This window comes from Thermobia domestica, chromosome 2 (assembly GCF_964235325.1).
Source record: "Thermobia domestica chromosome 2, izTheDome1.hap1.1, whole genome shotgun sequence".
Classification (NCBI taxonomy): Eukaryota; Metazoa; Arthropoda; class Insecta; order Zygentoma; family Lepismatidae; genus Thermobia; species Thermobia domestica.
Window position 1 is genome coordinate 98,334,469 of NC_137455.1, and position 136,009 is coordinate 98,470,477.

Genomic DNA, 136,009 nt, shown 5'->3' on the forward strand with positions numbered 1-136,009 from the left:
TAAGCTACGCCATGTAGTTTTTCCAAAAACAAAGAAGGTTGAATACTTTTTCGACAGACCTCGTATTTGAGATCTTGGATACGATTTTTGGTGGTATTACGAATGGTTTGAATTTAACTTAACAATGTATTTGGATTCTCTTTGAATAATAAATAACCTTATATATGAAAAAGTTTATATGTTAAACACAGTCGCTGATGGTGCATCTGCCTATGTTCGATTCCCGATGTAAGCTCTGTATTGAACACAACAATAGAACGTAGTAAAACTAGATAAAAGAACTAACTAACTGGATGCGTAATGTTTCCCACTGGCTAATAGGAAGTAAGAAAGGTTTTCTTGTTAACAGTGAACTGGTCATTTAATTTTATTCACTATATATTATCAAAAATCATTGCGAACTCATTTAAACATAAAAATGATTATAGTATTGGTAAAGTAAGGTTAAATAAGGGTCGGAATGCTTTAGCTGCTATTTCTGAAAATTGGAACACCAAGAAGAAATTATGGGAATAGGTCCGAAGTCAAAGGATTTGTACACGAATGAGCAGTTACAATTTCTGCGGGATAGAGCATTTGTCGGCGTATCAGCGCCCGTGTCCAGTGAGCGGAGTAGACTTCCGCGAGAGGCAGTTTACACAGTACTCAGATAGTAGAGCATGGACAAGCGAATAAGAAATATGTGCGGGGAGGGGGCAATTTGCATATCGTGGATAAGTAAATACGGTAAACTAATCTGTGGTCACAAAACTGAACATAAAAGGTAGGAAAAAGAAAATAATCCAGAATTATTTTTTCCGTAATCTTTTCACTCGTCACATTAGGAATCATGTCGCTGGCCGGATGGAACCTTTCCGGGATCGCGTTTGGCTCGCTAGCTGTAGTTTGCCCCTCCATCTATAGCTCCACCCTGAGCGTGTTTGTATCGACGGTCTGATGATGTCTGTTGAACGGTGGACTTGCGGCACGTGTGACCACGTCGTCTTCTATTGACCCAGAATCGCAAAGCCTGAGGCTACAATAAATGCATGAATAATGACGTTGGTACCGCGCTAATTTGTCCTAAAGAATGGTCGCAGAAGCTTTAAGCACTGTAATTGTGAGTGCAATCCGTCAGCATGCATTATCGAAAGTCCGCGATCAAACAACAGGGTGTAAGAGTAGAAAGCTGTTCGATACATACGTGAATTCAACTGCTATGCATTGAAGTCCTCACCAGTAATCGCTATATCTGAAGTTGTAGAGGCTGAGGTCATAACCTGCCTTCAGACAACTTCGGATGCCTTATTTTAACGGAGAATGTCCAAGTACCTAGGTACATCTATTCGGGAATGTGTAAACTGCCTTCGAGAACCAATAGATACCGAGGCTTTTCTGGGCATCTGACATGTCATGCATCGTACATAAAGAATGATATCTATGGCTAGTCAACACCTTTTATGCCAGGGTCCTTTGATAGGCAATGTGGCACGGGAACACGTCTAACACTTGTTTCTTTCGATGCAACCGTTTAATAAAGGCTCTGATTTCAACATAAAGGCTTCGACCATACTAATTTATTAAGGATAGATGTGTAGTACAGTTCTGAAGTTATGTATAGTGATGTAACGAACCTGTGCTATTATAAATTTCGTTTGACACACATGTTCTTGATATAATTTTTACAAATAACTGCACGTACATTAGATGAAAAAAAAAAAAAAAAAAAGATTACAATTTCCTTTATATTCAAATGTAAGATGAGTTTACTTCAGTAATTATCATATTGCCAGATTAATACTGTACGTTTTAGATAATGTACCCAAACTAATTTTACAAACTATTTTTTTTTAGATGTATAATGTATATAATTATTAAATTAATGTTTGCAGATAGGGTATAACAAAATATAGTTGTCTCTCCTGTAAATCTCAAATAAGGAAATGGAACTTGTACGGAAGAGGTGAATGCTATTTTTTTTTAGCAATCTATTCATTATTCTGCTTTTTTTTTAATAAAAAAATTTTTGAAGCACATTTATTCTATGTTGACATACTCTATATTCGAAATTTCGAAACAACAGCAAAAAGTTTCAGTTTATATGGTTATTGTATCATAAAACAAAAGTTATTGCTCTCACATTAACATATAGCCTAATTGACTATACATGAGCATTATCAATAAATTTATGATAGCATTTTATTTTGGGAATTTATTCTAATACAATCTTCGAAAATCCTATGGTTATTTATTTTACACTAATTGAATTGAATTTAAGATTACTTGAAACATATTCGTATGTTTGTATATGAAGTTTATTAGATCTAAGCTTACAAGTCTATAGACAGAACAACAAACCTGCATTAGTGTACATTAAAAATACTTGAAAAACACCAAACAATTATTTGTTGTGATTACGTGTGACTGCCTAGTATGTTGGCATTACCTAGTCAATAATTCAGTTCGTTCCGGCAAAGCAGGCAGAGTAGCAATAACAAATAATAAGAAAAAATTGTAGATCTAACACAACTTCATGGCTCATACTCTTGTTTTCTGGTACATTTGTTTTACAGATTATTTTTTTTTTCTTTGCTAAAATACAGTGTGTAATTTCAATTTATAAATGTTAGATTTGTTATCATGAGAATGTTATTGGTCACTTTAGTTGTTCAGCGTGTTGTCGAACGGAGACTTTTATATTTGCAAAATTTGATTATCAGATACAGAATTATATGAATTCATACAAGTCTTAGCTACTGATTCAAGATAATAATTTTGTTTTCAAGGATTAAATAAACGTTCACTTTGTAGTCAAGATTTCATTTTTCGTAAGTACATATTTGGGCCGCGGTGGCTCAGTGATAGTTAACTTCTGGTGCACTTTTGGTTCGATCTCAGCTCGTGCTAAGTAAGTTTAGTGGTAGACAAAGATTGCGTGGGTTTTCTCGGGATTCTTCCGTTTCCTCCCACTTTGTTCATTCCACTATTTAACTTATTTCTCATCATCATCGTCTCCTTTAGCCTAGCCGGCATAATTGTGGGACGTAAAACCTAAAAGATTTCATTTCAAGTAAGTACATATTTGTAAAATATATCGTTTTCAGTATAGGTCAAAGCGCTTGATTGATGCTCTTTTTTTCTCCTTCAGAAATAGTGTACATATAAACTTCTGTCACTTTTACATTTTGTCGGTATTCTACTCCATAAATAAAGTTACCATGTTAAAGAAAAAAGTTACACTTCTGTATATTGTGCAGCAATAGCATTCATTCTTGTGACCAGCTTCTGAATTGAAAAAGTAAAATAAATATAATTAAAAGTATGAATTTCTTACTTCTTAAAATTTTCCGGAATAATATCTATTGGTTTTCGCCAAAAAACAAGTTTGCTGATTAATAAAGTCCAGTCTCCAAATACAGTACATTTTTAAGAGAGAGAGAGAGAGAAATCAGGAAATATACAGGGTGGCCCAAAAGTAGGTATACAGAACCGTACTGATCAGTTTATTGCATTTTATATCATTTCTTATTGTTATCCATCAGGCAGACTTAGTTTCTTTATTATTTGTTCTTAATGTGCTTTTACTTCTTAAACTCGGAAGATCCGAAGCAAATAAACCCATAAACTAGAATTTTATACTTGATCAATGCAGGGATGTATACCTATTTTTGGGCCACTCTGTACAATATGAAAGTTATTTAAATATCTGAAATTGCATATTGAAGTTTGACTCTACGAGGATGTGATGATCCGAATTCTTTTCCTTCATGGATTTATTTCTAACTCTAGTTTCTGGAAACATATTTTTCTTCTTTTAATAGCAATACTACTAAAACATTTTATCTAGATATTTCATAAATCAAAACACTGAAGTCTGTAAATACGTTCTTTTTTTTCCTTCAAAATATAGTATTATTGTTAATTCTAAGTAGAATTATATTTAACTAATAAAATACATTTAAAAAATTGAGTTTATTCTTTTGTGTGATATTTTCTCTCATAAGAGTATTAATTACAAAAAAAGTCGGTTCATTTTGAAAATTGATTCTAATAAAATATACTTACGAATTCAGTCAGCAACGCGATTGATGGGTCATTTAAAAAAATATATATATATATCAAAACATATACACCACATAGTAAGTACAAATGTAAAGATTGTAATGTGTACATGTTAATGAAAAGAATATTTTGATTATGTGCTAATTCTTTGTGAATACGTTTGCTTTATGTTCGAGCTATTTAAAAACTCCAAATAACTTTTATTTTGTCTAAATTATTGTAAATTGATTTTTCTGACTTGCACAGTACGTCAGATATTTACTGTGTCAGTATTTATGTGTGGCTATGTTTAAATACATTAACTGTGATGCTTGTGTTGTGACATCTGTATCTGATATGAAGGTTCAATCAATTGTATTTTCTCTCTAAGAAAATGTGAATTCAGAGAGCCGTGTATATTACAAAACATTACGGAATAAAAATATAGTACTTTGCAGTTATTTGTGTATTTATTATTATTATTATTATTATTATTATTATTATTATTATTATTATTATTATTATTATTATTATTATTATTCATTACATTAAGTAAACCCATTTCACTTTGAAATTCTACGTCAAATCCTTTTAACACATTTCACGTTACTGCACACGCCCTTAAACTTAACAAATTCTATGTAAGAAATAATGCTATGGTGACACGACGCGCTATTGTACCAGAAAGAGAAAAGCAACCTTCTCCTGCAGGTTAGTTTGTCACTTAAAGTTATTTTGTGCTAGACTTATATTTAGTTTATTAATAGGTAGTGATTTTAGGTGATCTTTCAATTCATATTTCTATGTCTACTGTTTTTCCAATTTCACGCTGTATACTTGAAAAACAATATGGTGAAACCTTTTAATAACGGAAGACGTGATATTTGTCAGTAAATGAGAAGTGTCCGTAACAGAGGTTACACAAATTTATGATTTTTACAGCTCATGTAATTGTATACAGTTTACAATGAATACATTACTTATAAATGTAAATATATAATAATATCGAACTCTGCACTGAAGTGTTCGAATTATGGGGTACTAACAGTAAAATCAGTCTCTGTAAGGAAACAAAACTATAACTGTGGGATGTATTTGCATGAGCGTGTACTTGAAAGTAATGTTTGTGTGCAAAGTTTCTTCTCAAATAAAATCGTACCTGTATGTCTCTTAATTCACTTACTGATTATATTAAAACTAAAAATGAACAAATAAGAACTAGTAACAGTATTATTAAATACTGAAAATGTAAACTTAATTAAGTAGTCATGACAGTTTATTAATTTCTTGGGAAAAAGTCTGCAATAGTTGTGTCTGCTGTGTAATACCACAGAACAAGTTATTGGTCGAAGTTTGCTTATAGCTGCTGGATCCGTTGAAGGGATCGACTGAAGGTTTATTTTCAAATTACAGAAAGTATTTTTTTTTTTTTTTTGTGCTAAATAATATAAACTGAGAATTTTTTTTTCTCTTATGAAAAAGTTTCTAAAACGTTTTATTTAAAATAACGCTGTCCGTGACCATGAAAGAGAGGATTGTGTTCTCCCATAATAATACATATACTTATTTTGCTGGGACAATAAAACTGTCTGTATTATGGAAGTTTCCACTATTGAGAGGTGTCCGTTAAGGGAGATTTCACTGTAAGTTATTTCTTGATGTGTGTTAAACTTTTTTTTTTGTTAAATTCTTCCTCATTTATGATTATTTAATTATTATTCATTAATTACTTCACACTTTCCCTTCTTTCATCAGTTTAATCGCTGTGTCATAATATCGATTTCGCATTTGAGTACATACAAATTTTTCTTTTTCCTGAATATTTGGCCAAATTCGTCAATGTTATCTAAAAACGGCTGGCTATTCATGCTAAATTGGCGATAACAGTTGATTAGTTTGAAATTCCCTAAGTTAGTTCATAATTCTAAACACACAGTGTAATTCCAAGTTCATAATTCTAAACACGCAGTGTAATTCCAATTGTTTCCAAATTGCGTTGAATTTGAAGTTTTAATGTTTTTATTTTAATATAACATGGTTCTGGTTTTTCACCTGTGTTTAGAAAATATTGGTTTCTTTCTGTGTGATGTCTTCAATTCAATTGTTTGACACTATAGTTTCCCAGGTTCCCATATTAGATTTTCCTTTTTGTATATGGTTCTTGTATTATTATACTGTATCTGCTTCTTTATCCGCCCATTTTTTTACGTCATCCATTACGATTTTGCATTACTCTGAATTTTTGTTATTTTTATTCTTTTAAAAGGTTAATCATATTCATTGCAGTACAAGTATGTCAACATTTAAAATTTGTCCTTGTGTTTCATCAGCTTAAAAGTTAATTCTTGCAATGGTTCGCTTGTACAACATTTTGTAAGTTGCACATTCTTGTTCTGTTTTTTCCGCGTTAAGCGTGGGATGCACGTTTTAGATTTATTTATCTCATAGTTGGCTTTGTCTTGTCCCGTCTTGACTCAGTGGAGACATCCTGTTTTCTTCTTTGCAATGTTTACTCACGTGAGAGTAATGTTGTAAAATAAATATGTACAACAGTGATAAAATTCTTTGTTGTACGTGTCTCGTACAAGAGGTGTACTCTTTCGTTCTGTAATAACCTTCGTCTTATGTTCGAGCTAATCTCCACTACAAGATGACATCTCGTTTGGTTTTTTGATCCTGTTCCAAATCTCAGTTTAATTTTTATTTATTTTTTGTATTTATGCAATTTCTTATTTAAGTTTTGCTTGAACAAACTTTCAATTATTCCTTCATCCTTGCAGAAACACAGTATATGATTAGCACTGATTTCTTTTTTTGTTTCTTTCTCCACTACTACTGCTCCATGGAGTTCCTTATTATTAACTATTTTCTACATGATCTCATCCGTGGCTGTTTCCACTATGCGTATATTCTTCATTGTTTTTAAAGATGTGATCTTTATTTGTCCCTTATTCTGGTTAATTGTAATGCAGCTTCCTGCCTACTTCTAAAATATTTTCACTTTTTATTTAAAAAAAGGTAGGTTTTTGTTTGGTAAATACTTTCTCTACCGTCTGTACCCTCTTACTTGCTTGTTTCTCGAATCCAGTAAACACTGCCGAATATGACGGTCTACAGTCTGAACTTTTTTTTTTTTTTTATTTTCTGCTTTTAATTGTGTTATTTTCATCTCCAGTTTCTCGTTTTCTCCTTTGAGTCTTTCATTTTCTTGTCTCAGATATTCATTAATCGTTTCTACCCTCGATTATTGAATGAACCATTCTTTTAACTTTTTTTCTTTATAGTTCTTTCAATAGTTGTACTTGTTTTACTTTTTTTGACTATTGTCCACAAACTCGAGTGGTGAATTATAGACTGTTGTAAGGTCTTCCAATTCCTGTCTTTTATCCTTTTCTCTTTCTTTACTGTTTCCAGTGTAATGCGCCGCTATATTGTACCTGCACCAGCGCATTACTTGATATTTGGGCAAGTGGCAGCTTGGATTTCGGCCCGCACCGTAAGATATAAATCTAAATTGTGAAAACTTTTTCGAATCGAAGTAAAAGAAAAAAGTATTGTAAATAATAAGGAAAATGGAATGTTAACGATATATAGAAAGAAAATAGTTTTGTGATTGTGATCGGTAAATATGTATGTAAAAATAACCAAATTTGAGACCTAACAACCGTAACGTTGTATTGTTGTACTGTCAGAAAAAAGTGGATCCCATGTACTATTTTATGTCGACGTGTAAAGGTGTGACAGCAACAATATCAGTTCTTCAAAGGTTCATGCAATAACTTTATTTAAATGTCAATAACACTGTGTAGTACTTTGGAAGTACATTACAGTAAAATGGCGACTCAGCCAGGATTGGATTGTGACAACAACGTTGTGGAAAACAGGATCAATGTGGTAGTAACCTGGGAAAATAAATTTGAATATGTTGAAAAAATGGCAGATATGCAAAGGGGAAGAAGATGAAGATCTTCCAAGCTATAATCAGAAGAAAATAGTGGCAATTGTTAGGAATAGTTGTAAATATAAGAATTCTAAAGATGATGATAAAGAAGATAGAAAACGCAAACACCAAGAACAAAAAGAAAGAATCAAATTAAAAGATGTTGAAAGTGGTACAGATGATACGAAAAATGAGAAAACATAAAAGTGAAAATAAGGAAGAGACAAGAAGAAAAGAAGACACGAAAGTCGCAGTGAAAGTCAATCAAAGGAGAAAGAAAATAGAAAACACAAGACACAAACAGAAAGACGAAAAGGAAAGAGTGAATAAGATACAACCAGATAAACATTCGATGGAACAGGATAAGAAGATTAGGAGAAAGGATAGTAAACGTAAATCAAAGGATGATAAAATACAACGAGAAATGAAAGCTAGAGAATCGGAAGTGAAATGTTTCATATACTGTACCTGACAAAGATAGGAAACATAAATACCCACACCGAATAAAGAAAGTGGATTTTGAAAACCCATTTATCAAAGAAATGGATCTTTGTATGATGACTCATCATACTTTGGGACGGGTTTCTCTGATTGTTTCGTTTTCTAAAATGTCCTAATTTTGTTTGGGAGGAGCTTGAAGTTTATGAGTACAGGCATAACTAATACTGTATTTCGTTTCGTTTATATACTTAGAGATAATCTTCCGGATACAACCTTGAAGATCATTTTATACTGAGAATCAGTGGCGAATTTAGAAAAGTATTTTGGGAGGGTTTTTTTCTTACTAATGTTTAGTTTTTCTAAACATTCGTAATTTTTATTTGACGGGAGCTTAAAGTTTATGAGTAAAGGCATAACTAATAGATATTTCGTTTGTTTTAGACATTCCGTAATTTTGGGGAACAGGTTTCAGTCCGAAAGATCGTCCCCCTAACCTTCTCAAAACCGTCACTGCTGGTAATTAGTAATAATAACGATTTAAAAACAATAAGAAATTAAGTCGACCAACTCACAGTACACGCACTATTTCTACTTCATAGATAAAATGAAGAAAAGTTTTGTCAGAATGGTCGAATGCTGAATTGAATCCCGGACTTCCCGATAGAAGCGCAAAAGCTCCACTCAGTCATGTTTGTTGTGCAGTTGTATTTATTTTAACTTAAATACGCGTATATTCCGTAATCCTTTTTTTTTTTTTTTTTTTGGTCATGGTGGGGTGGGAAGAGTTCCATAATGATATGAAGGGTGTGAGCCAAGAACATGGTAACTAACAAATTTTCAATTGCTGTGTTATGCAGCACCAGATAGACAGCAACGCCTACTGCTTCGTTTAGTCCTTCATGTATAGTCTTATGTGAAAAATCAGCTTTTCGACTTTCAAAATGGATTGTGCAGCAGAAAATTTTTAATTTCTTAAAATAGTAAAATTTTGGGTTACCATGTTCTTTACACCCTTCATATGTTGAATCCCTCTTGTTAAAAATACAGAAAACTTGAGGACTGAGTAAACCGTGATGGTGCTTATATAAAACTGTAGAATTTCAAGAATATACAAAACCAAAAGCTCTAGATGTGCAGCCTTTAAGTGTATCATATAAATCTAAGTATTTTTCTTATGTTTTATTTTAATTTTATTTTGTTCCAAAAAGAGGGTATTGAATATTTTGAAGTAAAATACTACATAGAATTTTGCTACTTACTTGAGTATTTTTTAAAAGAAGTATTTATTTTTAGGGTTGGCTGGTTTACACCAGCTGTTTTTTTCTTTTTTTAAATAAACAACTGGTTTAAACAAAAATAAATAAATAAATAAAAAGAACGAAATATGCGAATCGTGTGAACTTCATGGTGACGTTTCCACACATCAAACCATCTGCATTAGTTTTATTTCCTTTTCACCTTTTAATCAAGGTGTCCCATATTCAATTCTCGGTCGAACCACAACCCTTCTTTCATGCGTAAACAAAGTAGCGGTTCGGATGTAACTTTAAGTCTTCTCCTCGATAACCTCGGTATTACGTAAGAATGTTAAGCCTGAACATACGAAACGAAACTAAATTGTATATTTCTGCATGCCTGAATGCCTGTTGTTTTATGAAGAAGTTAAGGTTGCTTAAATATATTGATATAAACTGGCAAAATTTATCGATTGCCTACGTAGCTTCCAACATTAGCTTTGATTGTACTTTCAATGATACGTACGTACTAAATTTGTAATTTAATACCTCAGTTTTAGCGTACTGATTATGATACGTTGACCTTTAAATTTTACATGCAAAGCAATAACAGGATTTTTTCGTTATTGTTGTACATTTAGAGTAATGAAGGGATTTTCCCGATGGCTAGGGCGAGAGTTTCTCAATTTAAGAAATTTACTGACCGGACTTCTTTAAGCTTATGTGACCTCTTCCAGCATAACCTCGTTGTTGCTTAATAACACCAAGGTGAAACAAACTTATTTCTGTCAATATGTAATATAAATACATAAAGCAAAATATCTAAACCCCAAAAACCTGGTTTAAACCGAAAAAAGCTAGTTTAAACTCCCCCCCCAAAACGGGTTTTTGGCATTTTAAAAAACAACCATGGTTCTTGCCAACCCTGCTTACTTTTGTATGTAGGAGGTTAAAAAAAATCTTATTATATACATTGGTTAATCCTTTGGAACTCATAATGTAAATATGTTGAGAAGTAAAATTGTTTGAAATATCTTTTCGAAATTCATGGTTTATTTCCGAGGTTTTATATTATCGGCATCAACCAGTAATTAAATGATTTTTTGTGTCATAGAGAATCAAAACAAAATCTGGTTTATCAATTTAAAGCAGAATTTCCAAAAAGCCCAAAATTTCCCAAGCAAAAAAGCGAAGCAGAAAAAACCGAGTCTTTTTCCAAAAAGCCGTTTTTTTTCGAGCCCTTGCATCTCTAATGATGAGACATTGGAATGATTTTGAAATAAGCCTCAACCTCCGTCTTAATCAAAAGTTATCATCTCTAATTAAGGAACTTGATAAGTTCTTAGAACTTCGGTTTGAGATGAATGAAGGCAGAAAAGAGTATGATAATATGCTTGATGTAGGAAAGGAATTAGTGGACATCCCAAAGATAGAATTGGAGGAAGTTGGAGAGATCGAAGAAGGCAACTTCAAGGAAAAACAAATAAACGATATTGTAAAACTTTGTGTAGTTTTGTCTCATATATAAGGAAGAGGTAGAGCTGTTAATAAAAAGAGCGTCCGGAATCGAACTCCAAGCGTCCGGATTATACAACGGATGTGTGATTTGTTGTTGTTACTGGTGAACAGGAAAGGAAGCGCCAGCGATTGGTCTCGAATGTAAATTGCTGACTGGTGTATTTTGTTCGCACAGCGAGTAAATGGCCTGTTGTAGCTCAACATAATCACGTTTCTACATCAAGTCATTTGCTTTTTCTAAATTATGTAAGTGAGTCTGTAGAGCCTGAACGGTTGTAAAGGATTCTAATGCTATTTTTTGTAAAAAAATTTTCTGCAAACCTAATGATAAATAATTTATTTTCTGTTCCTCGGTGGCCTGAGGTAAAACTTGCCTAATTACTCTTAATTTCCTAAGAAAGTAAGCATCTATAGGTTCATTTTCTCCTTGCTAAACCTGGAAAATTTCAAATTCCGCCTTATACGCTGGAAGTTTCGGCCTGGTCAAATCTATTAATTTGTCTTTTAATCAGGGGTGCCCACAAGGGGGGGGGGCTATGACGCAAACTGTGTCATTGAAATATTTGGGGGGGTTAAAATCTATATAAATATGTTTGATGAGGGGAGGGGGTAAAATTACTCGAAAAGAAGATTTTTTCATGGAAGAACACCTACGGATAGACAATTGGGGGGTGCGTCATAGACATAAGGGGGGGGCACCACTGTTTTAATTGATTATAAGTTAGTGTGTCTAATTGATTCTGAGCTTTTAATTGCAAAACTAAATCCAGAGCGACATCTTGCAAATACATAGGCAACAGCTCTTTCTTCTTCTGCTCGTTCCACGAATGTAATAATGCCAGATGGTCAAAGAGCATAAAGAACCTATCGGGATCCTCCGTCACATGACCCGAGTATTTAGTAAGATGCGGTACATTAAAGGAAAGACGCGAATTCTGCTCCATATTAAAAATGTTTTATGGAAAAGTGTTTTTACCAGTTCTAGTTTGTGGCATAAACAAATTCAGTTCACTAAAAGCACTAACACTTAAAAATTCACATACCTTCCAAAGAAAAAAAGTCCACTTCCAGTTAATAAAAATACTGTCCGGTAGGGAAGTATTCAGAGCTTATTCTGAGTCGGTCAAGCCTCTACAATGTAAAACTTTGTGTAGTTTTGTCTCATATATAAGGAAGAGGTAGAGCTGTTAATAAAAAGAGCGTCCGGAATCGAACTCCCACTATCAGTTTTATTATAAAATCCACTATAAAGTATTTGTACAAAATACTATACAATCTGATCTCTATTTCAAAAGGTAAGTAAAAGGTAGTCTTTGACCGAGTGGTCGCAGAGGATCTCCAACAGAGCCCCGTAGCAGGCTAAGAGGAGTGGAGTTAAGGAACCAAAGCTCCGTAGCAAGCAGAGGCAGGTTAAGTTGCCAACAGAGCTCCGTAGCAGGCTAAGCGGCTGAGGTTGGGATTCCCAGACAGAACCCCGTAGCAGGCTAAGCCAGGAGATAGGATAGGCGTAGTCCCGTAGCAGACTAGAGGCCTGGGGTTAGGTTACTCCAAGAGTCCCGTAGCAGACTAGAGGAGGGTCACCAGAAAACTGGTACTGAGCTGGATTCTTCTGTCCAATTTATAGCGTCCCTTGGGTGGCGGTGGCGCTGCTGCTTCAATTTCGTCTTCTGCTCCGTGGGAGGGCTAAACGTCGTCTGCTGGTGATTGCAGGTCCCCCTGGTGAAAGTTCCTCTTGATAAAGCACGTGATGGTGTTTATAAACACTTGATGCGTGGATTTGTTTGTAAACAACTTCACATGGGATATTACAATATAAAGGTATCTGACAAGGAAGGGTCACGCAGTGGCTCCGCTGAGATCGGAACGAGACCATTGTGTTTGCATTTTATATGTTATAACTAGATGGATCCCAAAGTTATACGTGCCACCGGGCGGAATATCGTGAGTTACAACATATTTTGTAATGTAAGAACTACAAAAAATTACCATGCAGAATAGTTTGAACCGTCATTTGTTCGGAAATGGTTGAGTAACTGAAAAACTCTGCCAACACTTATCCCACCATTTTCAACGAGAAACTTTTTGTGGTAAGAAAAAATGCCCCAGGGACCCCCGCGGGGTCCCAGATGGGGTCAAACTCAAAATTTTCAAATGGCAAGGAGGGTTAAGTGGCACATCATTTGAAATCTGTTGTAAAATGAAAGAAAATGCAGCAAGTCTCGACTCTCTACAACAACCGTGTGCAAAAGGGCGACGGGTCAAAGTGTAAACAAAAACTTAATTGGAAAGTCCATGACTACCCCTATAAATCGGAAACGGTAAGACAAATGTGGAAACAGGAAAGAAAGCGTGGCATTATTTTCAAAGCACAACGTGAAAATGTCTTGTTCCAGAGTCCCCACATGGTCCCAGGTGGAGTCCAACTAAAAAGTTTCAAATGGCAAGAGAGGTAGGACATCGTTTGAAAGCTCTTGTTAAGTGAAAGAAGATGGAGCACGTCTCGACTTTCTACGACAACCCTGTCCAAAATTGCGGCGGATCAAAATATAAGCAAAAGCTTAATTGAAAATCTATGGCCACCTTGAATCCAAGAGACAGCTTAAAACCTATATCGAAAGGATAGCCATACCAAACTGCTGAAGGTAGGAAAACCAAATTTGGCATGAATGTTGATCAGTGGATGACAAAAAGATGCGAAATGTTCAAAAACGAAACGTCTTGAGTTCAAAATGCCGTAGTATGTATCGAACGCATGTCCAGCTCAAACCACTGGTGTTGGAGGTAATCCAATATGGCTGCCAGCGTGAAAAATGAGTTTGTATATAAATATGTTATTTCTTGGAATACTGTAATTAAACCAACAAAGTTTGGCGCAACTCGAAGTACTGAAATGACTTACACATGGTTTGGTACTACTCGCCAATCTTGCAAATGATTTTTTTTTTTTTTGTATATATTGGTATTGCTTGGAGCATTGCGATCAAACCAACGAATGACATACAAATGTAACCGCCACGAACACGCAGTTACGAATTACAATAGAGCCACCCACCTACTGGTGCAGCAAGTCCTTTATGCATGAACTACGTATGACAAAATTAGAGAAAGTCAGAGTTGTGTGTTCATCGCATATTCGTTATATTAAAGTAAATGATGGCGAGGGAACCAAACAAAACATATATGTGTTGTTACCGAATGAAATTATAGTTGAGGTGAATCGAAATTCAATTGTTCTTTAATCTTTCTACTGTTTCTAAATATATAATAGAGAAAAATAGCGATTTAAATTTGTACTGTTATGAACGACATAAGTTTTAACCGGCCATCTTGGATTCGAGGTGGCCATAGTTTATCAAATAAGCTTTTGATTACTTTTTGACCCGCCGCAATTTTGGACAGAGTTGTCGTAGAGAGTAGAGACTTGATCCATCTACTTTCATTTAACAAGATCTTGCAAACGATGAGCTACTTAACCCCACTTGCCATTTGAAACTTTTTAGTTGGACCCCACCTGGGACCATGTGGGGACCCTGGGACAAGACGTTTTACCTTAAATTGTTGTACTTTGAAAATAATGCCACACTTCCTTTCCTATTTTCACATTTCTCACCGTTTCCGATTTATAGGGGTGACCATTGACTTTTCAATTAAGTTTTTGTTTACATTTTGACCCTCCGCCATTTTGCACAGGGTTGTCGTAGAGAGTCGAGACTTGCTGCATCTTCTTTCATTTTGCAACAGCTTTCAAACGATGTGCTACTTAATCCCTCTTGTCATTTGAAAAGTTTGAGTTGGACGCCATGTGGGACCCTGCGAGGATCCTGGGCAAACTTTTTTATCTGAAAAAGTGTGTTCTTGAAAATGGCGGGATACATATTATCCGAGTTTTCCATTTACCCAACCGTTTCCGAACAAATGATTCGGTCAAAATATTCTGCCAGCTTTGTAGTTCTTACATTACAAAATATGGTGTAACTCACGATATTCCGCTCGGTGGCACGTATAACTTTGGGATCCATCTAGTTATAACATATCAAATGAAAACACATTTGTCTCGTTCGGATCTCAGCGGAGCCACTGCGTGAGAACGAAGAACTTATGGTTAAGGAACAACAGGATATACAATCTAAGGTACAGCAGGATGAACTTACAGAAGAAAAAAGATCCGTAGGTGAAGATACTAGCACATCACCGTTAGAAAAAACACTTGTAATGAAAAATGAAATCACGTGGTGTCACCAAGGTTATTCGAGGAGAAAATTCCTTAGGCGAATAAAGAAACGACTGCGCAGTGTGTGGTAAAAAGAGAAATGGCAGACATCAGTGTTTGCGGAAACAAAAGGTGAAAGAAATTTCTAAGAAATTGAAGAAAGATAAAGGAAGTTACAAGAAAATAGTAGCCTATAATAGAATTCATCATGTTGAAATTGAAGAGGACACACGACAGAATGAAAAGTGTGTATCAGAAGAAAGGAACGATCAAATGAAGATAAAAACTACCATCACTAGAAGAACCAGTAAGCCAAGGTTCGGAAGTCAATGCAAGAAATCTGGACGAAAAGAAAAGAATGAATGTAAACTGGATGAGAGATGGAAATATCGGAAGAGGAAAGACAAGAAAGTGGAAAAAGAAAGAAATGAAAGAAGTCGGAGAAGGAAGGAAGGAAGAAAGGAGCAAAAATATAATGAAAGGATAAGTGACAGAAGAAGGTGGAGAAAGAAAAGGATGAAATCAAGAAATGAAAGACAAAGCAAAATGGAAGTCTTGAAAGAATGGAAATATAAAAGACGTAAAATGAAGACAAGATTCCAAGCACGAAAAAGGACCAGAAGAAAATTTAAACACTTGACACATTATGAATCGAGAATTGATAAAGCAAAAATTATGACTCGCAGAAAGAAGAAAGTTCACAACTGGAAGAGAAGGCAATGTCCGTGGAAGGATGAACAGAAAGGGAGTTATCGACGTAAAAGAAAAAAAATAAGAAAACAAATCGTCGTTGTAGTATTTATTAGGAAAAGGTGTTACAAATGATGTTACGATGTTATATATAATGTTATTTAATGTTGTGTTATTTAGTGAGGTGTTTAATTGCAAAGCCATCAATAACGTCTTTAATGTTCTATTTCAAAGTTAATTGATTGTTTCAATTTTGACTTTCTGTTACAAGAAGATGATGACTGTTGAGAAATGTACGAAATTTCATCCATACGAATTGGTCCTTATTTAGTTACAAAACTCGAGAGAAAATGCGAATAGCAAAGTTTGAAAAAAAATTATCCGGTATAAAAATTTTGTTCAGACACCGGGGAGTCTGTAATGCGCCGCTATTCCGAATCTTCACCACAGCATATCACATATTTAGAAAGTGTTGATAAGGATTTCAATCCGCACCATATAATATAGGACTAGCTCAGGAGAGTAATGCTCCCGGAAGTAGGAACGAAAAACACAGTTCTGATTGGTTGGCGTTATCTATATCTTGCCACGTTGCATTCAAATAGCAAAATTCAGACGATTGTTGTTGTCGGTCCTCGTGGCCGAGTTGGCTATCGCTATATGCTAATAACGAAAATCTCTTTTGGCGTGAGTTCAAACCCGGCCCGTGGAGTTTTTTTTTTACATTTTTATAACATTTTTTAAATTAAAATAATACGAAAATAATACTCAAAAATGTGATTTACTTACTTTTGTGCAGATAAGTAGTAGTAGTAGTAGGAACGGGTTAGAAGCCCCGCAGGGCTCGTTTTGTTGCCCTTGTACTCCATGTTATAAGGCTTGTTTTGTTCCCCTTGTACTAAATGATATAGATTTTGTGACCAACTTAAAACAACTGACTAGGATAGCGCGTAAAACAACTGGCTAGAGAGCGCGCGAAAAAACGTACTTCCGGGAGTATTACTCTCCCGAGCGGGTCGTTATAATATAAAATTTATAAAAGTAAATAAATGTTTTCGAATCGAAAATAAAAAAAAATAAAGATAAATTGTAAATGTCGGAAGTTTAAAAAAGATGAGAAGAAAGTGTATATACGAACCTTGATGAGAAAAGACTTAACTATGAATAGCTAGTTTTACGTTTGTTCGAGAGAGATTTCACTTCTCTCTCCCTTTATTATAATGTGCCATTATTAGAGTATGAAATAATTTAAGAGTAAGATATGATTAAAATAGTCAAAATTTTATGTTTTATAGTAAACTCCGATATTTACTACGTTGCCTGTGTTTAGAATATTCAGACATATAATATGAATTCACTATATAATATAAAACTTAAGCACATGGTAGATGGATAGTTGAGATTGCGGTTTCGTAACACAATTTGAGATATCGTTTTGGATATGGAATTCTGACAAACCAAGTTATTTTAACGCTTTAAATACAAAACGGATGATTCTCTGGAAATAACTCGAAGAGCAGTTTTATGCTTGTCGTGGTATGGAAACTGACATCAATGGTTGTAGCGGAGGTTCAACGTATCTGGAAGAATAAATAAAGAATATATTTTACGTTAAGAAGAAAAATTAGATGAAAGAGAAGTTAATTATATATGATATAAAAGAGATATGAATGAAATATAAGAAAATATGTAAATATATATACATTAGTTATTGAGTAGAAAAGCTGAAAAATAAATACTTACCCGCTGTTATATTGTTGTTTCCTAAACGAGCGACATAAATGTACTTGAAACTGAAAAGATGAAAGATAACATTGAATATATATATATATATATATGTATGTATACATGGAAACATCTCCGTATCAAATATTTTATACGAAACCTAAACTAAGTATTCAACTAAGAAGTTAACCTAATAACACCAAGCAAAGAAACTTTTACATATACTACTAGCAATCTATTACGAAAAGATTCAATGTAATAAAAATACTTACCTGTGGTTGATGTAATATTCTATACTGTATGTATTAAAATGTTGAATTCATAATGGTAATGGAAATTTCAGTTGACCGTAGTTATTAAAACTTTAATATAATATGTACATCATATTTATGTTCTGTTGCAATATTGTCTTGCGTTTTCGAATAAGTTCCCAGTATGTTACTCCACATATTGTCTAAAGCCTGTTTATTCTGATTGATTTCCCAAGCCATTATGCGCGAGGGTGGCGACCGTTGCCATGGGCCAAACTTTGGCTCAGTTCATGCTAGGAAACGTTCAACGTGTTCCATTGTAGAACCGAGCCCACAGCTGGAATAATTTAACCAAATTTGAGACCTAACAACCGTAACGTTGTATTGTTGTACTGTCAGAAAAAAAGTGGATCCCATGTACCATCTTATTATGTCGACGTGTAAAGGTGTGACAACAACAATATCAGTTCTTCAAAGGTTCATACAATAACTTTATTTAAATGTCAACAACACTGTGTAGTACTGTGGAAGGAGTTGAGTTGAGTTGATTTTGAGTTTAACGTCCCGTTCAGCAGCGAGGCTATATGAGACGTGGACCTACTGATTAACGTGGAATCCGAACCACATGAGTACTGTGGAAGGAGTACATTACACCAGATCATTTCTAGTATATGCATCATCATTACTACTAGAGCTTGTATTACTCTTTGGAGAAGTTGCTTCTTTCATTCTCTTCCCACATTTGTCTGTCCGCAGGTAAGTCCACCTTTTTTTTCAATGTGTGTTTCTGTCCATTTGTTTCCAGGATGGTTGTATTTATCTTTAAAATAGTTATTTTTGGATTTAGCTTTTGCCCTTGTTCGTGTCCTACTTTTACAGGCATATCAATATATGAACTGCCTGAATATTTCGGTGTCCTTTCCATGTTTATCGTACCGTTTGTTTCTTTAACTTCGTGGGGTACCTCCCCAGAATTCGAGAAGTTTTAGCTGTTGTTGTTTCGTTAGATTTCCTATGCTTTATATAAATTTAAATAACCTTTCCAAATATGCAATCCAGTCAAACTTAGATGTCACGTGTGTTGCATACCATCTTAGACCCTGAAAATGACTTTGAAGACAAGTATTTGGTCTCTGCTTCAAATTGAGGTGAACATTACCAGTTTTTGCCCAATTTTCCTATAAGAAACCAAATTCGACCTCCATTTAAGTGTAGAAATACAAGAAATGGGTTTTTGCGTTTTTAATTTAGCGTAGTTTATGCGCGGAATTGTCATATCAACACTTACCTTGTCAAAAACCGTTTATCGTCATTTACCTTATTTTGAAATTAACCTTTTCGCGTTGTGTATAAATATTGCACACGTGCTTGCCTATTACGTTCACTACTATTTACTATATTTACTACGAACGTCGAGCTCCTTCGTAGCTAAGTAGTTAACGTACGTGCCTTTGGCATGGGAGACCCGGGTTCGACTCCCGGCGGGAGCTCATGTGGTTCGGATTCCACGTTAATCAGTAGGTCCACGTCTCATATAGCCTCGCTGCTGAAAGGGACGCTAAACTAAAATCAACTCAACTCAACTACGAACGTCTGTTCTGATACGCGCAGAAGTTCTCCCTCGTGGATTTTCTCAGGGTTCTTTTCCTCCCGCTTTCTTCATTCCACCATTTCACTCATCTCTTATCATCGCCGTCTCCTTTAACCTAACCGGCATAACCGTGGGACGTAAAACTTAAAGATTTCATTTTTCCCTACGTGTTGGTTATTATTACGTACATCGTCATTTTGTAGCACGTGTTCACGTATTATACTAGGCTCACAACTGTTACTATACTTCACTATTAGAGGACGTACACATATTGTACTCAACGAGAATTCGCGGTAAAGTTCAACCTCCCCTCCAATTCACTGAGTTCACCCACACTGTCACTTCCTCTTAAGCTGCAAACTTGTAATTATCACTTTTCATTATTTCGTTCAGGTACATGGACGAAAGGATATTTCAGTACTTTAAGACTGCACATTAATTCTATAAAATCACTGGAAATATTTGCTTGTGTTTCCGCTAATAATTAAAATGTTTGAAATCTGTTTTCGGACATTTGTTCACTGCATTTCTACACGTCTGCAGGCAAAAGGTTTACTGGAGGGCATGGCGGCTCAGTGGTAGAGCGCTTACCTTCGGTGCGTGGGGTCCCTAGTTTGCATGTACAACATCGTGTTCGTGGATTTTCTTGGGGTACTCCTGTTTCCTCCCACATTCTCATTCGACCGATTATTCCATCATTTGCCTTAATTATCGTCTCCCTCAGCCTATAGGACATAATCGTGGGACGTTAAACTGAAAGATTTCATTTAAAAAGTTTATTTTAATCTGAATCTTGCTTTTTCACTCAATTTTTCTCGACCCTGAGATTTAGGACACTAACATCATCTCATGCGAAAAAGGCTGACTGCGCAGAAAAAGGGTAAAAATAATGTTAATCAGAGATAAGTAAATAATATTACCGAAACTTTTATAATTCCTGCAAAAGATGTCATGAAAAGAGAATGTGGTTATCGTACATTTTTTTCCCAGTTTTATTATTAAATGTCCTTTCATTGGGCCTTTTCAAAAGTAACGGAATATGTTAATAACTAAGAATCAAATATTATCCCGTATTAAGAACACTTTCTAGAAGTATCAACAAATACATGACACCTTACTACAGATGGCTTTTACTTTTAGTACTTATGCTGGAAAATAATAAAAAAAAAAGTAACCCTCTTTCTACAGCCTCATATTGCAGGGTGCAGATATCTGATCTATCTGACACTATAAGCAGCGCTACATTATTGTCATATTACGTCTATTTGTTTGAAGTTACATCCATATTAACATTTCCTCTTTCCCAATTATTGGAGGAGGAAAATTTGCGGAACAAGATACACAAATTCATTCTTCTTATCTGCAAAAGCGAGGAATTGCCGCAATACTACAATGAATCATAAGAAAGGCGACAAAACTGATTGTAATGGAGGCATCTCTCTTCTATCAACATTCCATAAAATCCTTTCAAGTATTCTACTAGCAAGATTGACTCCATACAGATGAAATTATGGAGATTATCAGTGTGGATTTAGGCGAAATCGATCACATATTTACCACTCGATAAATACTCAAAAAGAAATTGGAATACCTCGGTACATCAATTATTTATGGATTTTAGAAAGACCTACGACTCAGTTAGGAGGGAAACATTGTACGACATTCTTACAGAATTTGGAATACCAAAGTCTAGTTAGATTAATTAAGATATGTTTAAATGAATCCCAAAGTAAAGTCCGAGCAAGGAAATCCCTGTTCACGAGCTTTCACGTCGAGAATGGCCTGAAACGAGGAGATGCGTTGCCGCCACTATTATTTAACTTTGTTCTCGAGTACGTTATAAAGAAGCTCAAAGACAGTAACCAAGCCCTAGAGCTGGATGATATTCACTAGGTGATGTAGTATGCTGATTATATAAATCTGATAGGAGATGATAAGAGAAAAATAGAAAGAAATGCAGAGGTTTTATTAAACGTCTGTGGGGACATGGTTTTAAAAGTAAATACAGTGAAAACTAAATACATGGGGAGTTCGCTGTAACCGTAATACTGCAAATTATGGATACGTTAAAATCTCAAAAGTACTTTCGACAAAGCGAACACTTTCAAATATCTAGGATCAAAATTAAAGACCAAAACCATACCCACAAAGAAATTAAATGTCGACTGAAAGCAGGGAATTCGTGTTACTATTTAGCCCAAAATCCTGCCTTCGCGAATCCTGTTGAACTTCAAGCTTAAAATATAGAAAACGATAATTATGCCTGTTGTACTGTACGGTTGCCAAACATAGTCGCTACTTTAAGGGAAGAACGCAGACTGTTTTTTTTTTTTTTTTCTTTTTTTTTTTTTAATCCCAAGGCGAATATTTGGACAGGAATGGTGGAAACTTCATAACGAGGAACTGCAAAATGTATATGGTTTACCTAACATTGTTAGGGTCATTGTCTAGAAGGCTCAGACGGATAGGTCAAGTAGCCAGGATGAAAAGTAGAAACGCTTTCAAAATTTTAATGGGAAACTCAATCCGAAAAAAGACCATTAGATGCTCCTACGCGCAGATGGAAGGACATTAAGATGGATCGCGCAGAAACAGGAATACAAAATAGAAATAGGTGCAATTGGCTAAGGGTAGAAGTTAATGGACAGCTGTTGTGATTGCAGCGTTGAACCTCCGAGTTCCCTAGGCCATACAGTTAAACGATGAAACGCTATTAGTCAAAACTTCTGCGCATTGCATAGATGTGATCCACACAGGCATGTTGTGTTTTGTGAGAGGTTTCTCATTTGGCGCAAAGCTGACAAAGACTTTTGGAAGCGAATTTTCTGGACAGATGATAATTCATTCAAGATTAACGGTCGCATAAACTGACAGAATTGTGTTTATTGGAGTGATGTTAACCCACATGAAATTGTGTCAGACGAGTTAAGCGTCCCTGATGTCTCTGGGTAGTACTTGGAAGTGGTGTGTCTTTTTATTATTATTATTATTATTTATTTTTTTAAAAGGAACTTAACAGTGGAACTTACCTTAAGGAAGTTGTCATTCCAGAACTTGAAAATAACCATCGTCACGAAAACATTCAGTACACGGAGTGCTGCCTCATTTTGATGTTGTGAGATATATATATATATATATATATATATATATATATATATATATATTATCAACATTTCGATGAATGGATTGATTATCGCGGTACGACAGATTGGTCCCCACCCATATGACGTCACACTATTTGCTTCTTCATGTGGAGTATTGTCAAAGACAAGATGCTTTCCGAACAACCGGAGGATTTGGATCACTTGAAACAGCTAGTCGAACAATCAATCGAGAGACTGGATACCAATTCTCAGTTGTCATGATATTTGCAAATCAGTACTAAAGAGATGCACCTGGCGCATTGGACATGGCGAGAAACAGTTTGAACAGTATTTGTGAGTATAATAAAGATTATCGAATCACCTAGGCTCTTTATTTTTCCACATATTGGAGAAAGCGAGTTTGTGCCCACCTTGTATCTTCCGCTGAGCTCTTTTCGATTATACGAGGGCCACTATTTATATTTTGAGCCTTGGCAACACTGATTGTATTTAGGCGCTTTTTTTTTTTTTTTTTTTTTTTTTTTTGCATAGAAACGTTTGACATTGTTGACCATAACGTACTTCAAATGTTTTGTCAATAGCTTTACTTGTGTTGTTTACGTTGACGTGAAGATTGCGTGACAACAGAAAAATGGAATTAACTCCTGAAAATTTTCGTGCGATGATTTATTACGATTTTCGACATGGATTATCAAGACAAGAGTGCATCGATCAACTTAATTCCGCATTTGGCGATGAAGCCCCATCCTTTGCCACTGTGAAACGCTGGTATAACGGTTTTACTTGTGGCCGCCATTCGCTTACTGACGAAATTCGCGGTCGTCCAAAATCAGTTGTTATTCAAGAAAACAATGATGCTGTGCAAAACCTAATACTGCAACATCATGTGACATACTGTGAGATTAAGGCAACCCTAGGCATTAGTTCTACCAGCACATATAAAATATTACATTGTCATTTAGCTGTGAGAAAGGTTTGTTCTCGTTGGATCCCACATAATTTGACAAAAACTCAAAAAGAAGCTCGCGTCGATTGGTGCATACAAATGCTCAGTAAATACAATGGTGGTGGTTCAAAACACGTATATAAGATTGTAACACCTGACGAATCAATGGATATGAGCCAGAACATAAACAGCAGTCGACTGTATGGGTGTTTCAAGATGAACTAAATCAAAGAAAAGTTGTTCGCGCTCGAAGCACATTGAAACAAATGGTTGCCTGTTTTTTCGGGAAAACTGGTCATGTGGCAACTGTGCCTTTAGAGAAACGTAGAACGGTCAACTCTGAATGTTATACAACAATTTGTTTGCCGGAGGTCTTCGGTCAAATACAGTAAAAACAAACAAGCACCGTCGGATCAGTCTTCATCAAGACAATGCGAGCTCTCACACATCTCGTTTAATCTATTTGAACACAAAATCGAATTGATGGGTCATCCGCCGTACAGTCCAGATTTGGCACCCAATGACTTCTTATTCCCGAATGTCAAGAATAAATTGCGTGGATAACTATTTTCGTCGGCGGAAGAACCCGTTGATGCATTCAAAAACTATCTTATAGAGGTGTCTCAAGCAGATTTTAAAAAATGCTTTGACAAATGGTTCGAACGAATACAAAAGTGTATTGATCATAAAAGAGAATATTTCGAAAAACAATAATTCAATTTTCCATGACAACGCTCAAAATATAAATACTGGCCCTCGTATAACTTATTTGTAGTTATTGTTATCGCTTGTTATTTTAATTCCTAACGGAACTCATGCACTTCTTCCACCAGATGATCTAATTTGAGTTTCTTTTCTTGCGCATTCCAACTTCTGTTTTGCAGATGTTGGCCATGTTCAATTTGCTACTCAGTACCTGTTGCATTCCATGTAGACCTCTTGGCAAAGATATATTTGCTAAAAGGAATTCTACTTTTAAAAAATCTTAAGAGTAATATAACTTTGTACGGCAAAGTTTATAAAGTAAATTTTAAAATTCTAGTTAATGTAGCTGCAAAAAAAGTATCTGCTAAGTTTTTTTAAAAGCCTTATTTATGGTTATTTTGATGTAGTACTAGTAATTCTTTGCTTTACATTGCCTTTGCTGCAGTATCATTACATGGTTGCTTGTCATTCCATAAACACTTTTTTTCTTTCTACGTACAATAGTGAGCACGAGTGTGAGAATGGAATAATACTTGAATAATACCTTAAACATAATACACTACCATACATATATTGTCTGTGTAAAATATTTGTTGTTCGTTTTTCCCCTGTTAACATGTAATATTCTTATCCCTTCATCTCTTCATCTGGATACCGTATCTTCTTTGACAACGTGATGGTTTTACTACGTGTGTCCTGTTCCTCATGTAGACTTCTTATATATTTTCCCGTGATTTGAAATTCTACATTTTTACTGGTATTATTAGGATCACGCAGTGAAACTTACGAGATTGTATTTAGTACATCCGTTACTTCCCACGATAACTCTTGGACGAAAGCTAATTCTTTAATTTTTTTTCAATAGACAGCTAGGACAAATATATCGGCCAAATTTGTTAATGGATATAATCCGTTAATATCTTAAACGAGTAACGGCGACTTTAACAGTAGTATCTATACACATATTTCATACCTAGGCGAATTTTTGAACTGTTGTTGCAATAGGTAGCTAAAGCGATTATTTCATCAGTTTATTTAATGCGGTCCATCCCTTAACAACTTAACGGCGACCTTATCGGTGGCTGTCTACATTATATAGTTCATACATGTAAGGGGATTCTTCAATTCTGTTTTTGCAATTATTCTGGCCAAACTCGTTAACAACAGCTATCTATATCTTATATATGTAATAAAGTTTCCCGTGATACACTTTTACTGTCGTTACCAGAATTTATTGTTCCTATAGTTGCAGTGTGTAATTCAAAAATGCATCAGAAACTCAAAACTATACACGTCTACAAAATATGGAGAATTGCTACCATTTGTACGCTGAGAGAATATAATCGACACATTTAAAATACAACAGAATAAAATCAGATAAGTGGTTCAAGTTTAAAATAAACGAAACTTCTATATGCTGGATATTGTACAGTATGCAGCAAAATAAATAGTACTGAAATTCGCGTACGGATTGCGCATAGGTACAATGTCGTATGAGCTGTGAGTACCATATGTGTGCTTAGTTGTGTGTGGACTAGCGTAGTGTGTGGATAACGCGAAGATAATGTTACTCACAACAGAATATTTATTGTCTAGCACTATTTCCGCTCATACGGTGTGAGGCAGCATTTTACTGCAAGAAATGAGCGCGCACGTCTACTGTATTGCTCTGACGTGTTAGCTATGGCATATGAAGATGAAGATTTCATCAGCAATATATGGTTCAGTGTAGCGCAATATATGGCGCTACATCAATCAATTATTGACCCATTCTCGCATAATTTGCGCAGTTTTTGCAGCACCAAAAATCTGTCGTCACAACGATAATGGATGCAGCAAGACGGAGCTACTGCCCACACTGCAAGTGAATCACCTGTCCTTCTACTCACGAGAGTTTGGACGTCGTTTGATTTCCCGTGAAACGGATTTTCCATATCCTTCCCACTACCCTGACCTCACGGCTCTAGATGCGTACATATGGGGTATGCTGAAGGAAGCGATTTTCCGAACAGATAACCCCCTACCACTATACCGGAGTTAAGAGAGAAGATTCGGCCATTTGTTTCGTCGTTTCAGCAACCCGTTTTCAGTAACATGTTCATCGATCTACAGGACTGCTATGAAGAATGTGTGTGCCATACTGGTCAACATTTTGAAGACATGATTTACAGGCGCGATTCCTTTTAAATTTTCAATGTGTGTTAAGTAACATTTAGTTGACATCCAGTTGACATTTTTTGTTTCAAACATATCGGCCGAGTTGTACAACAAAAAAAAATAGATGTCAACAATCTGATTTCAGTACTGTTTGTTTTGCCTCATACTGCACTCTATGAATGGAATTTTTAATGGCTACCAAATATCAAGAGATAATTGTTGAATGTTACTTTTGAGATATAATCTGTGAGGTAACTTTGATGCGTGCAGGCAACTATATATCATAAGAGATTTATATAAATAATCACATTTGCGATGCTGGGCCAATACCATACCTCCTTACAGGAAATATTTATCCATTATACATAGTTCATTAATATATTCACTGATAGGTATATTAGATGAATATATAAAAGTTAGTTTTTGGCTATGATTCATTTCTATTTAATTTAATATGATACAAAATTTAAACAATATTTTAATTTGAACGTGAAACACAGGACAATTTTACAAGGTCTTATTCACAATACAAAATATGATTCCTTTTTTGTAAAATACAATTCTTTACTGATTACATTGCTGGGAATAATTACACAAAGGGATGGAAGGGAAAGATAATTATTATCAGCATTTTTAGGATTACTTGTTAACAGCAATTGTATATATTTACTGCATAGTAATAATCATATTCTTTAATAGGCACAATATATCTTTGTGGTAGATATTTCGACTACATGATCTTGATTTATAATACTTTTATTTCTCAGAACCAGCTGATTTTTATTTAGCCAAGGAAAAAGGAAAAACTACAGAAAAAATATTTTAACAATACAACATCTGACAGGTGTATGTTATACATAAGACGGACATACAACTTTAGAAAACGCAATTTACAGAAACCTGTATTTTAAGAATTTTTTCTAATGACCACAAAAACAAATACACCAATTAGCAACCTCAGATGGCAACAAAATCTCTGAGTTATATTTGATTGAATTACAACTGCAATCTTCTAAAGACTCATGCATGAGAACAAGTGTGGGTAGAGATACGTTTTGAGAGATACGAGGTTGCTATAGAAAGGAAATTTTATCTTCCAAAACATAACACATCACGGATACAGTGCAATTGTTCTCATGTCCAAAATCAGCTCAGTACCCAGTAAGTACTGGGTCGTAAGTACCCAGAAAACTTACTACAATGCTGTGTTGCTTAAAGATGTTTGCTCTTGCTGGATAACTACACAAAAAAGACGAAACGCTTATTGAAGCCCACTTTTTAAACACCCCCTCTCCATAATGCTACCGAGTTTATAAAATATTGACGCTGTACAGTCAAATTATTAAGTTTAGAAATATTGTTTCCTCGTGCAAGGACCTTGCCTATCAATGACAAGTTACTTAGCTTCCGCCAACAACTATTTTTTTTTTCTTATACACAATGTTTCTGCAATACACATTGGGCCTTATGCAGAGTCGTATGATTAGTGTCATACTAAAGAGTTCGACTAACATGTTTCTTGCAGTAGTCAGACCTTTAGTATGACGCTAATCATACAAAACAACTCTGCATAAAGCCCAATACACCTAAAGAGTATTTAACACTTTTATTTCATAGAACTCTGTGTCGAGACATTATACATTCAATATTATTTCTTTTCGTTTCGAGTTTTCCTTAAAAAGGAAAAAGAGAACCTGCAGAGAACATTAAACTTGCAAAAGTATGTGCTTCACACCCACCACCTATCAGAAGATAATAAAAAGATAACCATCTTGCCTTGAACTGATTTAGTACAACTTGAACTGATTTAGTACAACTGAGTATTAGAAGAAATAAATATTCAACTTAAAAAAAAAAAAAAAAAAAAAAACAACTTATGCCGGGTTTTTTTCCTTAGTGACTAATGACTTGTATCAATAACTGATAAATAAAATTCTACACAATGTTTAGAATTAAACTCAAATAGAGGCGACTTGTGAGGGAAGTCATATGGTTACGATTAACATTTTATCGCTTGAAATTAAGAGAATAAAGGTTGTCTACTGTATTAATTGTCGTACACAACAATTAGTACATTAAGGTTTTCTTCTTTTAGTTTTATCTTTTTTTTTTTTTTTTTTTACCAATGTGACTTCTCTTACGAGGTGCCTCTATAATCAATTCTATGCAACATGTATACGGACAGAACTGTCAGAATGAATGAATATCAAAAACCTACTGAAAGAAAATAAAATAAAGTAAATAAAGCTACTTTTGTCTTCAACAGCCTGTTTCTAATTAACCACGAATCCTGTTTCTTGAAAGTAATTGCTAGTAAAAATGGAGGAGAGATTCCAGATCTACTTTTGTTTTTCCTCTCAGGAAACATATCTGTTTTCCGCCCGAAATACCAAATAACATCATGCATATGTGGCACAAAACTTAAAAACAACACTATCATAATTTTAATTTACAACGTATTCGTTTGGTTATAGATATGTGAGGTATATACTTTCGTAGAAAATGGTAATACCCGCACACCTTTACTAGAAGAGTGTAGAATAAATTATAGTTTTTTTTTATGTACTACTACCAGATTATGTTGATTTCTGTACTACTTTTAGTATTAATCAATTTCTATTTTGTTTTTTGAAAACGGGAACAAAAATTAAATCATATTCGTGCTGGATCTTTCTTTAAGAATGCTCCTAAAAGATAACGTTTTCAAAATATCATTTATTTTGTACATGCTAGAACTTACAATTTTCGTGTTATTGTCAAATATTGCTGTACACAATTACAACTGAGCTTAAAGTGCATTTATCGCAATTCTTAATATAAAAGTTTGAAAGCATATTAAACTAAATGAGTTATCCTCCTTTGAGCGGTGATCTTCTCTTTACAACACATGATATAGTATTTAATGATATGTTAATTTTAGATCATTAGAGGAATCAGAAAGAGATATACATTTTCATATGGAATTCAAACTATACGTAATACTGTCGCTATCAAACCCAAATCTACCTGTAGAAAACGCTGTTGAAATTCCATTAATTCATTATTCGATCAATGGATTCTTCCAATATTCGTTATTCCAATAATTACCAGGATAATGAATAATTTTAACAGCATTAGTATAATCCATGGTCTCCTGAACAAAAGACTAAAGTATTATTTAGTTATGAAGACGTGCATACCGAAAAGAGTTATGATTCAAACTGAACAATTAATTAATTGAATCAGAATTGAATTAATCGCGTTCAGAATTTAATATACATTGATATTGCGAGTCTATCTTGTCCGTTTTTCTTTCAACTAGCGGTAAGTAGTACGCATTTACCTATTATTATTTCTTGTAGCTTCCGTACGACATTTCACCGTATAACAGACATTGTTTATACTTTAGCAGAACTCATATCCACAATTCAATCAAAATAACCAACAATGTGAAATAAGTACGCCTCGTTAAAATGTTACGTTTTCAGAATAATCTGGTTAAGTGTTCATCATAGTGTAATTACTAGCAGCAGCACCATTCGGTATCATAATTTGCACTAATAGAATTCAAAATCGTCACCGCTTTGCGTATCCAGTACGACAAAATATTATCTGCTACTGGCAGCCCAGACATGTTTCCGTTTTATATAAGCTTACTTTGTTTTCTTTTTCCTTAAAAAAAAATGTACGTTCAGACTAAAATAATGGTAGCATTCTTGAAGTCACGTTTATACTTGTAATATACTATTTAGCCTTTCATGTTTAAAAAAAGCGCCCATCTGTGATAACACATAATACATTCTTTTGATAAGTTCACATTTTTCAATACGGAAAACTTAATAAATATGTTCCCTTCTAGCTTTCTGAAATCTGTAGCACACATTACCCCACTTGTTAGGATTTGAAAAAGACATACGGAAGGTTAATTTTATAATTGTAATTGTATAAAAAAAAAAAAACTAAGATATATATGTAGAACATACTTCTTCATGAATAATAATAATAATCTTCATTTTAATTTATCCTTCATACGAGGTTGTAAATCATACGCTTTTCCTGCTAACTGAGACGATATATCGGATCATGATAATTAATCATCAAGTTTCCTGTTGTAAGATCACTAGATACACAACATGATGATCATTGCTTCTTATCTTAGTTATACAAAATAAACACACAGGTTCATGAACGCAATAAGAACTTAAGTAACATGCCAAATAGAAGTTCTTTCTGAAGACTACCAATTAAACTTATTTGTGCATGGCAACAAAGGTTACAGCATAGAAATAAGAAAAACTGTAATCTGGTTGACTTCGTATCAACACGAAATAAAATGAAATTCTACGATAATCATGTAGACTAATGGAGGTTGTGCTCTACTAAAAATGCAACCAATGACCAAGTGGACCAAAGGCGGAAGTGCAAACTACGTAATAAGCTACTCAGAGTAACTACGAGTTAAGTGTTAGAGCATTAAATGTCAAACATACAGTCTGTACTACTAAGCATTTGCAAAACAGTAGATTAAAGATCTCGCGTTTGAAAGGATCGCAACTGACTGAAAAATCAACAATTGGCCTTTTACACTCAATTTGTTTACATCTACTTACAAAGAGGCAAGTTATCAGCTACAAATTGTAGGTAAATGAAACATCTAAAAATGCAGATTCATAGTTTTGGCATAGTTTCGATGGTATTAACTCGAAATTAAACTGTTGTAAGACAATTATTTTTAGCATAAAGCAAAAGTAACAAGCTTTAAAATTTTGTTTTCATTAAGTACATAGGCTAATCAATACCGAAATGAGAGCGCTAATAAATCTCTGATCCATCCATTTTTCTACAAAATCCAGCATATATATATATATCTAAAATTTTAAAAAAGTGTTAACGACATTAACTTGGAACCTTGGCTTCTGAAATATTTTGTATTTCCTGCCAAAGTATCTATCAATATTACCCAGAGAACCAACGTCGATGCACCTTTATTGCCGTTTTGTATTTACCGAAAAATATTTCTAAACGTCTATATATACATACACATAGTACACCCTCTTCTTCCTCAAATACAGAACAGCACAATTCACTTCTACGTAATAAGTCACGACACTACATCATAAGTACAATGACAGCAAATATAGACCCATGAATGATTTTGTCCCTTTGAACGCATATAACAATGTGATACAGTCAAAGTTGTGAGCTTTACATGAGGTATTGTCTGCAAAAGCTTTTACTTCTTTTCAAAAATAGCAGAAAACCTTCATACAAAATTCCCAAATGAAATATTTCTGTGTAATAATGTCTCCGGTATTTGCCCCTATGTCGAAGAAAAATATTTGCCCATACTCTCAAAGAAAAGCTTTTATTGGTAGATATTTCAGAGAAAAAAAGTTAAAATAATGTTTTAACTCGATCGTTTCCTAAAATATAAACATATGCTATGGTGCAAAAGTATATTAAATAGATCTAGATTAAAAAAATAAAGACATATGACTATCTGAAACAACTATTAAAAAATGCTTTAATATTTTTGTATATAATGCCCATGATTAGTACTCTTGCTGTAACTTTAATAATTTATACGAAAACTCTCTAGGCAATATGTTCCAAACATCTGGTCATATCATTTTCACACATTCTAACGTACAGTCTTGCAAAAAACATTCCCCCGCCTCACTAGAAAGTTCAGTACTTACATTCGTAGAACTTGAGCCAAAGTTTAAATTTATTTTCTAGATTTGTTTTTCAGCCTTTTTTGCAAGCCTCACTACTAAAATATGACTACTACTGCGAATAGAAAACCTTTAGAAGAGAGATAGGTGGCCAGGCATTATTGACCAAGACGTGTACAGTATGTTAAAAGGAATATGCACGACAGCCAATATGTTCTCCAATGGGCTGGAAAAGTGACAGTATAAAATAATAAAAGAAACCAATACTTTAAGTCACAGCACGGCACTAAATTCCACCTTCTAGCAAACCTGGCAACTCAGAGGAATTAAAGTAGATAAAATACTTGAGTAACGCGCTCTGCTGGCTCTACGTTATATTTCGTTTACGTTTGTTCTAGGTAACTTCCAATACAGAGCATAGACCACTTTTTTGGTACTGTTATCTAAAAATTACACAGAAGCCTTTCAAAATACCAAAATAAAATAAAAAGTGCGTGCCAATCACATCGAGTTTATTTTCTGGAATGATAAATTGCTTACGCTGTTACAACATGCACCACCTATTAATTGTGAGGAAAGAATATACAAAACGAGATAAATGCTTCATAAAAATCATATTTTGTAATCACATTTGAGAGCTGACATAAGAAGTCTGGCAAGTTGTTGTTGTTGTTATATTTTCGGTAATTGGTTTCGGCAAGAATATCCACGTAACAACTAAAGCTTGAACTATATTTTATCTCAATATTCTTGTATATGATTTATTTAAACACTCTGGGTCAGAGACAATATGTGGTTGTGGACGAAAATGTATGTATATCGAACCTTTTTCACGATCAATCACACATGATAAATAATTGCACTCAAATTACCTTTTATAATTTTTCATTTATTCAATGTAACATGTAACCGAGACCAGTCAAGCCAAGTTCTCACACACAACACACGCCCAAACATACAAACAAACAATAAAAACTTAGTTTTTAAACCCCCTCTTTCTCTCTCTCTCTCACACACACACACACAACACATACATACTATAATATTCACACACTACACTGACTGCACGTGTATGTACAAGCCATTTATAAAGTATTTCTATTGCCAATGTATGACGATGGACTATAATATATTTACAATTATAATCAAGTGCGATTTGAACAATGAATCCAAGATGTACATTTACGTTAATAATAAATACAACCAGTCTAATATGTACAGATGATGCTACATCATTTTCATTTCTTCAATAATATCACTTTTAAATCTAATTTGTAACAATTATTCAACGCTCAGTGCATTTCTTCTGACATGAATAAAAACAGGACCAATAATCATGGCGTTACCTTCTTTACATCTTCTTTTAAAAAAAGTCACTATCAAATGGACCCAGTATACAAAAAGTATCTCCCAACAGAAGAAAACTACCAACACACTATCACATCTACTGCCATAAATTAGTTGATAGTGTCTGGCCCGTTGCTTGAGGAAAAACCATACCTCCCATTGGATTCGGCATTGCACCCGTAGGAAGGCCAAGTCCCATGTTTACTGGCTGAGCTACTTGTGCCATCATGCCCTGTGGTGTTCCAAGGTTCAATCTGGCCATTTGTTGAGGTAACTGTAAAATTCAAACAATTTCCGATCAATAAATGAACAATGGAATTGTACTTACTATATTACTGACGTAATTTCTTTCTACGAAGCAAATCCATTTCTTTTGTTAGAAGGAACTTTTAAAAACAATTTTCTCCGTATTAAGATCGCATTCTCGAAATTACATTAAAAACTTAGTATAGGTAATAATTTTTTTCTAGAACTTTCGAATGTCTGTGACTACTACACTCGAGCTTGAATTAACACTGTCTTGTTAATGTTCTGTCATCTATTACGTAGAAGTATGAGCCACTATAGGAACATTGTATATACTACAATAAGAAACTGATAATGTTATTGCTGTATAGAGAACCTTCAATTTCTCAGTGTAGGAACCCATTGGCTCGTACGTTTTCTGGAAATTAAGATGGGTTTAGGCAGGGTTTTTAGTGATTTTTACGAAAAATTGACACAATGCACATTTCACATGAAAATAACTGACAAAGAGTACTATAAAATATGTTTCTGCATATGTCTAAGTTCTGTGAAATATGTTCCATGTGGGGTTATACAGTAATCATCAACAATATGATACTTCAATAATCAAAAATTGTGTGGTATTCTTGTATATCTCGATACCAAACTAGCTATCTTTGAAGGATTGAACTGAACATCCGCATTCGGCCTTTAAATTTCATATGACTTTCATCCACTTATACATCTCGACTCACTTTGCACACTTTTAGAAATGTAGTTTCCAGGTAACTTAGAACATGCTTAATTCTTTAGTTTATTGCCAGGGTCAGAATACGCATCATCTGAAAAATGAAGGAATCTACTAGTGCTGTCGAATTTTTGACATTTGCGGTTTTCGATTTTTGAGAAAAGTGGTTTCCTGAAAACCGAAAACTGCAAATGCGGTTTTCAAAACCGAAACAGCAAATGCGGTTTTTTAAAACCGAAACAGCAGAAGCTCTTTTCGAAAACGAAAACCGTCCGAAACCGTGTTTGGGTTTTATAAGTGAAACCATGTTTGTCTTTTTCAAAGCAGAAAAAATGTTTGCTGTTTTTAATTACACCTTTTAACAATTGTGAAAGCATCTATCAATCGAGACAAATTGTATTGTTTATATGTGTTTTTTTAACTTTTTTTTTTTTTTATTTGCTCCAAGACTATTATGGTAATATGTACAGCACTGTGCGAAAGGGATAGTTCGTTGGTTGTACAAGTCACAGCTAAATAGAAAATAAGGTATATCCCTATTTAAGATCACTATACATGCAACTCATGAAATTCAATTTGAAATCTCATCCACTTAGACTAAGATATTTTATACTTGTATTAGTGCTGTCGAATTTTTCTGACATTTCCGGTTTTAGGTTTTTTTAATGCGGTTTTCAAAACCGACATTTCGGTTTTATGAAATTTCACTCTTTTCAAAAAACGGTTTTCGTTTTTTTCAAAAACCGATTTCGACAGCACCTAGAATCTATTTACCCCTACAAAACGTTCACAAGTCAACATTTTACCGTATATTTTTGTTTCAATAACTTTTCTTATAGTTCAATATGTCCTAAATGAAGACTTCTTTACTTGCCCCATCAGAAAGCACAAAGCAACATAAGCTTTAATTTCGTCTATGATGCAATCTTTCCACCCTGAATCTGCATCCGTTTTCCTTCTGGTTGCATCTTGTAGCATTTTCTTAGCACCGGTCGCCGTCATAAAGTCATCTCCTAAAAATACCGACAGTACTTCCAACACTAAAAGATTGATTCCCGATATTCTTGCAACTAAACCACCACCGAACGAATAACGTTACACTAACATTCTGTGTATTAGGTTTATCCTTTTAATTCCATTGCTGAATGAGTCCTGTATTTCTAGCTTCATCTTCACTAACGTGACAGTCTCTATCGTTATTATTCGATTCACTGTCATCTACACCACTCGCTAAACTGGAAGCATTATTTTCAAGTCGAAATCACTTACATCGCTGATAAGCAGAGCTTCAATTTGACTTTCATTTAGGTGCCTTACGGTAGCCATTTCTCATTACATGTGATGTATGGATGTCAAATAAAATAAAATTTAAAAAAAAATCACATTGCCGCTTCATAGGAACTACGAAAAATCTTGCATAATCATGTCGTCTATTTTTGAACAATCAAAGAACATAGTGATGAAGCATCCAACATAATACTAACGTTTGAGTTAGTGGGGAGGTAACGAAACAGAGCGAGGTGAAACGGAAAATTTGGTCCATTGGTCCATTAACGAACATCGGAATATTTCCGTAAAACTGCCGTCAATGGGTTTAGAGAAAAATCTAAATGACAATTCTATGAAATCTTTGTCTTTTTTCTCAAATAAGCAATATTATTAAGTAGTTTTATTTCTATTCAAGAATATTCAGCACACTAATTTATGTGATACCTGTACTCAAAAACGGCAATGCCAGGAGAGGGAAAAGTTAATTTCAAGCATAATATAGGCGTTTGTGGAAAGTAAATAGCAGATGTCCTTTTCTGCTGTAGTCTTTGTTTTTGAGTTAAGAATGTTTTTTACAGAACTTTTTTTTTTTAAAAAAAAATAGATGAGAGAAACACCTAATGTTAACGAATCCTTTTTCCTCCCTTTCAACTAACGCATCGCAGGCTTGATGTAGACAGAATAATCTAATTTCATATCACATTCTCAACTGACTACTTTTCAGCATCAATTCAATAATGTGCGCCTAACTGAAAAGAGAAGCGAGTAGTGTCTGTTGTCTCTCTGATGAAGGACAGGAAAAAAAAGTAAATGTTGACAAACAATGGAAACAAGCCTATATATATATATATATATATATATATATATATATATATATATATATATATTATTTCCTGTAAGTACAATACTGGGAAAAAGCATTCCATAAAAGCTTTTACATTTCTGTTATAGATTGATTTCAAGTCGCGCAGTTTTGTTGGGATTTCTCAACCAGTTTTATTATTATTATTTTCTACAGGTGTTGGTTAGTCGACCTCAAGTGTGCTTTGCTATTTTTAAAATTGGTAAAAATCTCGAAAAACGAGATTGCATCAAATTTTGTACTGATAACAAATGCTTGTGCTCAATAATCGCTGAAAATGTTCGAGATCTACGGTGAGTCAGTTTTATCGGAAAAAATGAGCATACAAAGCATTCAAAGGCGGCTCAGAAGCGGTGGAAGAGTATCTTCGTGACGGAAAATCGTCATTTACACTAGAGAGATGGCTCACGATCTAGAAATGTTTCACGAATTTGTTGATGTTCTGGGCGTGAGATGCATTGCGCGGCATGTCTTGTTCCGAAGGAAGTCAATTAAATAAATAAATAAATAAAAAGTTTGCTGAAGCCATGCTTGGACAAGTAAATTCCGACCCTACATTCATGAAACTTATCATAACGGGTGACATGATGTGGGTTTCTGGGTTTCAAATGCAAACTAGCCGACAAGCTTTGGGATGGCGCTTCGGTAACGCGCCTACAGACATACACACATAAAGAGTCGAGGTCACTCGAAAACTAAAGTCATGTTGACTCTTGATTATCCTGATGTTGTCCATTCGGCATTTCTTCTGGAGGAAGTCAACAAAAAGTATTATCGTCCGAAAAGGCCAGATTTGTACAGAAACAATTTTTGGATTTTGCACCATGATAACACTTGTGCACGAAGTTTTGACAAAAATAAAACCACACGAATGTAATTTATACCAAGCACTGTTTCGTCAGATATAACCTTTATGTCTTTTTTCTCCTCAAGTTCAAATCGAATTAGTAGAAGACGTCTTGATTCCATTGAGGTCATAAAATGAAATTTACGGGAACTGAAGACCATACTATTTCGACGACTGATTATTCATTGGTATAAGTGTATTGCATCAAATGAGGCTTATTTTAAGTCGACAAAATACATTTGAATGATTATTTATGTTTCATTGAACAATTCTAGGTATTTCTCTGACAAAATGTATATATGTGATAAAGAAGCATATTGTATATATTTTCAACTACGGCGTATAAACTTCCGAACCAAAATAACGCTAACACTATATCAATTTAAAAAAAAAGACTACTTATATGACTAATGTTTACATGTGATTGTCAACAGCTACTAAATAAATTGAACTCAATTCACTACACACCTGTTGGTTGCTAGGTGTTGGAGAAGCACTCGTACTTTGTTTTAAGGCACTGCCAAAATCAAACATCAGATCTTGCTGACCACTTGTACTATTATCTGCAGTAGGTTGGGCATGCTCCTACAGAACAAAAAAAGCCACAACAACGAAAATAAAACAAGCTAGAACAATTAAACATAAATTAATGCAACAAATCTCTAAATAAACAATTAACTTTTGTAGCAATGCAAATGCATATAAGCTGATTTATTTCATGCAAAAGCTAAAAACAAATAGACACTAGTGGCTACTGTTATGTATCAGTGCACAACAGGTATAATTTCTGTTGATAAAATTAATACTTGGTGGAGCATCCTTCGGCAGCAAATAAAGCTCCCATCCTACTTGCAATAGTATTCAGTAAATCAGGGATGACATGTTGTGATGGGTGCTCCACATCCTGTTCTCAGATTGCCTCAAGTAACTAAGGTTTGTGAGCACTTGCAACTGTTTGTGGAATTTGAGTTATAAGAGATTCCAGATATTTCCTTCAGAGTGTGTTCAGGCCACGATAGGATCTAAAGCCCCGGCGAATGTTTAGCTTTGCCCTGTAGTATGGTGTTCTGCTATGCATGAACTGCGAGGCGTACCACGGCAGTTTGCTTGCTTCCAATCCATCTGGCAATACCTTTAAGTATTTCCCATCATTGATACGTCCATTGCTTAAAATGAGGTTACAACAACCACGTTACAAATTCCATTCCACATCACTCCACTTACGCCACCATGTTTCACCTCAGAAATCGTGGTCTATTGATCGCTTTCAACCCAATGTCAATTGTTGTCTGGAAACTGGCAAAATCGGCTTTCATCAGAGAATGCATGGTTTCGAAAGTGTGCTGGCTTGTTCAACACGGCGGTCTCCGTGTTATTTGTTGTTTTGTGACCAGAACTTTTTTTTTTCCTTGCGATGCATTGGTACATACTCGCAGTATGAAAACACCTCATGACTAGGGCTCGGAAGTTGAAGACCTAAAAATTGCCTAAAAAGGACCTAAAAGCTGGAAAAAAAAGGACGTAAAAATAAGACCCAATTTAATTAGAATTACATATTTAATGGATATAATGATCAAGAAATACAAGCTTCTGGTAGGTTAACCGTCCGTCCTTCTTCCACAGACTGAAGTACAAACTAAAATAAGAAAACTTCCCCATCCTCACCTCCCTGTTGGAGGACATTGTTACGTCTCCTTATCTGACTTGTGATTGTTACAGATCTGGTCTTATCAATCCAGTCGTGGGAGAATGTTTTATCTTTTGAATTTTCTTTAGTAAAGATGTTTAAGAGGTGGTGGTGATTCGAGTTAATGATCAGTAAATTTATTGTCGAAAGATGAAGAGCAAAAGAAGATGTTAAGACTTATTAAAAGCTTAAAAAAAGACCAATAAACGAAAAAACGCCGAAAAAGGCAAAAAAAGAAAAAAAGAAAGAAAATCCACCATTTTCTATCCTACAATGACTCAAAATGAACATATATTATTGTTAAGCCTCATCTTCGGGCACTCGTAAAAAAAAAAAAAAAAACACTTCCGGGCCCTACTCATGACAGTTTGCCCTCCGAGGGTCAAGTTGCCAGCACGGACGACTCTGGTATGCGAGGTACTGGTTTCAATTCGTGGTGGGAAAGCCTTGAAATCTGAACGCAGTATGATTTCAATTTAAACTATAGGTCCACGTCTAATATAGCCTGAAATGGGACCATTAACTCCATCCAAACACCAGAGTGGTTCGTGATGATCTGTCAAATTCAGCTGCGATGCCACTGATAGGGGTTGTGGGATCTTTGCACTCCAGACACCCCGATCTTGCATCTACACACGTGTTTATATTTCATTTGAAATGCACTATAATCGTGTTAAATTTTGCTAATGTACATGCAACACAAAACAGATGGTGCGCTCATTTGTGCCACATTTCCAATATCTAGTTATGCGACCTCGGGTAAACTCTGTCACCTCGCTGTAACGTCCGCTCGTCATAGTGTCCTTGTATTGTTGTTCTACGGGGTTTTCTTTTCTATGTCAAGGTAGTATATATAATAACGAGTTATAGTACATATATACGTAGTTATAGTAAGACTACATGCATACACAACAAGCAATTTGCAGAAAAAAGAACTTGTGAACTAGAATACTTATTATTAAAAAACAAAAAAATCAGCAAGATGGATCGTTAAAAATAAATAGAGAGAATAAAATAAAATAAAGAACACAGACGTTTTCAAACATTTAAGTACCTAAATATTTGCATTTTAGAAGCCGCAGCCTTAAAGACAGAAATTCTTCTCACGGATATTCTAACAGCTAAAGGAAATGGGTGACAATGCAAGTCAGTATGATATATTTGATGCACTTATGATGACGTGCGCAGCGACAGTGCTTCAAAATAGGGAAGTCTAGTCTTCAATTCGGTGGCCATCGTCCTGACTGAGAATTTCCTAGGAGGATTACTCAGTTCCACCAAGCTAATAACGCTTCTTTTATAAAACCTAGTTCCCTTTATTTTCTTTTCATTGTGGTTGGTTATTAATGTAAATGGATATACCTGCATAACCTAACGTGCGTGGCCTGCGGTTCGATTTCCCGTGAAGGTGCTTGCCTCAAATAAAAAACAAATAATAACTTTGTTTCCACTTGAAGCAGTAGGCCTTCGTAGCACATGAGAGAAGGAAATATTTAATATGTTCTCTTAGCAAATATCATAAACGTTTAATTTACCTTGTCTAACTTCTTTTGCACTCTCCAGGAAATAATATCCAATATTTTAAATCCTTTATCGCACATCCATTATTAAGGACTGTAGAGGTTCAAAATATATTGAGCGCCAGGACCTTCATATGCTTAAAGCTTCGAGTTTAGTGAAAATCTTCAATTTTTCAATTTACAAGCTTGTGTACGTATCAACATGTTTCTATACCTCATTGTATTTTTTAAGGGGGGGGGGAGGCTTTACTCTGTCTACGTGTTCTTCCTTGTTTAGGATTTAAATTTAGCACAAGTGTACTTAACACCAACAGATTTTTACCTATTACAATTTGTTATTTATTTATTTTTATCTTCTGCAGGTCTAAAAATAACAAATTGTAATGCACTACCACGCTCTCTCACTTCCAAGAGAGAGTCCCGTTTCGTAGCCAAGTGAGGGAACTTAAGTTTGTCCCGAAAAAGGGGGAACGAATACATAAGGAAGCCCGGAGAAAGGCATGAAATACTAGGTTAATATACTTTTTTTTTTTTTTTTTTTTTGCCTTTTTAATGAAAATTTTCACTAAAGTTGAAGATTTAAGCTTGTGAAGATCATGGTGCTCCATGAGTTTGCTTCTATGGTCCTTATCAAGTATCCGAAATATTGGATATTATTTCCTTGGGAATTCAAAAATGATTAGTACTTATTTTGTTATGAACTACTTGCTCAGATCAAAGAAGTGATTATGACCCTACATGCTTTTAACGTCCCTTTTCATTACCGACGCTCTGAGAGGGGACCTAATGTTTAAATAATCTGAATAGACCTGATAGAATTTGAACTCCAAGGCAAGTACCCTCACTGGGTACCACCCACAAAGAAAGCACGCGTTATAGCCCCTACGCGAAGAGAGAGGCAACACGATCATAGCCCAGCATCCATAGATACCCATAATCCTACGTTGGGATTAATGCTATGCCCGATGTCCCTTTTCTTTCCCAGATGCCATTGCTTTCGACCAGACCTATTACATTCAATCGACTACTTATTACTATTTTTAAATTTTTACAACGCTTCCATCTTTCTTCACTGTAATACATCAGATCGGACAAATAACTAAAGGAATAAAGCAACGTCATGCACTATGCTTTCAGAACTAATTTTTCCTTGATAATATGTTTCATGCGATAGCATAGCCTTAATTAGAAGTTCTCTACATGCATACCTACGATAATAAAGATACATACACACACACATTGAGAGTTATAAATGATAATCATTGTGAGAATATAGCACATGGTAAAATGCAGACCTGTCCTGGAGCAACTCCTGGCATGGTGGCCGATGGCATTGTGGAACCCATATTAAAAAAGGGATTGGAAGCCAAATTAACTGCTGCTTGTGGAGGTACCATACCGCTGTATACTCCATTTTGCTACAATCAAAAAATGTATATGGCTTATTTTTAAACAGTTTAATATAAAACATTATTTAAAAAACTGGTTAGATAGTTTTAAATGCTGAAGACTTACAGAAGATATTACTGAGTAGAACAAAAGAACGCATATCAAATACTAATAATAAAAAATTAAACACTTAGCTAAGCATCCCAATTCTAAACAATCACTGTAAACGTTTCCGCGATAAATTCTCGTAATCGGTGCATTTTTTTATTAAAATCTACTTCCTCGAAGAACTACATTTTGATGAATCTACTTCTTTGTAGAAATACTGGTAAAAAATTATCTTGGGTCTCTTTGCATTATAGCCTATGATGTCTTCTCAGAACTAGTAATAACACCTGAAGTACAGAAACTTCGACAAATTATCCATTTGCTCACTCTCTCTCACACACACACACCACACAACGCACCACTTTATTTCTATGTGGCGTGTATGTAATTGTTTTCACTGCTTGTGAAAAATAAACTTTGAAAATTAATTGGTATCAAAAATTAACCATTGAGAAGAAAATCATTACGAAGTTTTATTTTTTTTTTAATTTTTTACATATTTATTTGAAGTCCCCAATTTTTATTCTATACAGAAACGTTGAGAACTTGGATGTTTAGGTAAGTGTTTTTAATTTTCATTAGTATACAATATTGATAAGATTGATATTGATATTTTCACATGTAAATATGTAATGCCAAACTTTCGTCAATCTGCTGTTGAAAGTATCAAGACGATGAAAAATGATGATGCAAACGATCATGTATGAGTGTTAAAGGAATCATGTGGTAAGTACACACAAAATACATCTAACTCTTATACATCCAGACGTGTTATTTGTATGAGTTCTTCGTTTTCTTTCAAAAGTGTTGGTGAAGGTTTTTATAACTGAAACTAGCAACTGAGACGGAAACTGATTTTCGCAATAATTTTCTTTGATCTATAAAAATGGAATTAATGTTCAAGTTCTAGGCTGAGCTCGGTTGAGCGTTAAGTTCCGAATTAATGACTTTGGACATCTCTTCCTTTGACAAGGGTTGGTTTCGCATCACTATTCCTAAAAAGAAAAAGACAACCTGCACAAATAATACGTCTGCTCAACTGGTCAACTACAATGCAGTCTCAATAGAAGTTAAATGGAAGTATCTTATGTATAACAGGAATTCCATTTATTTGGTAAGCGCGAATTTCCCGACGTTTCCAGGTCACGATTTAGAAATTTCTACGTAATGTAAAGAAGCAACCATATTTTTCCCATCCAGGGGATTCCTCATCTACTATGCATATACCCATATATAGTATGTGTGGGGGCAAAAAGGTCTGCAAACTCTCTCTCTAACTAACTAACTCTATGGCCTATAAAACCCGAAGGTTTAATGCCGCGTTCACAAAAGCTCTCCACTGACTTCTATCCTTAGCTAACTGCATCCAGTTTCTACTTTGTATTCCAATCTCTGCGAGATCCATCTTAATATTGTCCTCCCATCTGCGCCTAGGTCTTCCTAATGGTCGTTTTCCGATTGGTCTTCCAGTCAAGACTTTGAAAGCGTTTCTACTAGCTACATGACCTGCCCACCTAAGCCTCCTAGACTTGACGACCCTAAAAATGTTGAGTAAACCATATAAATTATGTAGTTCCTCGTTATGAAGTTTCCGCCATTCCCCATTCCCGTTCCTCTTGGGTCCGAATATTCGTCTCAGGATCCTGTTCTCAAATACTTTCAGTCTATGTTCTTCCCTCAGAGTAAGTGACCATGTTTCGCAGCCATACAAAACAACAGGCATGATTATCGTTTTGTATATTTTAAGCTTCAAATTCCTCGACAGAATTCGCGACGACAAGAGATTTTGAACCGAATAATAACACGAATTCCCTGTTTTTAGTCGACATTTAATTTCTTCGTGAATATGATTTTCCTCTGTTAATATTGATCCTAGATATTTAAAACTATCCACTTTATCAAAAGTATTATTTAATATTTTAACACATCCATAATTTGCTGTATTCCGGTCCCGACGCACTTCCATGTATTTAGTTTTCTCTGCATTTACTTCTAAACCCATGTCCCTGCAAGCGTTTAATAAGGTCTCTGCATTTCTTTCTATTGTTCTCCTATCATCACCTATTAAATTTACATTATCAGCATATGCCATAACCTGGTGAATACCGTTCAACTGTAGGCCCTGGTCGCTATCTTTGATTTTCCTTATAGCGTATTCCAGAACAAAGTTAAATAATAATGGCGACAACGCATCTCCTTGTTTCAGGCCATTTTCGACGTGAAAGCTCGTGGACAAAAATTTTCCTACCCGGACTTTACTTTGGGATTCATTTAAACATATCTTAATTAATCTAATTAGCTTTCTCGGTATTCCAAGTTCTGTAAGAACGTTGTATAATGTTTCTCTCTTAACCGAGTCGTACGCCTTTCTAAAATCAATAAATAGTTGATGTACCCGGGTATTGTATTCCCACTTTTTTTCGAGTATTTGGCGAATGGTAAATATTTGGTCGATAGTTGATCGATTTAATCTAAATCCGCACTGATAATCTCCAATAATTTCATCTGCGTATGGGGTCAGTCTTGCTAATAGAATATTTGAAAGGATTTTATAGGATGTTGACAGAAGAGAAATGCCTCGATAATTATTCCAGTCAGTTTTGTCGCCTTTCTTGTGAATTGAAACAATGATTGATTCTTGCCATTCTTGTGGCAATTCTTCCTTGTTCCAAATAAGGAGAATGAGTTTGTGTATCTTGTTCCACAATTTTTCGCCACCAGCTAAAATTAACTCAGCCGGAATTTCATCTACACCCGGAGATTTGTGTTTCTTTAATTTCTTTATAGCGGTTTCTACTTCTATTCGGTTGGGTTCTGGAATATACGGTTCTGCGGTGTGTATCTCCTTTTCTCCACGCATACTAGTTTTTGGTTGCGTGTTAAGCAAATCGTCAAAGAAATCTTTCCATCTATTTAAGATGCTATCCGTGTCAGTGAGAACTGTACCGCCAGATTTCTTTAATATATAAGCAGGAGGTTGATAGCCTTTCTTAAATTCGTTGATTCCCTTATACATGTCCCGGATGTTTTTATTTTTACTATTATCTTCGAGTTCCTTAATTTTAGCTTTCAGAAAATCGCGTTTCTTTGTTCTAAAATTTTTGGATGTTTTCCGCCTGATATCTGCGAAATTTTGTGTAGTTATTTCATTCGGATTTTGTAGCCAGCGTAATTTTGCCTGTTTTCTCTTCTCTGCTAGTTTTATGCATTCCTGGTCGAACCATGGTTTGTTCCTACGTATTTCCGCGTGTCTCAATTTTTGTTTTGCTGAAATTTTAATGCTATCTCTAATTTCAATCCAGGTATCCTCAACACTAGTGCACTCCGAATCTTCTAAACCCGAGAATCTATTTGAAACTTCAATCTGGTATTTCTCTCTTACCTGGTTCTCTTCTAATTTCTTTAAATTGAATCTCTCCATTTTCGGACAATGAATATTACCTTTATTCAACGATAACCTCTCTCGTATTATCGCTGCTACCAGGTAGTGGTCAGTGTCACAATCAGCCCCTCTAAACGACCGGACATCAATTATGCTAGATTGCCTTCTTCTATCTACTAAAACGTGATCAATTTGATTATGTGTTTTCCCGTCTGGTGATGTCCAAGGGTATTTATGAATGTCGCGATATGGGAATTTTGTACTCTTCACGATTAGGTTTTTGGATGTTGCAAAGTCACACCGTTGTCATTACTTTCCTTATGCAGATTTTCGTTCCCTATAATCGGTTTGAAAATATCCTCTCGTCCTACCTTCGCATTGAAATCCCCTAATAGAATTTTCATATGGTATCGCGGGAGTCAAACTAATTTATTTTACAGAATATCCCATACCAAACAGCCAAGTAAAGCAAAATGAGAAATGGGCTCTGGAAAGTAAAAATCCGTACTTAAAATCCTCTGATTTTTTCAGATTTTTCAGGTCAACGGAAATCCTAATATAATGTGCATTTCAATTAGTTCTTCTAATCGCAAGAACTGTCCGTTCCACACTATCTGTTATTTATCAGTTTTTGTCATCTTGATATGCACAACTGTACCTACGAAAACTTTACCTCATGCTAAACTCCTCCAAAAAATGAGACCGGTAAGTAGTCATCGTAAATGATAATAGAACAAAGGAAAAAACTACTATTGAAATATTTTTATAGTTATTTTATACACAGAAGCAATTCCATAAAATGTGACCTATATATATAATGGCACCACTAAAACAAGCCCTTTAAGTCTGAAATTACTTGCACTATACTTTCAAGTACTTCCTGTACGTAAGTAAAACAAACAAAATTAATTAATTAATTAATTAATAAGGTATTGCTGCATCATTAAACTCACCAATATATCGTATGTGATGACTGACAGCTTCAAAATTATGAAAAGGATACAAGAAGTTAATTAGACGCCGAGCCAACTGACATGCCAATTTACGAATTCGACCTGCTTTTCACGCTGGTAATTCAAGCATTTTCGGCACTGACACAGTACTGTATCAAGTGAGTTGTGAAGATATTGATCGATCAATACACTAGCTATACATTAGCTACTTAAACGTTTGACATACGTCAGCAGCCACATTATCACACAACTTATTTATTATATCAAATTCCTATACCAAATTTTCTTGTCACATGCTGTCATATTTGCTCGTTTGAGGTTTGTGGAAACAAAACCACATAACATTCCATTATAAATCATATTCGAGTCTTTCATACCATATACGAAATATTGATCTACAAGGAAACTCGTACTGTCATATCGGTACTGATTAAACTGACATTCCTGGGCTTTCAGCATCTACGGTCATGTTAGCCCATCACGTATGAGGAATGATGTCCCTCGACGATCACACTGCCCGGGGAATTGGGGAGGAGGAAAGGAGGCAGCCTGGGACCATTATGTAAGGTACCATCCCAGTATTTACTTGATATGAATGAGGAAAACCTCATTCAGGGTAGAAAAGATGGCTGGTCTGAAAAGGCTTTTTTACACGTTTTCGAGAGAGTGTCCCCACCGGGAATAGAATACGGGACCGCTCGTACCAAAAACAAGAGCGTTAGCGACTACACTATAGAAGGCCACTGGTTAAATTTTTATTTAGATTCATTTCTGCATGGAGATCTACTCTCTTCAGAAAGAAATAAACAGATAGGAAACGAAGAACATACAACCTTTCACTATACAGTCATGGTTAATGTTCCTTACATAAACACGTCACTGTTTTTCAGTTTTGTACAATCTCCTTTCTTTATTTTCCCTTCAATAACTTGCAGACTCTCTACAGAACTATACAAGAGAAACGAACAACATATAAGAGATAAATAACCTGCTTTATAAGCTAAATTTTAAAAGATTGCAAAGTATAAATCTTCCAAATGAGTAAGTTTAGTTTTCATTTTCAAACAGGCACACTGTCTTGAATGCTAATTTTAACATAAAATAATAATATTAAGTGCATACACACGCATGTTTCACTTTCCTGCTTCGATTTCTCTAATCAATATCTAGCACGCGAATAAGACTTAGCTTGGAATTCATAATTAATTTCTATGCACCATCTACTGTTTGATAGTAATTTTGACTTTGTAAAAGTTTAAGAGAAAACTACGAAAATTTAATATTAACGTTTCAAAACTCACCTGCATAATACCACCTACCGGAGCCGGTATTGGTTGAGCTCCCATCATTCCATTAGTTACAGCACCGAAATTCATTTGAGGAACTGCAGCAGGCTGGAAACCCTGTGGATACACACCACCTAGAAAATAAAATCACTCTTAGTAATGTGATCCAATTGACCTACAAATGATCTACAAGTGAAAACTTTCTCCAATTATATATTAGAGTAGTCCTTCATTCTCGGCTTTTAATTCATTTTCTTTTAGACGTGTGCTCTAAAGTGGTTCCATATCGGACCGAAGTAAACCACGAGAAAAATTCGCCCTATTGAACAATATTAAATAGTGTCTCAAGCGATCTAAAGTTTTGAACGCATTTGATTTTGTTCAATAATCTGCGCTCAGCAACTGTGCGAAGAAGGTATTGATTTTTACACCTAAGGTTTGTGAGTTGTTGTCTAGATAGTTTTAGAAATACAAGAAAATCAGTACTTCCACAGCCACTTTACAACCCAGATCTTGCCCCATACGATTTCCGATTCTTCCTGACGTTCAAGAAAGAATTACACGTCAGCAATTTACAATGGATGTTCAAATCCAGGTTGCGGTGCAATCTTTCTCAACAGCCGAGGAGGGATTTATTTTTATTTATTTATACATATTTCTGGGATTCATGATCTTAAGCCTCGAGGGATGACGTCCCTCGGTGAGCACATTATCCGGGGAAGAGAAAGGAAGCGGCCTGGGACATATGTGTTACGTACCATTTCGGCATTTGTCTGGTATGAATGAGGAAGACTCAGGAAAACCTCACTTGGAATGGCTGGCCTGGAAAAGCTGCTACACCTTTTCGACTGAGTGTCCCCACCGGGAATCGAGTCCAGCGAGAGCATTAGTGACTACATTACCGGCGCCACAAGAAGGATTTAAGAAGGTCGTGCTTACAGAATGGCAAGAAAGGATGCGTTTGTCTCTCAACAGTGTAGGCTATTACTTCTGCAGAATGTCATATTTTTCTTTAAGCAATTTGTTGTTCATGCATGGTTCAAGATTTCTTTGATTTTTCTTAATAACCTACCAAAATTTATTTTCTGGATAAATAAGCGCTAATAGACTATTACGAAAAATATAAATAAAACTTATAAATCATTTTATTGCTATTTGTTGTACACTCCTCACACTACTTTTTCTTCACTGCTGAGGTAATTACCATAGCACACAAGTTTTGTATCCATTCACCGAAGGAAGACGCCGCACATTAACGGCTTGTTTGATCTTACTGTGGAACTGATAACAAATGCGGTACGACTATGCCCGTTCCATTCAATAAAATGCATGTTCTTCTGTACTTCATTAACCTGTCGCACTCATCTCAATATCACCCAATTGTCACTAACTGCACAGTCTCCATGAATTTCACAAGTCTTGTAGTTGAACGTTGCTTGCATTCAAGAAATGGATAACAGACTTACATTATACATGCAATGGAGTTTAAGTTTTTAAAACACGGATAGTACGCATCGTCTTAAACTGGAGTCAGTGTCTTGCTAACGAATTAAGCACCTCTCTCACATAATACGTAATTCGTTATAAAGCCGACATGACATTGCAACTTCGTAAAGTGTAAGATCAGAGCCTAGAAACATGTCCACTTTGATCGATTGTCTATATTTAACAATTTACATACACCCATTTACGTAGTAATGAAAATATACATTTGCATTAAATAGACGCGATAATTGCAGTCCCCTCTTAGAGAGCTGCTATTAATATTTGTAATTATTATCTTGTTTAATATTCGTGTATATTTTATGTATTCTTAGTTAATATAAATTTAGAGGAAATCCCGGCCGGGTAAATTATTATTGCAGTTCATATAATCTATATTTTTATTCTTGTCTTTGTATAATTTTGTTTTCTGTAGCTTGTTAACAGCAGTTTCCTTCTTTCCGAAACAGGATTTTTTTAACAGCTCACTTAGGGGAGAGCCAAAAACGAACGCTAATCTTGCCCGTTTATATTTTTTTCGTTGATTTTTAAATATTTAAACCAAGAGTCCGGCTGGTGACCGTTGGCTCTATCTACTATATAAGAGCAGGAGAATCATAGGTGGGGGAGGATTCCAGCTCGACCGTCTAAAGAGGTCTCGAAGAAGCGGCTAAAGATTAACATGGTACAGCAAGAGGGCTGTATCGCCGTGATGCAAAAAATATAGTTTGACATATTTTCAGACCACAACTCTCTTAAGAGGAAGAGAGTCTGGGGGGGGGGGGGGGTACGGAGATTGTTGGTCTTAAACTGTACCACACAACAAGAGGGTTGTATGAAGGGGATGCGAATCAAGTCGCTGTTTTTTAACTGGCTTTGGGGCCACGCCACTTCTTTAGAGGGAGGAGAAGCTAGGGGTTCAAGTCCCGATTGACACCTCACTTAGGAGGCGAAATTTTTGATTTTTTTTTTTTTTTTTTGGTTAAAATAGTGATTCGTTCAGTAATCTTCTGCCAATTTTGGGGGATATGCGCGATAAATGATTCTCTCCTATAAAGGGCTGGATTCATTACTTCCAGATAAACGATTCGAGATTTTTTTTTTCTATTAGTATGAATAAAGATTTACTATAGGTTAATCCTTGGGCGTTTTCCTTTCTTATATTAACTTCCCATTAAGGTTTTTGGAACTACCTATTTGATTGTTGTTTTTTTTTGGTGTGTTGAAGTTTTGTTTAAATCTAATACATCTAAACCGGACTTGGTACATTGCCTAGAGAGAGAGAGATTCTTTGGGGGCTCGTTTTATTTATTTTTTTCTGTTTTATTCAATTATGCTATTCCTCCTGGGTGCACACAGATGTTAAATGAGCCGCTTTTAATCTGTGGACACAAGTTCGGTTCTCGGGATCATTCCTTTAAACGAGGAATGGTGATTAGTAATTGGGGGACGAACTTTGGAGGTGGCATAATTAAAAGAAAATATTGCATATCTGTAACACGTTAAATGTCAAGAGTGAAATCTGGTAAGGTGCATCGTGGGGCCATTTTTATTGGAGGAAAATATGTATCAAAACGATCAAATAATTTCTGGGAAAAAACTATAAGAAACCGGAAACTAAGGATGCCGAACATCTTTCTGAGGCCGGAGAATTTATTTCACCATTTAAAAGTTATGTGCTTGTGCATCACCGGTGATTCACACGGCTTCAAAAACAAGGATGCAAAGCCTGTGAATCACATATGATGCGCATGGCTCGCAAAGTACACCCATTGTGAATCATCGGTGATTCACATGGCTGTCAGTGTGTTAACGCAAGATACCGGACATCTACTACCAAAGGAATACCCCAAGCTAGAATCATTTGCTTATTAATGTTTAACTACAGATCTTTAATATATTCCTACGTCAAATCATACAACTATAAATAAAATAAATCTTTAACATTTTAACGGTTTATGTCACTTTCTGCTATCTGTAAAGGCATCGCGCAAATTTTATCTTTGTACAACCTACACTTATTGTTGCAATAATCAATATACGATCTTTCCTATTTACGTGTGCTAACAAAACAGAACACAAAATCATAATACAACTTTACTTACTTATAGACAGAGATTGATGTTTTCTTAATCGATTTTTTAAAAAGAGAAGTGGAACACTTATATCACTGGTTGCGTGACCAAGTTGTGTGTGGTCGAAACCGTTCAGGAAGATTCTTACAGACTCAACCAATGATGCGTTTTATTTCTTTTACGTAACATGATATAATTTACTAAGTTCCGTTTGAGAAACTTGAAAACTTCATGCTTTTGAATTCTAGCTGAGTTCAACAAGATAAATTTATAAATCCTTCATTAACCAAATTCCCTTACAATCTGTTGTCACAGAACGATGTAGGGTAATAATTATCGATTTGGCTTTGTAATCCTGAGCCTGTCCATCTGACAACTTCTTAAAGAGATTCCTCTAAGTTCCATCACGCAAATAATGAGATAGTACTTTAAATATATAAGCTCTGGAAGACTTCTTTCCGAAATCATCTTTTTGTTTTTTTTGTTCTTGTACTGTTTTCAGTCAGAGCTATCTGTAACTTTTTTACTTTTTTTCTTTTTTTAAAAAAGAAACAAACAAAATGAAATCTTAACTTGAATATTTAACTTAACTTAATCTTGAGTGCACCGCAGACGGTTCTACAAACGACTGAAAAAGGAGGAAGGTTGGTACGGAAGCACATGAAGTCCAAAAATGCAGATACCCACAGATTGCAGCACCATCAGGGTAAGTGAAGATGACAGTTAATAACCCATACTAGTCAAAACTATAACTATTAAAGAAACCGCAGTAAAGAAGATCCTTATTGATGATGGACTTTGGTATGACAAGGTGGATGAGAATAGCAACTTGGAATGATTGTGCATTACGAGGAGCGGAAACCAATCCAGCTAATAAAGAAAAAAAATTGAGAAGCAAAATTAAACGTTAAATGGCTCAAGAAGTAAAGACTACGGAAAAAATACAGCAATAGTATGATGTTTCAACACTCGGAAAAAGGGGAGGAATGAAGTAAGACTTTTCCTTATACTTAAGTAAGAAAGAAAGAAAGAAAGAAAAACAAAACTATTACGCTGAATCACAATATCAGATAAATCACAGCCTGATTCCACTCTAAAATAAGATCCATATTAATAATTCACATATGCTCAGAAACAACTAAGGAATAAAATAAAAGGAAGTTCTATAAAGTTTTGAATTGAATAACACTAGTTAACAAAGGTTTTCTTACATAAAAGGAAATACCTGTTCTTAAAGGAACTTTTTGCGCTGAATTCGAATATGCACTCGGTTTTTCTCCATCACGTACAGTTTTCCCGTAACAGAGGGATTTTTGGGAAAATCCCTCAAAAATTTCCCTTTTCGTTTATTTTACACCCCAAGATCTTGTCCCCTTGCATATACTAACATAGAAATTATACCTAAGTATACTTTGATTCATATTTAACAAACCCTCCAAGTTTCGTAATAATCGCTTTATTCTTTCTAGAGAAATAAATATGTTTGTATGTATACTGTGTGTACTGTTTATTGCACCTGATAGTAATGCTTTCAGATCTCTTAAGTTGAGGTAAAATGTTTTGCTTTATTACCACAAACACATATATAAAATATAATACAATATAATTTACAAGTGTGACAATTTACAATAAACAATAATACAAATGTACCAAAAGGTCATGAAAAGACAATCAAAACTATCACAATATATGAAACTTCCATTATGTTACAAAAACGTACACTACTTCCTTCTTTTGTAAGAAAAGTTGCATTCTCTAACAAGACCCCAACAATAGTCCCCCATCATTGAAGGATCCCATCGTCCCTGGTACCTTTTCTCCATTGCCATTATATCTTGGTGGAATCTTTCCCCCTGTTCGTCGCTGAGAGCACCGAGGTTAGCAGGAAAGAAGCTGAGGTGGGAGTGCAAAAAGTGGATTTTTAAAGACATCCCACAACCCAACTCTTTGTATTTCTGTATCATGTCCTGTACGATTTCTGTGTAACTCTCAGCTTTGTTATTGCCCAGAAAGTTGCGCACAGCACACTTAAATGCTGTCCAGGCAGCTAGCTCAGCACTGTTTAACTTGCTGTCAAAGCTATCATCAAGCATTAATTTCCTAATTTGGGGACCAATAAACACTCCCGCTGAAATCTTAGCATCACTCAGGTTAGGGAACTTATCTCGCAAATACTTGAAACCTTCACCAGATGTGTCCATGGCTTTGACAAAGTTTTTCATAAGTCCTAACTTGATATGAAGTGGCGGTAGTAATATCTTATTAGGATCTACCAAAGGAGCGTATTTGACGTTGCATTCTCCAGGTACGTAATTCACTCTAGGTTCCCATTCCTTCACTTCATAATGTTTGTCATCAGCTCGGCTATCCCATAAACATAAAAAACATTGGTACTTCGTGTAACCGCACTGCAGTCCTAATAAAATACCAACTACCTTGAGATCACAACATATTTGCCAACAATGGTCCTTGTAATTTATAAGATTTAGCAAAGTTGACATGGTGTCATAGGATTCCTTAATCTTCACTGAGTGCGCAAGTGGTATAGAAGGTTTTTTATTTCCATTATGTAAAAGGACAGCTTTAAGGCTGACCTTTGACGCGTTGATAAATAACCTCCATTCTTCTGGAACGTAAGGAATTCCTAGCTCCGCCATCAACCCATTTATATCCGTACATACGCACACATTATCTTGCATTGAGAAATAGCTTGAAAATTGAACATGCCTTTTCCTGTACACTGATATGTTCGTTTCTGCATCCAATAAGTTCCACTGCTGGAGCCTTGATCCCAGAAGTTCCGCCTCTTGTTTTGTCAGGTGCAAATCATAGACTAGGTCATTAAGTTCACATTGCCGGATGAAATGTGGCTCGCGAACACAGTCAGGGATGAACGTTGGATCCTTGGGTGTACATGTTGATGTCGATGGTTCATCAAGGTCATGATCATCATCAGAGTCTTTTGGCCATATCTCTTCCCAGTTGGTAGGGGGCTCGGGAAGTGGAAGTTCTTTTGCATTCTGTTACATTTGATAACAAATATTGATAACCATTTCATGAACAAAACGAAAAAACTTGGAGAACTGTATATATATGTATTGATATACATATACTGTACGTTTAAAAAAATATACGTTGGAAGTACATTCTATTTTTATACACGTTTCTAATTTACAGAGAGCAATACAAGTGTGTTGTTGACTATTGTAAATATTCATTTTTATGTCTGTGTTTGTAGTAATAAAGCAAATCGTTTTTACCCCAACTCAGGAGATCTGAAAGCATTACTATCAGGTGCAATAAACAGTGCACACAGTATACATACAAATATATTTATTTCTCTAGAAAGAACAAAGCGATTTTTACGAAACTTTTAGGGTTTATTAAATATAAATCAAGGTATACTTAGGTATAATTTCTATGTTACTATATGTAAGGGGACAGGAGCTAGGGGAATAAAATATCTGAAAAAGGGAAATTTTTGAGGGAATTTCCGAAAATCCCTGTTACGGCAAAACTGTACGTGATGGAGAGAAACCGAGTGCATATTCGAATTCAGCGCAAAAAGTTCCTTTAAGATCAGGTGGTTTTTCTCATGTAACAAACAAAAAGTTTAAATTTGTTAACTAGTGTAATTCAAAAAAGTATGAGCTACCGAACTAAACTTTCTAGCTCTCATTTCTTAAGCTAAATCCTATCATGCTACAACATTTGAGATAGTATGAACAAAATTATAATAGGAAAACTGTCCATAAAGCACGTCCTTTCTGCGTTTTACCGAACGAAATGGATTACGCCATTTTCTAAGGCTAATAATGACATATTTGCAGAAGGTCATTTCAGGTTTATGGTAAGGAATTTGGCATCCTTACACCAGCTTACGAAGTACCGCGACGTCACCTGCTTGATATGCAAGCCTTGCCTGTTAGCTTACGTCCTGCATGCGTTTCCACTGAAGGACACTGCGCAGAACCACATCTGTTCCACTCCTCTTGACAAACTTTCCAAAGACCATCGAGTGTGCGCGGTTGTCAACGGCCTAACGACCGTTTCAACAACAATAACCCACACAGATCTATGCGGAATGGATCATGGGATTGTATCAATTTAACATGCCACTCGCTCCATGCACATCACCGCTGACTTCGCCGTATGATTACAAGCCTTCCTGGTAGGTGATAATGTGATACGTGTGGCTGCCATCTAGGGATGGCATATCATGACAGTGTGGTGGTTTCAAAATGTACTTTGGTAATAAAGGAATGAGGTACGACGAAAGGAGAGTCTCAAACAATGGGACGAACGATTAACCGGAGCTACTGTAAACAACGATTAACCAAGAGCAACTTTAACACAAATGGTATGGTTAAAGGTCAGAGAGATTGGTGAAGGGCGGGACAAGATCGAAATACTTTTAGAAACTCTATGCTCCAGGACGACACGAAATCCTTATTCAGATTCACATAGCGGAGTTTCTTACTTCTTTCTCAAAATATCAATTGCTTTTTTAATGATTTTTCTTCTAAATGTTTCAACCAAAATTTTCGCTATTCAATTATTTTAAGTTTGAGAAAAGAAAAGGAAATCTTTTGAGTTTTACGTCCCACGGTTATGCCGGCTAGGCTAAAGGAGACGGTGATGACGAGAAATGAAGGAAATGGTGGAACGAAGAAAGTCTGAGGAAACAGGAGAACCCCGAGTAATGGTGTTTGTCCACCACAAAATTCACTGTTAGCTGGGATGTTTGAGAAAAGAGGTAATAACAACAAACTATCGAACCCACAGCAAGAGAGCATTTTTTTTCGATCTATATTTGCTAGTATAATTTAATTTTAGAATGAATCTAGCCTAATTTCCTAGTACGAATGTTAAATTGACCTATTATGACCGGAGTAAGATAAATAAAGGCTCGGTATTTACAACCTGCATCCATATCTATTATTCAGTACTGTGCATACTATTCAACTAAGTGGCACAATTTTCATTCAGACAGAAGGAAGTGCAAACTCAATCTATTATATAAAAAAAAAAAAAAATCTGCTGTATACAACAATAAATGACATATTACAAAACCGGAATAACCTAGTAGAAGGTACGTCATAAAATTGCTTAAACATATTCTGCATGTTTAATTCTCACAACTGATTCAGTTTGTAGTATATTGTCACTATCGCTTGTGTGACTCAACGTCATATATTTCATTTTTGATTCAATTAGTTTTTTCATACGACAAGCATTTTCCTTTTCTGTTGAGATTTTCCAGTAGCCAATAGGAAGGAAAGGAGAGCCACGACTTTTGTGGGTATCCTGGATCAATAAAACCAAAACATTAAGACAGACAGAGACAGAGACAGAGAGAGAGAGAGAGAGAGAGAGAGAGAGAGAGAGAGAGAGAGAGAGAGAGAAAGAAGAGAGAGAGAGAGAGAATCATTTCTTTACGTTGATGAATTGCTCTATTCCGCCCTGAAATATGAAAACCTACAACGGTTGGTGAAACGGCACTAGTAAGACGTCAATGACTTCCTGTTCAGAATTATCACAGCTGATAAGACCTGAGTATACAACCTTACTCCAGAGCTTGCTGCCGCCTCAACGATACGGAAACATTCCAGCTCACCCATCACGTAAGTGTCACAGTCTATAGGAAAGAATATGCTAATATGTGTTCTGGGACGCGAAGGGTGTCATATTGCTTCATCTCTCACTGTACGGACCGTCAGTGCGGCACACTATTACCACATACTAAGCAAATTTAAGTCCCCCATTTGACGCAAGAGACCAGGGCTCTTGAGTTCAGATGTTTTGTTCTTGAACGACAATGCAAGATTACACACAAGGGACAGTGCGGGACACATTAGTCACCTGAATGGAGAGACTCAATCACCCGGCCTATAGCCCAGACCTTGCCCGTATCAAAACTTTCATCTTTTTCCCTCCGCTGAAGTCAGCACTATCTGGACATCACTTCGGAAGTAATGAAGAGGTGCAACAGGCTGTAGAACTTCCTCAAATCGCTGCACATCGATTTTTGCCAGGAGAGTTTCTAGAAGTTGATTTCGCGATATGATAAATGTGTCGGTGGCGGCTATGTAGGAAAAATTACGAAACTTAATTTAGGAATGTCGTTAATAGTACTTCGTATATCGCAATTTTGCGATCATGGATCACATCGACATAGACCCTATTCAGTGAATGAAATTAAGTTTTTAGTCACACGCTATTTTGTACTCAAACTACGAATTTTGCGCACAACAGACGAAACAAACTAAAATCCATTTGTGTTATTGCAAATCTTCCATAAATCATTACAAATAAACAAGGAGAAAATACGAAAATAATACCTGATACTCCAAAAACAGTTGGCTGTGTAGAGGAACCTTGAGAATATAATGCTAATATGGAATCTTTAGTTAACTGTTTCTTTTCTTGACTCCCAGGTGTTGCTTGATTAAAGAAACTTTCTTCTTCTGCCGTTCTCTTTCCGCCTTCTGCTGCTGCAGCGCTCTCAGTTCCGGTGCTTGCCACTTCCTGACTTGATGCTGGTGGCGCACTCAGGAAATTAGTGAAGATGTCATTCCCACTAGAACCATTTCCGCCTCCAGATGCGGATGAAGTAGGCACATCTGAAAGAAAATCAATGCTTCAAATGTGATTTCGACAGTAACAAAGTGTTCACAAGTTTTCACACATGTTTCCCAATACACACAAAAAAAGTCAGATGAAAAATAAAATTTCTAATTTAGGACAATGTCTATTTTGTCCACTGTTTATTCCACAGTAAACAGACAATTCTTTTTTTTTTTTTTAAATCTGATTTAACTTTGTGAGATGATGTAATATCAGTACTTGAATGTAAGTTGCTGAAAAAAAAAATCTGTTGCATATAGTTTTAATCAGAATATCACTACGGTAACATAGATCATTTCATAAAAGTGAATAACTAACAAGTGTACCACTGAAACCGTAATTTATAATGGTAGAACTAAGCGATTTCGCCACATCCGCTCTCAGCCTAAGTGCAAAGATTTAAAACTCACATTTTTAGTTACAAACAATATGTCTGCTTGATAAAGAAAGCAGAGGCCGGTGTATGTTTTACATTATGCTCATGTAAATATGTTTTCCTTCCTTACTTAACTTCGACTTATTTGCTCTTTAAAGTTCTCTTTTTTCAGAAACTTAAATAAGAATTCAAATTTTCTTTTTCATTATAATATTTATAAGTCAATGCAAAACATAACCATTGTAAATTCCATACATAGCTCACGCAGTTCATCGGAAATGAGTGAACAAGTACAACAAATACATCACGCTTAACCTGTCCATTTAAAGAACGATATATACACAGACTTATCAATTTAACGGAAATAACCTTAAAAATTCGACGTATCAGATTAGTATGGTGTTGGACCACCTTTCCGCAATCAGTACAGCCCTGAGGTGATGTAGAATGAAGTTACAGAGATAGTGAATAGTAACAAGTGGAAACTTACACCACTTCGCTTCCAGTGCATTACTAAGTTCCGTATGAGAGGATAGAGGCAAAAAAACTGCGCCAGAATCGTCACTCCAAAACTGATCAGAGAAGCACTGATCCGCAATATATTAACGTCCGGGATTGGGCATGCCAGAGGAGGTGTTCATCTTACGTTCCGCAACAGCTCCGTCTGTGTGAATGGGAATACTCTGGAATATGGTATCACTGCCCACAAACATCTGGACCATAGGATGTATATGGTCTTCTAAAATGGCGACATGATCGTGGGAAGTGACGAGAGTTGACCGTCAACACAGGACCCACTGATAACCGAGATAATGGAGCCAAAGCATCAGACAGCCGCTGTGTTCCACAGTTGGCCGAAAGAATGCGATTATATGCTTTTCTGGGCGTCCGCCACACGTAAACACGGACCGTAGTTTGAAATAAGATGAACCATGACTAGAGACGAAACTTTTTAGCAAAAATTTTGATATTTTGTAGCATTAATTATTACAATTTTCACATTTATTTTTTTAAAATGTAGCACATTTTTTTAAAAAAAGAAATATGGTACTTGAGAGCAGTGTATTTTTGGTAGTAAGGTGTATCTAATACAAAAATGAGGATCTTGATTAGGTACACATTCTAGCTAATGTAATCACTGAAGCATAGAAATTAATACAAAAATTTTAACATTTCCTGTAACAGCATGTTACATGCAGCAAGACATTACCAATTTTTCTATTTAGTTTGTTCTCCTGTCAGACTTAATTTAACGTTGTGCACGTTTTCAGTAGAATGCAACGATTTTTAAGTTAAATAATATTGGAAATGCCATTTTTAACTACTATTAGCAATAATTCAAATTTTCCGTTTTCATTCGCATTTACCGCAAGTAATACCGAATTTCTAAAAAATTCGCGATAATATAAACGTGATTTCTGGCTCTGAAACGAAAAGTTTGAGGTTTCCTGATTTTTTTTTTTTTTTTTATTTATTATTATTTTTTTACGTTTCGCACATAACGCATTAGCGAAAGTTTCGTCTCTACGTATCAGCGGCTTCGCCCGTGCAACCAGACCCCGTATGTTCAAGTCATACGGGTCGGAATGTGATTGTAGACACAAGTTGTCGATTGTGGGGTGCTGCTTGAATTCCTCCATCAATTCCACCGCGGGTCTGAGTAACAATCTGCTTTTAATGCTCTGTGGGACTGACAGCGACGGTTTTCTTCTGAGCTCTGTTTATCTTCGCCGATGTTTTTTCCCGTGAGTTTTGTAGGCGATCATCACTCTGGTCATTGGGCCTCGCGACACACCTAACACACTAGTTTCGTTGCTCGCACCACATAATCGAGCGCCAACAATTTGCGTTCTTTGGAAATAACAGAGCTCGACTTATTCACACTATCACCGTCTGCTCAGTTCAGTGCATACTCTCGTTCTAGTGCTTCTTATGGAGTTTGCCCTAACACTCCAAGAGCTAGATGCTGGGTCGCCGTCTGACCGTCGCCAACCGAGGCATCTGACGTGTTTCTATTAAATTGATAAGGCTCTGTAGTAGGATACAACTGCCCTTTACGACTAACAGAGAATTAGTAACAGCGCGAGATAACTTCGAGTGATTATTCTTCGGATATATTTGAATATTTTGAGTGCTGGCCTCTTGAGAAACCGGTCTTCCAATAAATGCTGGCCTTTTTTACTATATTTAATAAAAACTAAATCTCGAAATGGAAAAATAATGTCTCATACAACGCTGTTTTGGTATATTATTTTACATTCCAATAATAAGTTATACTGGAAAGTGCATAATATACTGCATAAAATTCAGAAAATTGCTGAAGAAATACATATATATAAAGCATGTGCACTATATTTGATTACAATATATTTTTTTAAACAGTGGATTACATTTTCAGCATTTCCACTGCACTAGAGTCTACCAATTTATGAAGTGAAGTCGTTCTTCGAATGAAACACTTCGAAGCACGGTTCCTTACAAAGTACGATTTTTGTAATAGCTGCACTCGTACCATATATCCTTTCTTCTAGCCGCCTCCTTTTCTTTCTTTGACCAGACTTTGCACATTTTTCTGTCGGTTCTTTTTCGAAATCTTTCATGTGAGTCTTCTCAATTGTATAAAATCGGTGCCTCATTAATAATTTCTATGAATTAAGAAAGGATCTCGGCAGTGTTGTTGTACAGTATGCAAAAACTCACCAAAACCATTACAAACGTGAACGGGTCTCCAGCAATAAAATCGCTGTCACTTTCTCTAAATTACTCTTCCAAACTGACGCGTGTAAAACCATCTAAAAGACTTCTTCCCGCCATTTTTTTCGTAAAACATGCACATTGCTTTCAGAGACAATGGCTTTTAGTGTTCAAAATTTTTCAATTTCACAATCAGAAACTTTACAAAAATAACCTTTACTGATCGCACAACAACAATAAAAATCGCAAAGTGCGAGATCGAAACATGGACGGGACCCAGACCGGTGCAGCAGTCGATACGTTTCAGTAGAATAATTAAACTCGCCCTCGTTCAACCTTATACAGCGCCAACTGTGCTTATAAGAAGCGGGAAAAACACTAATTTCCAGGGTGTTTCATTGTATGCGAAATCCACGGCTTATTCATGTTTTTCATGGTTGACTGTGTACCCCGAGACAAACACACCAACTGAACAATAAGGGGCATTTGCGCATCATCTAATGATAAAATTATATCTATGAAATCCAAAGAATAGCTCAAAATCGCCAGCTCTATACAAGTATGAAGGAAAACTGATAAAATAAAATTCGAACGGAAGCAGATATTCATACAGAAGTTTACAAGGTCTCGAAATTTCATTTTTCTCACTAGCAAACTAAATTATTGGAGTCGACTTTTTCACGGTTTTACTCTTCAAAAGTTTTTAATTTCACGCCTAAAAACCTTACAAAAAAGTAACCTTTATTGACCACACAACAACGATAAAAACAGCAACATGCAGGACCCAAGGCGTGGCGCGGCGGTCAGTTGCTGGATGAACATTACACTTCCTGCTATTCGCGGTGTGTGATGAGGGATGTTTCCATATTTTGCCCGTTTCTTTCATTTCAGGATCACACAGATGTCGCCAGCTTTGTACCCAATTTAAGGAATTTTCCAACTCTTTGTGTGATGCAGGTCCAAAGTGCTCCATGCGATTCCACACGTTGCAGTTTTTTTAGAAATAATAGTCTGAGAATCCCTTGCAGTCAGCTTGTTCATTTGCACGATATTATAAAATGACTCATACAAATGGCCACCTCCCTAGCTAAGTAAATTAACAGCTACACATCTATCTTCAAGCACCACTTTCTCCTCTTTTGATTTTCTTATTGTGGATGGACGTCCTGTTGGGTCATCCTGTATATCAATTCTCTCTTCCATTGTTTAACAGTATTATATGATGGTTATTCCTCACCATATACAGCCAAAATCTGTTTATGAATCATTTGCGCACATTTCCTTTAAGATATGGAATATAATCACAGTCGACTGTCCAAATCCTAGCATATGATATTAGGGTTGATTTTGTGGCATTTCGTCCTACATGGCCAAACTGTGAACTCACTGCACTACTCCCGCACTTTCCTGCAACGACACTTACGTCGGGTCATTCAGAAGAAACACCTTGAATGTTTACACGATGCACTCATCCTTCATGACAACGCGACAGCCCATACGGCAATGTGTGTGCAGAATCTTTTCGCACGATGGAGATGGGGAGTACTCAAGCATCCACTCTATTCGTCACTTATCAAATTGCGACTTTGAGTTCATACCTATCGTGAAGGAACCCTTGAATGAACATGCTTTTGAAGATATTGCCACAACAATGAACCGTGAAATCAGAACATTCGCTCATAGTGAAGCCATGGGTATTCGGCGCCTTCGACAGCGTTGGTAGTGTATAGTGGATTCTCTGAAAGGCTACTTCCAAGAATTATGGATGCTACTGGTACGTGTTTCTGGGTCTTTACACATAATTGCAATTATACTTGTAATGGTCTGTAAAGTTGTAATTCAGGATAAAACAAGTGTATGAAACGAACGATTTGTTGTCCTTATTTTTCACCTGATATACCTTGATGAAGAGATGTATATTCATCCCGCTTCTTACATGTAACACTTCCATATGTACTAACCTTCCACTTGCATATTTCAGAATTTCTTGCGTCGTTCTCATCTTCGTTAAAAAATGCTGACGACTTTTGTAGTGATCCTCCTATACAAAGCATGTAGGCATCTAAAATTGTTTTCACGAAGCTTTGCAGACTGTAGTGTAGAAGTGTTGCCAACGAATTAAACAATATATATATATATATATATATATATATATATATATGTAATATTGTGCTAAGAAATGAAGAAACAAACTGAAGGCGGGAAAACAATGAAATTAAAAATGAAATGATATGAACTTGTGATGCGAGAATCAGGAACCATTTTCTCTCGTTTGCAGTGGCGTACGCAGAAGTTCAAGAGAAAAGGGTTCTACCTTCCAAATTCATATAATTTCAAGTGAGTGTATACGTATCTCAATATGGTAATTGTATATTTGTACATAATATCTTGCTCAAGAAGAGTTAAAACTCTGAAACCTCCCTTGAGTACGCTACTGCTTTCCGGAATCTTCGAACTAGTATGTAAATGTAGACACGCACCAGGAGGAAGAAAGTCACGACTACATGTTAAATTTCTTTTACCAGTGTAAATTACAACTAAACCTTACTATCCCCACTCCTAACTCCTTTCTTCTAGCTCCGAATCAATACAAAATGTTAGGATTCAGAGCCACTTACATGTTGACTTAGTGACCCGACCAGCAGATCTATGGTTGGATGGATGGACTAAAGTTTATCGTCCCTTTCAACAGCGAGGCATTATGAGACGTGGACTTACAGCCTAACGGGCCATCCGAACTACATGAACTCCCTCCAAAAGTCAAACGTGGGTCTCCCACACCTAACGACGCGTACGCGAATCATATAACTACGGAGGAGCTCATTAATAGATATAGAAACATGTGCACTTGAACTCGCCGCTTCCATTCAAAATATTGAGCCTCTTCTACTTTTCCAATACAGGTGAGCGAATGCTTGGAACAAGCAATTGTTTATTTTTCAAGAAGTTGAAAATTATTGAGGTTATTGATTTACTGAATAGAAAATTTATTGTTTTAATTCTTTTGTTATATGTAATGTGATAAATACCTATAAAATATGTTTCGAATCCGCGCGACTTATCCATTCATTTGATATCTAACAGAAAATATAACGTCATAAACAAATATCAGTTATGAGACTATATCGATACATCATTCATCAAATTCCAAGAAGCTATTTGGGTTCTACAGAGGAATAAAGAAGCACACAATTTAACATGCATATTGTACCTTCTTCTTAATTTCTCTGCAGAACATCAAAAGTTATGAACATTTTTTTTTTTTACAGAAAAAATGTTCCGGGGGGGGGTACTACTGGTACTATTCTATTTATTTTTATATTATAGACATATTATTTTGGTCTCCTCCGGGGGAGCACTAACACAGCTCCGGGGGCAGTGCCTCCAAAAACATGTCTGGAAAAAACACTGGTTATAAATTTTCCTATCCAATATTACAAAATTCATCATCATCTCTAATGAAAGGTCAAGCAATGACCTGAAATACTATAAGGAACTTAATATCTTCAACAAGAAAACCCCGAGAACCTTTTATATATATATATATATATATATATATATATAGGGGGAGGGGGGGAGATGAATATTTCAGCCCATTTTTCTGAAATGACAAATTTTGACGATTCTTTATCAAAAAATGAAAAATCATTGTAAGTTAGGAACAGTGAGAATGAGACTAATAACAGTTGATCCTTTCATAAGCAAATAGTTCACAACAAATGCAATATATTATGGTAATTAAGCATTGTTAAGGCACAGTAAGAACATTTACGCTCCCACTCAAAGTATGTCTCTATACGGGATCGAAATCTTGAACTAAAATCAACACTGTAAAATAAACTGTTACAACAAATGATAAAATACGCGAAGCGCGTGCCAAAGGAAGCGAGCAGGTTATCTGCTGCTCCGAGTTATTCTGTTAAACATAAACAATGCAAACTCGTAAACACAGGAGAAAAGCAAATAGCTTATCAAACGATATCAATGTTGTTTAATTCACTAGAAGAAAATTAAGATCGTAAGTAGCTAATTTTCATGTTCTCATAGAATAGTGTGTATACATTATTTATTTATACACTTACTTTGTAGGATTATATGAAGTTACTATTTGTATGTTCGACTGTTATACAATGTAAGAAAGCATCAAGAAATTGAACTTACGGACAAAAAGTACCGTCTTCATGGATTTACGTAATAGATGAAAAAGAAAAAAATCTCCTATAATGATAAATATACTTACTATTACGTACCAGTGTCATATCTTAATCGTTCAGTTGATAATATTGACATAACTTATTGTGATTCCATCTGTAATTACAATTTGAAGAAAACTTACAATGTTCAGTCGCTCTTAACGGAGGGGGAATTATATAATATTGGGTATTTTGCCCCATGTCACGGCGATGCTGTGAGAGTGAGACGAGTAATGCACATCGCAGTGGCAGGAATACATGCACGTTTTGCAGCAGAAATATTGTGGGAAACAGCCGAAGCAAAATTCCCTTTTCCAATCAACAAATAGTCGTGCGCGCAGTGATACAACATCGAGTTATGCCGTTTGTTTTTGAAGGGTGCAAAGGACTGTGAAAAACACTCTAGAGCTCTTTTCAGATGAGAAGTAACATGAGCAGCAGCCTATAGTACGCAATATTTAGCGCAAGTTGCCGGACTGCGGACTCCTTTTTCTCTTCTCACTCTTTTCCCATCTAACATTTTAGCAAATGAGTTGACAGGATTGTTCTTAATGTTGAAAATGTTATTCCAATAAAATCTGGAATATTCACTTTCCATGCTGGATATACAATTACGAACTAAATTAATTGTCTTTTAATTTACTCCATTAGAACTATTAAAAGCATGTCGTCTATTTGATCCTGCTATCGCCTTCTTTGTATTTTGTCACGGTGTTAGCCTGAGTTCGAGATTTATTAGAACAAGTTATAAATATTGCTCATTACTATTTCATGAAATCTCTTGTATTTCTTCTATATGATGTGTAACGGTCATCTCTAGTCTTCCTGTCAAGAGGTTAGTTTCTTCGTTGATTTAGAGAGGCTTTCCTCGCTGACGACTTCTTTGTTTCAGCTCAGATGAATCACAAAATGAAATGAATTCAAAAATTGACAACTTTTTTAAAGTACATTTTCTATGGTTCACGAAAACACAATGCGTATTTTATTTATTAAGAAAGGATTTGAGGAACAGTTATAAGAGTAAAACTAAGAAGTCCTGTTCCCACCTAATTGTATTAGCTCTCCGCGACTCGAAGCAGTAAAGTTTGTTTTGATTGCAATAATTTATGGTACCATTTAGATACTTGTGTGCTTGTTCAGTAATCAGAAGCTCATATGTTGAGTAGAAAGGAAGAGAGAGGGGGTAAGATGGATGATAAAATAGTTAAATGTGAAACACGAAGAAAATAAAATCACATTGCCTATACTGGATAAAGAAATGTTTGTTTTAAAATTGTGTTACGAAAGAAATAGAATCTTCTATTTTTTAATTTACGCCACTTTTATTATATACGTGAAAATGTTTGTTTAAAAATACGCAGTTACAAATGCATCTCCAAGTAAAGACAGTGTAAGTAGTATTGGTAAGTTATTTTGTGTACTATTCTGTGATGGGTTACAGGTTCGATTTCATATAAGAGGGGAAACACTGAACAAAAACTTGAATCAAAATCTACTAGCAGCTATACGAGACAAGAATTCTAAAAAAATTTCACAATTATTTTGTACGGAGACATAAAAGTGTCATGACAAATTGACATAGATTACATGCGGTTTGCACATGTGTTCACAACTCATTTTTCTCTTTGCTAAAGACAGCAAGTAATGTAGCAATACAATATTTCTAGGTGGCGCATCTGGTATTATTAACATTCGGAATGGTATGAAAAGTCAGTTCGCCTGCCACAACTGCATAACTGCGCTATGAGACAGAACAGACCGCTCAAGGCCATGTAACTTATCATTTGAAACATATGTGTACTATTTCTGGGTATTACCGGCCTTAAGTCTGTCTCGTATGATGGATAACGTCCCACGGAGAGCACACTACCGGGGAAGGAGGAAAGCTGCCTGGGACTTTTAAGTTAAGTACCATCCTGGCATTTGCCTGATGCACATGAGAAAAACCTCATTCAGGAAGGCTGACCTGTGAAAGTTGTTACACCTTTTTGACAGAGTGGTAAGCACTTGAAGTTAGGATCTCTAGCAATTACTACGGAAATAATATGCAATTATCTTACCTAATCCTAAAAGATCTTCAGTGGCTGTAGCCGGAGGTTTTTCTGGTTCTTTCTTAATTTCTGCAGCTCGTATAGGTTTTGGAGTTGTGCTTCCGCTACTACTTCCTGAAGAGCCTTTAGGTTTTGGCAAAGGAGCCAACGGAAGATCAATGACACCAGAGCCACTCGTCTGCTTTCTCTTCGTTTCTTTCTTCTTCCGGCTTTCCTCGATCTCCTGATCCCAGTTGACTTTAGGCATTGGCGGCGGCACCCATTCCTTCGCAATGTACTTCTTCTGCTCATATTTGGCACGAATAAAAGCCTCTAAAGAAGAATCAGTCTGCGGACGTCGAAAGTTGTCTGGCAAATTCGCTTCGTAGACGGCTCTTGCCCTGCTATTGCCCATTTGCTGTAAGCACTAAAAACGAAACAGAAGGTAAGTTACAAATAACAGAAACAGCTTGGATGCGTATTATATAGTTATACATTCACCTCTAAGCGATCTAAAGAATAGTACAGTGGTTATCAAAGTGGAGGTCACAATGCCTAAAAACTGAATTATGTTGTAATAAAATGAAACTCTCAGCTGTTAGGTGCTAAGTATTTTTAAGATTAAGAAACTGTAGCTGTATAGACCAATCTGGGTGCACAAATGCTTCCTTTCGGAGCTATAGATTGCCGAGAACATATAAAAAAAAGAACTTTAAAAGGTCAATAACTCCAAAATTAAGGGACCTACCGTAGTCGGGTCACGACTTCACTTAGAAACTAATATGTACGCTATACAAATATCCGTGTTTCAGAATCCTGCGGTACTCACGCAACAATTTTTATAGAGGGAGTTTGGCGACGAGCATATAATTTGAAGTACTCACTAACTACTTCTATAAAAATTGTTGCGGAAGTACCGCAGGATTCTGAAACATAGATATTTGGATAGGGCACATGCTAGTTTCTAAATGAAGTCTTGACCCAACTACGGTAGGTCATAGTTTTGGAGGTATTGACCTTTACCAAGTTCATTTTTTCACGTTCTCGGCAGCCTATAACTCCAAAAGGAATCATTAGTGCATCCAAGTTGGTCTATACTTTTTGTCTTATCTTGATGTCAGGAATCACCTCCCAAAAGTTGTCGGTGTTGTTTTGAAACACACTATATATATAAAAGTATTGAAAGTAAGTATATCTTCAATTGAAATTTCGTCCATTACAAAACATATCTTTAGAATAAACTACTCATTGCATTATTTTTCTTGATCTTTTTCGTGTCAGTGGTAATTATAATTAGTATATTTTTTTTAATACCATGTGAAATTTCAGATAGTATTGCAAGGGAGTCCGCAGATCCCTTTCCGAATGAACAGGGGGTCCGCGTTATCGTAAAGTTTGAGAACCACCGGACTAGTAGATATAGCTACGAATAATTTTGTGGAAATCACTGTAAACTTCTTTAGTGTAAATGTAGAACTAAAGCTGCTTAATCTGTTACATCATTCTTATCGACTTCAAGATCAATCTTTCCTTAATTCAAGATTGATGCGATTTGGTTATTCCGTCACATTCAGGAGTTTTGGTCGAAAGTTCTGAAGGTTCTCCACTTATTATCTTCAAAATTACAGTATTTTACGTCTAAGAAGTTTTAACTGATTACATCTATTTTTCATTTAACGTTATACATAAGCAAGGAGCCTTCTTGAAAGTTTTTGGTTATAAAAGAAACAGTTGTTTATGTGCAAGTTTGATCACATGTTCATTTTCCTTCAATTTAAGCAATCCAGCAAGGAAACATTTTCGTCTGCATATAGTGTAGAAAGGATTCATCCATTAAATCCGGGTTCTTTCGTCGTCTTTTAGTTGGAGGCAACTATATAATGTGATGGCTTTAGCAGATTTAGTTTTCCTCTTACACTGGAGACATCGAAATTGGTTCGACTAAGCTGTTTGTAGTTTTCCACAATATTTTCAGGCGCTTAAGACATAAGCATTTAATAATATCATTTAATATAATACATGGAAATGCACCTTACACGTTAATACGCTAAATTACATTGAAATCTTAATTTCAAATGTTCAAACAATATCACCAATAATTTCAAATCCTGAATGTACGCTCATCCCTCAGGAGTGTGGATTAAGTTTTTACAGGTTACATTTATTTTTTCTCAATTTTCGTATAACGTGTAAGACGTAGAAAAATCTAATATCTTCTGAAAACTTCGTCCACAAATTCCCAGGACGGAAGTCAGTTCGTCGGTGTTCGAAATTACTAGTGACTGATACTATATGAACATTTTTGGGGTACTTGAAGGTAATAAATCTAAATTTCCAAAATATACAAACGGAATGAAAGAACGCAACCATCACTATATAGTGTGGCGGAAAAGTGCAGGATTGGCAATTCCTAATTAATACCATAAATTCCTCGTTTAAATTAGAAAAAAAAAAATGCAACAAGAGCAAAAAACTAGTTAAAACAATAATCAACATAACTGAAGCTAATCTCAAAAACCTAACCAAAATGTTATGAGTTAAAAGTAAGTAATGCATTCCAGATGATTTGCTTCTATTATTTTGATTTAGCATTTACGGTAGTGGTGGTGGCTATGAACTTAATTACAATCTATGTCTCTTAACTGTTTCTCAAGTGCATTGGCAGAGGAACATAGGATGGAACTCTACTTTTCTATATTCTATTCGCTGTTCCACGATACATTCTCCTTCATCCCTGACTTCACATTATGATTTGAATAAAACTATTGCTATTCTATTCTTTATACGCCTGTGGCTTAAGTCATGAACATTTATTTTCAGTGTCTGATGTTTCTTTTGTGAATTAGACTCAAGTGTGCTGTACTAAGTTATATTAACGTGTATAATACAAACTTATATCTCACAATTAAAAACGTTAGTATCAAATTTTTGTTATTTTGCGAAGATCAGTTTGAGATCGATTGTCTCTTTGTAGACGCACTCACTTCTAGTGCGTCGGGTCCCTCGTTCGACCCCAGCTCTCGCCAAATTAACTTTGTGATGGATGAAAACAGTATGCGTGGGTTTTCTCGGGGTTCTCCGGTTTCCCACCCACTTTCTTCACTCCACCATTATCATTCATCTCATCATTACCGTCTCCTTTAGCATCAGTACATAATCGGTATTATATATATATATACGTACAATCTGTAACACAAAAAATACATTACATATACATTATGTACCAACTAGCCAATGCCTGTTAACTGTTGAAATTCTACTAAAAAAAGTATGAAATTCTACCTCTTCCCTATTTAATGTGGATAAAAGCTATGGAGAACGAAACTGGTTTTGTATGGGAATCAACTAAGCGTCAAAAAACCAACGAGAACTATACGAATAAAACTCCTAGTGGCACCCGTACAAAATATAAATGCATCAGAAACTACTGAAAGATGGCCCACATAGTGTGTCGAATCCTGTAGCCAGCTGGGTTTTACGCCAGCACGAACAGGACCCACAAATTTCCAGATAAATAGCGACATAAATTGTTAGAAACACGTGTACTGGAGTAATACAACTTCCCACGAGTTAGGTTCATTCAAAGAAGTCATTAGTTTGAAGGTGATAGGGTGTGGATATGTAGCATCCATATCATCTACTGACACAAATCTCACTCCTTCATGTTAATGTTACCTCGAATGGACTTCTTTCTATTTCCTCACATACTCCCACAAGTGCTCATGCCGGTCCACGTCGACTGGTTTACGTGTACTGAAGATTGTGCCAAGTTAGGATAACATTAAACACATTCTCTTCTAGAATCTACGTGTAGGTACTCGATATATTCGAACTCGCGAACCTGACTCTTGGGCTCTAAAAATATGTGACAGCAATGCGAGAACAAGCGCTATAAGTAAACAGCGACCCTGAGCCTGAACGAGCATGAGCCCCATTAAGACAGTGAGTCCAAATCCTTAGCGAACATCAGCCTAATGAAGAAAATGGGCGTAAACAAGCTAGAACCCGAGTGAGCCCTGGCTGCAAAATGGTCATTTGCAGTGGATACTTCAATATACGCGATATCAATCTGTAAGTACTGAACTTTCATCATGGACAGCAACTGAGGAAAACAAGCGAAACTGGGCAAATCCATCAGAGACGCTTGAAATGATTCGGCAAATGTACAGAGATTCTGCAATGAGTCATTCGAAGGGTTTTGAGTGGCACGCGCGCTTTAAGAGCGGAAGGACATCACTGGAAGATAATGAGAGATCAGGATGATCCTCAACGAGCACAATACCCGAAAATGTCGAAAACATTCGGCAACTTGAGCATGAAGATTGTCAGGGAACAATCCACAACATTGCTGGCACTGTCGCTGTCATACAGCACAATGCAGACAATCCTTACGTGTAATCTGAATATGCGCCGTGTTACAGCCACGTGCATCCCCAGGTTGCTAATCCAGGAGTAGAAGGAACACCGCGTCGAAGTCTGCCAAGAACACCGTCAGCTTGCCGTAGATGACCCGTTCTTCATGTCGAGGACCATTACCTGTGATTAAACTTGGGTGTAAGGGTACAACCCTGAGACAAAGCAACAGCCTTCACAGTGGAAGACCCCATCATCTCCACGACCGAAAAAGACGAGACAGGTCAACAACTCGACCAAGTGTATGTTCATCGTCTTTTTCAACAATCGCGGCATTGCACATCACGAATTTGTCCTCAGAAGCCAGACCGTCAAAAGCGAGTTGTACTATCAGGTTTCAAGGCGTCTGAGGGAGAATATCTGGCAAAAGCGACTGCATCTGTGAAGTGCGAGAAACTGACTGCTCCACGACAACAATGCATCCTACCACCGTGCTCTCCTCACTCGTGAGTTTCTCAACAGAAACATGATCGCACTTAAGGAATCACCCCACTTGCCAGACCTTGCTCCTACGAACTTCGTCAACTTCCCGAAGCTGAAGATCTAGCTCAAAGATCGCCGTTTGGAGACGAATGAGGAAATCCACCACGGATCTCAGAATTGGTTGACCTGTTTCGAAAAGAGGACCCCCAAGACACATTCCAGCAGTGGCAGAAACGTTGGGAGTGATGTAATGCTGTACAAGGTAACTATTTTGAAGGTGATAGTGTGTAAAAGTAGATCAAGTACTTTCTCGTAAACAGAACTAGTCTCGAAACTATTTGATATCACCTCGTATTTTATAATCATTTACTTTCCTTTCATTAATCAACCGTCTCCTCTAGCCTACAGGGCATAATCGTGGAACATAAAACTAGAAATTTCGTTTAGTTTTTTCCACCTATTTTGAGTTCTGTATCACTGTTGCGTTGACTTTATACATTACAAGCAATTGACATACATTCTATAACAACACGATGAATATAAAATATACGAGTTTTCAAGGTGTTGATTAGAAAAAAAATTGTCAGTAAGCAATTTGGAATTCATAGACGTTATGTAAAAGAACAAATTCACTTACCACGACCTGTTCTGGTGTCCATGAATCCAAGTTTACAGATTTAACTTTGGAGATATGTACACCTAGGTTTCTGTGGATGCCGGCACATCGTATACACAGGAAAATGCCTAAGTTCCATGACGCCCATCGTGGTCCTATGTAAAGATAAAATATTGTGATCAACGTGTTATAACTGAAGACAGAAGAGCAACTTTATATTTGCACAATCGTAGTACAGTTTCATACATAAAATATTCTTTGTTATCGAGTAACTTCCACTTTAGTGTGATTCACACAATTTCTGATGATTCTTGCTTAGCTGTACATTGTTTAATCGAAACTACTTTCGTTTATATGGGTTATCTGTAAACCAATCAGGGATGGCAAAAACCATGTTTTTTTATTAAAAAAACAAAAAAAACAGTTTTTTTGTTTAAATAATTTGTTCTATGTATTTATATTACATATGGACAGAAAAAAAGTTTGTTTCGCCTCGGTGTTCTTATGCAACAACAGGGTTATGGTGGAGGGGTCACATAAGCTTAAAGCGGAATCTAAACGGCTCTCCACAGCTTACATCAAAGAGAAATTGTCCACCATTTGGACCTGAAACCGGGACTAATTGGTCTTAAATGCGATGAGTCTGCCGACTCACTCACGAAGGACTCCTGATAAAAATACGTTGTACTGATCTGTACGTACTTGTCAATATAATCGTCAAGAGTCATTTCAGAAGGACAAAAGATAGACAGTTGCACAAGTGAAACTATTACACAAAATTACATATAAATCGGGAAACTCCCGCCTTAGTCATTGGGAAAATCCTATTATTACTTTAAACGCAAAGCAAGTCCCGTTATTGCTTTTCATGTAAAATTTTAAAGTCAATGTATCATAATCAGTACGCTAAAACTGAGGTATTAAATTTCAAATTTAATATGTAGATAGCATTCAATAAAATTAAAACAAAGTCCAACCCAAGCTAATGTTGAAAGCTACGGAAGCAGTCCATAAATTTTGCCATGTCTATCAATATATTTACGCAATCTTTGCTTTTTTATGAAACAACAGGCAGAAATATACAATTTGGTTTCGTTTCGTATGTTTAGGGGTGACATCTTTATGTATGTAATACTAAGATTATCAAGAAGAATTTAGCTTTAAGTGACATCCGAATCGCTACTTGGTTTACAATTGAAACAAGGGTTGAGGTTCGACCGAGAATTGAACATGGGACAACTTTATTAAAAGGTGAAAAGGAGATAAAACTAATGAAGGTGGTTTGATATATGAAAACGGCACCACGAAATTCACACGATATAAAGCACTTTTCGTTTTATTATTTTTTTTTAAACCAGTTGGTTTTTTGAACCATGGTTTAAACCAGCTAACCCTGAAACCAACTAAAGCTGCCTTACACTGATAAGCACTGCTCTCATCGAGGCTCCAAACGGATCTTACAAACAAAAGTTGTGCACCAAAGTGAATCAGGATAACCTTTTGTTAACAGTCCATGTTAAGTACCGAAATAAATTACTTAATTCACAAGCTGCTAGAAACAGAGCAACTTATACAATGAGATTTTCATCTATTTAACTATACTCGAGATACGGGAGCAGATTAAGAATACTGGGGAATCTTTTAGAATTAAAATTTACAGGTAAAATTCGTTCGTGATAAAGATAAGAATCGGATAAAGAATCAAGTAATTTATCACAATGCAATATCAATTTGATTTGATTAAGTAATGAATATAAGAAATTACTTACCGGTGCAACAGCATCATCAGTACTTAATTTTGTATCATTTGGCTATATAATTTTACAACGTACATAAAGATATGCAGGACTGGCGAGTCTTTACTTTAGGTAAGTCATTCAATGAAGCGATTACTAAGTTTAGAATTGATTCCTCGGAACAGTTCCTTAAATATTTCCTCAAGAATCGAATCGGTTAGAAATCATGGCGGCTCATGCAGTAATTTTTTAAAAATTATTTTTAACACTGCTTGTTTGAAGTTCTGGTAAATTTAGTACCATGCCAATTCTTTCTTTTAACGTAAGTCCTGAATTAAGAGAAACTTCAAATATGTAATAATAACAGAAAAGAAAGAAAGAAAAAAAAAAGGACTCCCTCATTACAAGAATAAAATATACCTTGCACTAAAAATGCAAGAACTGAAAGAAGTTAATGAAATTAAACTCGCATTTTGAAAACGAAATTAGACGTTTCTTGTAAACGAAAAATAATATTCTTTTAAATCGAACGTTATTTGAACAGGTGTAAGAAAATAAAACCTTAGGGTTCCTCTAATCAACGGTACGTGACGTTTGGCCCCGCCGTTTGGGCACTGGACGTTTGGGCGCGAGTTAAAAAGTCGTTATGTTAGGCGCTGAGTACTAAGTTCGAATCAAGATATCACAAGGTGTCTACTGTAGTGGAAGTCCTTGAATTATACTGGACTTTGTTTTACATACTAGAAATACTGGAATTTCAAAATTAAACTGAATTAACAATTAAATTTTGTAAATTTAAGTTTCAACGAAAGTTAAGTGTGCTTTTTATTTGATAACTTTTCAAGCCAAATGTAAGTAGACCAGACTACGTATGATTGACTGCATTACATACATAGCAGGGTGGAAAAAAATCATGATTTTTTTTGAAAAAAATCATTTTCGTTGATTTTTTTGATTTAAATCGATTTTTTTGATTTAAATCAAATCTTTCTCCTCGTATAATACAAGCTGCGAACTGAAGAAAAAGCATTAGGAATTAGTATTAAATGCTAATTATGCCATTTAAGTGAAAGTATTGGGGTTGAATTTTGAATTATCCCCAATCGTTAACATATATCAATCCTAAACAATGTTTCTTTACTCTTTTAAAATATGGCTCTTTTTAAAGGTAAATTATAGACTTTCAGTCAAGCAACTACAGCATCATCCCTATTTATCCTAGGATCATGGTACATACATCACTCTCTTTAGAACAGCTTTTGAAATGGTAACATTCACATTTCTCTGTCATGTGCCTGAAGCAGGAAATTCTGAGAGTAATCGGCATTTTTTTTAAACTTTTTTTTTAAAGTTTGATCCCCTCAGGATTCCCCTGTGTTAACGCACAGATCTCAAAATCAACTGGGAAATACTAATGGGTGTACTAAATGTGTGTACAAAATTTCAAGCTTCTATCTTGAGTAGTAAAGGTGAGGAAACTATTTTACAATGAGCTAAGAACATTCCCACAAGGTCCCAGATGACCCGGATGTAATATAAAAATTTCCTCAGACATCCCTATTTATCCTAGGATCATGATTTGTACGTTACTCTCTTCAGAATAAAACAAATTTCAAACGGTACCCTTCAAACGTCTCCATCATGTATCTGGGGCGGGTAAATCACGAAAAAAGAAATTTTGTTAAAAATATATTTTTTTTTTAAATTTTTATGTGTGGATCCCTCCCCTTGTTTTAAGGCAGAGATCTGAAACAAATCTGAAAAATACTGAGGGGTGCTCTGAGTAAATGTGCAAAATTTCGATCTTGTAGGTGCAAAAGTAAACCCGCGAAAAATAATATTCCCCAAATACCCCACATTTCCGTATAAAACAGGATCTCAGGTAACAGTTTGCTGAGACATCCATATTTATCCTAGGAGCATAGTACGTACACCATTTTCTTCAGAATAGAACCTGTACCTTTCAAACAGTACCATTCGTATGTCTCCATCTGAGGCGGGAAAATCACGAAAAAAGCTATTTTTGTTAAAAATATCCTTTTTTAAAAAAAAAATTGCCCCTCTGAACCCCGCTGTTTCCACGCAGAGATATGAAAACATCTGAAAATTATTAAGGGGTGCACTGAACGAGTGTGCATAATTTCAGTCTTCTGAATGCAAAATGTAACCCGCCAAAAAGTAATAATAATACGCAGTGTTGGGTAAGTTACTTGTAAAAATGTAACGCGTTACAAGTTACTTTACTTTCCCTTAAAATGTAACGCGTTACTGCCCACCAAAAGTAACTGTTACTTTACTTCGAAAATAACGCGTTACTTTTAGGTCCGAAACTTTAAAATTCAGAAAAAAATATGACTTCAATTTTCCGTACTACTATTACTACCGCTATTATTATTATTATTATTATTATTATTATTATTATTATTATTATTATTATTGCGCGTTCTGAATCTCTTTATGTAAATGCAAGGACAAGTTTTTACTTGATATATGAACATTTTCATATAATGTAACATTGATAAAATGTCATACTGCGTTACTCGTAGGGATGGACACGAGCGAGTTTTCTTTGACACTCGATTCGACTAGAAACAGACATCTTTGAGTTCGATCCGAGAACTCGATTCGAAAAATTTCCTCCAACTCGACTCGAATTGGGGTCGAGTTTCGAGTCGACTCGAGCCAAATCCGGTATGGAATGGAATGGAAAAAGGGGTTGGGGAGGGTGCCTCGACAACAAAGGTCTTTTGCACCCGTCATTGGTAGTACAAGAAACAGTCACATGAACGACGAAAACACAGACTGGTCACTGAATGTGGTGAAGGTCAGACAGTAAAACGATCACTCGCGAGCACTAAAAGGAAGATGGTACACAGATCGGAGGTCGGAAGCACTGGAACACAGAAGAAATTCAAAGCGCCGTCAAAACATGCAAATGCCGCAAAAACTGGAACAGCTTCAACACAGTGGCTTCATCATCGCCGAGAACAGTAGCGAGGTCAGCTGGCAGTCCAAACAAACGTCTGGCAGCAGCAAGAGCCACACATTCCACCAAGAGGTGACGAATACTCTGGGGCTGACCACAATGATGACACACAGGCGGAGGCGTACGGTGCAGAAGATGTGAATGAGTCAGATGACTATGGCCAATCCGAGGGCGGGCCAAAATCCGCTCTTCCAGGCGAGATGATCGGGAGCTCGTCGACCAGACTCCAAGGCGGGGCTTCACTGCATGCAGCTTATTGGGAATCTGCTCATCCCAGGAGGATTGCCAGCGTTGGCGGAGAATGTGAGCAAACACAGAGCAGACATCAGAGCTAGGAACAGGAAGAAGACAGCGTCGACCAGCAACAGCAGCCTCCTTCGCAGCAGCATCAGCAAACGCATTGCCAGGGATTCCAACATGGCCAGGCACCCAACAGAACGTTACATCATAGCCCTCAGCAAGTAGTGCATGACAAGTAAGGAGGACTTGCTGGACCAGCGGATGCGTAGAAGTGACATCGGCTAGGCTATGTAAGGCGCTGCTGGAATCAGAGCAGATCACAACACGGCGAAGATGGCGACGGCGGATATGGTGGAGACTCTCCAAGATGGCAACCAGCTCTGCAGTGAATACTGTGCAGAATGGATGAAGCTGGAACCTGAAACGGTGGGCTTCCAGGACAAAAGCACTTCCGACTCCATCAGCCTGCTTGGACCCATCAGTGAAGATAAGACTGTGGCCTCGATAAGAGGCGAGGAGGCACAAAAACTGTTGCCGAAATTCCAAATCGGTAGTAGTCGCCTTCTTGAACCTCAACAAGTGGAGATTGATCACAGGCTTCAAAAGCTGCCAAGGTGGAAGAGGCAGGAAACCCAGCGGAGAAAGCGCAGGGAGATCGACGTCAAGGTCAGCTAAAAGCTCAAGGGCACGAATGCCAAAAGGCCGGGTGCAAGTGGGTCTGGCTTGATAGCGTTGAAGACGAGCACCAGCATCCAGGGTGAAACTAGACGGGTGATCAATGGAAGCTCGCAGGTGAAGCAAGTATCTCAGCTGCAACAACTGGCGACGATGATCCAAAGATGGTTCGTTGGCTTCGACGTATAAGCTGAGGATCGGACTTGTGCGATAAGCACCTATCGCAATGCGAAGACCCAGATGGTGAACAGTGTCCAGGTGACGGAGGAGAGACAGACGGGCAGAGCCATACGCTACACAACCATAATCCATCTTAGAGCGAATGAGGCTCCGATACAGTCGAAGCAGCACAACGCGGTCAGCACCCCAAGTGGTATGGGAAACCAGGCGCAGCAAATTCATCGCACGGAGACAACTATACTTCAGCTGGCGAATATGGGCAGTCCATGCAAGGCGGCGATCAAACTCAAGGCCCAGAAAACGAACACTCTCCACATATGACAGACGAATAGGGCCCAAATAAAGATCCGGATTGAAAGCACAGTTCTTCAGACGACAGAAGTGGACACATTTCGTCTTTAGTGAGGAGAACTGAAAGCCGGTGTGGGAAGACCAATGGTGAAGGTGGTTAAGCGTCAGTTGTAGCTGGCGAACGATGGTGCGAAGGTCATGTGACCGACAGTAGATGGTGAAGTCGTCCACATACAGCAGCCCAGGCACAAAAGGTGAAAGTTCGGCCATAACACTGTTCACAGCCACAGCAAATAAAGTCACACTGAGAACACTGCCTTGTGGAACACCAGTCTCCTGAGAAAAAGATCGAGACAATGTGGATCCAAGCTTCACTCGAAAGGAGCGCTCGCGGAGGAAATGCTGGAGAAAAAATCCCATATGTCCACGCACGCCCCATGCGTGCAATTGCCGCAAGATACCATAACGCCAGACCGTATCATAGGCCTTCTCCAGGTCGAAAAAGATGGCGACAAGATGCTCCTGGTGGCGAAAGGCGTCCTGGATGGCAGTCTCAAGATGAACAAGATGATCGGTCGTGGAACGATACCTCCGAAATCCACACTGACAATTGGAGAGGTGGCCATGATGCTCCAGAAACCAAACCAACCTGGCGTTGATCATCTTTTCGAGGACTTTACAAAGACAGCTGGTAAGGGCAATCGGCCGATAGTTGGCAGAAGACGTTGCAAGCTTGCCTGGTTTCAGGATCGGGAGTATATAGGCTTCCCGCCAGGCAGTAGGAAAAACCTCTTCAGTCCAGATCCGGTTATAGAGGGTAAGAAGATGGTGGAGTCCCTGAGGAGGGAGATGCCGAAGCATAGCATAGTGAATATTATCCGGACCTGGGGCAGTATCCTTCGTAGAGCGTAGAACAGAAGACAATTCTTCAGCACTAAAAGGTGCATTGTAGCTCTCGCTGTTATCAGAGCGAAAGGCAAGGGGCACACGCTCCGCACGCTGTTTCACAGGCAGGAAGGCTGGAGGATAATTTCCAGAACTGGAGACATCAGAAAAATGGCGACCCAAATCCGCCACAATGCGATCCTGCTCCGTTACAAGATGACCATCAATAAGCAAGGCCGGAACACCAGTAGATGAGGATTGTCCTTGGAGACGGCGAACTTTAGACCACACTTCGGAGATGGTGCTCTGCACAGAAAGCGATGAGACATACACACGCCAGCTGCGGCGTTTAGCCTGCTTGATCAAATACCGTGCTCGAGCACGGAGGCGGCGAAACTCAGCTAACTTGAAATCACTAGGGGCACGTCGAAAGGCACGCAAGGCTCGTCGGCGGGCACGGATAGCTTGGCTAATTTCTGCAGACCACCAAGGAACAACACGACGACGAGGAAGACCATGATGGACAGGAATAGCCGCATCAGCTGCCATCTGGATGCTGCAGTGAAGAGCTGCACAGTATGTATCCACAGACCACCTAGGATCCGGTGTAAAATCAAAGGCCGCAGCAAAGTGTGTCCAGTCAGCCTGACGCAGGTTGTAGCGAGACGACGGTCCCGGTAGAGGGAGCTGGAGTCCGGTAAGTACAATGGGAAAGTGGTCGCTGCTACAAAGATCTGGGTGTACGCGCCACTTCAGTTGAGCTCCTAAGGCTGGGCTACACAAAGACAGGTCAATATGTGAAAAGGTTCCCGTTGCAGCGGAAAAGTGTGTTGGGCTACCATCATTCAAAAGGATCAAGGGCTGGTTCGCCATGAAAGTGGACAGTGCTCGGCCACGAGGGTCAGTCCGGATAGATCCCCACAAGACATTGTAGGCGTTGAAATCACCAACCAGAATGACAGGAGCTGGAAGCTGGCTGTAGAGGTTGTCCAGATCAGCGGCAGTGAAGGCCATGGAACGCGGGAGATAGACGCAGCAGATGGTAACAGGCTGCGGGAGAAACACTCGTGTTGCAACCGCCTCAAGGGTCGTAGTTAGATGGAGCAGTGTAGAATAATAGAGCCCAGAGACACCAATGGCGACACCGCCAGCAGCACGACCGTCAGTCAGCTTATCCTGGCGATAGACAGTATAGCCACGAAGGATACAGTTGGTGGTGGGTGTGAAATGAGTTTCTTGTAAACAGAAGATAATCGGATCCAGGAGCGAGAGAAGCTGTCGAAATTCTTCGTGGTGAGTGGAAAAGCCGTTGAGGTTCCATTGAAGCAGGGCCATGATTTAAACAGAATCGACCACAAGAAATTTGCCACTGCCTTTCTTACGGCGTCGCGGAGTCACCTCGTGAAAAGTTTCGCAGGTGTCTTCTTCCACACCATCCATAGAAGAGGCATCATCAGCAGAGGGACTGCAAGATGGTTTCGGTTTCTTCGAGTTGGGAGAACTAACAGAGGGCTGACGGGCCGCTTTCGAAGATCCGGTGGAAACAGGCGTCGATTGAGAACCTTTCTTCTTGTCCTTCGGAGGTGTAGAAGTAGCAGGTGGCATAGTTTTTAGAAATTTCTCTCGTCGAGAGCGAGGTGAGGTAGGTACTGCAGCAGAGGCTGGCGACGGAGAAGGCCGCGAACGAGTCATGGTACCCGTAGACTTGCTTGCACTAGATGGTAGAGATGCTCCACAAGTACAGCCAGCGGCAGAAGCAGCAGCAAAGGTGGTCTGGGTGCTTACATTACAGGTTTGGGTGCCAGTCGTGGTCAAGGATACTCTGGAAGCATAACTGCCACCAGCAGGCAGCTTGGGCATCACGCGGCGGCGGGCCTCACCAGCAGAGATCTTCTCAGTGACTATCAGTTCTTTAATCGCTTTCTCCTCTGTAAACTTTGGGCAGTCCCGGGACCAAGCAGGATGGGCACCATTACAATTAACGCATTTAGAAGAGGCGTTGCACTTGTCAGATCCATGGGAAGGTTCACCACAGTTACCACAAGTGGCGGGTCCATTACAAGTGGGGGCGGAATGACCAAAGCGTTGACACTTAAAACATCTCAATGGCAACGGTATATATGGTCGGATCTTCAGTTGTAGGTAGCCAACACGCAGAGTAGGCGGCAAGGTAGGTAGATCGAATGTCAAAATATAGGAATGGGTGGCTACCAGTTGCCCATCCCGTTTCACAGATATACGATGCACGTCCATAACATTTGAGTCACGGAGCTCTTCCAGAATGTCCTCCACCGGTACATCGTGCAAATCCCTGCAGGTAATCACTCCTTTACTAACATTCAATTGGCGGTGGGGTTGAACAACAACAGGCACCGATCCAAGCTGTTGACACTTCAAAAGAAGAGTACACTGCTTATCATTAGTCTGTATTAACAAGGTACCATTACGGAGTTTCTTGATGTGGCCATCCGGGAAAGTACCCGTGGCAATATGGCAAATCTGTTTATAAATGATGAACGGCGATAACTTTTGTAGAGAACCAGCTGTCGCGTCTGACTTATCTGCAATGACTAAATATCTGGGTACTGTCTTTACTTTGCTTTGCTGAGTATTTTCTGAAGAAGGTGTTTGATGCAGAGCCATAGGTATAGTAAACCCAAAGTCTTCTCAACTTCCCCGTCATCGTTCGAGGCGTCCAACGAGGTGGGCAGGTCCTACCTGCTCCACCCTTGTCAACAAGCTGAGCTGTGACTCCAAGTCAAGCTGACAAGGAGCCAGGGCCACTTGAAACACCGACTGATGGGTACTTTCGAGAAGACCCACGTCCCACCGTGTCTGGGGAAGAGATCAGTGATTCTTCGGAGATCCCTGCGCTGCATACTCCCAGCTTTCCCTTTCCGGGCATCACTCCATCCGGTCCGGCTGGGTGCAAACACGTTTCACTCCTCGGTCTCACGATCCCGGGTCCAGCGTCGTCCAATAGCAACCAAAGCTCATGTCCATATCCATGCAGGGGTCATGTCAGAAGATCCGTCCGGCTTCATCCGAGGCATTTTTGGTTTCTGCAGCGATCGGTATTTTTACAGATTGGGTGATCGGCCCAACCCAACCCCCAACCTGGAGGACCAGTGGCTGATTGCAGTTCCGAAGAACTGGGCGATGGGGGCGCCACATCCCGACGCCGGGGCCAAATCCGGTGTGTAGTTTCGAGTATATTCTTTAAGTATATTACATAAACAGTATAATTATTATTAATGACACTACTAATACTACAACTTATTATTATTATTATTATTATTATTATAACAACACTGTATATTAAAAGAAAGATAGTCGGTTTGTATTTGAATACTAAGAAACTAGTTGATTGCCAACCTCGGTAGTCGTGAAGTCTAGGAGTCAAGGACATTGTTCACAAGCTTCTAAATTTGGATTGATGGTCTAGGTTGAGTATTCGGGCTCGAGCCAAACACAGTTGAAAGTTAGAGGGCACTGGCCAAATATCTTCAAAACCACTCGGTCCGGGTTTAGAATTGTCAACGGTTCGAGCAGCTCAGCTCATAGCTCATTCACTATCGATCCGAACCGAGAAGTGAGCCGAGCCAACAGTTCACCCAACCGACTCGGCTAGAACCCTCGGCTCAGTTGAGCCTTACCGAGCAAATGGCTCATCCCTACCAAGCCAGCTCGAGCCGATGGTTCACCCCAAGCGAGCCCTCTCCAAACCGAGCTAAGCCGAAACGAGCCGAGCTTGTTATAAAAAATCTCTTGTAGTCTCGCTATCGAGACGAGACGAGATGCGAGCCGTGTCCCCTCTCGTGAGCAACACTAAAAGTATTCCATATTACTGTTTAGCTTACATTTCTCATGGCTTTCGTTTTCCAGTGTAACCAGGCCATGGTTTCAAGACGACTTAAAACGAACGACCCATTTATCAAACTCGACTGGACTCGAAACTCGACGCGAAAAACTGAATCGGCTCGGAACTCGACTCGAGGATATTACCCTTGATTGACTCGAAGCTCGACTAGAATTCGAGTCGACTCGAGTTTTAGCTTGACTCGTGCTCATCCCTAACGTTAGAAAAAGTGGTTGCTTATTATTATTCTGTTAAACTAATTATATAATAATAACAATGTTATGTAAAATTAAAAATAAATAATATAGAGAAACATTACACTACTCTATAATCAACGGGACTCTAGGATAAGCAAACTGATCTGAAAGAACTCCAATATTACATACCATCAGCAAACTATTTTCTAGTAATAAAGTAGGTCTGCTCATCAAAACACAGTTTATTCATATTAACTCCTTACTTTAAATCGTTAATTATGGCATCCTAGTTGTTGATAAATATTTTCCGCCGGGGCACTTCAGACACTTTACTTTTAAATTCTATCCACCATCATCCTCAGCTCTTAAGAAAAAAGGTATTGTTTTAAATGTTCGAATGGTAAAATATTTTCGTTCTCCATCTTTATAAAAACAACACCAATCAAAGTAAAATAGACTACCGGTATCATTGTATTAGTTTACTCACTGAATATATTGATTTGGAGCTGTCAAAATCTACGACAAAATCTTTCAGGTGTTTGCAATCAGTACACATGCTTTCCCTAAGGCTGTCCTCATCTTCAAAAAACAGCAAGTGGCACTACGAACTTATCTGTTTCTTTGTGTGTCTGTGACTGTCGGTCACTGACATACGTAGTTCATGCTCGATTGTTTCATTCTGAGAAATTCACTTACAGGAAAGAAACATTTGTTTCCGAAAAAAAAAATATACATATATTGTAGTTACTCATCTGAAATGTAACGGGAAAAAAGTAACGCAAACTAGGTACGTTACCTAAAAATTTGTAACGCGTTACCGTTACAGTTACTTTGGAAAAAATGTAACGCGTTACTCGGAAACGTTACTTAAAAAGTAACGCGTTACTTGCGTTACGTTACTTCCCAACACTGATAATACGCATAACAAAAAATATCTTTTCAAATTTATGACGTCATCACACACTATGCCTCAACACAGAAAGGCGTGAAAGCATATGTAACGTGTTCTAAAATGCCTCCAGTCTTGAAGAAAACGAAGTAAAAAGCCTTATTGGTACTTTTGTAATTGAAAAATGAAGATCCTACCCTATCACCTAAAAATGGGTGATATAATTTAAAAGGTTAAGCATTAAGGAAAAAGTACAGCAACGTTTATCAAAATAACACTTTTTTTCACAAAAGTTACTGATATTTGGCAGGGGCGTATTTATAAAAACTCAGAACTAGCTTGCGGCATGAAATACATAAATTTCGCCTAGTTATAAAATTAACAAAAAAAAAAAAAAAAAAAAAAATCTGGAGAGAGAATAGCACCCCTCTAAATATGCCCTGTTGTCTGGGAACAAACAGACACACACAAAAGAGAATTTTCGTCTTAAATGTCGATGATGATTTCCCCGATGGAATAGTTAACGATTTTAAAACTCAAACCCAATGTTACGAAAAGAATAAAGCAGGATTGATCCGTTACCTGTTCAAAACGGGATTTTCCCTAATTATCCTCTGTATGACACTTGTTTTCATACTATACTCTACATCTGAGTCTCATTGTATTATGATTACTAACTTCCATAATCGAAATAACAGAACAGAAACGGGATTTTACTTATTTTCACTTTACATTAATTGATGTCGGAATTCGATTTAAATCGACGATTTTTATTAAATAAATCAAGTGATTTAAATCTTGATTTAAATCGTGATTTAAATCAGACTGATTTAAATCAATCCACCCTGATACATAGTGAGCCTATTCCATTAAAAAACTTAAAGCAGGCCTTCTACTGTAGTTACGCAATAAGTGTGAATGTCAAACACATTTCTAGTGGCTAAATGACCAATATATGTACACTTAACTATTATTTTTCACTTTGAAATCGTTGTTTTTTTTTTTTTTTCTTTCGCCACTTTCTTTAATGCAGATTAAATGCTTACAATGGGACGAAAAAAATGTGTGTTAAGTTTTGATTTTTATATTAGAATGTTAATAAAAAAAAAAAAAAGTGATACCAGAAATACGGCATACTACAGTTCCTAAACTCAATGTGTTAGACATCCTGTATGCGAAATATGTCTTAGACACCATGTATGCAAAATATCTTTCCCTCAACTCGATTAGGATATAGGATCTTTAGATTTCTGGGCTCTCGGCATCTAAGGCCATTTATCCCGTCACGTTTGAGGGAGCACACTATCCGAGGAAAGAAATGAAATGAAATCTTTGAGTTTTACGTCCCACGGTTATGCCGGTTAGGCTAAAGGAGACGGTGATGATGAGTAATGAATGAAATGGTGGAATGAAGAAAGTGGGAGGAAACGGGAGAACCCCGAGAAAACCCACGCACACGGTGTTTGTCCACCACAAAGTTCACTTGGCGGGGGCTGGGATCGAACCCGGGACCCCAAGCACCAGAGGTGAACGCTCTACCACTGAGCCACCGCGGCCCCCTATCCGAGGAAAGGGAAGGAAGAAAGGATTGGGGAAGGAAGGAAGCGGCCTGGACCTATAAATTAGGTACCACCCCGGCATTTGCCTGATGTGAATGAAGAAAACCCAGGAAAACCTCATTCAGGGTGGCTGGCCTGAAAGAGCGTGTTACACTTTTTCAACCGAGTGCCCCCACTGGGAATCGAACCCGGTACCGATCGCACCGAAGGCGAGAGTGTTAGCGACTACGCTGAAATCTTTTATTGGTAGTTCTTTATTGGACTTAAGGAAGAGAAGAGTTTGGCAAACGTAATACGAAAGAAAACAAATTTTAATATTCATAAATATGTAATTATTAACTTTAAAAAAAAAAAATACAAAAATTAAAGCAATATGTTTTATTTAACATTAAAAAAATTATTAACAGTTCGTCGGATTCCTTCATTTCCTAGCTTTCTTATATATTACAAAAATTAGATCAACATTAGATCAGAAGTACAAGAATCGTGAACAAGCGAAAAATCAATCCATGACGAGGTTAGGCAACAAATGCCACAAAGGCATTAAACTCTTTAATTTAGATGAATAAATAAGATAGAGATAGAAAATATACAGATAAATGAGGTGAGATAAAGATAGAAGTGTAGGAAATGTATATATCTTGATTGGCGCTTAGTTTTCAGTGCCTAGCTTACTTTATATGTCGTAAATTGTGATTTTTACTATGTACCTCGCGCCCAAACGTCCTGTCCCGTCTAATCAACGATAGGTAGATTTGCTTAGGCCTACTTTAATACTAAATGCGAACAGTCTTAGCACGATATACATTTAGTATTAAAACCTTGTTAAAACCTGCCTTTCAGTGAAAAAGTGTGCACAGGGTTTGGAGAACTAAACGGTCATCTTCCGTACTTAGCCCTTATATGTCAATAGGTTGATTTGATGTTTAACGTGTATTTCATGTTATGTGATGCTGGATGAGTAATTTCCTAGATTTCTAGTGCTGTATTATAGACACGCGTACTTCAGGTGCAGAAGGGAAGCAGAAGTAGGTAAGAGAAACTAAAGAAGGGAAATATGAAGAATACAAGAAGAAAGTGAAAAGACAAAAAAAAATCGATTACGTGATGAAAAAGAAAACTGAAGAAGACTCGTACGGAAGAGCAAAGATGATACAGGTAAAAAAAAAAAAAAAAAAAAAAAAAAAGTGTGTTCTTCTCACATAACCAGAAAACAAAGGGGCCGTTGTTAAAAAACTTGCATGAGAGTTTGTAGAAGTTCGTGAAAGTTCTTCATCATTATAAGACAGCAGTTCCACACGAAGTATATTTCAAGGTAGTAAAAAATACTGTGATAAACTTCTACAACAATGACAATGTTTATCAGGCACCAAGAGAACGATAATGATAGTTCAGGCAGACGGCAAGAAAACCAAATTCAGAAATATTATTTGCCTTGCATATTAGGAGAAACATACCAGGAATCCAAAGAAAACCATCTAGATATGAAAATAGGGCTTACTTTATTATTATTATTATTATTCGGCCGAGGTATGTTCTCAGATCCGTAACTCCGTCTAATCTTTGGGTGTGTATTTACCACTAAAACATTCGAATTTTACTCCCGTCATTTGACAATTTCCCGAAAAGCATTTCAAGTGTGGTTACAAATATCGTGTGATGCGAACATAGTAAAATGTATGGTGTCTTAGTGTGAAACCTGTGGAGGCGGCAAAAAGATAAATACTTAACGAACTTTTTTTTCTGACAAAAGAAGTGAAGAAGTAACGCATCACCAATAGGTTAAGGGTGATGGTGAGAACAGAACATGCCGTAAGAAAAAACCTAGAACTGTAGAAGATGCTTTGATAACGCTTAAAGAAAAGTTGTTAAATTTGTTCAGCATATCTTCATTTCTAGAAGTCAATCTTTTCATTACGAAAATCAGAAACAGAACTTGCAGCCACGAAATATACTATAACATACCGTGTGGATTTCAGTGAAAATTACTGCTTTCAATATCTAGATGAATTCCAATCTGCACATCGGGATTTCTATAGTTGTTCTTTGTATATTGCAATACTGTACTACGTTCATTAGAATAAAGGAGTACCATACGAATCATATGCTACTGTTTCTAACTACACGCAACATGATAAATTTTCCACTGCACATATTAACTTCTTGAATACCTTTCAAACACTCATCCGGGATTAGTAATAAAATACCGGTATATTCATTACCAGTCGGATATTACAGCACATTTTAAACAGAAATACTCTCTCTGTTTAACCATTCTGTAGGACAAAGAAATATCATGGCACTTTTCGTCAACAGCCTATGGGAAATGACCTATTGATCATATAGGTGGAACTGGTGAATTGAAGGGGCATGTTCGGGAAGCTACACGGGCAAGACAAATTGATCCGAAGTGTGCCCTGCAATTTGGAGAATGTGCTCCGACATTGTGCCCTAATATCCACGTTACTTACTGCAGTCAGGACAACATTACTGCTAATACGTCGAAACTTTTGCACCTGTGGATACCTCACACCATGGAAATTTCCGACATTCGTTAACACACGCAACTACCACTACTTTCATTACAGTTCTCATGTAATTGAGTGTACAGTAATTTCACCAGACTCTTCACCAATGAAAAAATTTCATTTGATTGAAGAGTCATTTATAGACACAGAACATACAGATGAAAATATAAATGCTACTACATGATCAAATTCGGAATTGCAAATATTCTCAGTTGGGTACCAGTTTCTTTTGCTGGTAAAAGAAATGAAGTATTTTATTGAAAACATTTTGCAAGTAAAATCCGAGGAATTGTAATTTAAGTTTGTAAGATATGATAATGAAAATATATTATACTGGCCTGTAAGAAATGACGAGTCTTGCGTTAATGTAACAGATGTGGAACGGAAGTTGAATCTGCCAATGTTTGATCAGAGGCTGAGACATACATTTAATGGCAACTTGTTCTCGGATAACGAAGTCATTGAGTAATAGAAGGTGTAATAATCCTACAGGTGCGCAGCACGGATCTATGTTCAGAAGAAATCAGGTTCGGGTCCTATCTTTATTACTTTTGTTAATTTAATTAAGGAATTTATTTATTGGTCTTGTCGGGTTTGGGCAGGGCTGCGTTGTAGAATTTTCGTCCGCGATGACCTTCAATATGTTTAATAGATGTAGCTATTTTGGCTTACATCTCAAAACTCAGTGGTTTTCAACCGATGTATAGCGACACACTGGTGTGTCCCGAAGTGCCATAAGGTGTGACGCGAAATTTTAGAATATAAAAATCATGAAGAATTTAATAATAATTTATTAAAATCGAGATAGACTGTACCGAACCAGTCAACACCTTCAGCGGCAACAATAACGCCCAGTACAGTCATTATTAAAAACTAATTGGTTTTACAATTATAACAATATTATTATTATTATCTATAATAAAAATATCAAATAAGTGTGTCACGATGTCTTGAACGTTCAGTAAAGTGTGTCGTGTCTTTTGCTTTTCTATATACCTTGATATGTTAAAGAACTACCGTATGTTGGCTGGGGTGAAGTGCCGCGGCATCAGAAATATTTTTCACGATTATTACAGACTTCGATGAGAGGAACACAACGGTATACAACAAAAGTTTGTGATCCGACTTTCGGATCTTTAAATAATCGTAATTCTTTGCTACTTTCACATCCACATTCACTTGAGAAGCGTTACAGCATCAAAAATGTTTTTCACAATTACCATAAAATCTCGTTCATAACACACACACACACACACACAAAAAAAAAGCGATTGACTTTCGGAACTATAGGTGCTGGTTTATTTTTGGCACACCACATTTTGTAAGATTCACAGGTAAAATTCAATACTTTGCATGAAGATACATATTTATAAAGAACAAATTTCCCCAGGTGATAGAATTAAATACAAAGTAATACATCTATATTTTAGGTTTAAAAGTGTAGGATTACTACTGTAAAATCATTACAATTGCTTTACGACGGGTAAAGTAAGTGAGTTGAGTACATATGAAAGATAACTATATTAGATACTATTTTCCATCGGCGGCGTATTTCTAGTAGTACGTAACCATGACAGGTGCTACTGAAACTCGCATTACCAAAACCGATTCGTTTTCCCTACCCTCGCTGACGCGCCTCCTTTCTTCGGACGCAGCCCCGAGCTATTGTACGGAAACACCAGCTTCATCATACCTGACTCAGATAACATGGCCACCTAGTATTAGTTGGTTTGCAGTTTTTGCACTGTAGTTATGCCATACATATGAACGCCGTATTTATACGCAACTCGTAAAAGAATTGTAATTTTTCAACAATTAACTTCTGACGGCCCGATTGAATTTTATCTAAAGCAAGTGAGAGTTTTTAATTTCGCCCAGCTCAAATCATTTAGGAGACAATAAGAAGGAAATTCGTGAAAGAATTTTAACTCTTCAACAAGTATTTCGAGCGATGTGCCAAAAGTAAACCTGCACGATTCTGACAGTTTTGTTTGTACAAAGTACAGATCATTATCGAACATTTCGAGATTCTTTTAAATATCAAGTAAGTTGATCCATGCTTTTTTTGTTTTGTGTAATCAACATTATACTAATTACGCATACTTTCAATCAAAAAGAAAATCAGAATATCGCGATACACTCACTTCCTGTGATAACCTGAAAAAATATTAAAGCTGTTGCCCTGTCAAAAACATGTTCTCGCACCGTTTAAATACTTTTAATTCTAGTTATATAATAACCGCCGTATAAGTAAAAACTTTTATATGAAATTAAACTACAGTGATCTGTTTAAAAAATAATTTCACTATTTTCAGTTTATCAGCTTTGTATGTGCTACGTTTACACGCCCGATTGGCTTGTATCTACTGATTTCTCCTTCGGAAGTTCTTACCTTTCGCATCGCAGTCAACACAATATTTGTTGTCATCATCTCGTAGCATTTCCGTCAATAGTGTTTGACATTTCTCCTGAATAAGCTTTTGTTTATCCCTTTCAGCTTTAGTTGACATTATATATTGAATTTAAACGAAATACTATTGTCCACACGCCTTGACACGAACACACACTTCAACCTCGCACCTGTCGGCGTCACAGCAGCTCAAATTCCAAGATGGCCCCTGCACCTTGCGCAAAAGGTTTTGCGCACAAAGCAATCAGCTGACGAACGGAATTCAGCAAGTGTCTCTTTAATACTCGAGAGAACAATTGCGACAAGGCTATTTAATCCTCTAAAAACACGCAAAGGAAAAGCAAGTTTGACGCAAAGCAAGTTGTTCATACCGATATTTATCCAGCTTTGTAAATTTTGTACCCATCTGCACGTTATCCTTTTGGAAAATAAAAAATGCATTTGAGGTTAATACAGGTGCATTATATACATACAAAAGAGTAAAGAGATGTAAATGGGTCACACAGATGAGAGTTGTTCCGTTTTTGCGTGCCAAGTCCGTATCTTGATCGATAATTTCTTTTGCCTGGAATATATAAAATATAGTAATGTGATTTGTGCTTGTGTTTGTGTGAGAAAGCTCAAGTAAAATATATTTTTTTTAAAAAAATCGGTACCTTTAAAAAGTAGTCTAGTTATAAGAACTTAACTTTTCGAAGATCAACAAGAATTATTATTATTATTATTATTATTATTATTGCAATGATAAAAATATATGTCAACCTTTGTAAATCTGGATGGGATGTCAAAACATGAATGATCACAATTCAAGTAATAAATAGCCTATATTTGTTTCTAGTGGTTGTAGATGCAATGTTGACTGAGCGTTGGACTCAAGTCCACGTAGTTCCATGTTCGACTCCCGGCCGGTGCATCCCAATTTTCGACATCCACCTAGCGTCGTGAGGCAAACTCGGGAGTCATGTGAAAACAAGACGTGACGATCACTAGGTATAGAATAGAAAGCTCCTAATACGCCTTTTAGGGACAGGGCGTCGCAGCGCGCTGTGCTCGCCGCTAGGTTGGATGTAGTTCAGCCGGTCGCTAGCGGATGGCCCACAAAACGGGCTGTAACGCTAAGTGGTTTGGTTATAGACTCAAGCAATTCTTCTATTTGTTAGTTAAAAATCTTTGTTGTTACTGTTGCTATTCTTTTTGTGTTAAATAACTTACGAGGGACTAATGGTCCCAAAATGTCATCTGCTTAGCATTGATTGTCATTGATACGTAGAACACCACTCAATGTCTGCACTTTCTGTTAGATTGCGTCTCACGATTCTGTCCTTTCAGGGTAAATGAGACGATTAAAATGAAGGAATGATGATGACATGAATTGCGAAAGGATAATACACAACATCCATGTTCTGAGCTAGGCTCAAATTCGGAACAAACAGATCTTGGAATCTCCAGCCTTTAATGGTTTACATCGCTTGACCATCCCACCTAAGTTACTCCTATATCTGTTTACCTTTTCACATCTATGCTAATCACAAAGCTGACAATACGGCTTACGATTGGCTCAATTTGCAAGCCAATGGCATTACCTGACTTCTTATCTTGTCCGTGGCTGAAGTGTGTGCTTTCTGAGTATATGGTCCTGGGTTTGATTCTCGATGAGGTGCTTGCCTAACCTATTTTAGATAGTCGGTCCTGGTGCTAAAAAGTTACGTTAAAGTTTAATCACTTGATTAACTATGAATTATCGTAGAGGCTCTAAATTATCTCTTGAAATACTTTTTCTTTCATGTATTTCAAATAGCCTAGCGTTGCTCAAATGCTTGAAATGAAGTAGTCAAAGAAACAACACGAAAACTATTCCACACACTTTGATAAAGTGTATTTTTTGAAACCCCTTTCGAACTTTACGAACCGATATTTAGAAGCTAAAACAACTTTGAATTCAGAGTGTACAATTGATGAATTTAAATATGCATAACCGAATGAGATGTTGAAAGAAATGAAGTCAGGATGAGAGTTGAATTCACTTACTTAACAAACTTGTAAATAAAGCAGAAGAAGCACATTTACCATAGGTCAAAGATTCACTTTTTTTTTCCAGTTCACGGTGCAGTTAGTGTATCACATTTTTGACGGCGTCCGAAGCTTGTAGGGATGAGAAAGGCTGTCTCATATCGCAAAAAGTATCTGTTTGTATTAGAATAGCTCTATTTCGTCTCGTGCGCAATCCTACAAGTCAGAACATAGGCTACCAGGTGCTACATTTAGAGGGAGTTTGATATATATATACAGGGTGAGTCAAAATAAGTGTTACAAGCCAATATCTCGCGAACTATACGTCAAATAAGAAAAATGTTAAGAGTCAATGTACAATACAGAGTGACACACAATCATAGTCAAGGTCTTGCGAATAAAATCAGAAAAATAAACACACTGCTGAACAAGACTGCACTTATTTAATATAAAAACACATTTACACGTGACGTTTCGATCTTCTAGCCAAGATTCTCATTAGACGTACACTGAGTGATACAAAAAACTACTCAAGAACATATACACAATTCATCTCCCTATCTGCTCTCTCATTGGCCCGTTCAAACAACCAATCAGAAGCGTGGAAATCTATCTGAACTGACCAATGGGATAACATAAGAATTTACCAGAAAGAAACAACAAGGAGCGAGCAACCATTGAAAACATTAATGCATATACATTTTTCTGTATTTATCAATAATATTTCTCCATTCTTTATTAATGCTGATACCTTTGGTCCAATTTATTAAGTTTACATTCCCTTCCTTTTCTATCCACCAGGCCTCTTTCCACTTTCTCGGCCACAATCTTTTTTTCCCGTTCCAGCACAATAACTTCTTCCCAGTTCACACCATGCCCCTTTTCTTTTACATGTTTAAAGACTGCGTTAGTTTCTCTGCCATATTTCACATCACTTTTATGTAGATTAATTCTTTCTTTCAATAATTTCCCCGTCTCACCAATATATTTCATATCACAATCCTTACAATTTATACAATAAATGACACCTTTCTGATATTTCTTTTCTTTTTTCTTCCGTTGGCTTTTGACCATGTCCAACAACGTTCTGCTACCTTTTCTATACACCTTGACACTTTGCTTTCTTAACATCTTTTTTAAAATCTCGGTATCTTCTTCTAACCCTACAATGCCTTTCCATACCCCCTCATTGTCCTCCCCACTTTTACCTTTCCTCGAGACCACAGATGCTTTAACGATATCCCTTTTACTATAACCATTCTCATACAGCTGTCCTTTAAAGATTTCCACATTCTCTTCTACTTTCTTGTTACAAATTTTGGTAATTGTTTCTAACATATTTCTTATGAAATTAACTTTTGTGCTTCTATCTACATTACTTTTCTTATTACAATAAATACCAGTACTACATTCTTTTTGATACCATTGAGTCTTAATGCTCTTCCCTTCCTTACTCATTAAAATGTCAAGATAACATAATACACCTCCCTGCTCTGTCTCTAGTTCTAATTCTATTTCCTTCTCCTTATCTTCAATACTACCAACGAACTCTATCAACTCTTCTTTTGATCCTTCCCATATCCCAAAACAATCATCAACATATCTACATAAAAATCGAATCTTTTCTTTCCTTTTTTCTATCACATCCTTCTCCCACACATTAATAATTATATCAAACAATACCGGACTTACCTTAGATCCTATTAAACCATACTTAATCTTATATATGTCATTCTTAACTGTACAGAAACCAAACTCCCATATTAAGTTGAGGGCTTTTCTTTCTCCCATTTCCATCCTTTAACACATACACCCCCCATAACTCTCTTAATCGTATCAAGTATAACACTTCTCTTTAGACTATGGAACATGGCTTTAACATCTAAACTAAACAAAATACAATCATTATTAATTTCAGCATTACTGGTGTAGTTTATTACTTCACTATAGTCTTTAACTGACAAAGTCTCTTACCCACTCTAACACTGGTTTCAATTCTCTTTCTAGCGGTTCTAAATAATTATTCCTACAGTCCATAACTGGCCTAAGCTTTACTTCCTTTTTGTGTATTTTTGGAAAACCTATTAACACGGGCACTCTTCCATCTTCATTCATTCATTTCTTAAGTCCCTTCCTTTTACATTCTTCTATAATTTCTTCTTTCTTCTTGCAACTAATTCATATTGTCCATCCACCAAATCCTTCACCTTGTCCTCATACCACGCTTTATTCATTACCACTGTCGCCCCTTCTTTGCCAGTTCTCTCTACCACTATATCCTTCCTCTTCCTAATGCTATCATATCCTCTTCTTTCTTCTTTTGTCAAATTCGAAGAACTTCTGTGGATTTATTTCTTTAGCAAAACCATTGCCTTCCTTCTTAATCTATCTCTGTCCTCTTCTTCTTTAACTTCGTTCAACGCTTCTTATATAGAATAGACTATGTCATCGACCTTGCTCGTTCCGTCTTTCACTTTAAATTTACAACCCAATGAAAGAAAAGATTTCTCTTCTTCTGATACTTGCACTTTGTAACGTATATCCTGTTTCTAAGAATATATATATTAATACTACAATTATTTTGGAAGGATATTAACACGTTACACGCGCACCTGCCTCCGCAAAGACAACTTAAACGTGCACGCTGGAAGGAAGGAGAATTTAATTCCAACCACTAAAAAATAAATTATGGTTATGTTGGTATAGTTCAATTTACTGAACAAAAGTGGGAACTTATTAAATCCAATAGCTACTACTAAAAAAAAAAAAAAATACTCTCATACCACGCCAGGTAAACTAAGCTCTACAGTAGTCAAATAATAGAGTTAAATCGGATATTATCAACTTTATATGTATGAACTCGAACAATATAATTAATTGCCAAATTTTGAGAATACAAAAATAACACAACATAAATTGAATTTAGATCACAAAATTATACCTTGAACTCAACTATAAAACTCATTAGCTTTCAAATATCGACCAGCGATAACAGCATAGAAACAACCACAATGTTAAATGGCGTACTAACTTGCCAAGATAAATTCTAGAAAATAATTTACTTACAGTAGGTATTCCAATTATAAACCCAAAGCTTTCAAAGCAGTAAACTCACATATTCACAATTTACCAAATAAATAACCAACACATAATTTAATTTAGAAGCCGATTAGGTTGAACATATTGAATTTTGACACCAAAAGTAATCGTTTCCCTTCCAATTTGATAGCTGCCTGTGATCTGACGATCCCAGGTAGCGCTGCACATGACAAAATTATCATTCCAAAAAGTACCACCAGAGGTCATTGAGAATCATAGCTTTTCTTGAAATGATTTAAATCTCAAATTAGGATACTATTATTATTACAATTCGGTGCAAAACTTGTTATCTCGTTTCAATAACAGAAAAATCGAGGATAATTATAATTTACAATTATTATTTTAGAAAATTCAAAACCTTGACTATAAATGACATATTACACACATCCGACCCTCCCTAATTAAAAAGTTAACCTTTTTAATATAAATGTTCCTAAATTATAATCCATTTAATAAGCAATTGCCATAAGGTAACTACTCATAATATCTCCGTTAGTTGATTTGAATCATCCACTCCATCATTCATACCTAACCCCCAAAACGAAAAAGAAAAAAAGAAAAAGAAACGAACTAAACAAAATCAAATACTAAAAATATCCAGAATCATCCATCGCCATACAAAATTCATTCACTCATGGATCTCTACTTCTAATCCCTCACCCGTTAATAATTATGGCAATTAACTCATTAATAAATTATAATAATACAGCCTAAATTATTTTTCAATATTGTCTAATATCGGATAGATTAATTTCAAATCTTATTCCTCATAAGCATTATCAAACTAATTATCAATACTCAAATTAACAAAATTTAGCTGACTCGGAAATGCAGAATTATTTTTTTTTTCTTTTTACAGATATTGGCTCTCCAAAACATCCACTTAGGCAATGTACAATAAAAAACATATTACTTACATACAGCTGACAAATTCTGCAATAATTGACATTATCCGAAACCAAACTTATTCATGGACACATACATACATCAATGGTAGTCGCGACAATACACAAAACACGGCATTGCAGGCCTTGGTAAATCAGGATCTTCATTCACCAACTTGGGATCGACCAAGACCTTGGTAGCCTGCCTATTAGGAGTTCTCGTATCCTCACGTACATTGGATCCATCCCCCTGTGTACCAGACTGTTGAAAATTATGTACCACCGGCCTGGATGTAGCTCTGCTGTTTGAACCTATTTCTGCTTGCACACCATCGCGATACGCCTGATGTTCCACAAACCATTTAGAAGTCGGAACCTTATGGGACCTGGAATGATTAGTTTCTGCGGCAGAATCATTTTTCAAAAGAGTAGGGGTATTATTTAACCTTATTGGAACTTTAACTTTTCCACCATCTATTATAAATTGTTTCTTGTTAATGTCTATTGCTCCAATAAGAAAACTAATTCCGTCTATTCCTATAATAAACTTAGGTGACAAGTTTTTATGCAAAAAGAATTTAAGTTTGTAAGTTAAACCACCAATTTTTATCGGTAGAACAACACATTGATCTAAATAAAGCACTTCCTTTCCAATCCCCACTCCACGAAAAGTATCTTTAATATATTGCACTCTCCAGTTAGTGTTTTGTTCCCATTCTTTAAAAGAGTCTATACCACAAAGATTCACTGTACTGCAAGTATCTAAGGCTCCTAACTTTCGTCCCAAAAAATACGCATCGATAAATGTAGCTATAGGTTTCCTATTATCTTCGGTTGACGTTCTATTCATCAAGGCCGCCTGTTGTTTTTGTTGTTGCTTTTTATACATACAATTTATAACCTTATGATCCCCGCCACAAAAATAACATTTTATTCTCTTTTTACACTCAATAGAAAAATTTGACCCGCACAATTCATCATAGACTAATTTTGATCTTTCATAATTCACATATTTAACAACTTCCTCATAAAGTTCTTGATAAGTTGATGGAATATTATATTTAAAAATTGCGTATCTAATATCTGGTTTCATACCCTGTAAAACATTCACTTTAATACCCTCTTCATTTAGAGTGCCTTGAAACACCACATAAGCATCATAAATATTGCTGACATATTCTAATATATTTTCATTCTTGCTCTGAATACGTTCAACGAACAATCTATTTATTTCTCGTAAGCCTAATGGTGTCAACAGAGAAGTTCGTAAGGCACGACATACCTCCAACCAGTCATTAACATTGCCCAACAACTTAAGTAATTCTGTATTTAATAACCCAGTAGTTTTTCCAATAGCCAACATCATAATACATTCTAAGGGAAACAACCTCAGTTTATTAATTTTATAAACAGAAAGCAAAAACTGAAAAAGTTCTATATCTTTGCTTCCATCACAAAAGGGTATATTACGAGCAAAATCGTTTAAAGATTTTTGTGCTGAATGAGTTACAAGTTTACTTAAATCTGTTCTCAAAACAGAAGCATTAGTATTGCATGTGAAATTATTTACAACCGATTCTGAAGGAAATATCTGAGTTCCAGCCAAATGCGAACGAATTGCTCGTATTTGTGCTGATAAGCTACCACCAGCTGTTGGAGGTGAACGGCCTTGACCGCCGACTGCTGTTTGCTCGTGGCCACCTGACACCCCCGGGCGACTAGGCGAAGTCTTAATACAAACGTTATCACTCTGATTTTTATTGCCACTTGCAATAACAAATGAATCATTTTCTACCGTATTATTCTTACTAGCGTCATTCAAAACGCCAAGATCACTAGTGTGATTTTCCACACTGGGATTTGTCAATTGAGTTTGGTTAATTACTAAAACTCCAGTATCACCATTTTCGAAATGATCAAGTTCAAGACGTAGGTCATGATTAACAGGTCCGGTCGCCATCTTACGAACCACTCGGTGACGCTCAATACAATTTTATTACTTACTATTTAGCTATAATGCAACCCTTTTACCAAATAATCCGGCTCTATCTATCACATAACAAAAAATAATAATATATTTTACATTCCCACTCACCAACGTGAGATCACAGGCAGCTATTTAGATTTGTAACGTATATCCTGTTTCTAAGAATATATATATTAATACTACAATTATTTTGGAAGGATATTAACACGTTACACGCGCACCTGCCTCCGCAAAGACAACTTAAACGTGCACGCTGGAAGGAAGGAGAATTTAATTCCCCCACTAAAAAATAAATTATGGTTATGTTGGTATAGTTCAATTTACTGAACAAAAGTGGGAACTTATTAAATCCAATAGCTACTACTAAAAAAAAAAAAAATACTCTCATACCACGCCAGGTAAACTAAGCTCTACAGTAGTCAAATAATAGAGTTAAATCGGATATTATCAACTTTATATGTATGAACTCGAACAATATAATTAATTGCCAAATTTTGAGAATACAAAAATAACACAACATAAATTGAATTTAGATCACAAAATTATACCTTGAACTCAACTATAAAACTCATTAGCTTTCAAATATCGACCAGCGATAACAGCATAGAAACAACCACAATGTTAAATGGCGTACTAACTTGCCAAGATAAATTCTAGAAAATAATTTACTTACAGTAGGTATTCCAATTATAAACCCAAAGCTTTCACAGCAGTAAACTCACATATTCACAATTTACCAAATAAATAACCAACACATAATTTAATTTAGAAGCCGATTAGGTTGAACATATTGAATTTTGACACCAAAAGTAATCGTTTCCCTTCCAATTTGATAGCTGCCTGTGATCTGACGATCCCAGGTAGCGCTGCACATGACAAAATTATCATTCCAAAAAGTACCACCAGAGGTCATTGAGAATCATAGCTTTTCTTGAAATGATTTAAATCTCAAATTAGGATACTATTATTATTATTTGGTCTAGGAATTAATTCGTGCGGGTGGACAAGAGATGGCGCAACGAACGGAGCGTCCCACAGTTCCGTGTATCCACACATGTGTTGCAAACCCCTGTCATCGCGTATCGTTCGTAGTATAGGGCAGTGGATTAAAGCGTCAACAACACCAGTTTGTAGTTAAATGAACATGGCGCAATTTGTGCCTGATAAAGTGTTTTTGCGGGGTGTCCTGCTGCATTACTTTAACATGCAGAAAAGTGCGACTGAAAGTCATCGTATTTTGGTGGAAGTGTATGGTGACCATGCTCTAGCTGAGCGAACGTGTCAGAAGTGGTTTGCACGGTTTAGAAGTGGCGATTTCGGCTTGGCAGACCAAGAGCGAGCTGGACAGCCAAAAAAATTTCAAGACGAAGAATTGACAGCATTGCTCGAGCAGGATTCGTGTCAAACGCAGGAACAACTTGCAGCAGTATTAGGCGTTGATCAAACAACAGTCTCCAAACGCTTGAAAGCCATGGGAATGATTCAAAAGATGTCACATTGGGTTCCACATGAATTGAAAGACAGAGACGTTGAAAGACGAAAAACCATTTGCGAATTGCTGCTTCAACGACAGAGCAGAAAGGGGTTTCTGCATCGAATTATTACGGGTGATGAGAAGTGGATCCATTACGAGAACCCTAAACGAAAAAAGGCTTGGGTGAAACCAGGTGAACCAGGTCCATCACAACCAAAACGAGATATTCACTGTGCAAAGGTTATGCTGTGTATATGGTGGGATATGAAAGGTGTGGTGTACTATGAGCTGCTGCAACCGGGTGAAACTATGAATGGAGAACGTTATCGACGACAATTAATGCGTTTGAAGCAAGCTCTGGCCAGAACACGACCAGAATGGGAGAACAGACATGATAAGCTTATTGTTCAACATGATAACGCTCGCCCACATGTCGCAAAACCGGTCAAAACCTATTTAGAAAATGTCGGATGGGAAGTTTTACCCCACCCGCCGTATTCACCAGACTTTGCTCCTTCGGACTACTACTTGTTCGATTGCATGAACAACGATTTGATTGGACAGCGGTTTACTTCTTCAGAAGATATCGAAACATGGGTCTCTGACTGGATCGCTTCCAAGGATGAGGACTTCTTTCGCCACGGAATCCGTACATTGCCTGACAGATGGGCGAAAGTGGTGGCTAGCGATGGACAATATTTTTCTTAAGGTATTTATGTATTTTGTGTTTGTACTACAGCTTCAATGTGTGCGTACCAACCGCACGAATTAATTCCTAGACCAAATACAATTCGGTGCAAAACTTGTTATCTCGTTTTAATAACAGAAAAATCGAGGATAATTATAATTTACAATTATTATTTTAGAAAATTCAAAACCTTGACTATAAATGACATATTACAACTTCCCCTATAACCACTACCCTTTCTTTGGTCTTCTCCTCGCTTATGCCCAACGCTATTAATTTCTTTTTAAGTCTTTGTTCTACTTTTCCACTAAAACACATTTCCCATTCTCTTAAGTATTGCACTAACCAGTCTCTTACAAAAATAGATGCCAAGTCTACACATTCTACTTCTAATTTCTGTGTGAAAGCCTTACTCACTTTTAGTTGCTTCGTCAAACCAGCTGTCAGGCTCCTCACGTTCTCCATCTCTGTTCTTCTTGTAAGCGTCCTTAACATAAGCGTCCACAACATAAAAGTGATGTGAAACATGGCAGAGAAACTAACGCAATCTTTAAACATGTAAAAGAAAAGGGACATGATGTGAACTGGGAAGAAGTTATTGTGCTGGAACGGGAAAAAAGATTGTGGCCGAGAAAGTGGAAAGAGGCCTGGTGGATAGAAAAGGAAGGGGATCTAAACTTAATAAATTGGACCAAAGGTATCAACATTGATAAAGAATGGAGAAATATTATTGATAAATACAGAAAAATGTAAACGAATTAATGTATTCAATGGTTGCTTGCTCTTTGTTGTTTCTTTCTGGTAGAATGTTATGTTGTCCCATTGGTCAGTTCAGGGGGTCAGTCAATACAGAGAGGCCTAAAAAATGAGTTAAACACGAGGTTCCCCCGCCCCCCATTTTGGGGGGAGAGGGTGTACGTGAAATTTTAAAACACTAACATAGGTCGAATGGGGCACCGTTTTCAAGATTGTCGCCCAAAATGGTCCTGTATCAGTTAAAATTTCCAGTACTTATAAATCAGAAACGGCTGACTTAAAAACGAAAAAGGAAAACGCCAGAGGCAACGTGGAATGGTGTCGCGGTATCACCAGGGGCCCTATCATTGGCCCCCGGGACCAACTTGAAAAATTCAAATAGAAATATAGGTCGAGAGATACCTTGTTTGAAAGATTGTCGAAAACCAAACAGCATGGAACAAAATTTATTTTGATTTCGGGCAAACCTGTTTCAAAATGTCCGCTGAAAATGGTTCCCCATTCAGACACAAAGCGCAGTGTTCAAACTGAGTGTTACAAGCTAATATCCAGCGAACTATACATCAAATAAGAAATATGTTAAGAGTCAATGTACAATACAGACAACCCTAAAAAAATGTGTCAAACACAAGGTCCTAATTTTGTACTAAACTGTTTGGTATTTCACGATCTATCAAAGAAGGCATCACTCGCCCTATGATGCCATTTGAAAATTCCAAGTACACGCCTCCCTCCAAAAAGGGAGCGGGGAAACCTCGTGTAAAACACATATTTTAGGACGTCCATATTATATCGTGGCGGACATATGTCTTTCACCAGGTAATGGCGACTGCTTTGAAACAAATCTGTCATATCTGTAGTTTCGTGTGGAGAAGAAAGAAACTTGTGAGCCAAAGGTTTAGGAACAACTCATGTTATTAAAATAAACTTTGCCAAAGATCATTAACTTATATCATCATAAAAGACATACGAAAGACTTTTTGAAACGAAGAAAAATAACATAAAACTTTGCAAGCGGAGGCAAAGAAACCTAACGTAACCAGACTAAAGACGAAACCTTAACAGCATAGTGATCGTGGTTCAGTGGTAAAGGCCCTTGGCCCGTAATCTCGAGGTTCTTGGATCGAATACACGTCAGATAAGTTTTCTTTTTTACTTCAGGAATTTTGATAGCGATTGATCGGTGATGGCACACGTTTCATTATATTGAGATATTTGAATACTCGGATGCTTCAATACTTGAACTATTAAATCTTCAGGAATAATAATAGTAATAAAATAATAATTAGCTCGTAGAAGATTAAAAATTAGAAACTTATTATCGCTCAGGCCATACCATTACAAGCAGAAACGTGAGATTAGGTAAAAAAATATTTCCGTTTTGTTGAATGTTGCCCATGAGAAGAGGAGTTTCTCATCTCGATTCTAAAACAAACCAAACAAAATCGGGATGAGACATTTTACATTCGAGACGGGACAAGACAAGGCTAACTCAAATTATCGTCTCGCTTTGGATATGAGAATCGAGACGAGGCGCAAAGTATCGTAAACATTTCTCGTCTTATCTCGATTCTCGAAATAGTATATGTCACTCTTTAAGTAACAATTCCTCTGTAGACTGAATCTTATACGTTATTTTGTTACTTTGTATTTCAGAGCTCACTGAATTATGGTCTGTGCATATATTTTTGTAGCAAAGCTTTTATAATTACATCTGCATATTCTACAACTTACTTTATTATATGCCTTACTGTTAAATGATATTCAGTTATTTTTATTACAGTTATATTCCTTAAAACATACAGTAGAACACTTTCTACATGAAACTTTAGTGGAAAGCTTTCGTTTAAATTTGGGTAGTTGCAGAGTTGTGTCTTGAAGGTACGGAACCCCTTCCCCGAAATCTCTACGTTTAAGGAAGTTTTGCCAAATTTTAGGGCAACTTTAAAACTTTTAATACCATTATTATTATTATTATTATTATTATTATTATTATTATTATTATTATTATTATTATTATTATTATTATTATTATTATTATTATTGAATATTTGAGATCTCAATATTAGGTACTATTCCAATACAAATAAGCATACTGAAGCTAAGAAAAATGAAAAGAAATATTTCGACTCTCTATAAGGATGAATTACCTTATTAAAGATACTTTGGAAGAAAAAGAAGGGAAAAAAGAAGGTGTCAGTTACTGGACATTATGAAAATCGAACCTTCGGATGCCTTAACAGAAAATAAGTAGGATTTGTCTCCATCACGATACATAGTAACGTCTTTTCTTTTTCTAAAGACATTAGATTATCTATGCGTTATATTGTTATATTAACAAAATATACATATACATATAAAAAAAGAATAGTCCCTATTAACCAATTTTGGTTGAACGAATATATGGAACGTGTTGAAAATGGCGAACGAAAATATTATTATTTCTAGTAAGAGTGGACGAAGTTAGAAATAATTCCACAATGATGTTTCAGACAAATTTATGACTTATACTAGGCCTTAAAGATGACCCTTTTGCATTCATGAATTGTTTGGGAAACACGCGAAGTTTTCAGACAGTAGGAATCGAGATTGCAGACTGTGACGTCATGTTGTTAGTTTTCTCCTGTGAAGGAAGTCGTTTCAACTCTAACTTGTAAGAACGAGATAAATTGACTATTTTTCACGTTATTATACTGTACATCAGAAATATCGACATTCTAAATTATAATTTTTTCTGAATTTCTCCGGGGTGAATCGAATCGCCGACTCCTAACTCACGAAACGAATGCTCAAGCCACTATCCTAAGACTGCTCTTTTAAGTAAGAGTTAAGAAACACTCGTATATATAACAAATTGCAAACGTTTAAGATTCCAATATTTTATTAACGATGACACACTGATTTCGGTCATGATAAAATACTATAGTCCAGAGAATTCAAGTTTAAATGTAAAATGAGACCGAAAGTATCTTCGTAACTTATCTCTATTATATTCGGTTATTCTCGTTTTACAGTTATTTCCAGTAACCTTGAACGACAGGGACACGAACATAGATACATTGAGGACATTTAATATTTCAAAGGCCATCCCACCGGGAATCGAAACTGAGACCCCGCCTACTAAACTATCTGATGGGGGTGGGGTGCCTCGTTCGTTCCCAAGGTATGTAAGCTTGAGACGGACAACATCGTGCTCCTGGGTTTATCAGGACACTTCCACTCTCTCATTCCACCAATTCGTACATCATAATTCACTTGCTTTCTCAACCTAACAGACATAATCGTGGGATACATTTTCAAGCAGTTAACCCAAACCAATCCGAATCGAAAAACAGTTGTATTTTCTATTGCTCATTAACGTGTTTTCACTATATATATATATATATATATATATATATATATATATATATATATATATATAGAAAAACACCTTGGGGAATCGTAATTCCATTCAAAAGTGAAACAGCAAACTCATAATACTTAACCTAAAACGAAACCATTACACATCGTTTCGAACTTTTCCAAAATATATAAGGATATTCTGAAAAGTGGCAATATAGCGTTCTAATTATCATGGTTTATTTCCTTGTTGAATTATCGATACTTTTGAATGGAAGAACGGATGAAAATTTTAAAGTCCCAAATCAAGGTAAGTAGACCAACGTACAGAAGCTTACATTACAAATTTTATGTCTATTTTTCTCACAATTTTATGGCTTGATTGCCCTGTGCTCTAAGCGCTCCATATAATAAACAAGCTTCAGCAATTATTATTGTAGAAAGAGCATGATAAGCAAAGACGGATCCAAGGGGCGGTCGCTCCCTAGAAGAGGAAGCTTCCTTATTTTATATTTAAATAAAACTCAGAGTTCGGAGCTCTTAAAAGTAGCTCTAAGTAGCAGTATTACGACCCACCGCCCCCGCAGAAGTGCGTCCTGGATCCGCCCCTTATGGTAAGCATATATAGATATATGATGGGAAGCACTCTGTTGTTTGTTTCTCAACTAATATCGATCGTTTTCGATTATTTGTACAAACTAACCCACTATCAATTTACCATATGTAGAAAGTGCCGCTCTTCCCCTTAAAGAAGAAGTTTAAAAATGTTAGGAGACGTTCTGTTCATTTTCAATAAAGAGTTAATATAATGAATTTCAGCTCCGTAAGTTGAACGGCTTGTAAGATACTCAGGCCTTTCCAAAAGTACATAGTGCACATTTCGAGGATGCATACTCGAAGTCTACAAATGGAGTGCACACTAAATATTGTACACTTCGTCAAATAAGCTTTTGATCCGCACTTGATTCCAACGCCTCATAATGGTGGAACATGGAAAATTGATAACCAAAGAAGGGAGAATTTCGCGTACTAGAGAAATTAAACATGTTTTTTTTAGATGAATGATTTTCTAGTTATATTAAATATAAATATATCGTACAAATTGACAATATGGGATAACCATAAAATAACTTAAGATTTTCTTTTATGTATGCCAACAGCTTCAGCTAGCCGTACCTGCAAATATTTGTCATTTTGGATCTTTCACGCGGATATATATATATATATATATATATAAATATATACATATATATATATATATATATATATATATATATATATATATATATATATATATATATATATATATATATATATATATGTGTGTGTGTGTGTGTGTGTGTGTTGTCTTATGTGCACAATAAACTCGTAACAGCATAAAAACCACTAAACTATTGGCGATGTTCTATTTATTAATTCCCGAAAGAACAGTAGCACTGGTGGTTAGGGCGGTGACGACACTGTTGCGAAGTAGCTTAGGAGCTTTATTGCAAGCGAAAGTAGGCAATTTGCAAGAGCGTTAGGACACCGAAGGTACTGAGGGAAGCGCTATTTACAATATGGCTCAAAACTACTTTGGGAGCGAGTTCATATTGGGTATAAATACTTGCTTCCTGTACGGAATATTACACATAAATGACACATACTTGTCGTAGTTCTACTGTATTGCTTCAGTTACAGGTATACTGATTGGACTATTTCTACCATATTCCGCTAGTAATGAAGTTCCTTACAGGGGTGCCACAAGGGCGGGCTATGACGCAAACTGCGTCATTGAAATATTTGGGGGGGTTAAAAATCTATATAAATATGTTTGAGGGAGTGTAAAAATTAATCGAAAAGATTTTTTTTCATGGAAGAACACCTACGGATAGACAATTGAGGGGGGGGGGCGTCATGGACATGAGGGGGGGTGGGCACCACTGCCTTAGATGTTATTCTTTCTTTGTGAATATATAGATTTTACCCGTGAATCTTCGAACTAGTGTCTCCATATTTTTAATCTATACCAAAAGTTAACACTTGCAAGGATGACAAGGAAAGAAGTGGTGGAATTGAACAACACGAGGCCAAAAATTTACTGGAAATAGCTATTATGTCAGTCCCTCCCTCCAGAAGAGGAAACTTTCTTATTTTATATATATAAATAAAACCTATCCTAGAGTTTGGAGCTCTTAAAAGTAGCTCTAAGTAGGAGTATGACAACCCATCGGCCGCCAGAAGTTGGTCCTGGATCCGCCCCTGTATTATGTCACTATGAAGTACAAATTTATAAGGATCACATATACTCAAGGTGGATAATCCTAATTAAAGTAATATGGTAAAAGTAACAAAAAATGGAAGGTTACTATCTCATCTTATAAGCCCGCTTAAATTGACTCCTACATTGTATACACCCAGTACGCTTTCGGTGCCCTAAATCTCTCTCTTGTTATACACCCGCTGCCTCTCTCTCCTACATACTGCCCACTGCGAAAATGGTTACTCAGTTACCAAACAAATCCCCTTGTCCAAGTATAACCATAAAAAACTATCTCTAATATAATAAGAATTTTATGAAACTTAAGAGACGATTTTACGAAAAAATACAATATGTCTTATGTAATCGCTCTTGGTTCAACTATACGGAAGTAATTATTTGTTCATAATCGTTTAATAGTGGGTACAGTAATGGGATTATATGAATTAAGAGGAAGGCAAGTCTTTACTTTGGACATTTCCTTCAATGAATCGTTCAATGAACCGATTCGTAACGAAGACAGAAAATAACATGCCCTGCGGGGCTCTAACCCGCCTTCAGTCGCTAACGCTCGCTCGGAAATACTATGTGAACTAAATATTAAACTTTGGTAGAGAAAGGAACAAACCTAGCTACTAACCTATATATATAAATGGGCTAAGAGGTAAGTTCTAGGGATGGCCAGAACCGGTTCTTGGTGGAACCGGTTTTCGAGTCTGAACGGATACGGTTCTAGAAGATCCGGTTCCGGAACCGGTTTTTCGGATCCAGGTCTGGAACCTGTTCTTCGGAACCGAAACTTTGGACCCCGCCTGGGACCCTGCGAGTGCCCCGAGGGCAACATTTTTTCATTCAAAAGGTGGTGGGCTCCCAACACTAATTTGATATGTATTCGCTGAGTTTCCTTACCTGACCGTTTTCGAAAAATCTGACCCGGAAGCTGACTTTATAATGTATAGTATGGAGCTCAATTTCTAACTTTTCACGCTTATATCTCTGCAACGGTTGCGATCGAGGATGTATCACTTTTCGTGTTATGTTCTTTTGGGACAAGGTATCCAACGACCATAGTCTCGACTCGAAGTCAGAGTTGCACTTGGATAGGTTCCCTCGTTAGTTCAAGTATTGAAACATCCGAGTATTCAAATATCTGAATATAATAATACGTGTGTCATCACCGATCAATGGCCATCAAAATTCCTGAAGTAAAAAATAAAACTTGTCTGACGTGGATTCGAAACAAGAACCTCGAGATTACTAGCCAATCGCCTTCATCACTGAAGCACGATCACTACGTTGTAAAGGATTTGTGTTTAGTCTGGTTACGTTAGGTTTCTTTGCCTTCGCTTGCAAAATTTTATTTTTTTTCTTCGTTTCAAAAAGTCTTTCGTATGTCTTTTAGGGTGATACAAGTTAATAATCTTCGGCAAAGTTTATATTAATAACATGAGTTGTTCTTAAACCTTTGGTTCACAAGTTTATTTCTTCTCTACACAAAACTACAGATATGACAGGTTTAATTCTCATACTCTTCATTTGTTTCAAAGCAGTCGCCATTATCTGGTCAAAGACTTGTGCCCGCCACTATACATTGACTCTTAACACTTTTCTTATTTGATGTATAGTTCTTGGGATATTGGCATGAAACACTCAATTTAAACAGTGCGCTTTGTATCTGAATGTGAAACCATTTTCGGCGGCCATTTTGTAACAGGCTTGTCCTAAATAATAATAATAATAAAAAAAGTACTAAGCTGTTTGGCTATCCACGATCTATTAAACAAGGTATCACTCAACCTATATTACCATTTGAAATTTTCAAGTTGGTCCCGGGGCCCAATGATATATATTATTCAACTAATAAAAAACGAGGAACTACGTATGTCCAAGGAAAAAGATTAAAATGACAAATAGAAATGCCACGTGTAGAGCTCGTGAAGTTTGTATGGCGTGATATTTTCCCAATTGATATTGAAATTGGAAGTGGTAGTGGCTTTCTGCCTCTACCGGTACTAGTATAGAGATTAGAGTGGTAATATATTTTTTAATTAATTGCAAAACACCGCGTCTCGCTGTCAATTACCGCCTTTGCTCTATAGTGATCTGTGTTAAAACAGGAAGTCGTTGATTTCTGCCACTTTCGGTTTGAATACAGAGCTAAAATATAAGATGTTACCTATTTTAACCTCGCTCCCCACACACAAAAAAACGGTTCTCGGTAAGTGAATGATGATGGAGAAAGTGGTGGAATGAGAATGTAGGAGGAAACTAGTATTCTGAGAAAACACAGCCACGATATTGTCCGTCACAAACTTACTTGACCAGGAATCGAACTAGAAATCCCACGCACTAGAGGTAAGTGCTCTCCCCTTGCACTCTCCCTAAGTTAAATTTATTTATACGAGAATTCAAGAAAAAGTAAATAAAAAGAACGGTTCTGCGTATAAAATTTTCCCACGCTGCAGTTATTTAACTAAATATTTTGTTCTGAAATATGACACTAAATTATAAGACATTTTCTGAGAACTTCGTGCGAAAAATGTCACCATTCTTTCATAATCGTTCACAATCTGTCTCCTCTAATCTACAAGAAATTAATATTATGGGTAAAACATTTTTTCAAATTTGAAGAATTTGTTCAACTGTATTTTATCCATACATCTTACTGTGTTAAATCATAGTCTTAAGATAACTTGTCTGTGAAAACACTAGTAAAGCACTAACATTTGCTGCAACAAATCGATCATTAGTGTTCATATAGGAGCCTAGGCTGCGTTAGAGGTCTGCACTGGCCGGAATTTTAAGCCTGGGCCCGGCCCGTGAATTTACGATGTGAGGCCCGGAACGAAATGTTTTAGTATTTAGGCCAGAACCCGGCTCGAGCTCGTGTGATAATCAAATAAGCTCGAAATAAGACCGAATTACAGAAACTTAATAATTAAAGCAAAATTGTATTTTTATTTACAACAATAGACTAAAATAGTGATGTTATTTCCTCATCGTTATATGGTGATCGCCATGATTTTTTTTAAACAAATACATGAATCGAAAGGAATGCTGTTAAGTCTGCTGTTAATAATCACATAGTGTTAATTAGACAATTGCAAAATATTTTGAAGACAAAGTAAAGTTAGTAAAAGAGGTACAGATTAAGAATATGGGGCCACTATTTAGAAAATTTACGAGTGAAATTCAGTAAATCATGAAGTAACATCTAAGGAATCTTGTACAGGGATCAAATTCTACGTAAAATGATAAGATAGAAATTGCATAAGAAACGCTAGCAATTATACGCAATGAACAAAAGCAATTATACGCAATGTAGAGCTCTAAGGTAGAGACTAGCTGTCGGCACAATGAAACTAGAACAAATATACGATTTGTCTACAAGAAATATCACTTTCTACTTTGAAAATAATGTTAATTATATTGGCGCATTCAGATTTATTACGCCCACGCTTTAAAATATGAGTGCATAGTTACAGTGGCTACAAAATAAAGAAACAAACTATCAAAAAAAAAAAAAACACTAGGCTTGTAGCTATATACGTGCTGAGAATTTTTAGTCTGGACCGATTTCTGATCGGTTAAGTTTTAAACACTAATTCTGTAGCCCTACACATATGCATTGTAATGTGTGATACTGATGGTAATAAATAAAGATTTTCCAGAGTTATTGAAGTTTAATATCCGATAATAAACAAGATAAGTATTTTGACACTTATGTAACCTCCAAATGTATAGATAAATACGTAAAATCTACGGTATCAAAGGAAACATTTCTCTTTCAACGCTTGTCATATTTTACCATATTATTTACCAAATTGCTTCCTTTTCCTACCTTTTCGTAGTTTCATTCATTGGAAATCTTGCTTATATATACAAGTATTCCTTTTAATCTAATGTTTGCAATCCAGAAGTTAATACGTCACTGTTTTCGCTTTGTAATTACATTCTTAGGCCGTTGTTTAGAAAATAAAACTGCTATCACCATGGCAACGAGAAGGATGTGACGTCACACTATTTCAGTCTATTAGAAGTTTAATTTTGCAGTTGTACTTTAAAGGTTTTCCAGAAAGAACGATGCAATATATATCGTTGTACATCATTTACAAAGTTAGGCCCGAGAAATATGGTGTATATTAAAAAATTCACGGCCCGAGCTCGGCCCGGGCCCGAAGTGACATGCTTTGTAAGCCCGGGCTCGAGCCCATGCAGACCTTTAGGCTGCGTTTCTTCCAGAACTAGACCCCTAAGCCCTACTTACGTGCACTTTGCTCCTTGTTTCGCGACCTCCCTCCATAGGGATTATAATTTAAATTGTAATTACGAATTAGTCATATGCTAGAGTGGGTACGTCCTTGGACAAATAGTGTCCCAGTGTAGTCCCCAAAATTTTAAACTTGGATCCACTTGACAAAACTTTCTGAAAGAAAGACTGAGCTGAGGCTTTTGGTCTCATGAAGAAAAATATTTCAATAGACATTTTGGAAGTAAACTTACAGCTGTATCTTCTCTACTAGTGAAATATTAAATAAAATAAAATAGGGTTTCTTAGGACATTAACTATATCTGTTAGAGAACCTTAAGTTTTAGAGAATCCAAAGTGTAAAATTTGGTGCGGATTCGCAGTGGCATATCTAGCCCGGAGCCGAGAGACTAGATTCGCCAGTTTCTTTTCTTTTCTTTTCTTTTTTCTTTTCTTTTCTTTTCTTTTCTTTCTTTTTTTTGAGTGACAAAAGTAATTTAAGCTATTATTTATATATTTTTTGAGAGTGTACAGTAAACTCATGATATACCCATCATAGTTTAGGTTGTGGCTGGCTCCATTGTTTTTACCTTCTAGATTCGCCACTGCGGGTTTGTTAAACGATGTTTGTAAGCGAGCGTGCACGTTAAATTGAGACGGACGAACAGATATTCAACATAACATTTTTTCCCAGTAGCGTAACTAAGGATGCATGCCCCTCCTCCCGCGAACATGTCAAAACGGACACCTCTTCATACGTTTATGAAAACATATAACGTTTATACAGCAATAGATAAAATGTTTTGACCTTGGATGTTTAAGCCTTACCAACTGTCATCTGCGATTGAAATTCTTGGTATAAATTGGGATGCATCTGCTCAGAAGTTTGTGATAGCAGCAAAAGTATTGGACCCAACCTAATGGAGTAACAGCAGTTAAAGGACGAGATACTTTTGCTGGTGGTTGTATTATTATTTGTAGGACGAGGGACTAAATAATAATAATAATAATAATAATAATAATAATAATAATAATAATAATAATAATAATAATAATAATAATAATAATAAAATTAGATTTGTTTCACAATGTGAAACTGCGCGAATCTTACAAACTATGCAAATTCAATACTCAAACTTGAAGTACATAGTACATCTATAATTATAGATTGCAATGGAGAAATAAGCACAAAGATAGAACACGTTCCTCTGACGCTGAATTCGTATGAAAAACCCATTACTCGGTATCTCTTGCTGTTCTGACTCTATGGAATTTAACATTGAAATTGGAAGTGCTAATTTTCTCACTTCCTGTTGCAATAAAGGAATATAATCAGAAGTGAAACATAGTTTTGCAGTTCTGAATCCATATCAATAAACTGCTTACATTTTGGAACGCTGAATTTGTGTCAAAACTGTTTTCCAAGTTCCCGTACCAGTTTTGCTTTATGGAAGTTAATATTGAAATCTTCGGAACTAATAAATTTCAACTCAACGGTTGGGAGGTGATTCCTGACATCAAGATAAGACAAAAAGTATAGACTATCCTGGGAGCAGAAATGCTTCCTTTCGGAGTTAAAGGCTGCCGAAAACTTGAAATAATAAACTTTAAAGGTCCATAGCTCTAAAACTATGGGACCTTGTAATACTCCTGGATGGAAGTTACCAAGCTTATGTGATACTCTCTTTTGTAACTTCTATTTGAGTATTATCTTGATGGATTGAGCTCAACAAATGTAATGCATTAACTTCCAACCCTGTCGCTGAAAGTCGCTAAAATATACCAGGTAACTGTATTATTTTTCTTTATGGTGTTGCTGAAACTAAATATTTGAATCTGAATAAAGAGGTTGTTATATCAATCGTAAAAACGAAATATCATTATACTATTTTTAAGTAATCTGTTACTTAAGTGGTATGCATGTTGCCCGTCGACGCATAAAGATGTCATCAGGTACCCTTAATTTCATTAGGAATACATCCGCATCAAGCAACAGTTCTAGGTTACAAACTGTGATAAAATTTTACATTATACGCTCATTTACACGATGGAAAAACCATTTAATTTTGACTTACATGAAATCAGTTAAGTCTTGGCCCTACTCAGTGGAGTCGCCACTCATTCACTCTTGGAAACGGGAAAGATCAGAAGAAATCAACATTCAGGGCAATGTAGAGAGCAACACATTTCGTATAGTGTCATAACGAAAAGTATTAAACAGAAAATCTTGCTGTAACATTATACTAGAATATCTATGATGTTAACTTATTAGAAATAATCCAGAAAACTAAAATAATTTCAATGTTAACGTTTACTTTATTATCAGTTTATAGTTTTACTCAATAATATTTCATATTTTATAATAATAATATAACAACAACATATAATGATGGGTTCTTCTCGATATACGAACTCAGGTTAAGTTTATTACATTAGCTGTTTCATATAATTATATAGATATTGTATATAAGTTGTATAGATATTGTATATAAGTTGTATAGATATTGTATATAAGTTTTCTTGTTTCCTTCATTTTCTGACCCTATGCGCAATTCTTTTACGTAAAACGCTCAACGGTATTTCATTGTGTGGTGAGGACAAATAATATATTAATTACCATTATATTTTCATTATTTAAATCCTATTCATAATTAAATTTCTTATTTACCATACATACTTAATTTCATTTCTTCCATACATTTAATAAAACTCATTTTATCGCAGGTTAACTAAACTCCCACCACAATGATCTACTATTAACATTTCTGCAATTAATGACACACGTATTTAACATGCAACATCTATAACTTATTACGATTCTAGGATCATGCTTCCTGTAGGATCATATTTCTCGGTTTTATATGATATATTCTCAGAAAACATTATAAATATACGACCTTGAGTTCGTGGAATCCCATTATAAAACATCTAAACCGGTATTATCAGATCATCGTTAGGTTAATTTATCATAATCAGCTAAAAAAAAAAAAAGAATAGGCCAGGTTTAAGGACATTTTTATTAACACCATCAATTTTGAATTTTATTGCTTCAATTTATATTATTAATTATTTCATTTCTTTTCTAGAAATTTGGTGGATGATGATGGTAATGAGAGGGAGTCTCCCCCGAATAAATTTTATTCTAGCACTTCATTCTTTATTTTCTTTCCTTCTCCACAAAATTTATAATTAATTATTTCTAGTTTACGTGGTACCGTTATCTTAATTCTCAAATTCCGTGTGCAGAAAATTAAATTTATATTTTTTCAATAATACACACCAACTTTTAAATCTTTAAGTTAATGCACTTATATATCTTCTTTTCGATTCGAAAACATTTAATTTTCTGTAGATTTCAGTTTTAACATCTTGAGATGCAGATCAAAATCCAACTTTAAAATCCTGGGATACGGATTAAAATCCGAATTGCAGTTTACGAACATCTGGTAATGCGCTAGGTACAGGTATATTTTAGCCGCGCATTGCAACCTACCGTAGTCGAGTCAAGACTTTACTTAGGACCTGTATGTGTCCTATCCAAATATCCATGCTTCAGAATTCTGTGGTACTTCCACAACAATTTTTATAGAGGTAGTTGGAGAGTACTTCAAATTATAAGACCATAGCCAAACTCCCTGTATAAAAATTGCTTAGTGAGTACCTTAGGATTCTGAAACATGTATTTTTGCATAGTTAGTTCCTAAGTGAAGTCTTGATCCGAATACGGTAGGTCCCATAGTTTTGGAGCTGTGGACCTTTAAAGTTCATTTTTTTGTGTGTGTTTTCGGCAGCCTATAACCCCGAAAGGTAGCATTTGTGCACAGGCCCATATCCACGGAAGGCAAGAGGGGGCCGGCCCCCCCTAAATTTTGGCTGGCCCCCATAAAATTTCACGGTAGGCTTGCAAATGAACTATAATATGGTGATGAAGTATAATATGATTGGGTCGGGCCCCCTAACTTCTACCGCCCCCCCTAAATTTTTGAGCTGGCTACGGGCCTGTTTGTGCACCCAGGATGGTCTATACTTTTTGTCTCATCTTGGTGTCAGGAATCACCTGAAAAACGTTGTCGCACTCTATAAACGGCATTGTTATATTCAACCATAATTATGGTTGAATGTAACTATACAGTATTGTTAATGTAGTGGCAACAAGAATAATGACTCGGAGCACAATAGTATATTGTTAAAAATCTCTAGCTGGGTCAACAAAAATTATGGTTATAGACATATTTATGATATTAACAACTTTGCCAATTATTGTACTTGCAACTATACAGCTGCTATATAGTTGGAAATACCATATAGAATGGTTGTTGAGACCATCACAAAATTTATTATGGCTATCCCAACAATATAGGACATGTTGCTTTAACCATACTTAAAATGTTAAAATGGCTGCTGTAACGTATGGACTTGATATTGTAACAATCTTTTTGGTGCTGCGCTTAACATAAACTTCGAACTCATAAAGTATCTTGAGGGTGGTATAGTCTCTTTAAACACACTATAATGCTACAAGAGCAAGGAAAAAAAGATAGTGTGACAACACTTCTAATATTATCATTATTTATAAATTTGCAATACTCCTTTTATTCATATCAGAAATATCTCATAAGTAGCACTGATAATCTAAGTTGGTCGTACCTTTTTGTTATAAGCAAAACTTTATGATATATACAGGGGTAGACAAAAAATCTAAAACGTTTGAAAAGTGTGAAAATCATACCTAGTATAGTGCGGGGCCTCCTTTTGCGTCCAAAACAGCTTGGGTAAGACGTGCAATGGACGTATGCAGCTCCTGAATCGTGGAGTGTGGAATTTTGCATGCTACAGTTCCTTAAGGGATGTTGGTGGAGGGTAATGAGACCGAACACGCCTTTCTAACTCAGACCACAATGGTTCAATGATGTTCAGATCTGATGATTGTTGGACCCAGGGGAGGTGTGATAGCTCACGGTAATGCTCCTCAAATCATGATCTCACCGTTTTTGCAGCGGACAGGGTGCCAAATCATCTTGGTAGATGCCATCACCATCAGGGAACAATATTTGGGCCATAGGCAGAACCTGGTCCCCCAAAATGGCCTCATATGCCTTAGCATTCATCATTCCATGCAGGGCTATGATGGGACCTGTAGAAAACCACGATATCACTGCCCATACTGTAACAGAACCACCCCCAGAACCCCAAAACCACCATTTACAGTTAGGAGCAGACAGTCTGTATCATAGGCCTGCGACGGTGTTCTCCATACATAAACACGACCGGTTGTTGGAAACAAGGTGAAGGTCGATTCATCGGACCAAATTACGTATTTCCACTGCTCATGAATCCACGCCTTGTGGTCCTTGAACCAATAGATACGCATTTTCGCATTTACTGCTGTGACCAGGGTTTGGCGAGAGCGGCCCTACCATGAATTTTCATTTTATGAAGTTTCCGTAGCACTGTTTTCGATTAAACCGGGTTCTGTAGGCCGGAATTCAGGTCAGACGTAATTTTCATTGCAGTGGCCTTCTTTTTAGCTGCTACAATCCGTTCTAATGCCATCCGGTCCCTATCTGACAGGATTGTCTTTCGACCACTGTTGTGCTTTGCAGACGTCGTTTGCCCATGAATTGTGTATTCCCTCGTGACATTGGACACAGTGCCTTTCGATACCCCCACAATGTTCGCCACTGTTGATCATGCCTCTTTAGAAGTCTGTCAGGTCGTCCATTTTACCGCAAAACTTTCACACCACGACACTCACATGCTGACGAGAGGAAGGTCCACATGACACACTGAAAACAAAAAAGATCGGCAACACGTGTTGTACAATGGAGGGCCAAACTTACGTGTCCTGTATGAAGTGTTTTTAGATTTTTGTTATCCCCTGTATAGATATATTTTAAAAATACACACGGAAGATAAAACGTTGAGTTGAGTTGATTTTGGGTATAACGTCCAGTTCAGCAGCGAGGCTATATGAGACGTGGACCAACTGATTAACGTGGAATCCGAACCACGAGTTCCCGCCGGGAATCGAAGCCGGGTCTCCCACTCCAAAGGCGCGTACGGAGGATAAAACGTGTTATATTTCTTGTAATCATTTTGGAAGAAATGTTATGAAGTGAACTTTTGGGCAGCATTTACAAGAGTAACAGTGCTGCCATCTCATGTACTTATTTGTACTCGAAACATGGCTCATTATGTTATAATCATTTACATGCAAGAAAATGCATAAATTTCCGTAAATAAACTTTCCTTCACATTTTCTCTATTAGTTCATGTAAAGTCCGTGTTCATAATAAATGCTTGCTATTCCTTTGGACATATACACAATTGGTAAGACTCTTCGTTCTTGAAATTGCAAATGGCGTCTTTGTTCGTGTTTCACGTTGGTCAGCGCATGCGCGACACAAAATGACACATACAACCATGTATATTGTTCACGTAACTATGTGTATTATGCGTCCAACTATAAAAGCAACAACAATATGGTATGTTTTATGTACCACAACAGAATTTCCTCACATAATTATGGTAACAGGAGGTAATGTTAATATTGTTTATGTAACAGGAAATACGTTTCCAACGGCCATACCATATTTAATTTTTTTATGGTTCTCATAACCCTACTCGTTTTTAGAGTGCGGTGTTGTTTTGAAACACCCTATATATATATATAGGGGTGCCCACAAAGGGGAGCTATGACACACACACACACACACACACACACACACATATATATATATATATATATATATATATATATATATATATATATATATATAACACTTCTCGCTTTCTATTCTTCACGAATGGTTGATTTTTACTACTTCCGGTTTGAATAGCGGGAGTAGGCAAAACCTATTTTTGCGACGCTAAATTGATTGCAAAATACTGCTTCTCGATATCTGCTCTGTTGGGATCAATGTTGAAACCAAAAATGGTTTATTTCATCATTTCCAGTTTGAATATAGGGTTAACAGAGACGATGGAACCTTTTTTGTGACGTTACATCGGTTGAAAGAAAAACGCTTCTCAATATATTTTACCGTTTTTGTTCTATGAGGTTTAGCGTTGAAACTATTACCATTTTTGTTCTATGGAGATTGATATTAAAACCGGAAATGGTTAATTTAAATCACTTCCGATTCGAATACGGGGTTAACAGAAGAGATGGAACTTATTCTTGGAACGCTGAATCAAATGCAGGAAAAACACTTGTTGATATCTCTTCCCGTTTTTGCTCTGATATCTGTCGACGGACAGACGGATGGGAGGACATATACAAAAATAGCCATTCTTTAAAATTTCTGATACTTACTCATAGCACAGTTTGGAATAATAATAATAATAATAATAATAATAATAATAATAATAATAATAATAATAATAATAATAATAATAATAAAACAGCCCGCTATATTAGCCGACTTTAATCGTTCTGCCTTCGTGTGAATCAGCGAATCAGTGAATCAGCTGCCCTTTACGTTTAATGTTAGTTTCCCTAACCGAAGTTCACAGCTTGATTCATTCAATAGAAAACAGAATGAAATATCTCAGTTTTATGTCCCATCATTATGCCGGATAGACTAAAGGATTCGGTGATGATAAGAATGAACGAAATGATGGAATGAAGAATCCCATGAAAACCCATGCACACGGCGTCTATGGCAAAGTTACCGTGGTGTGAGTTGGGATCGAACCAGGGATCCCATGCACCAGAGGTGAACGTTTTGCTACTGAGCAACTGGGCCCATCTTTTTCCCTTAAGTCAGTTATGACGTTTGATGACCAAATAATAATAATAATAATAATAATAATAATAATAATAATAATAATAATAATAATAATAATAATAATAATAATAATAATAATAATAATAATAATAGAGTGTGATCTTTTCAGTTAATGAAAATCCTGGTTGACAAGATGGCGCAAGTTTAACTATGTGGTACGATGCCAGTTCATCGAATCCTAATTTTCATGGACTTCCATCATTTTTGGTTTTAATAGAGAGTTATGGATGGACATTTAATGTATTCTAGGAACACTTAATCGATTGCGGGAAACTAGGGAAACCGATTCTCGTTATATATTACCGTTTCTACCCTATAGTGTTCAACGTAAAGACGGAAATGGTTTCTACCACTTCCAAGACCACCTCTACCACTCTCGGTTCCAAGACTACCTCTATCGATGTACTCGTGTTATAACTTTTGGTTTCAGGGCCAAATTGAGCCTGCTGCATCAAATGATAGTTCTTGACATTTTCTTGTCTTCCGGTTGAACGGGCTCAATTAAGATAAGACAGATAGGGAAATATACAATATAAGGAATTTTTAATCCAACCTCCTTAATGAGTCCCATTTTTTTTTAAAAGAAAGAAAAAAGAGAAAAATTAAAAGCACGTTCAGTTAAACTATTCTTATTCTCGGTGAGGTTACGTGTACTTCAGATACCACGTAAAGCTATATGTTTATGTTTTCTTACAGCCTCTGTGCTGAAAGGAGTTACTGATTAGCTAATAAATCCTGGAGTTCCTCAAGGATAGAGCCTTGAGCCACTTTTGTTATCTTTTTTTCCTACATGAGCAATTGGCCGCAGGACTTGTCAGCTCACTACACAAACTATTGTGTGAAATGGCCAATAAATTAAAAAGAGACATTCTTAAAAGAAATAAAAAAAGAACTATATTTAAAATTCATCGAAATCACGTTTTACACGGTAGTGGCGGAAATACTTCCTTTCCGTAACAACAGCGTCCCGGGTTCTCATAAGATAAGAGAGCCTGAAGAGTTTTGATTTTAAAAAATCAGAAAAATACAGTAAAAACTTATACAAGGCTACGTTATTAAGTTCTTGCTTTACATAAGAATCAGTGGCTGGATCGAACTAGATAAAATTGAGACGGAAGATCAACACAAAAAGGGACTATTCCAGACTTGTGATATTTCGTTTTATTTAGCAGTTATTATGCCTGGTAAATAATCTATTAACGTGCAATCAAGTAAAAGGTTACTTTTACTTAGCGACTGAATGTAAATGGAAAAAGGAAGATTAAATGAAACTCTAACATACATAAATTATTTCCAACGTGAAGGAAATGTAAAATATGTAACGTTACATAGAGCATACTCGTATGTGATGCACACAGAATTATTTAAAAGTAGTGCTCTATCACAGATTCCGGGGAGATTTAAGATTTGACCTAAGGTTGATTGGTGTCAGTTTCTTTATTCCAAGGGTACAAAATAGATAGTGGGCCTATGCTCGGCGTCCAATTGGGGTGGAGGGGAGGTCAAAGGTCAATTTCACAGCTGATCGTGACTTATAATATTGAGGCTGTAGTTAGATCATGTGTGCACTGTGTCCAATTGTGGTTAAAGGTTGTGTTCATAGCAGATCGTGGATGGTACAGAGGATCCAATAACTACATATTGTTGATTAATGGAAGGGATCGAGTGACGCTAATAATGTGTCCATGGAAAGCTTCCTAACATGGTAGACGATGAAAGCACGTGCGTCATGGTGAATGATGCGTGTTATCGTATGTAAATTTGTTGATTTAAAGTCACAGTTTTAGTGAATTATCTGGAGTGTTTACATGTAAATGTGAGTTCATATTTGAAATTTAAATAAAGTGTAGTAATTATTTGCTCGTGTGAGTGCGTCATATGATAGAAAGTGTAAACTTAAATCATGTTGAATATTTGTTAGAGTGACTTCAAGATATAAGGGAACAAATTTGAGTAATTGCACGCGTAAATACTTATGATGCCTGTACGTAAAAAAGCCTGAATCCTAGGTTGATAGATGTTACGTTATCAAATTTGAGTGGGAGGGCACGGTGGCTTAGTATTAGGTAGAATATAGATAATAATGGTAGGCATGTAGCATTAAGCTTTAAAACATTATCGTATATCACGATAAATTATCGCACGGTTGGCAAGCCTGGTATTAGTGGATTTCTGGAGTAGTTTACAGAGTGGCCAGAACATAAGATCACTAAAAGTCCAATACGCACAGTCCATTTCTTGATTTGTTGTTATAATATTCTTAAAGTTATTATTGGAATTTTAAGATGATTTTATTAAAATCGCCACAACGTAACGCATTTCGATATTAGAAGAACTATATATTTATATATTAAAATGCTAGGTTTATATGTTTGTCTCCAAAGAAAAGTTTATATGTTTGTCTCCAATCCTTTCTACAACGAGATCTCGAAAACCACAAGTGCTGAAAACGTGCCGTTTTCACTGGTCGATTCCGGTCAAATTTTGTGTACATTGTCCAGTTCTAATGGAATATTCTTTTTTTTTTTAAAAAAAAAAAACTTGGCCGTTATTTCTTTATTACATTTTCTTGGAGTACACAGGAAGTGTTGAAATTTTTAAAGCATTTATCCTATGAGTTATACATCCCATCACAACACAGTTGTATGTAGGGGCTGTATATCTCTGCGGCGTTTGTTTCATGGCCTAATAATAATGAAAAACGGAAGATAATCATTTCTCCAGGCTAAGATGAATTTTTTGTTGTTTGGGGTGTTTCGCCCAATGAACACCACATATCACTGACATTATAATTAATTGTGTGTGTAATGTATTTGCTTATTACATACTGCATACAAAAAGAAAGAAAACACTGATCATACATGACTTAAAAACTCGAACCGGAAGCAGGCTCAAATCTTGCCAACGGACGAAATATTGAAAAAATAATCGAAAAAATATCCCCTTTGTGATACCCCTTGCTGATTTTTATGAAGACGTCTTTCACTTGTGTCTGTAAAGAGACATGTACAGATGTATGACAAGGAGATTCATGCTTATATCTGTATGATGCGATGTAGAGAGCGCAGGTTCAGCTAGTAAAGTGTTAAAACTTGGTTAAAAAAAATATAAAAGAAAGAAATTTAAAAAGTAGATTCAGGTTGCATTTAATAAAACAATAGAAAGAGTTGCTTGTGCGCTACAAGTGTGAAAACTATTTTTAAAATTAGTATAGTTTATTCAACCATAGTATTGAAAGCATTAACCATTACTATTGTAAACTAGTGGCGTAGGCAAGGAGCTGACGCGCTCAAACGACAGTGATATCAAAAATTGATTCTGCTAATATGATTTATGATCCCCGATAATACGACTTTCTTATAATTTAAAACAAGTATAGTACAATATGTTTAAAAAAACTTACTTCTTAGAAGTTCCCTTCAATTCTACGTAAAATCTCATCATATTCTTCTTTTTGGAAGGGAGAGCCTATTTCTCGTCAGCATATGCATCAAAATTTACCTTCTACGTGTGCGAATAGAGAACATTAAAAGAAACAGGATATTCAATTAAAAAAAAGAGATTGAGCTTATATACTTAACCGAATTGTTAGCGCACGCGACTTCGTAGTGCGTAGTCCTTAACTCTACTCCGAATTGGATCACTAACATTTTCGAGTGTTGATCCATCAACATGAAGGGCCGCAGTACTGTAGTTCAGTGGTATAGCAATTATCTCAGGTGCGTGGAATCCCTGGTTCGATCCCAACTCATGCCAAATGGTCTTTATGGTGGATAACCACCCGTTCCTCCCAGTTTCGTCATTTCACTGTTTCATTCATTATCGTCATTGTCTGTTTTAGCTTCCATGGCATGATTGTAGGACCGTTAAACTGAAAGATTGCATTGCATTTCGTCATCTTCATGAGGCACTTGGATGACTACGTGAATTAAGAAGTAATGAAATGAGGTTCAGAAAGTCAGAAATAATGACAGCTGATAGATAATGCGCTGACGACCCATCAACCAGTTGAATTAGTTATATCTGGCTAGCCATAGTCCTTCATGGATTGTAGCGGTAGTGAGTTTATTACTTCTTTCTATATGTTAACTAATTTCATTAGTATTTCAAACTCGTATGATTAAAGAAAACTGAAAAGACGTGATTTGTTTGTTCTCTGTCACCACTGCAATTCTACTTATCTCTGGATACTGAAATGAAATACTTAACCTGATGTCGCAAGAGTATATGTCCGACCATGCTGCTAACATTTCAGCAGGTTAGTGCATCGACTTTATATATATATATATATATATATATATATATATATATATATATATATATATATATATATATATATATATATATACATGTGTGTGTGTGACAGTTTATTAATTATAGGATGTTGTTTCTAGATCCGCCACTGCTGTAGACGTATTAAATTAATGCTTTTAAAAAATACTTTTTTAAACTCCTATTTTCATATGGGAAAATGAAGATAGCAGGCATCTACAAGGCTTAGTATTTGAACCCCATGTTAAAAAGTTCCATGTGCTCAGCGCATATTGATTTAAAGCACGCACACGTCTGATTCCATTAAATTTGATTCGGCTCAGCATATCTGTTTGTTTTTCTTGAAAAACAACGTACGAAAGAAACCTCAAGTAAAACCAGTATCTCTGGCAATCCTGCCAAGTGACTTACGTCATTTGTAATCAAGGAAATTATTTCACAGCTTTTGCCGCATGCACAGATAAATCAAACAAATAATATATGCAAATATTTACTGGTATATGCACATTAACAACAAATAATGTGACATGTAACTGAGTAGACCGGGAAGCAAAAATAAACAACGCTTACTTTTAACGGCTCAAAACAACAAAATAATAAGTAGAAGTAAACCTTTCTATGAACTTGAGCAAAATGACACTCAGATGTGCACTTAATAACTACACTTCCACTTGTACATGCAAGCATATTAAACTGCCATTTCAATCTAAAATTAGAAAAATACATACCTCATTTACTCTAATTTCATGCACACTTCTCTTGTCCAGATGTACTTTCCAAATCGATAGCAGAATTTGAATCCGAAGTTTACTGATAACTTCATTCAAATTTATTGTTTCTTAGGTCACCTGCATATTTAGTTAAATATAAACACATTTCGGCTCTTGTAAACACGAAAATACGAGTTTTATTGGTCACATAAATGCACATTTGAACTATTTTTTAGCTATAGGTAGTTTTGTTTGTTTTTGAAATGTCGATCATGCTATGCATGTATTGGAGGATATAGGAGAAGAATCCCTGTCTTATTTTAACAAGTCTTTGGAAATAATTTTTGGTACTTTCGTGTTATGAAGGAAGCCCCGATGAATATTCCGCTATCTCATGGCGTAATGAAATTTAGTAACTGCGGAATTTCTTCGGGTTAATTTGGTAAAGGAAAGCAGTCAAGGTAAGAAAGGCACATTAGGCGAGAGAGGTGGGTTTCCTCTCTCGTTGATGAAGAATTTACATCTTTTTGTACCAAAATTTAGTTTTTCTCTTTTAGTACTGAAGATCGTAAATTTAAACTATCGACACGTACATTGTTTGTTGTGAAAGTTTTAAAAATTTATCCAATGAGTGCACAAAACAAAATTACTTTGTCAATGAATTGCCGAAGTGTTCTTCGTCATATGTCATGTGTTCTGGCAATGAAGTTTTTTTTTTTTTTTTAATCTTTTGTTTCGCCAATCAATGTTTTATTGGGCGAACACAATTTCCAATTTGAAGAATATTGCCGAGTATGCATTCTTGCTAAATCTCTATTTGTCATGAATTTGTGTTTCAAAGGACGAGATCGAAAGTTTACGCACCTTAGAGAATAACTAAGCGAAGGATTTAAATTCCAGGATTAATTTAAGGAAATTTCGGCAGTTGAATAGAAATAAAGATTTAAAATTACCTAGGCATTTCTTAAACGCGTACTTGAATTTTCGGGTAATTTTCTTTTTCCGTTTATTTTTCTCTTATTAATTTTTCTCTGAAGAAAGAAAAAAATATAAATTACAATAATTCACAATTTCTCAGGGTAAAAATTCATTTGTGGTTCAATCTTACGGCCCCAAAGTCTTCATCCTTGAAAGTACTTTAGGATTATTGATGAAAAGGGACTGACATAAAGTACTCCAAAATAAGTCATAATATTCGTAACTTTATATTGGGTACTTTATATAATATTTATAGGGTTGATAATAGGATGTATATTGATTCATGAAATAGCATATAAGCAAAATCGTTTTCGAGAAAGTAGCGAATTTTAATCTTCACCCTCCAGTGAATTCGAAAGAAGAAACTTCGAAAAACGACTTTAAAAAATCTTATAAAAACTTGTAAGTTTAAAATTCTGTATATATGTGTTGAACGGTATGGCCTCTAGGCGAGCATATATTAGACCTATACATCGAGACGAACGAAGGGATGGATGGACGGACAGACAGACAACAAAAATCTATTTTTCTTTATGAGGTGGGAGGAAACGGGAGAACCCCGAGAAAACCCACGAGCACGGTGTTTGTCCACCACAAAGTCCACACGGCGCGAGCTGGGATCGAACCAGGGACCCCAAGCACCGGAGGTGAACGCTGTACCACTGAGCCACCGCGCCCCCACATACAAAAGGGTATGTAAAAACTCCAATTTTATTTATTTTACAAAAAGTGAGAAGAACACAGCACTATAATAAAATCTTCCAGAAATCATGCATTACGCGTATCAGTCATAAAGCTCAACTAAAGTACAGTTGCACTATTTCTTACTTAAGTAACAAACTTCTTATAAAATTTTGGAAATTTGTGGTCCCGTATTCAACACTCAACAGTTCCCAAGTTCCTAGTAATTGAAAAACAAAAATAATTACATAAACGCTGTCTTGATAAAATGTATTTTCTCTGTTTCCCGGAATTTGCTAGATTCTATACTTTACTCACAAGGGAACCTTCCGAAAATGATAGTTGCAGTGAAAGATATGGCCTATGCCAATTGAAAGAGCTGTAACAGAGATGAACATTCCCAAAAAATTAGCTGCCCATAGCAATAGGTTCAAGAAATATAAGTGGTGGAAGTTCGGGAAACAGCAAGGTTGGACAAGGGGGAAAAGTGCAAATTCCGCAAAAAAAAAAAAAAAAAAAAAAAAAAAAAAAAGGGGGGGGCACGGCAAAATACAATGCTGACAAGTGATGTATAGAAAGAGACTTGCCACAATAGGGAACAAATGGAGGCCACCAGTAGGGTTAACAATGTTGCCAACTGCAATAAAAAGTACATGTTTTGCAAAGAGCACTATATGAATTGAGTGCAATATTCATTGTCATGTAGAACATAAGATATGACATGTATAATCAGTGGTACAATCTAACAAAAGAGAATAGAAAAAACAGAAGTACGAAAAATACGGAAAAGACGAAGTTGGCCATAATGCGCCACATTTGATCACGAGCTGTGCATATTAGAATGAACAAAACAAGAAGCACCGACTATGCAGGAAACCGACGTACCTAGAGTCGAAAAGAAAAACGAGTTCCAAAGTTGGCAGCACTGGCCATGAACATCCAAATAAGTCTAATATAGTTAGGCCACTCGCTTCACAAAAAGAAAATTCCGGCAACAGGCATCACTCGGAATGCATCAATGCTACAGTGATTGAGACAATGCCAAGTCGGGGAACATGAAATGGTTGGGTTGAGCCAACAACCTATAATAGAAGTAAACATTATGTCATGGTTGGGTCGTATGTGGGAATATACAGGGTGTCCTACCAAACTTTGTGATCTGAAAAATTTGAGAAACGAACAAAAATGTGACGGATCCAGTTGTGCAGGAATGTACCAATGTCAGGGGATGATAAAAGTCTGAGAGAAGCAAGTGCCCCCAGAATCCCCATCATAGGGCCCCAGGAGCCAACTTAAAACTTTCAAATGGCAACAGGGACCGAGTGCTACCTCTCTCGATAGATCATGGAATGTGCAACAACACATATAGGAAACATTTGCTATATGAAGCATGTTTTTCAAAATGGCCGCCAAAAATATATGTTGTGTCTTAACATGGCATCGAACATTGTGATCTCAAATTGCCGCGAAGCGAAAAGAGATGTTACAAATCCAATTGCACGGGAATGTACTCATGTCGAGGGCCAAGAAAACTTTGTAAGAAGCAAGTCCCCAGGGTCCCCATCATAAGGTTCAAGGGGTTAACCGTAACATTTCAAATGGGAAGGGGGGGCGGATGATATTTCTCTGGATAGATACAAAACCGCCTATAAGAAACATTTGCCATATGAAGCACGGGTTTCAAAATGGCCGCCAAAATGCACGTTGTTCTTGTCACCGAGCAGATATTTTTGGCCGCCATTTTGAAATCCCATATAGTAAATATTTCTGGTATGCGTTGTTGCATATTCCATGATTTATCGAAAGAAATATAACTCGACCGATGGTGCTATTTCAAAGTTTGAAGTTGGCCCCTGGGACCCTATGATGGGGGCACTATGAGACTTGGGGGCACTTTCGTCTCACAGAAGTTTCTCGCCCGCTGACATCGGTACATTCCTGCACAACTGGATGTGTCATATTTTTTTTTTCGCTTTGAAACTATTTCAGTCGCAGAGTTAGGTGGGACACTCTGGATACATCATATAGGTGGTGATAGTACTGCAGAAAGCAACACACAGCAGATCAAGCCTTTGATTATGTTTGCTTTCTACTGGTGTGGATATGTGATAGAAAGACCATCAAAGGTTCCGACACCTCTAGAGTACTGTTTCGAGACATTCACAGGCGATCATTGTACCATGTATGACGGATTGGCAGTATTCCGCTGTGCTCATTGCAAATGTATCTTCTGTTTGGACCATTGTCTCATCGAACAATTGCACGTACAATGTGGACGAGCATGTACAAATGATGCGAAGGCTAATGCCTCTTGCCGGAATTTTCTTTTTGTGAAGCGAGTGGCCTAACTATATTAAAATTGTCTGGATTTTCATGGCCAGTGCTGCCAACTTTGGAACTCGTTTTTCTTTTCGACTCTAGATACGTCGGTTTCCTGCATAGTCGGTGCTTCTTGTTTTGTTCATTCTAATATGCACAGCTTGTGATCAAATGTGGCGCATTATGGCCAACTTCGTCTTTTCCGTATTTTTCGTACTTCTGTTTTTTCTATTCTCTTTTGTTAGATTGTACCACTGATTATACACGTCATATCTTTGTTCTACATGACAGGTTGACAATGAATATTTCACTCACTTCATATAGTGCTCTTTGCAAAACATGTATTTTTCATTGCAGTTGGCGACACTGTTAACCCCACTGGTGGTCTTCATTTGCTCCCTATTGTGGCAAGTCTCTTTCTATACATCACTTGTCAGCATTGTATTTTGCCGTGCTTTTTTTTTTTTTTTTTTTTTTTTTTTGCGGAATTTGCACTTTTCCCCCTTGTCCAACCTTGCTGTTTCCCGAACTTCCACCACTTATATTTCTTGAACCTATTGCTATGGGCAGCTAATTTTTTGGGAATGCTCATCTCTGTTACAGCTCTTTCAATTGGCATAGGCCATATCTTTCACTGCAACTATCATTTTCGGAAGGTTCCCTTGTCAGACACAAAGAAACGTCCCAATTTCACTCGGAATTCGTTATTGTGTATCTTATCTGACATCGGCCTTTTCTAAAACCATATGTGGCATGCACCATTCCATTTACTACGATTACTGTAATTGAATTTCAGCCGCTACATTTTATCTATTATGTCATTGAGGAATTACTAAAATATCTAACTTATCTATCATTCGTTCATAGTTCTTTTCTACATTTCTTAATCTCGTACATTCTTAAAGAGATTAAAATGAATTTAAAATAAAACATCTCCTACAAATCTAATTTGTATGTTTTGTATCAATATAGAACATAATGACGCATTGTGTCTGGGTGCAAGAAAATTTAGGGGGACCTGGCCCCTTAGCTCCTCCCTTGTTGCAAGTCTGCCTCCCCAGACATATTATGTTGCAAGATTGGTTAAATAATATAAAACTATTACTACTGGAACACACAAAAAAGCTGCTTCTCCAAAAATTCCTCTACCCCTCCAACTGCTCCCCCTTGATATTAAAGTTTGCGTGATCATATCCTAGAGCGTTTTTCAAAAATATAGCATACATCCACATGTACATACACTCGTTTTTTTTTCTCGTAAATTTGAATTAAGTATACGTTTGACTATATAAATATTAGGTGGGTATACGACGTATACCTACTCCTGTATACTCCCAATTACATCCCTGCTAATTAGTCACTTACAATAATGTGACGTATTTGACACATGGGCGGAGCTATGGGGAGCATGGGGGCATTGCCCCTCAACTTTTTGACAAAAAAATAACAATGCCACCTGTAAGATGGCCACCTACCAACGAAGTATTCCCCAGGTCCGAGACCGGCCAAAAGGTCTGTCCCCCCCCCCCAGCAAACAATTTTTTTTTATCCGCCCATGATTTGGCGGGAAGTAATACAGCGAAGTTTATGACTTCCTTTGTGCACAATAATTTATCAGGAGAGCGGTTATGGCTGAGGAAGAAAATAGAATATAAGCGGAAATAACTCTGTCTTCCTTCCGTGCATGACAATTACATAAGAATATTTAACGACTCAGTTCAACTCAACAAAAATATAATCTCTTCGTCTGCGCTGTCGTAAGCGAAGGACGTTTGTTACTACATCTCTGCAATCACGAATCAAGAATCACCAATATATAATCATGTATTCAAGGTTGCAGTTCCGTACTTTTTCTTTTTTGGAATCTATATTTATGAATAGAACACTTTCATTGTTTTTATATGAATAGCTTCGATATTTTTCCATTACTCAGGAGGTGGAAGGAAAATGAAATATTTCCGCCAGGGAAAGGCACGTCGATATGTTTGTAAGAATTAGGACATTAGGAAGCTTGTAGTTCACCTATTGTTCTTTAGCTTGAGCGATGATATTGTAATTTGTAGCTTTCATTAAGAGCCGTAGTTGTGCTATAGCTGAAGATTTCTTTTCTTTCCTTTTTCTTTTTCGGAGAAGCGAGAAAGTAGTAGCTGACAGCTCTTAACATTTCTAATTAATTGCGTTTGTAAACGTAGCAGTTTCTGGTGGATTATTTAGGTTTGATTAACACTAATTTGTATTCGGGAATATACTAAGTTATTAGGTTGGTGTGAATCAAATGTATGTTTTGACGTCTGGTGGGGAACTCACTTCTGGGTTGAGTTGATTTTAGTTTAGCGCCCCTTTCAGCAGCGAGGCTATATGAGACGTGGACCTACTGATTAACGTGGAATCCGAACCACATGAGCTCCCGCCGGGGATCGAACCCGGACCTTCCACGCCAAAGGCGCGTACGCTAACCCCTTAGCCACGAGGGAGCTCAACTCACTTCTGGAACAGAACACAGAGTTGGACTAAGGTTATGCATGTAACTTCACAAAGTCTTTAGACGTCCAGCAATAGGGTAGGGTATCCAGATAGAAGGCAGTGCGTTAGTGAACAGGGTCGTATGAAAGTACACTATGGAAAACAGATATTTGTGATTGGTTTTCTCTAAGATTTCAAACTGGAACATTTTGCACAACAAACTGCAAAAACATTAATGTGCATTTGGGCCAGGAATGACAAATGAGTGCACCATTGGCCATTAGTTAGTCTAAGTTAGTTCTGGCGAGGGCACTCCAAAATGAGCCCCGGAGCATTGAACAATCTCATGTCCCGCTTAGCTCTTGAGGAGCATAATGGAAGTAGGTCCTCTGAATGGTATTCGTGTCATTGCAAACCAGTTAGACGTACACCATATCACTGTCCATCAGCGGCTCAGTGCAGAGTTGGCGTGGGTCAATGAAAACTTGACCCACGACCCACTCTGAGCTACCACACACCATGACCCCCCCTGACCCACCGTGATCCACCACCTACCGTGACCCACTCTGACCTACCACCCATCATGAACCACTCTCATCCACTGTGACCTACTCTGACTCACCAAAATTCATCGTCATCAACTTTGAACTTTTCAACACGATCCACGGCATCTTCTGTACTGACTAAAGAATTTACACTTGTAATAAAACAAGACTGTAAAATTGTCACTAATCGGAGTTTGAATTTCTAGTCAATCGCCCAAGCACCACTCTAATGGTGAATCTGACGTTTACAATATCAAATGGTAAAGTGTTTATCAGTGAGAAAATTGAAGCACTTCGAAGTGGGGAGAAATTAGTGTGTGCCTAAAATATACTTGTACTAAGAGAGTATTCTTGCAAGTGTTAATTTCTGAACTCATTCAATATTATATACAGGGGTGCCCACAAGGGGGGGTTATGACGCAAACTGCGTCATTGAAATATTTGGGGGGGTTAAACATCTATATAAATATGTTTGAGGGTGTATAAAAATTAATCGAAAAGATTTTTTCATGGAAGAACACCTACGGATAGACAATTGAGGGGGGTGCGTCATGGACATGAGGGGGGTGGGCACCACTGATATATATATGTATTCACAGGAAAATACCCCTGTACAATATGGAAAAGGTTATAGTTTCTCAGTTCACAGTATTTTTCTCACAAAAAACTTGAAAATCAGTTTTTCATAGTTTGTAAAGGTGCTCGAGTACCCTCTGTGAGAGCATCTCCATAAAGTATACTCATAATTGTAATTTGTGTAATCACTAAAACACCACGTTAAATTTAAGTTACAAATATGCATAATTGCAATTATTATGAATATTTATTCAAAGTAGTTTACCTAAAGCAAAGAAGAGACTTATTAAAAATCAGGTACAAAATTGAATAACACAAATAAGCCATTAGTCATACAGGTATATATTTTCCATAACTCGTAATTTGCCACCTTAAAACAAATTTGAAATCGGGTTTATTTCCTGTTGGCCTTCAGAATTTTTTCGTGGTAAATCATCCGCAGTGGAATGATGTCCATCCTTCAGCCAAGAAATAACTAGCTCATCTACTTTGAGCTTGTCTAGCGGTGGGCCATTAACATTGATGAACAACAAGTTAGACAATGTTTGAGCACTTGGTCTATTTCTAATATCAGTCATCTGTAAATTCATAAGGAGAAATCTCCGTTCGCACTCTGTCGTGGAAATTGATAATATTCCTACCCGATTATGCAACTCCTCATCGACAATCTGCTTGTGAGACTTAAGTCTGATAACGATTTTTCTCGGTCAGTTTTGAAATACTCAGGAAGAAGTATAATCTCTCTATCACCACACAACATATTTTCCATATCGACCATGTCAGTTAGCAATGTTGACTCATGGAGAACAGAAACTTCATCTACCACACCTTCGATAGGGAATCTTGTGCATAAATTATCAATTAAAGCCTGATAAACTAATGATTTCTTATTCGTTTATAAATTTAATTTTTGTAATTACACATAAAGGTTTGATGTCATTACCGAGTTCCTCCCTCCTCTAGAAAGCAAAAGGGAACGAGGTTCCTGGAAAGTGTTCAGAGGTGAATGGGAATTTCCCTCTTTCTTCCCCTTCAATTACCACATTGCTGTTTGCCATGGGCCAAATTACTATGAATTTCAATTAAATTATCATAGTATAATTATTTCCTTGATGAATTATCGGTACTTTTCAGTGAAAAAAAAGGATGAAATTTGAAAATCCCAAACCAAGGTAAGTGGACCAACGAAAAGGAAAACGTGGTAAGTGGTCCAACGGCTGGCGTGATACTAATTTTTTTCCGCAAAAGTTTGGATCCTCACTACATAACATCCCAGTTTGGATGAAGGCCTAACTATATACCAAAAGTCATTTCATTTGACATTGCAATTTGACCGTGATAATCAGGCATACATAGTTACATTCAATTTTTATATAATAATTTATATATTACAGTGATTCAAAAATTTATTTTTTCAGTAGTTAGCTCCTCTAAAAACACAGGTCTCGAAAGCCACGTAATGGTGTAAGCCCTATTGATATTACTACAATTACAAATATCAATATCCAAAACTGCCTGGTTCTTTTTTCACTTGGTTAGATTTACTCATCTCAGGTAAGTAGACAGAAACAAATGGAAAAGGAAGGGAAATGAAGGTCTTGAAAGTAAAACGAAGACAAATTTACCAGTCTTAAGTAGATACTGTCTACAATGCAGTGAGCAGAGTGGGTCGGTAGATCAGACTGAGATGTGGGTCGCAGTGGGTCATGGTGGGTGGTGGGTCGCAGTGGGTCACGGTGGGTGGAGGGTCATGATGCGTGGTGGGTCACATGCTGTTGACCCACGACCCACTGACCCACTCAGAAAACTTGATCCACTGACTAACCGACCGACTGACCCACTCCATCTCTAGCTCTGCAATCGGTAAGGTCAGACGATGGTCTCATGAGTGCCACAATTTGACACCGGCCAACAAGAATCACCGTGTGGGGATGTACAACTCACTGAGTGTATGGAATAACTTGAAATACTTGCTGCATCGGATTTTCACGTTTGACGAAACTTGAATATCTCACGACAATCGCAAATGGTCAGGGCAGTAGTTGGATCGTAATCAAGCTCCAGTACAGGGTGGTCCGGAAGTGGATATGTTCCCCCTTTAGTTTCAACAGTATAGTGTTAGTTATGGTAGAATGTCAGTACACAGTTACCTTGAAGTCTTAAGAGTCTTAAGAGACATAAATATAGGTATCATCACCATCCATGTCAATGCTATATGGACTTTGATCACATATTGTTGATTACTCCAACTTCACTGCAAATAACTGTTACCAAGCAGAAAACAAATGAACATGGCTATCAGTGTTGCCAGACAATGCGAAGCAATGCTACGTAACAAATGTGGGTAAAACCTTAAACAGTCAGAAAACACCAATTAGGGGCACGCCCACTTCCGGACCACGTTGTACAGTGTCCCAAACCACTCCTCTACCTGCAGAAAACGTTGCTGCTGTTGTGGTGGCTATTATCCATGATGTCTTTCTCCAATAAGGTAAAACCATAACTGCAGATCGTTCTAGATCTGAACTCCATGAAATGCAGCTCCAACTTGTTCGCAAGTGTCCATCAATGATCAACAGACATGGTGTCCTTATGTTGCATGACGATTCATATCCTCATGTTACAACAGTATGTTGTATACTTGTATTCTTTATTGTATATTTGTATTCTCTTTTATCTTCGAGTAATATTTGGTTTATAAATATGTACAAGCCAGTTTATTTTATAGAATAAGAAAAAGATAAAATAATATAAGATTATATATATAATGTATATAATTGAATATTTATATGTAACTAAGAACGACGAACTGAAAGTTTTCATAGAAACAAAACAAACAAGTTATAATGTAACATAATGTAATGGACTCGCTGTTATGTTGAATGTGAGTTAACGTTTTATGAAGCTCCAAAAGATAATAAAGGTTTAACAAAGTAATTTAAAGTCGGTCAATTTTACTATTTACGAACCAGTGAGTTTGTTGTGCCAGTTAGATAGTGATATATTTGTTGTATTATATGGTGCCGAAACGTCGGGAAACTGTGATATAGATTAGAAGAATAGTAAATCTTTATCATCATTGACCGAGACGTAAATTTTACTTTGATCGTAGAGGAACTAAAATATACAGGAGCGTAAAGATGAGTGTCCCGAGAAATGACTCTATTGTGAATACAGATATGGAAGATGAAACGAATACTTCCGAGAATGTGATTAATATAATGCCACAAGAAACAACCCAACCGAACGTTACCTTGGAAATAATCCTTCAACAGATGAAACTAATACGACAACAAATGCAACAACAAAATAATCACATGAACCAACGATTAGATCAGATGCAACAACGAGCTGATGAACGGTGGGAACAAATGCAACAACAAAATAATCACATGAACCAACGATTGGACCAGATGCAACAGCGAATTGAGGATCGGTGGGAACAAATGCAACTACAAAATAAAGACGATTTAAAGCAATTATCTGAACAAATTGACGGTAAACTAGAATCTATGAATCAGCAATTTAGTGCGAAATTGGAGTTGAATGAACGGAAGATAGAACAAATATCACGTCAGTTCACGGTAGTGCAAAACTCAGTAGAAGTTATGGAAACATTCGTTAACGAACATTCTACTCAAATCAGAGAGCTACAGGAGGAAGTTAATACGCTGAAGGAAAAATGCATCCCAACTCTCATGGAACATAATATTCAGTCCAAGAAAGGTATTACATCTTCTAATGGAGAAAAATTACCATTTACGGTAAGGACGGCA

The 136,009-nt window shown here is 36.5% G+C and overlaps 1 protein-coding gene across 2 annotated transcripts; it reads right to left on the reverse strand.

The window, feature by feature from the left end:
* Positions 1 to 33,163: 33,163 nt before the first annotated feature.
* Positions 33,164 to 91,397, reverse strand: LOC145674312 (stromal membrane-associated protein 1-like). Of its 2 annotated transcripts, XM_081744183.1 has the most exons (8): positions 91,157 to 91,397; positions 72,761 to 72,894; positions 67,318 to 67,714; positions 57,709 to 57,990; positions 47,826 to 47,944; positions 41,988 to 42,110; positions 37,954 to 38,070; positions 33,164 to 33,808 (listed from the first exon to the last, which is right to left on the reverse strand). In XM_081744183.1, the coding sequence occupies exons 1-8, from the start codon at positions 91,272 to 91,274 to the stop codon at positions 33,632 to 33,634; spliced, it is 1,467 nt and encodes a 488-aa protein (XP_081600309.1). In that variant the 5' UTR covers positions 91,275 to 91,397; the 3' UTR covers positions 33,164 to 33,631. The 2 variants fall into 2 exon arrangements, with proteins under 2 accessions (XP_081600309.1, XP_081600320.1); XM_081744194.1 differs by lacking the exon at positions 37,954 to 38,070.
* Between the last annotated feature and the right edge of the window lie 44,612 nt (positions 91,398 to 136,009).

Excerpts from the sequence above, each read along its gene's own strand:
- LOC145674312 (XM_081744183.1), bottom strand. The coding sequence starts at position 91,274 with ATGTCAACTAAAGCTGAAAGGGATAAACAAAAGCTTATTCAGGAGAAA. Across the intron at positions 47,945-57,708 it reads AACTGTTTTTGGAGTATCAG|GTGGTGTGTATCCACAGGGT; the intron begins GTATTATTTTCG and ends TTTATTTTCTAG. Across the intron at positions 33,809-37,953 it reads CAACACCTAGCAACCAACAG|TTACCTCAACAAATGGCCAG; the intron begins GTGTGTAGTGAA and ends TGAATTTTACAG.